Genomic DNA, 144,179 nt, shown 5'->3' on the forward strand with positions numbered 1-144,179 from the left:
GCAGTCCCCCCGCAACTGCCATGCTTTTGTGTAAACTCCTCCGAGACCTGAACAGCAGAACAGACCATGCAAAGGAGAAAAGGAAGCAGCGCTGTCAGAATCCTTTGTTACTGAAAGAAAAAACAGCTGTCTGTGAAGTCAGTTTTTAGAGCGGCACATACAAATAGCTTGTAAGAAGAGGAAAAAGAACTTTCTGATGCCAGGAGCCTAATATTTAATCTATTAAGGAAAATAGAAACTGAACATGATATTTCAGTCCATCTGGACTAGGTCTACCCATCTGCAAAGATTTAACTTTGAAGGATAGTTGAAAATCTCTCTTCTTAACTTGCATATTTCTTTTCTTTAACTGCCTCTTCTTTGGAAGTGGTGGCATCCAAGTGCAGCACCACTGTTCTAAGTATATGGCCTCTCTTTCTGGGGAAAAAAAAAAAAAAGAGAGACGCTCAGAGAAGATGAGCAAGTAGGCTGAGGCACTGACCGGCACGCCAATGCTTCGTGTCCCTCTCGGGCTGTTGGGCTTATGTAAGCGATCCTTAATTTTGTGGAGCCTGAGGTAGCTTAAGGAACTCGGGAGAGGTCGAGTACAGGGCTGGCAGTAGGTGTTTCAGATAATCTGTTGCAGTTTCTTATTTTTAACAATTTCTTGGTAAAAACGTACTTTGAAGGCAATTGTCTGTCCTTAGAGTGCGACGTAGCGGCTGTTGAGTAGAACAAGGCAGTAAGTCGCCCCGCGGGTTTCCTCCCCACGAGCAGGGGAAGCCCCGGGCCGCGGGATGACGCCCTCCCGTCCCCCACGGGTGAGGGTGTACGGGTGTACGCCCGCTGCAGCCCCCGCTGCCCCGTGGCCGGGGGAGGGGAAGGTGCCGGGGCTGGCACACCCGCACCCAGCCGCCGCGCACGCTACGCTGCCGAGCCCCACCGCTCCGGCATTTTCCAGCCTGGAGCCGCCCACCTGGGGAGGACAACCACAGGTTGCGTCGATCTCTAGGCGAAGCCTCGCCGGGACGGGCGGCGGCGGTAGCCGGGGCCGGGGCGGCGGCGGCGGCGGCGGCGGCGGCGGTAGTAGCCGGTGCGGCGGCGCCACCTAGCGGGGCTCAGCCCGCCCCGCAGGTGATGGGCCGCGGCACCCGGCCGGCGCTCCGGGCACCTCCGCCCCGCTGCTGAAACTGCGCGGACGGACGGCTTTAAACACCGCCGCCGGCCGTCGGCAACTTGCCGGAGCAAGCCGGGGCCCGCTTAGCGGAGGATAAACGCTGAGAAAGTAGGCCGGGCCTCTCGTGGCCAGGCCGTGGTGGGAGCGGGGGTCCCCGCTGCGAGAGAGCTGCCGGCACCGGGCTGCCAGCTCCGCCGCCGGGCAGGAGGAGCGCGGGCACCCTCCCTCTCTGCTAGGGAGGCTTCAGAGGAGCTGCAGGAACGGCTGAGCCCGAGCTGCTGCGCCCTGCCAAAAAGCAGGCACCTGCGGAGAGCTGTGCCTGGAACCACTGCCGCTACAGCTGGGTTTGAAGAAGCCCGCTCAAGTGACAATTCCTCCAACGTTGTATTCGGCTATTTCCTCGGCTCGACATTTATTTGGTTATTGATTTTATATCATTTCCTCATGGAAATGCAGGAAATTAGCTGAGCCGGAAAGGCCAGCATTTGCTTTGATTTGTCCTAGCTTTAGTTTTTCTTTAATGCAAAGTTCAGACATTTAATGTTTTTTATATGCGTGACACTTTCTGTTTTCCTTCTCCCGCCCTCCGGCAAAACTCCACGGTACGTCGTCTTTTTCATTTATTCCGTCCGCTAGCTTATAAATGCTTGGATCAAATACTATGCAATAGGGAAAGGAAAATTCTAGTGAAGTCTGTGATTTACCTATACAATGTACTGAACTAGGTAACATCCTACCATTAAACAAGATAATCTTCCAGAAGAACTACTGTGTAATTTAATTCTTACTCTCTTCATTTAAGACAGGTAATTCAGGTCATTGTACAGTAAAATATCAACTAAATCAATGAATAAAGCTTAAATGATACCTTAACATTTTTAGTTCTTCATTAAATCCATGCTTATGAAAAAAAATTGGCTGGAAACAGCAACACCCAGATGTGAATAGAATGAAAAATGTTGCTTGTACGCAATAACTAACCATTCCAGCAGTGAAAAGCCAGCACATTAGCTTCCCAGCTAACAGGGAAACCCAGGCAATGGGCAGAAAAGCATAGAGCATATTAATATTTCCCTTCAGAAACTGACAACAAGTTTAAAATAATTTGTCAATTTAATTCCAAGCCTATAAATTAGGAACCGTAAGTACTGGTAACCTCTTTATTTAGCATGCAGGCGAGAGAGTCCCAGCTTGGTTCAAATTTTCACAAATGTACGCAGATTTAAAATGCTGGAAAACATAAACACAACCATAGACTTCTACGCTTGCACAATGCTGCCTTCCTCAATATGAGAAATGCCATCACACACCGCTGTACTTTAACAGCTTCATTCCGCTTCCATTTATCGCCTCTGCATTTCCAGCCCCACTATTGCTGCCTGGCTCCTTGAACTAACGCTAGACTGCAGATTTCCAACCCAACCGTATCCTTGAGAGATACATCCAATTGCTATGTTCAGAGGAATGGTCTCCCACAGGATTTGTGATTCATCCCTGTCTACCTATATGATACCCCAGAAAACTAATCTCCAGAATGACAGCTCATTCAGCACTCTGGAAAATTTACCCACGCTGAGCTCCTCCTTAAAAAATGACCTGACATTTGTTCTGTAGAGGGAGACAAAGCCCAGACTGATGAAAACAGTTGGCAGCTGCTTTCATTTGTGCCATTCAGAAGCCAGATGATAATTTGTCCTCGGGGACCCATCACTTCTTGGCAGACGGACCTGTCCAGTGCACTTTGCTATTACTTTTGCTGTTACCTCCCACCCTTGGTGCATGCAGCACACTTACAGAGTCAATATTCAAGGCAGGCTAAACTAAAACTGACTGCCAAGAATCATAAAGGATTTAATGATAACTGAGAACTGGGAGATAAGATGACAGATGAATTTGGTGATGATAAATACAAAGCGGCGGATATTGGGGAAGACAAATTTGCTAGACCTACATAAAAGGTTAAATCAGCTATTGCTCAGAAAAGAGATTCCAGCATCTCTGAATACAGCTTAACAAAGACATTAGCTAAACAATAAGCAACGGTCAAAAAGGCAGAGTATTACGAATTACTAGGCAAGCAGACCAAACCAGAAAGCATCATTCCAGATGAATTGTGAGTTCACCTTTTGCTTACAGCATGCAGCTCTCATTCCTTAAAATTAGCTGGAGCGGAATTACAAAATGTACAGGCAAGGGTGACCAGGATAATCAGAGCATCTTCTACACAGGGAGAGAATAAATAAATGAGGACTTTCCAGCCTAGAAAAAGAGGTTACTAGAGGCTGATAGTAATGATGGTACATAAAATCATAAATGGGATCAAGGAGGAGAACAGATGCAATTATTCATTATTTCTCACAGTACAAAACTAGGAGACATAAAATGAAGTGTTCACATAGCAGGTTACATGAAATAATCACATAACAAACAAAGTATTCTTTCACACAGTCGGTAATTAAACTGTAGCATTCACTGCCAAAGGCTGTGTTAGAGGGTAACAATTTAGCATGGTTCAAAGCAATGTTTATCTTGGACAACAAAGTTACAAAATGCTTCCGAATACTTGGAAACAATACATAAACAGACGGGGCTGTCCACACCTTACCTGCAGAAGAGCAGTAGCAACAACAATGAAAGAGAGACAACTATATGCATTTGTTATCCATGCACATGATCCCACCACATCTTACATCCCTGTAGATGCAGAGCCTGTGCTCAGAGGTAGTCACCATGAGGGGATGAGATATATATGTTTTTCATACTATGCCTCTTATTCTATCTATTCTTGACAGTTTTTAGGGATCCCCCCAGACTGTTGCTAGTATGTTGGATGCTTTATGTTCTACATGGCAACAGAGGTAGTCATAACTGCACCTGAGAGACATGCACACAGAGAGGTGGGGGAAGAGAAGCTGAAGGAAGTTCCCCTCTTTAAGGATAAAAAAGCAAAAGCCCCTATGTGCTGCAAACATTCCAGCAATTATCTTCCAAGTGCATTATCTGCTCTTCCACCTAAGCTACAGTTGAACGTGTCCAATTATCATCGACATCAGCAAGGTCAGGCAGCAGTACAAGCAGCCGTGCTGCTGTCTCACCCCTTCTCCCTTTAAAACACCTGCTCTATTACACGATCTCTCCTGCTGTCTTGGGATCCTCCCCAGTCACTTTCAGTCCGGGTGGTTACTGAGGGAAAGGGAGCAGTGGCTCAGCCTCAGAAGTTACCATGCAATACAAATGCAAGGGGTGCCACCATCCAGATGTTGCAGGGGTACTGTACACGAAGCAGCGCCAAGTTCTCAAAGGCATCTTTCCCTGGCTATAGCATGGGGTGCAGAAATACAATGCTGGTTTATGGCTGAATCAAATCTCATTTTAGTCACGCTACTGTCACTGTCCTTTGAAGCTGTTTTAGTTCAGGATGCCTGCACAGACCTTCCTTCTTTCACATAAATATCCAGTGCTGAGTTTTGCTGAAGAAAATGCAGGAAAGATGAAATTTGCTCTTCAGCCTGGAGTCAGGAGTCCTTCCTTCACCACCTGCATCCACAAAGATGAAACCCCAGGGGCAGAAGACCACGAGATCAACGTAGAAGCTGCTGGGGTCTCCAGCTTCCTCCTCTACAGTGCTGTGGTGACCTGGGCAGGGCCATGGAGAAGCCACAGCAGCAGCAGCAAAGGGGCAGCTAGGGCTGTCCTGCGGCTCAGAGCTGCACCCAGCTGGCGCAAAGCCCTTTGGCCCGACCCCTGCAGCTCTCCCATTGTGGCGCAGGCAAGCGGGGATGCTGCTGTGAGGCCATAAATCTGGTTCCCACACATGAAGGTGAAGAAAGTGAGAAGCTTGGTCTTACTTTCTGCAATACCCATGGCCTGGTACAGAGCAGGAACCGGTGTGCAGCAAAGCCCAAGAGGCAGGGAGGGAGCAGAGCATGGACCAGAGCTGGTTCAGTTCCTGCTTTCCTCAGGAGGCTGTGCAAGCCTGGCCTGTGGCTCAGGCCACCTGGCTGTCTTGCTTTCTAGCTCCAGATGACTCCCTTCCCTTCCTGTCTATAGACTTCAAATGATTGCTAGCCACCATCGATCAGTAAGCAAGACCGTCTCCACATAAGGCACCCCACACATTGCTAAGACATCACAGAACACGAAGCAGCTCACCAAGAACATGTTAGTACAGAAATAACCAGGCCGATATGTATTTGCCTTTCCATTGTATTTAATATATTTATATTTCATGTGTTTATATTCACCCATCCCTTCTCATCTGATACGACGAAATATTTGCTCTGAATGTAGCCACCACCCCAGCTGAAAAGCAGAGAGATGTGATCGTGTTTGCCCATTTGGTTTGGCCCTCTCTGTTCCTCAGCAGTGTCACAGCTCAAAAGCTGGGACAGCTCATTCCCACGCAAGTGCTCCTTGTGCCAGGACATCACAGAACCCAGTTTGGGCACCTTCCCAGCCAGCTGCCTGTGTTCCCCACTCATATCCCGAAGACAACAGAACAAGAAAAGCCCATCCAAAATGGAGAAGAAGAGGGGATGTGCAGTATCTTTAGCTGGTCTTTTCACAAAAATGTCATTTCAGTTCACTTTTTCCAAATACAGAGCCCAGTGATTGGCGATAAGAAGATGGAACTGAAAATTAAAACTGTAAAATAGGATCAGTGCTGTGCTTTGGTAGTGTCCGATATTCACCCCAGCACAGCCAGAAAGGAAACAGTTTGAAACACCAGATGCTCTTTGCAACTGGTATTTTCAGCAGGGATTTCTCCCCTCCCCATGGAAACAGACACACATTCTCATTTAACAACTAATTGATTTATTTAACAATACAAATTTCTTTCTACTGCATGGTATAGCAGAGAGAACTTGAGAAACAAAATTAGCTTCTTTTCTTTCTTTAAAGTTTAAATGTTTACACAAAACCAACCTTTACTTCAGTAAATATAAAATTTACACACAAAAAACCTACATTAAAAAAGAACAGAATCATGACAAACCAACAAAAAAAAAAAAAAAAGGATGGGAATTCAGTGTAAAGGATCCAATTGCAAGGAAGGCAAGATGGGGCAACACTAACAAGGCATCCCACTTGTACACCTAGGTATCTGAAGTTGTAGGTACAATACAAAACCAAAATACATTAAAATTAGGATTAAAACCTGTATTTTTATACCATAATATTTTACGATATAAATATCTGTAAATTCTGTAGGCAACACAGTTAACGTGTGAAATACATAGTTTGCTCTTCACTGGAAAGTCACTGGAGTGGTGTACGAGCACCATGTTATCCACGAGTGCGCTAATGGTCAGCAGTGAGCAGACTTTAGATGTCCAGCCCGGATGTGATAGCCCCTTGTTTCTTTGCCAATCTGTGCTATTTCTCACACGTCCAATGACATAATGAGAAACTCTGGTCACCTTCAGCAGTGATTTCCAGCACTTCATCTCCTGGCATTAGTCTGTTACCTGACTTAGGCATATTCACCTGCCAGATCCTGTTTCTCATTCCCTTTTGCACTTTATAACCTGAACTCTAAAGCTATCTTGTAGCTACCAAGAGAGACTGGCTTCTAGGTTGAGATATTTGGGATACACGGTTCTTCAAGCCACCTTCAGGAATCTGTAGAAATATTTAAAGTAGGGTGGACAATTCATGGTCAAAGGTTACGTGATACAAAAAACAGGGACCTATATAGTGATGACTAACTTTAGATCTAAATCTTTAACATTTTTTCTATTGCTTCAATATTTAAACTTAACATTCAGTTTTCATATATTAAATGAGCAGAGCATCTTATTGATGGAAGTGCTACATTATCTCCAAAACCATCAGGTAGTAAGGGAGACTGTGAAGTTTAAAATTAAGTGTAATTTTAAAAATCATTTAAAGGGATCAAGTCTCTTTTTTTATAATCAATATTGTGACTGGCAACCTATAAAAGCTTAAATTATAAAACTATTAGTGACTCTACTTTTTAAACTGTATGTACTATAAAGCTGTATATCTTTGTTACTTACAGACGTTACAAAATTTCCAAGCCAGAAAGTGAAGGGGGAAAACATAGTGTAAAAGTTTTACAGATTTCATTTTCACTAACAAAGGTTCATTTCCCCCACAACTGTTTTTATGTCATAAAAATCTGATTAAATTTATTCTACTCCTCTCTTTTCTGGACAGATGATATAGTGTTCAATCATGCTTTGGAAGACCATTTTCAATGGATAACTGTAGTTCTCTAGATCAGCAAGTCCAACTTGCTTTGCTCAGAAACAAAAGCACCAGACTATCTCTAACTTTGCCCTTGTCCTGCAAAAAAAAAAAAAAATAATGTAGCAAGACTCGGGCAGTCTGTTATGAGAGCAGGACTGGCCCTGAAGCAACGAGCTACATTAACTTCTGGAGTAAGCATATGCAATGCTCTCATTCCAATTTGAGAAAGAGCTGAACAGTATTAAATTTAAGGAAATTGTAGAAATGACATTTGTTCTGTTAAAAACAAAACAGGGAAAACTTAAACAATCCACAGGTGTGCATTAAAAATTTAATAGCAAGCCTTTGCTTATGTATATTAATTTAAAGATTATCCACAGGGATCTGTGATACATTGGCCCTGCCTTGTTACTATAATTAAATTTATTCAAATATTAATTTAAAATAGGAAAACAAAGAAACTACTCCTTGGGGAACATGTTTATTGTGTTTGAGATGATACACTGGGTGCTCTCTGAGCTACAAAGGGAAAAAGGAAATCCTTTCATTACAAACTGACAAAGGTAAAAGTTAAAACAGTTTTCACAACAGCATGTACCACATATTGGAAATAGATCTGGGTTTAATACAAATGACATAATTCCTAGTAATCTACAGCTACCTTTAATAACTTCATACAGATAATGAATTAGGCTAAAATGCACTATAATATTTGGTTGACTTCAGGAACAGTATCCTTAGTACATCACAAAATACATTTTGATATCCCAAAGAAGCAAGACTTGCAAGTAGGCATTTTAAACATAACTAATCTACAGCTACAAATTTCTACTCTTGATAGCATTTACCTTTTTGGGGGGCAGTATCCCAGTCTTCAAAAGGATAAAAGCAGAGTAGAATCAGTATAACATATACACAGAAGTCCGTATTGTAAAGGCTATAAAGATTTGTTGCACACTGCAAAGTTGCCTTCTGCACCTTCACACTGCACAAGTAGTTTGTCATTTATGTTGCGTATCTCTTGGTCCACTGTCTGGCTATCCTGTCATGTTCTGCTCTGTTGGTCAGGTACTGAGTGGCTATGCTTCCAACCAGAGGGTCAGCTGTAAAAGGCAGGAGAAGATGCATTAGAAACCACTCCACAATAAAAAAAAAAACAACCAAACACACGATTTAAAAAAGAGAATCTATTCCAAAATACAGTCTTTGTTAGGTCAGAAAATGCTGTGAGATATAGTGGGACTCTTATCATACAAGACATTTCCAAGAGAAAGTATACAAGGCACAGTGAACAGAAAAAGAAAACTGAAATATCTGTTGTAGTTATCTGCGTATTAATGAATCTTGCCCCAGCCACGTGCCCTGCTTTCACCCCTTTGGAAGGGCCGCTGTGTGCAGGGGACACTCAGCGAGCACAGCCTGGCACGCTCCCGTTACAGTGCTGGACAAGACTAGTGTACGTTAGGGTGTCAGGACTGTAGGACACACACCGAGGGGATCCAGTTTTTCAAGAGTCATCAAACTTTCGTATCAAAGAGGCTACTCCATTTCTCCCTGATCAATACCAGTCTTCTGTAAATGAACTGTCATCTTAGCACTACTGCTCTGTTCTTGCCCTGACCGCAGGCAATTAGCATTCATTGCCTAATGACACTGGTCACACAGTTGTCGCTGAGAAACTGTATTGCTTCCAGTGGAGTTCCTCCCCTCCCAACAGGAACAAGGAACTCTCTCTGAAAAAGGGAAAAACCTCTCTGAACATAGGCCCCCCTCACATCTGCAAGATCAAACATTTCAATTGCTGTCTTAAGAGAAGGGACTTCCTGCAGCCCCTTCCGACCTGCAGGATTTATGAGTGCAACTCAAGAGAACTTTGTTGCTTTCCTGGATTGACCACTCACTTGCTGGAGCTCCTGCAATACGGACCTTCAACGACATCAGCTTATTTTCTCCACCATACCTTGGGGAAAAAAGAGCTTAAGGCTGTTTACTTTCTGTTGTGCCACAGGAGTGAAAAGCGCCTTTAAATGTGGGACTGCAACCAAGCAGGAGTGTTTCATCCTCAATCTTAAAAATATTATTTTTTATTTAATATGCATACAATCAAATACACAAATTACATTCCATGGCAACTAGAGTCAAAGGACTGAGAGTGGACACTCAGTAAACTATCAGCTCCTTACCTGGGTTGCAGTCTGTCAGAAGAGAACAAATAGACAGCAGAACCTTTGAAATAGTCAAAGCAGGGCTCCAGTTGTCTTTCAGGATATCCAGACAGATGACTCCCTGACTGTTGATGTTGCAGTGATAAATTCTGGTACGGAAAGTAACCTAGAATCACAGCATAAGAGACAGAAAAAGAGCCATTCAGTGTTGCCCAGGGATGCTGCCCCTTGTCTCTCAGCAGCAGCAGTGCCTGGGGCGCTCCCAGTTCTGCAGAGCTTCTGTGGAGGTAGCTCCTCTCTGCTCGTTTCCTAAAATGCAATTATTTAACAGAAAAGTGCATGTTTACTGTAGTCATGGCTGCCTTCAAGAAACCTACCATGGAGATCTTTGGTCCTTAAACTGCTTTCACACAGGCCCTCTGTCTGGTGCCCACAAAAATTAGGACCTACTTTGTAATACTGTATGCTATTTAATGAACATATTGCATGTCAAGAACAATCTAATCACAAATGTAACTTTATTGTGGTTTCCGAAGGTGAAGAAGTAGACAGAATTTGGCTGCATGTGCAGTATTAGTTGATCTTTTCCCTTCTTTCAAAAGCCTAAATACAGACCATGGAAATTAATATTTAAAATTGGAGTATTGTATTATTCTTGTTCAAATTAGCAATGAAATCTTTGCCTTACCCTTCATTAAGCAGGACATAATACACAGCAAAAACAACGCTATCACACTAACTAACACCATCCTTGTTTTTAAATTATTTCAGACTAATATCAGTAGAGCATGTAAGCATTATTCTGCACAAGTAAGTTAGAAATATTTCTAAGTGCTTTAATTACATAAAGCATATGAAGATGAGGAAAATTTTCTTTTTCATACTGATGCAGGAGGGGAAAATCCATGATGTTTTCTGAAACTACTGAAAATTCAAAAAATGATCATCCTCTAAAAAAAATCTACAAGATTTTCATGAGGAACTTGTCTAAAACTCTGCATCACTTCATTATAACAATCTTAACTCAGAGAGTATTAAATTTTGTGGGTTTCAGAGAAGTGTGAAATACATAGAAAGTATATTATTCTTTATGCTGTAATCCTTCTGGGAATGAAAAAAGGTATTTGATTTATAATAACAACATTATAGCCGCAACAGCCATTAAGTTGTAGAAACGTTGTGTGGTAGAATATATTTAGTCTTTTGAGAATGACAGCAGTGTCCTTTCTGGTGACTTCGTCAAGAGCTATAATTTGGCATTAAGGGAGGGGAGAAGGGAACAACCTTTAACTTCTTTGGTATCTGTTAGTAAATTATAATTTCTTAAGTGTCCATACTATTTCTGAGCAAGGAAATGAAATTTTATTTTAAGTTAAGATTAGTTTCATTTAATAAAAAGAGCTTTTGCTTAAAAATATTATCAAACAAGGTTGCTGATCTTGCCAGTAGTGAATAGACTAGACATTTTACAATAATGGAAATCATCACAGTAATTTACCCAATTTGAAGTCACAATATAACACTTTAGTTGTTTATCTTAACTTATTTTAGCTTTCTGTTATTTTGCTTAAAATTACATGAAAATATATAATATAGAATGTGGTTCATAGAAGAAAAAAGTTTATTATACATATATTTTAGTAGCTGGAATGAGAAGGAGGAAGCATAAGAAGGTCTTGTGCTGTCTCTTATTAAAATTAAAATGTCTTGAATCTTAACTCTTGATCAGAATCATCATCTCATTTATCACTTGGTAAAGCTTGGAAATCAGTATTGACTGTGGTAATCGGGAAATAGACACAGGATTTTTCTGAAACTGCAAGCCAAAATTTTGGACCTTGTAGTTTTCAAGAGACCATAAATAAATTTGATATTCAGAAAGCAATGAGCACTCACTCACTACAAGTTACATTCTTCTCACATGTGAAAAAATAATAAACACAATAAAAGCCTTACCCTTACCTTTGGTGGCTTGAATGGATAGTCAGATGAAAATGTGATATCCAGGAAAAAAACGCCTCCTTCGTATACAGAACCTGGAGGTCCAAGTATAGTAGATCTCCATTCATAAATGTTATCTCCTTTAGGACCAGCACTATGTAAAAAAAACAGGAGAGAGAAAAAGTCAGGTGTGCCTTTGAGAGAGGCATTTTATGGATTTCCTTCTACATTCACTTTGTTTTATACAAACCACTTGCCTATCTTTAACATCTGCCTAATTTCCACTGATTTCAGTGGGCTCAGTGTTTTAAACAGGCATGAAAGCTGGGCACTCCACTGTCCCTTTGGAGATACAGCAATGAAACAGATTGATCATGAACTACTGGACTGTCACTGTCTGAAACATATCCCCAGATCTGCTTTCTTGAGTATGTGGTTGCTCTGAGCTTCTACATCATGCCCTTCCAATGACATTATATCCATACACAAAAGGAGTTGTATATCTTGACCACATTCATCTTTTCCAGGCATTAAGCAGATCATACCTTCACAAAAAACGTGACTTACACCTATATTGATACACACTTATTGCCACTTGTTTCACAGGCTAGACTGAAATGTTACATCCTTGCACAGGAAAACTGGGGATGGGAGAGACAGAATCAAGTAACCTGGAATTGAGCTTCTTACAGCATTGTCAACCCAAATAAATGTTTTCTTCAGGATATATTTGTATTATGCCTCCAGGCAATCAGCATTGAGACTACTAGACAAAAATAGTTTACTTTAAGAAGTACAATACTGAACGCATTCCTCACTAGGGGAAGGATTACTGCATAATTAATTATTAAAGTAAAGCTTTGAAAGAAGGGATAATGAACAAGCATTTTCTTGACTTCTGAGCCATCACACTTAATGCTATTATCACACAGTAACCATCTAACCTCCTCACAAAAAAAAATCAAAGTACAATCTTTTTTCTGAGCAAGTCTCAGGGTAAAAACTAACATAACCTTCCGCAAAAGGTCCTGAATCTGAACCACTGAGATCCAAACTGACTGCTATGGAAAGCAACACCGCTGAGCTCACGCAGGCACGGTGGATTCATGACATCTATGCAGACAAGTCAATAATGTGGCACTGTAAAAGATCCTTTCAATTCTCGTGACCTCGGCAGCCTCCCAGGCACCACTTACATCTAGCAGACACATGGTGAAGCATCCCCATCCTTCTCCCTCTGTGGTCCTACGGAGCAGACACTGAGGACCATCATATGTGATTGCACATGAAGCAAGCGACAGGGCATGGCATCAAGCTGTAGCCTGGGAGTTTGTGGTTTCTGGCACTGCTCGACACTCAGAGGAGCCTCCCTACAAGCCACCCAAGTGTTAAGGCTCTTCCCATGTCATGTCACCTCATGTATTTGTCATACATATATCCGCAGTCTATAACATGGCATGTTGGACATTCATCCTTACTATGTAGCCAAACATGTGGAGACATCAGAGACAAGGAACATGAGCAGTCTGCACTATGCATCTGCAATTCCCGCACCAAAAATGTATCTATTTTTACGTTAAGATCATATTCGAGAAACAACCAAAAGCTGATTTTGATTATAAATTCCCTTTCAATTAATAATTTCCCAACATGTTTTTTATCTCGCGGATGTTTCACGTACCAAATGTTTAAACTGTTGCAGGCCTTTCATTAACAGGACAAAATAATCATGGATTTTGGCTGACATCCTATTTAATTAAAACCAAAAAATTATTTCATGGAGCTGTAGCTGTTTTCCTGTTGGCAAAATGAAAGTAGCTAACAATGGCATGCTGGCCTCCAGAGTACAGCTAAGAAAGAAAAACTAGAAGTGCTGTCAAAATAAAGTTTGGGTCTAAAATCACTGATCTTACCTTTCTATTTGCAATGCATGCACAAAAGTGGAAGAAAAACAGTAGATAAATTTTAGGGGAAAAAAAAAAAGGGGGGGGAAATCCAGAGGCAAGGGGGTCCATTTTCGATGACATAATGAACCGTTCATACCCTCAGTCACTCCAGAAGATAATTCCATTCATGCTCTCTAAAAAGCAATTAGTGTAAGAACTGAAAATATTGGGGCAATAATGACAATATTTAAAACCCACACAGGCCACTGAAATGTTTTAATTAATTCTTGACATTCATCAAGCTTACAGCTAATTAGTATTGTGCTTGGAAACCAAATTTCTATGGAGCAATTCAATTTCAGCATTAGAAGTCCTAATGACTGTTTTATAGTTTAATGCAGAGGTTAGTGCTCTTGCCTCATGTGTCAGGTACCTTTCTTTCATACACCTCTAACAACTGGATGCAATTCAATCAGATTAATGAAACAGCTGAATTAAATTAGTGACATATTTCAGCCCAATGAATCAGTCACAACTAAGTGTGGCACCAGTCCAGTGCCAAACTATCCGGTAATCACTCACCAAGTCAGAGCTAGGGCATCTATCAGCTAGTAGCCAGAAGCTAAGTGCAAGAACTCTCTGCCTATTACTATCCGCTATCCTCTTCTATGCTACTGCTAGCAATATATAAAAGGATAGGGCTATAAAGTGAGAAGGGGAATTCCCAACCTTGTAAGAGGAAGAAAACACTGTGTTCAAAACCCCTCCTACTGCTGAGAAAAGATTGCTGCAATGTCAAAAGTAACACAAATCTGTAACAATAACCACACTCAGATAAAGGAGAAAATCGTTAAATCGAACAATTTCATTACACCTGATTGAGTTTTGTGAAATTTCTGTTTAGCAGCTGAAGTGGTGTCTCACTTCCAGCGGTGTAAAAGACACCCCTGCTTCATTAGCAACCTGAAAATCCCCGCAATTACTACATTATTTGTGTGAGGAGACGTGAGATTAAAGAGCAGAGACAAGACATCACACTTGGCTTCTACTACCTGTATATTTCCACTGGGGATCATCTTCAGCCAGCCATAACCTACTTTGTCTTTTGTATACATACTGAGGTGATCTTTTTTGGAAGTAAACAACCCACGCTCTCTAAGGCTCAGCAAAACATACCAGACCTATTCACGGCAGTCTCAGCCTCTGCAATGATTTCCACAAGGACAGGACACCGTCATTACACCCACTTGGACGACTGCAGAGAAGCGCAGTCCTGCCTCAGGCAACACCTCAGTTGTGTACTGAGCTGCAAGTGAGTGCCAGAGCCCCACTGGAGTCACTGCTTTCGACCCTCTGTCACTGCAGAACATTGTCTCAGTGCTGCAGAAAGCCACAAGGAAGGAACCGCCACTCCCTGGTGCAAATCTAACTTCTCTGCTCCCACAGAGGACAGCCAAAAAACAGGGCTGAAAATTTGGAATAAGGAAGCTTTACTCTGTCTGCAATATTCTGTTTCATTGATACACCCAGAAGAAATACTCTCCTCCTTCTGTTGGGCACTAAAGAGGCTGGCATGGGGAGGTGCTTCTAGGGGCTGTACTTGAGCTCTTTATTCCCAGAAGTTCTCCTGCTATTCAAGAGACTCACTCTCCTATTGCAAGCATAGGCTTCAAGCATCTCACCTTAAACCTTGAGAGTTGTGGTGAGTGACAGCCTAGGAATCTTTCTCACTGTCTGCCACACTGGACAGAATAACCCAGGCAGAGCACTACAATGGGGAATTTCCACGGTTTTCTTCCCTTTCCTTTTTTCATCACTGAAAGACCCAGCTCCTTCTGACTTCCCCCATGGAATCCATATGGACACAAAATCCTTCTCTATTCTGTCCTTCAAAACACAAAATCTTGATGGAGCAATGGGGTCTGATGACAACTCCAGTGTTCTGGCTACACAGCATACTTGTGCAGTTCATTGCTACCAGCTTGCTGCCTTCCTAAATTAGCTTACAGAACATCACAAATTCAGTAAAGGCACCACCAGTATATTCTCAATAAAAGAACCACTTGATTAATTTTTTAAAATATGGGCCAAAATAATCTCAGACAAAATAACAAAGCAAATTAATTGAAATGACAAAATATTCATTGCAAAATTAAGGGGATTTTATTTCATACGTAAAAGCTGGATTGATTTTTTTAAAATAAATTAGGTAAATTGACAGAATAAAGTTAATTGGCTACATCTCTTCCTAAGTAAATATTCATTATGCCACTTCACTGAGGGATATATACCTGATCCAGATAAGACAAAGGATTTATAACCAGACTCTATCCAAGCTAGTCTGCTGAACAGATTTAATTTACAAGTGTGACTTCAGATGGTGAATTTGAGAAGACGTGAGGTTAAACTCTAGGGGCCCATGGGGTCATACCAGGTCCTTTAAACCTAACTATGCTGGCTCTCAGGTTTCACGAAGATGAAAAACAGCTTTTCCAGCACAGTGTTATGAGCATTCACACGGATGCAGCAGCATTCACACCAGCAAAAAGTCTGTTAGACTCCTGATGCAGTGGTTACAGGAATCAGAATTCAGCATTTGTTACAATTCACTAAATCAAAATGCATTAAAGCTGCCCATATCGAACTAGCTGCAGGATGAGAAACTGGGACAAGAAATTTCCAATGTACATGATGCTAGTAGCATGCTGCTTTCTGCACTTGCTAAATGTGCTTCTCCTGTCAACAGCACTCCTCTGAAACACGGGGCTCTAAATTCGGTGACAGAATGCAACTTCATAGTACTGAGACTGTCATAATTAAGAAAAAGGGTGAAGGAAAATGTAATTTAGCCAGATTTGATGTTAACTCCATGGTATGCTTTATTATGAGAAAAAAATTGCATCTGTAATAGGATACAACTGAGGGGGAAAAAAATAATCTGTTTTTTAGAAAGCTTCCCAAAAGTGAAGTCTGTCAGACTCTAAAACAGTCTTATGAGAAATGTCATTGGTACATAAAACTAAAGGTATTGGTCTATATCCCAGGATGCCCATCGGGGGTGACTACATAGCACAGATTTAAGTGGTGGAATATTTTCCTACACTCTCCTTTCAAAGGCCCCACCCCTAGGTCTGATACCCAGGCAGGCATCACAAAGGCAGCAGCTAACAAACCAAATGGGGTACCTGGAGTGAGAGTCAGGTAAGGAAAGAGCCCCCTCCATCCTCCCCAAACTTTTCTCTCAAGATGAGATTCAGCAAAAGTAAAACTCCCGAAGCTCTTCACAGACTGCTCAACCACAGCGACTGTCACAATGGTATAATTATATTTTTTACAGCAATGTAAATGAAGACAGTGCTTTAAGAAAGGAGTAAGAGATCTTTTTTGATTTTTCTTAATTCAACTGAAGGTACTAAAGAAAGGAAGAATAAATGCCCTTAAGTAAGTTCGACAACTCCATGCTTGAAAAATTCACTTCATAAAGCTACATAGTGAGTTTTGCAAAAAATCACAACACAGCTTCAGAAATTGAGTTTTACAAATCCTGCTGTAAGAAAGGCACTCAGCATGTTACCAGCACAAAAGGCTTTGTTTTGGACAGCAACATCTCAGCTAAAGCTGATTATGTTCTCGCTCACTAGTGTGCCACTAGGGGCTAATGGGGCTGTAAAAGATCCTAGCAGCATATACAATCCAGGCAAATACACAGATCCCATCTGTAGCGAGTCTGCCTGCCTCCGCATCTGAGCTTCTGAGCTTGATGAACTCATGTCCAGTGGAAGGAGAAAGCCCCAGGCTCAGGTAACTTCAAGTTATCACAGAGGTGGGGACTCACATCTACCATGTAGGGTATCTAGTGTGGATGCTGATGTTTGCACCTCAGACGTCCCAGACAATCAGGGTAGAGAGATCGGTGACTCTCTGAGGCACAAGGAGCACCTAAATACTCCCTAATACTAAGGTTCTCCATCTCCTTCTGGTGACACCTACTTTTTACTGACCACATGGGGAACTTGGCTCCTAACTCAAGCCTCTAAGCTCAGTACTTTAGAAATTCCTCCTCACCCTCCACGCAGTGAGAAAGGGTTGCCTAGCTCTGTATTCACATGCTACCTTGTAGCACCCTATTTTTTTATCTACATATAGATACACACTGCCATGCTGTTGGTAATTAAAAAAAAAAAAATTTTACAAGGAACCAAAGGATTTCTGTCTAGTGCAAGCTGTCTGAGAGTTAGTTCAATGTTACTGTGAAGCCTGGAGAGAGCACAAATCACTTACCAGTAGTTGTATTTTAATGTTAAACGTGGGAATGTAAAGATGCCTAGATTATTTTCCTGCTTTGATATTTTCAACATTTTGAAGAAAATTTATCCATTACCTTTTTTTCTTAATCCTCTTTTCCCAATTGTGGAGGTGCTCTTGTATTTTTGGTTACAGAGCACAAGAAAGGAAATGAATGTTAATTAGAAGACATATGTTTGTGCCTTTCAGTCTTGTGACATTTAAAAACTAAGAAGCATGGACAGCAATTTCCTTTTTCTTTATTTTTCAATGCCTTGTTTACAGGGCTGTCTAAAGTACTTACTCTCAGTGTTCGTACTAACAGCGCCAGTGCCTAAGCACCTCTACTTACAGAATCTGGGTAGTACCTCCTCTATACACAGAAAGCATACTGGTTTCACTTGCAAGAGCCTCAAGTATAGCCCTAATTTTTGGATTACAGCATTTTTCTAGGGTTGGACACATGTAGGTTGTCTACAGAAATATATCAAATCTGTGTTGAAAATGCTTTTTGATAAGATACTCACTATTATTAAGGTTTCCAGGTTATGTACAATTTCTTACAAAGAAAAAGTTTCAGTGTATTGTGTTCTTTATATATCTACAACTGTTACTATTTTACCAGCCACTGAACTATCTGCTACATCTGTTTGCTGAAAAAGGTTATTTACTGCTTCTAGCAGATCCACAGAGGGTCTATGTAACTGAGGAGTCTAGTTCACTGTACAAACCTTTGTTTCTGTCACTTCCTTAAAGTCTATCATGCCCTTAAGACTGAAATCTAGAAATTACTGCTGAAAAAAAGTGCCTATTTTTAACTCATGGATCCCCTTCTATTTCAGCTGGTTGTAAAGCAGTGCAGGACTTGCGCCTGAGGCCATGGTTCGATGCAACAGTAAATCCAACTTGAGAGCTCCTCCTACCAGATCAAAAGCAGTGCGGCTACTCAAAGCAAAGTGCTGATCCAACGTAAACTAACTTGGCCTAACCATATATGTTCCAAAACCGTCAATGGATTAGCTTTGTAACACCAGGCTTTATGCTTAATCAGGTATCATTTGTCCTCCTGCAGCCAGCATAAAGAGGGCATAAACTTTAGACTGCATGGTCCGGCTTAGAAATATAATCATGTAGCTGTATTTGGTTCATGTAAATTCTACCATTAGGGGAATCTAACCGAGTGCAGATCTGGTATTAATCACCCTAAAGAGAAAGATGCCAGATTGTAGTGTTTTAGACGATTAAAACCTCCAGCGCTAAACTTGCCATTAGTAGAAGAACATACATTGTTGTTACTAAAGGAAGCTGGGTAACAAATCATTTGATAATTCCATCAAAGCTGTAATATGTAGATAACCCAAGTAATGTATTTTGGAAAGCTGATAGCTTTTCCAATGCCAAAAGCCCCATTAAATTAGTTCATTGCTATAATAGCTCAACCTTACTTTCCTCTTTGTATTCTTGCTGGTTCCTAGGACCTTTCTTGCTGCTGTTAGAAGTCTGCTCAGGTTCTCTCCATCTTCCAGAACAAACGTAGCCAATTATGGAGGCAGAATTCTTACAATTTTTCTTTTGAAAGATAACTAACCCCAGAATGTAGTTCACTAAATTACAGCAGAAATACTGAATTTAAACCAGGTAAGAAAACATATCAGATTGTTTCTGCCTATGCTTTTGACAGAGAAGTTGTAAATATATACTACCAGGGCAATACATAAAAAGTTTACCAAACATGAGTTGTTTTTGAAAACAGAGAAATCACAGGACTCACAGGCATGAAGAAAGTTCATGCTGAAAATCTGATTTATTTTAAATATCTTGAAATATGCATATAAGTCCTTCTCACACACCTACACTAGAGAAATTACCCATATTCCCTATTAAAACACAGAGCAGGACAGTCCGTAAAGGGAAACATTTCCTGCTACTTTGCCATGTGTTCATAATAACAGAGCTATAATTTAGGATAAAATAAAAGACTAGCTCCCTGTCATCAGTGTTGAAATACTAGTAGTACTACTAGTGGCAAAATGCATGCTATTTTCTTGCTGTTGGTATAAAGCTCGATTTGTACTAAGGCCAAATCACTTTGTCGAAGAAATTTTTCTACCAGGTATACAGTTCACATTTTCCTTCCCCTCAAAATTACTGGTGAACCTGTATTTAGCAAACATGGCAAATTTTGCTCTTCTTCCACGAGAGAGGATCCTTCTAAACTCACTAACACAAGCAAAACTCATTTGGGATACATGCATATTTTATTCTTTAATATGTTATAGCCTCCATACTGATGCTAGCAATCCATACTGAAATAATCACATGGTATCTGAGAAATTGTGCAGCCTTAGTTTAAGGTGTCTACCCAAAAATACACAAAATGGAGGCACTTAGACACAGGATCATTTGCCTAATGTCATCCAGAAAACATGTGCTGTGGAGTATGACTGCAATGTAAATCTCCCAAATCCCAGGCCATCACCTTGCCCACTGGACTGAGATTACACTAGTAGTAGCTCATTCAATAGTTCTATGGCATCCACATGTTTTAGACATCAGTCACCTCCATCATTCACTGCAAAATCTTCATGTCAAAAAGCTAAGTGACACTGAGAAATCCAGTTTAGCACTTCCTACCAATATTTTCAATGACACTTTTAATTTCAACAATGAAAATCTATTATTCCCAACATCCTTTACACATACACTTCAAATGGAGGAAGAAAGAACAGGTAAAACAATTAATTTCACTAAAGGATCTAATCAATCCAAAAATACAACTAGCTTTAAAACTGTAGTAAACATATAAAGATTCACGCCTAGGAACAACAACTGGCCAATTTTCAACAGACTAAGCCTGCGAGTCAACTAGAGGGGTTCAAATGAAGTCCCCAGCTATCAATCCACCCCAAATACCTAAACATTAGGCAATTTCAAATACTGACTGATGTATTAAAAAAATCTTCCACTGCTCTGTGGATTATGTTTTGTTTTTTTAAGGAACATATCTTCAGGCAAAAATTGAAAGGAACTCCACCTATGAACAGTGCTTTTCAAGACAGTGAATTAGAGAATCACCAGTCTAATAATTCAGGCCTAAAGGCAGACTCCATGATGAAACTTGCAAATGGTGCTAATGTGGTGGAGAAACTTTTTTCTAATATTGTAGAAGGAGAAAGTACAATTTAGTGAACACAATTTATTCAGGGATTTCATGAAGGACCAAGAAAGAGAGAATTGCTGGGAAGTTACCTTCACTGAAATACGGCTGTATCCACCTGTCAAGAAGATGAACACCCAGCGTGCCTGGTGCTACCACAGCGGAACCTCCTCACCACAGTGGAACCTCCTCCTCTCCTCTGGGATGTCCAGGATTGGGCTGCTCCACCACTTCACAGCCATATAGCTAGAAGTTGCCTTTTTCCCTCCCTCTAAAAAAACAGCTTTCAACTTCAGAAACAAAGTTACAGCTTTCCCACATGGAGATGGAGAACAGACAAAACCAGTCAGTCAGATAGCCTGCCTCCATTAAAACACATTAACACTCTGAGTAAGAAGCACCTACTTAAGGATTTAATGATTGTTAATATATGGATATTAGCTTCATACTTTTGGTTGTTTCATGCTACCTGAAAGTTGCCCTGTAGCAAGCACTGAATATTTTCTCTCAAAAGAAGTCTGTGCTGTCATCATCTAAGTCAGTTCTCGGTGCAGTCTTCCTAATCTTCTAGCATAGGCTTTCTTCCAAATGTAATTCTATTATTACTTTTAAATACTTGCTCTCTCTTGCCTCCACCCATTTCTACATCACACTGTAGAGTCTAACAAAACAGAAAATGCTGTGCCACAGCTCCCTGTGTCGGATGCCTAACTGGAAGCCATAGAAGTCTAATGCAAATCTCTGTTACAAGTAAAAGGCTGTATTTCTCAAAAATAAAATTGACCCTTCCCAGTTCACACACAAAGACCTTCCCCACTGACAGCACAATAAGGATGACTTCTCAAGTCCAGCTCCTTTCCGAACATAGCTGGAGTCGCTACGTGGCTTTTGTCACTAGCTATTTCGTCTGAATTGAAAAAAGTTAGCTGTTTTGAAGGGGTGTGAATCTGGTTAGCCAAAAAGCAAGAACCCTGTTTAACACAACGGCCCAATGTTCCAAAGGCCTGTCTTTAGTCCTGTTCCCACACTAGTTAACAAAATTTCCTACACTGAGGATTGATTAAATAAGATTTTAACTTTTTTCACAAGATTCATGGTCTGAAACAGTCATCAGAACTCTGGCAAAATGATGACAAACTTCACATTCAGTGCAGGGCATGAGTTTATCATTGTTGACAATTTTTATGTATTTAGTCTATTATTTGATATTAGATTTTTTACCTTTGTACTTTTAACAAAAGAATTCTACAAATAAGCTTTTGCCAATCTGAATACACAAAGCAAACTCCTGGGGCATAACGCACTCCAGCAGACCTGAGTGCAAGGTGACCGGTGCTGTCCCACAACCAATTAACCCCAGCAAAACCAGCCCCGTGCCTCCTCTTACTCCTTCTCCTCCCCTGACACCTGTAGTGGTGCTTGTGAAATCACATAGTGAATTGCTCTGTGGTGCTGAGCAGGTTGAGAAGTAACCAAGGATTGCTGTCAGGCTGCCTGGGCTCCTGAAAGCAGGAGCTGACTGCAGACTGGCACAGACGCCAGCGTCAGCACAAGAACGGGAGTGTGAAGCTGCAGCAGGGAGCAGGGCAGAAGTGGGGGGCTGCAGCAGCTTGACCTGAATTGGCTTAAAACATGCTGGAATTATACTCTGCAAGTGCAATTCTGGATCTGCAGTGCCCTATTTATCAAAGTAGAGGCTCAGGATCCTCTCTCTGTCTCTTCACTGTTCCACTCTGTCCATTTAGTACATAAGCTGTAGAGCGACCCAATATTATGAGCAGTTACTGTCCTGTACCGAGCATAAGGCAGACTTGATTCAGGTGCTAAAACATTAGCCCAACAATGTACATTTCACTAGTTGAATATGAATATTTGGAGAGTTTCAAAACAAAAGCAGTTGAGGATAGGAATCTGTTTTGTATAATGCAGAATTGGAGACAGCTGAAGCAACACTTGGTACAGAGTAGGTATAAATGTAACTTGTGTATTAAAAGCATTAAAAAACCCTGTGAATGCCAGCTTTAGTTCCAAAAGCACAGCAATTCAAAGGAATGGAGAAAGCATCATGCATACAAATACACAGAAATCAATGTCTGATATGAGTTCATTATACTCCACAAAAGTGTACTATACTAAAGAAAAATGTGAAAATAATAATCATTCCAGGGGAAAAAAGTCAATAAACATCTAAGTGAAACAAGTCTCACTCAGTAAAATCTGCTTATTGAAAAGCCAGCTCCAGCCCAACTATTGCTCCCTCTAACAACATTAATTTAATGAGTAACTGTTCTGAAGGAACGTACTCTGTGGAGACAGCTGTAGCGTATGGAGCAGAAGCTGTTTGGGTTAGCCTTGGGAGGAGGGAATTGTACCCCTCCTCTAAGACAGCTGCCACTGCTCAGGAAGAGCTAAGAATTTGTGACCTGCACAGAGCTTTGCTCTAGAGCTTGGACCCCTGGTACTAGTGGACTAAGATATGCTGCAACTTCATTCCACCTTTTTACAGATCTGTCGGTGCAGAACTATGATTAAAAAGAAACGCAATTTTCCCCTACAGTCCAGATTCAAGGCAGCTGTTAGGAAAATGGCAGTTTACTGCCTGCAGTAGGATACAGCAACTCAGACCTCAGGCAAAGCAAAAGCACATGGACAGCACTGACCTCTTCCTGGGCGCTAAATCCTTTTTTCCAATAGATCAGGTTGCAGCAACAGTTGCACTGCATTCAGGAATTAGATACCGCTACAACATGGACACAGAATGGCTGTAATCTCAAGAAGAAAAGGCTCAGACTGTGTACAGGTTTTATTTGAGACTATAAGCATGCTTTATCAGTGGAAATAATATGCTTAATGACTACCATTGCAAAATTCATCAGGTTATATACCAATTCAGTATAATCCCTTCCAACATGTCCTAATATTATATATTCATACATAACTCTACTTCCTTCACATTCTCAGTCAGTTATAATTTAGTGAACGCCATTAACCACACATTTGCTTACATTTGCAATCTAGGAAAAATAATGTTCTTTCTGATAACTAATCTCAATAAAGCTCTTTCTTTGCTGCATATGCCTAATTTTAAAGTACAGCACTGCTAGAAAAATTAACTTAAGACAGGCTGCCTGCTCATTGTACTTAACAGATTCAGAGCTGAAAGGATAAACATTTTTACTAGTAGTTAGCCTGCTGGGATTGATCACTGATGTTTAGATGATTAAATATTTGTAACAAAAAACAAAGTAAAGAAGTAGTAAATATATCATTTTGATCTTAAACATTTTTACTGCAGCTAAGACAAGATCAACATTCTGTTTTACAGACAGAATAATAAATGTGACAGGGCAATGACTTGCTAAAAGTGACTGTATAGGTAAGGGACAGAATGGAGTACAGAAGCAAAGTCTCCCAAGTCTCTGACAAGTAACAAAACCACCAGTTCTCAGTGATTCCCATTCAATGCTTGAAGGTTCATCATACACCTGAACTTCAGAAACCGCACAAACACATCTTATCCTATAACCGGGGTGTGGATAGGTGCTCCCAAGAGACAACTTACAAAACAAATCCAAATGGAAAGTTTTCTTTCTTGTTTAAATCTTCCTTACTGGAATTTAAAAAATAGTGATGGAAAATAACAGTAGTAGTAGTAGCAGTAATAATAACAACAACAACAATAATGATGATGATAATAATGAAAAGATCAAACTCTGTGGCCTGGCTCTGGGTCCCTTGCACCGGAGCATGCTGCTATACCTCCCTGGAGAAGGTTACTCACCAGGTGCCCAGCTCTAACAGCAGTCCCAAGCATCACCACCCTTTTGGGCCAGGCAGAGGGAGGCAACTTCAGCCGGTCGCACTCCAGCAACTCCCAGCTGCCGTGCAGTCCGCAGGGGAGAACAGCAAGCTGGTGTGGGGTAGACTGGCAGATTGGCTCAGGCGGGGAAAGTCATAAACAGCTCTTTGATAGCTTGTTCCCCCTCCCCCACCGCACCAAGCAAATGCCAGCAGAGGAGACAACTCTGCAAAGGGAGAGATGCCGCGCATTTTCTTTGTAGGAGGTAGTTTTCCAAAGAGGTACCTGAAGACTCTTCAATAGCCCACTGATAATTTGTGAACACAAAGATCTAGCTTTTCAGGGTTACGCTTCATCTCCCTCCTGTTCCCCCTCCAGTGCAAGCAGCAGTGGCTTCCACAGGGCAGGACTCCATAGGAGTTGGAAGCTAATTACCAGATGTCTTGTAAATCTTTCCAGTCTGCACAACTTCATCCAGTTTGCAGTGTTTAACATCAGCTCTTTTGGAACCTTTTCATCCTTATTTTTGAGTAACAAATTTTCAACAAGCCAGGAGTTCTTTGTTCTCTCCTAATAAAACAACCTAAAATGTTAACAGTTCAGCATGAAACTAATGAACTAAATGCACTTTTCTGGAGATCTGAGCAGAAAGAAGTACAGGCATTTCCAGATTTATGTGAAAATTTATTAATTCTGGAAAAAGTGCTTTGGGCTGTTTCTTGAAAATAACTTTAGAACTACAAAAATGAATACAAACAACAGTTGTAAATTACTTATGTGTTTTGCCAAACGTGGCCACTCAAGTACTCTGGTTATTGAGGACAGCTTAAATGAAAATCTTAAAGGGAGCTGAAAAGAGAAGTGGACCAAGTCAGACGTTTGCTCGGATACAACTGTTCTGTCCACAAAATCTTACTCCGAATAACTGTTAGTGGCAATGCAGAGATATTCTGCAGAGCATTGAGCATTCAAGTCTACAATTTACATGAAGGGAAATGATTTTCAATTGCCTCCTCTTGGGGGACATAGTGAAAAAGATGAAGAGTGAAGGGTTAGTCAGTTGAGTATTTCTGCTCCTGCAGTCCTGCTGACACAGGAGACTGTCAGTTCTCCCTAACCTATTTCAGTGGGATCCATCCAAGTAACCGTATGGATTTAGTAAGAAGCAGGAATACAGACCCCCACTCACATGAATCCTCCAGCTGGCAGAATTGGGAAGGGTTTGAACCACCAGAGAAGAAGGCTGGTAACATCTCCATAGGTGCAGCTGATTGCAAAGCAAATGCCTGACCATGCTCTGACTGTGCTATAGAAAGAAAGATGACTCCGAACCCTAGGAAATGTGTCCTATGCCCAGGGCCAAGAGGAATGGGTGACATATAGCTTTTTGCTAGTTGTATAGCAGGAATGTTCTGTTTAACATCAAAGTTGCTTTATTTAAACTCCTTTGGCCAACAGAAACAAAGCAAGGACTTTCATCTCGGGCAAAACACCTAGGCTGCTGGATGCCACCTGCTCTGGAAAGACTCTATCATAACTAAAAATGGAAGCAGTACCTTTGCTTTTATTTTGTACAAATTCTACCCTGTGAATACTGTAGATTACGCGGTGTAAAAATAAATAACCTTTTTCAGCACTCAGTATTAAAAGTACTTAGATGCATGCATTTTGGATAATAAACCTAAAATACACTGTGCTTCTTGGTAGTTGAAGGCCATCTGCGACAAGTAGCACCTTTTTCCCCCTCCAAAATACTAACTTAAGTACCTAAAATATTGTTCTCAGTGGATTATTTTCACAAAAGCATTGAGGAAACATCAAGTTTATAGGAACTGCCACTATAGAAGGAGCAGCTATGCCCCAAACCAAGTGACACTTAAATCACAATCTTAATTTGAGCTGCTGTTGCAAGTAAACACTAGTATTAACTACAAAACCCCTGTTGCTAAAAAGAAAAGTGGCAAATGTAGAATTAGTGGCTGTGTTCACATGTGGATGACTATCCAGGAGAATTATGGTTACATGAAGCTCCCATTTTTGCAGGCACAGAATGACATGATCCCTCCACCACCGGTATGGCCACAGCTCCCAAGCAGCAAAACTCAGAGAGGACTTGACCTTTCTACCACATGTTACATCCCTCGTGCCTTTGGAAGAAAGGAAGCAAGAGGCCTCATTCGTTCAAAAGAATTCAGGACAACAGGGTAGAAGAGTTGCCCCCATTTACAGAAGTGCAACTGCAGTACCTGAAGGACAGTGCTGCTCCTGAACTACATGACCATGATGAACTTGAGGCCCACGTGGATATGCCATACAGGAGCCAAAAGTGTAATGCTAAGGCAGCAACAGTGTTTTTTTCCAATCAGACTAAAAGCAATGAACTGTTTGAAATATATTCTAGGAAGGGAAGTACTGCAAAATCTGGTACTATTCTGCTAAGAGTTGATGCTGAAGTGATGATGCCAGTAATTTCTATCTGACTTTTTCCATATGCTTTTCTTGCAGACAATAGGAACAGTCACTCTGGTCAGTTCTAAGGAGCCCACCCTAAGTTTTTGTGTATTAAAGATAAAAAAAAGATTAACACTGTTTTCCTCCAGGGCACTTGTCTCCCCATGCTATCCTGAATGCCTTAAACACTTATGAATGCTTCTTTTCTTTAAAAGTTAACAAATTTCAGTCATTATTACAGCAATTTTACAAGTGTGGCTTTGTGAAAAGATAAATCTTCTAACATGCTCTGAAACAGTCAATCTACAACACTTTCACGTGCCTCTCAAACACTTCAGAGCAGGCACCTCCCTTTAAAGATCTGCCCTGGAGAGACCTCCAGCACCTGGCACGACCTCATTAAACACTGACTCATCTGAGCCATGGAAGAAGCAGCAGTCCACCTTTAATACAAGGCACTAAACCACTGAAGGTATAAAGACAGTGATTAGCAATATGAAGTGGAGTATATCATGATGATACATTCTTGATGATGCTTCTTAGCTTTCTTCTTTCCATTTTTAAAGCTTTATATATACTCTGCAGATTAGCATGTCTGTGCTTCTCAGATCAACTAAGTGGCTATGCCAAGCCTTCCTACAAACAAGAATTACATTAGTCACTTAAACATCAACTGCCTACACAGTCATAAACTAATCCACCCAGCTCAATTATATTGCAGTTACAAATCCTGACCAGACCTACAGTCCAATGGGGGGAGAACTTTGTGGACCACAGAAAAGGGTGAACTCGCTGGGCTCTGGGGAGTGGGTGCCATTGGGACACACCTCGGAAACCCGAGCATCCTCCCCAGAAAGCAGGTATGGAGCAGAGGGAAGCCATCTCTCAAATACCTGGGCCTTGAAAATCTCCAATGCCCTGAAGGTCAAGCTCCACCTCGAATCCATCTAAAAGCCAGGCACTCCCAACAAAGTGCTGCCTAACAAACAAGCACAGGCTGGATTTTAGCTTCTGAATGGTCTCTAGCCACAGCTCCAAGCAGTGTATCATGGAGTCAAGGCACAAGGTGAAGCAGGTACGGATAAGGGCCGCGTTCAAAACAACATGGTACACTCAATATGCCAAGCACAAATAAACTAGACATAGCTGTCTATTTGGCATCACAAAGCATCCAACAAAAACTAAATCCTAACTTTCAAACACCAACTTCCCCCCACCTTCATCTACTTGCTGTTTGATTAATTTTGACAAGTTAGGTCCACAAAACTAATGTACTACTTCTGCAGACGGTATGTTTCCAGCCTCCTCATAGTTCAAATTTTCAAGCTCTTCTACACCTTCCCACTCCATTCACAGCCTTCTCAACCTCCCTTCAGAAATGCAAGGAAAGTATGTCTTCCACTAAAATCTCAGCCAGCAGAGACCGACCACAGTTCTCCCAGAATGTGCCTACATTTGCTCTACCTCTCTCCCTCCGTTTGGCTCAGCCGAACACCTCCCATCCAGTCTCAAAGTGATCTTCTTCCTCTTCCCTTGAATGGGCTGCAAAGGGAAGGTGATGGCCAGCAACAGCTTTCAGTCCTGGCATCTTCCATGTGGGAGAACTAGCTGGACGTTTTCAATTTTGGAAATAGGCTGTGCAGAGAATGAGAGTAACAAGATGTTTAGGTGGTTTAGTACTACTCCTTAGTACTCCTTCAAACTGTTACTCTTCTTACAATGAAGATAATGTTCATCTCCTGAAGACAAAATTCTTTTTCCTTGACAATCTAACAGACTCAAGGAAGAAATATTAGTTATAAATTACATAGTTATCTGCTTCATATCTACCAAAAATATTCATCAGATAGACAGCAATACCTAAGTATCTTTCCCCATCGCTGTTTCCAACACAGATTGAATTATTCACCTTAGATTCATATTCAAACATGGAGAAGTTTTGTTTGTAAAACTTTTCTTCTGAGCATGCCTGACATAACCACATAACAACAAGAAACTACTGAAGACTAGAGTATTTTTTCGTCCTGGATTTCTAGTCAAATGAATGCAATGATCCTCTTTGTGCATGGTAAAATACTTCTTAATTGGTTTATGCCTGTTGCATAATAATATAGAAATAATCTATCATGTTTTTACTATAAACTAAGTCTAAAGAGGATGATACACTGCCTCTAGCTGTTTGCATGTTAATTTCAAACAACTATATCCATGCAAATCTGCTGTAGTTACCTGAAATACTTTGATCTGTTAACAGTCTTATATTTCTACTGTCAACATTTATTTCTCCTTAAAAATCTTTCTTTTTAATCTAGAAATATTTCAATAGTGAAGAATAGAAATAGAAGAGCAAAATGATATGGAAATATTAGAGGAGACTGGTTAAATATTCATAAACTAGGAAATGCTAAATTTGAAGTTACACACGGCGATCTAAATTCTAAGCTCTCCTACAAGTTCCTGAAGTTCCCTTTAACTACCTGACTATACACTCTACCTTAAATAATTTTTCACAACTTCAGAGACACCACCTTTTAGTAAGACAAATATTTTGTGTCTGTAACCTATAAAGCAAATTGTCTATGCCCAGCTTCCTGCCAGTGAAAAATACCAAAATACCTAAGAACACCTATGGCTCGTATGCTGAGCCAAGTTCACCACTAACATATCCTCTGAAACAACTACGAGGAAGACAGTTCCACTGTTAAAGTGAATTACATGTTATATGATTATTAACCCTGACAGGAAAGGAAAAGTCTTGGAGAATAGTGGGTTTTTTCTAGAAAAAACATCAAACTAATGCCAGCGTTGTAACATGAAGATGATGTAAATATACAAAAAAGAAAATCTTACAGGATGTATTAAGTGTGTATGAAAACATAGGCAAAAATAGCACCATCAGTTTGAAAAACAAACAGTAATTTAAAGGGACTGTAGTGTATAGGACAGTTGTACGTTTTAGAGATACTGCAAGAAGTCTGCTTAACATAAAAAAATGCGTATGTATAAACATTCAGATTTGAAATTGTTTTACATTTGGGCATTTGTAAAGTTATCCAAGCAGCAGCAGCAGATGCATTCCTTCTGAGCTTAGCACTCGGAATCCTTGTATTTTGTAAGAAAGTCGAAAAATGGTAAGGCATAAAAAACCCTCTCACTTCTTCACAGTAAATTCTTAGTGAAACAGTCTAAGAGTTTGCTTGCTTGGTTGCTCTCAGTCCCCTGACCATTACATTTTATAAACTTGTCAAGTAAAAGACTTGTTTCCCTGCCTCCTGCTTTCTTTCAGCTACATGACACTGCTGTTACTTCCCTGCAACTTGTAGCTAAATCAGAGCTTGAGACAATACATGTCAATACTCAAATATCCGCAAAAAAGACATAGGATTGAATAATTTATTCTGCAGACCCCCAAGAGTGAGAATGACTTTCATCTGTAAAGAAATCATCTCATCTTCCCTCTATCTCAATAAATAAAACTGTCCTTTTTTTTTTTTTTTTTAATTTGGAACATGTAAACAACTGAAACATTTGCTTTCTTTGGATTTAGTTTTCTCAAACACTTTATTTTTACTTTAGCTGAAGAGCCAGATTCAAAATATATCTGTATTACTGAAGAAGACAAAAAATGATCCTAGCAGCAGCACGTCTAACCGTAAACCAGCTCTCCCTGACAGACAGAGAAAGTTCATCAGCCTGAGGCTGGATATCCCAGTCTTGCAGCACAGAAACACACACAGAAGACACATTGGCAAAAGCACCCCAAACCCACTTAAAACCTACAAAAACATTCTCAAGGATTTCTGCACAGCTACCGAATCATGACCGAATCCTTCAAGAATGATCAGGCTCCACCAGTAGAAACAAGCAACTAGTAAGAAGCAAGAGCAGCAGAAAAACTCTGCCATTGTGTGGTGCACATAAATAACATGGACAAATATTAAAGTTTCTTTTCCTGAAACTCACCTCTGTGCCACCAGGCTGCTCTGCTCTGGGAATATATGCCATGCCAAGAGGCTGAGGGAGGCACGAGCTGGCCTTGTCTGTGGTGACTCCATGAATGAAGTCTGTGTCGTGGCTTAACCCCAGCCAGCAACTAAACACCACGCAGCCGCTCACTCACTCCCCCCCACCCAGTGGGATGGGGGAGAAAATCGGGAAAAGAAGCAAAACCCGTGGGCTGAGATAAGAACGGTTTAATAGAACAGAAAAGAAGAAACTAATAATTATAATGATAACACTAATAAAATGACAACAGCAATAATGAAAGGATTGGAATGTACAAATGATGCGCAGTGCAATTGCTCACCACCTGCCGACCGACACCCAGCCAGTCCCCCGAGCGGCGAATCCCTGCCCCCCCCCTTCCCCGTTTCTGTACTGGATGGGACGTCCCATGGTATGGAATACCCCGTTGGCCAGTTTGGGTCAGCTGCCCTGGCTGTGTCCTGTGCCAACTTCTTGTGCCCCTCTAGCTTTCTCACTGGCTGGGCATGAGAAGCTGAAAAATCCTTGACATTAGTCTAAACACTACTGAGCAACAACTGAAAACATCAGTGTTATCAACATTCTTCGCTCTGAACTCAAAACATAGCACTGTACCAGCTACTAGGAAGACAGTTAACTCTATCCCAGCTGAAACCAGGACAGTCTGGAAACAAGCCAGCTCGCGTCTGAGTGCAGCATCAATCCATTTCCCCAACTGGCGTTAAGACAGGTAATGCTGAGGAGAAGTTAAAGCTATCTATATGGCATTTATTGATTCAGGGCTCTTACCAGCTGGACAGTGCCTTAGCTGTGCCCTACTCCGTAACTGAGAGTTTTCAAAGTCAAACACCACCTCCAGACTTCAATGGATCCCATGGGTGTTGTAACAACAAAAACCCACAACAACAAACCAGAAAGACCCAACCCCCAAAAACTAAACCCTCAAACTCCATGTGGTTGGTTTTTTTTAATCACATTTTCCTCAGAAACACCAAAAATAAACTCTTCCGAGGTAGGGAGTAATTTGCTTATTTGACGAAGTAAACCAGACAATGTCAGCAGACTCATGGCATCCCAAGGAATTGTAACCAAATGAGGGTGCTCGCATGGATTTTAAAGAAAGATAAATCTGGCTGGAAAGGGGTTAGTATTGTTCCCTCAGCCCTGGGGGCCTGCCCCCATATGTCCTGCACCAAAATGATGGACAAGGTGCCTTATACTAGACCTGTTACTGGTCTTAGATGGGAATACCTGTTGGAGGAGAGGTTACAGATGTCTTTGTCCTGGCAGAAGTACCACACACACAGCAACAAGCAATACCAAGTCTGAAATTTGACTCCAAGGCAACATTCAACTTCTTTTCTGCATGCTGATGCAACGTTAACTTTTGAAGCCTAATCATGATCATTGAAATTTCAATAAAGTCGCTCCACTGTTGAACAACAAACTGAAACATGTTATCAGGCAGGGATTTGTTCAGAGCAGCCAAGGATACACTTGGCACGTCCCACTCCTCTGTTCGTTTCAGTGGGGCTGTTCCAGAACAAACATACATTCAGAAAAATTTAAATAGTCTGGAGCAGCTGGATGCAATCTTGATTCTTACTTAGGAGAGCAGCGTTCAAAAGCCTGTCCAAAAATGAACCAAAAGCCACATGCTCAGGTCCAAACTCAGAGGAGGAATTCACATGACTGTGAATGAGGTGGGTGGGTCTGTGGGAACTGGTGGAGAGGAGCGGTGAGGAGAGGACCACTTTCCCAGTGGTTATGGAAAGTCAGACAGCAGCTCAGTTTTATTATCTGGGAAATGCTACAAATGTCAGCAGCAAGGGGTCAACTAAAAGGAGCCTTAAAATGATAAATGAGATCAGCGTAATACCCAGTATTACCTTCTGTTCCTAAAGAGATAAGAGTTTCTGTTGGCTGGAATAATTTTAGAAACACCCCATGCAGAACATATTACAGGAGGATATTCTATTCTCCCCTTTCCTGCAGATTTACCAGAGACTTTGACTAGCTCTCAGGGCACCGAGGGGATCTATTGGGAAGAGTTGGTTTCTCACAACTAGCCACTGCCTTTGTCAGTCTGATGAGCAGGTTTAGCTCTTGAGCTGTTAAGGGCTTTTAGTTGCAAATCCAAGAAATGTGCAACAGGGCAGCAGAGAGGGAGGCAATGAAGACCAATGAAGACCCAAAACTCAGGACATTTTTCTATTTAAATGCTTTCTGGATAGATGCTCCCCCCAAATTTAATGGAGGAGGTAGAAAAGACTTCAGCAAAGCTATTTTAATCTGTATCTTTTCATAGGATATAGGAAATATTTTGCTGGTATTGGCTACGTAGAGCATTATTAAAACGAACAAGTGTACTCAGTCCCTTTGAATACTGTTCTCAGTTAGTCTGGTCTGAGGCTTGACTAATGTCACTGAAGTTAATGGAGTTGCTTTATACCAACACAATATTATATTTTAGACACTAAGAAATGCTAGTAAGAATTAATTTACTTAATTCAAAATTCTTAGAAAGACAGCAACTTGTGCTTTTATCTATAAACGTATAGTAAAAGCATAAAGAATACTTTAATGTATTGCTAATGAATGAACATTAAGAATTAACATTTAACAATTAACAATAATTAGCAATTATATATAGCTAATGAATTAGTATAGCTAATGAATTAATAAGCAGTGTAAAAAGAGGCAATAAAACTGAAAATGAAACAGACCTCCAGTGCTTTAGATAAAAATTGATTTATAATTTCTTCTGATTTAATATTTGTTTTACAGAAAAATCTCTCAGAACCTCTACAATCTCTGAATAAAATACAAAATCTCTTGGAATAAGATACAATCTCTTAGCATAAGACACAAAATCTCTTCAGGTTAATTCACTGTTCTTTTGAGCAAAGACAAAAACTACAATCTTATTATTTGGGTTTCTTGGTAAACAGATTAGATCCACAGATGCAGCTACTGTGTTACATATGCATGTGACAACCGCTGGCATATTGCTCTAGCAGTGCTCAAGAACACATTTCTCTACCAGTTAAACAATCTTTCCCAAAATAAACACATCCTTTCTGTTATCACAAGCTATAAAGCAGTTCAAGAGCCCTGAAATGATCTTTTCATTAGTTTGAGATGCTTAAGCATCTCAGTACTGAAACGTCCCATATAAGCCTTATGAGACGGGAAGAGTATAAATCCTGCTCTCTCATTCCCTTAATGAGAATGCCTAATAAAAATGTAAACTAATCCTCTTGGCTGCCACTATCCTGTCTACTGAATGAAATCTTCCTTTTCTCCCTCATATATTTATATAACTTTAAAGCTACAGTATCAGTATGGCTGTTTGAGATTACTCATTCAATGCCACAAGCTGGCACTAGTTTCTTAACTTCCCTCTTTTTTTTTGTTTTGTTTTGGTTTTTTTTTTCCCTTGTCTGAGACCAGACAAGATCACCCCACCTGTTAGTAAATCCATCCTCTTCAAGTCAATACTGTAATAGCCTCACTGAAGTCCATCCTCCCTCAACAAAGCAATCACAAACTCCTTAGCTTGCAACATTTCCTTGTCCTCCTAATTCAAACAAATACAGACGGTGCTTCTCCTGCAATGTTTGTCACTATTATTAGCTAGGTGGACACTTCTGCCTCCTGTTCTGCTTACTCAGATGTCCTTGCTCAGCCCTTTTCCTGTATCCCCGGGGTCTCTCCAGGGAAGCAAGAGTTTCAGGCAGGCAACAACCTGACTGCCCAGCAACAAAAGGAAGAGAGTGGAGATTTCAGCTCATTTTCATGCCTGACCTGGAAGCCAGCCAAGAATGCCAGCAGTACCTCTGGACAATTTGAAAAGCTGCAAAAGAAAAAATAATCCCAAAGCCTCCAGCTAAAAGCCAGGGGTTATAAGAGAGATCCCAGAAACCCTGGGATGATGCAGAAAAGCAAGTTGTCTGGAGAATGGGTCAGGAAAGGAGTTGAAGCACAGGCTATTCTCGGACGCAGCCAGCAATCACAGCTAACCACAGAGGAGAGACATGCCGCCCGCGCCAGCCTGCTTTTACCACCGCCTGGCCAAAAGCAGGATCACAAGATGTGTTTCAAGGCAAAGAGGTACTATGGTGGAAGCTGGCAGAAAGAACACGTAGAAGATGAGACTGTTGGAGAGGTGGGCTGTCTTTCACCACACAAAGCTGGAAGCAAAAGCATGCTCATTTGGTCCTGATTGGCCGTTGAAATAGCTGTCAAGCCTACTGCTAAGGAAGCATTTCTCCAAGCTCACTCCTGAAAGCACACATCTTGCCAGGGACCAAACAGGGAGAAGGCTGCAAATCCGCTCTTCCCTTCTGCAGTAGACTGCTGCTCTTGTAGCATGGTTAGCAGGTGAAAAGAAGTGCTTGGGCCCCAGCTAGCCCAAGGTACTCCCAGGGGACACAGCTGGACAAAATGGTCTTTTAGGTGTGCTTCTCCACACTCTTGCTGGGTGCCCTCCCTCCTACTGCCCCATGTTTGCCAAATCACAGCTTTGGAATGGACTGGCAGGCACCCAAGCTTGTTCCTGGCTCTCCCAGGTAAACGCTTACTGCCAAGGAGATGTACTTTCCCTGGAAACAGCAATCCTCCCCCTCCTTGTCTCACATCCAACAGGGTGAGAGAGTGTCTCCCTGGCCAGAGAGCAGGCTGCCAGGCAGAGAAGGTGCTCAGAACTGGAGTACCCATGAACATCAAAAGAAAGCAGGAACTGAACACCACTACTCCTTTGTGAGTTTGTGCAACAGAAATTAGACCACTTAGGAGACAGCCTCCAGCTCATTTGTTTATTATGAGGTGCCTAATGCATAATTAGGCAGGGGGCCCTGCCCTTCAAAGTGCCTCTTTTTTCAGCCTGTGCTCTAACCTTTTGATGAAAAACAGAAGAAAGGAACCGAGTGTGTTTAGTACATGTAATATAAGCAGGTCTGGTGGCATGCTGATACTTCCCTGTCTCCAAGGAGAGGATAACAGCTGTCTTGCTGCTTCAACCTCCTGCTCCTGAGTTGATTCATGCAGTGTCTGAAAAAAATAAAGCTACGCCACAGTGCCTCCAAGCTGGGGGACAGGCAGAGGAGAGCATCTTGCACAAGCCTCATTACGCAGCCCTACACACAAAATGTCCCACACCAACCACGCTGTCCCTGCACAAATCATGACTCTTTCCTCCCAGCAAGACCCAGTCAAACGTTCTGTTTTTTTCTAACACTTTGTTTTTATGCAAAAAAACCCATTTTTCTTTTTACTTCAGTATTGCCATTTTCCTGGAGCACTAGAAGGTACGAAGCAAGGGAAGAGCTTCTCCTGAGAAACGCTCTGTCAGTCTTCCCACACCAGGCTGCTCCTGTTGCCTTCAAACAAGTGCAGGACATGGAGGTGGTCTCTCTCAGGGGCACCGGCCATCTTGCCTTAGTTATGTTGGTCTCTGGTGTATTCATACAGCTCCTTGCAGGATCCTGTGATGTTTTCGTACCGAGCAGGCAGCCTTCGAGATGAAGTCGGGCCAGCTGGTTTTCCCTTACAGTATTCATCCCTCTGTGAAGCTCTGCCTTCTGGCAGTCTCTGCAGCATGTATTGTCAGGCCTGGCAGCTCACCTGCACTTCACACTCCTTGCCACCCTCCCAGCAGCACGGGAAGGGGAGCTCGCCGCCACCGCTGCCTCAGCCCCACTCAGCGTTTCCTAATGCTGGCAGCCACACACCCCAGTTCCACACGGAGAGCAGCTCCCAGAGGAGACAGCAAATCAAGACAGACCCTCTGGCAGCTGCCCACTGCCTGCAAGCCTGGTGTGCACTTTCTAAATACGCACATGACTCCACGTAAGAGCTCGCTGACGCCACGGTGCCCCTCACCACAGTCCTCCCGCACAAGGGCTGAGGCCTTTCTGAGCTCCCAGCTTCCAGCACTTAACGCGACTTTGTTCCATGTTCAGAGAACAGACCCAACAAATGTCATTCAAGCTGTTTTGCTCTGAAACAACAGAAGTGGGATGAAATCACCTGCAATCTCACAAAGTTGTGTTTCAGGTGCTGAGGGCAAGCAGAAGGGGTGTTTTTTTATTACAACTGATTCAAAGCAAACAGAGAAATTCACATGCCTGGCACTGCAGTGAGACATCAGATCTACTTTAGATGATCTCCTGCAATGCTGACGTTACACTGGGAGCTCAGCTCTGCACAGAGGAAAACAACTTCTGCAGTGATGGCAGCGACTTGTAACACAGATCCTCAAACCTGCTTCTCACAACCACTAAAAACTACATTTGCTTCCATTTGGCATTTTTCCCACCCTCCTGGAAACGCCATGGTTAAACAGTTGGGGTTTTTTCCAAAAAGTTGTGACTTAAAATAAACACAAAGTTTCTTTTGAAGATGAGAACATAATCCCAATTTCAGTGATCATACACCTGCTAGAGGAATAGTGCTGCTCAGCACCCAGGCCCAGCGTCTCCGCCACGGACAGGCAGACAGACAGACACACACACAGAGCACTGGCAGCTGGGCAGCCACCTCCAGACACTGCCCATTTCTGCCTGGTGCCTGAAAGGGACCGATCTTCTGGAGTGAAGCACCCTGAGGCTCATCTCCTCCCATCACCATGGATATGCAGACATCTCCTATTCAAACAGGAGCTGCCAAAGAAGGGAGTGAATGAGGAGAATCTGCAGCAGCAGTTGCTAGGGGTTATAAGCTGCTCCTGCAACAGAAGAGGACAGCTCAGAAAGACATTCTGACTCCAGATCTGACTTTTTATCCCACCACTCACCCAGCTTACAGCCCAAAGCCTTTGCAGGATACTGCTCCCCCTTATTTGGGTCATTGCCCATCAATGTGCACGGCTAACAAATTCAACAGCTGCAAATCAGGCAGGGAAAAGGGGGTTTTGAGATCTATGACTGCTTCATCTGGCTTACACCTGCATTTCTGGCATATGTGCAAAGTGCATCCAGATCACACTTTCTTCACCATAGACAGGGACCACAGGAATTGCCTGCATCGTGTGGAAAATGTACTCAATTGACTTCTACCAAGGACCAAGATCCTCTGTAAGACACCCTGAAAGGGGTAAGTGCTACCTCCCTATGCGGGGTAACAGCCTGAGCTCTATTTCCTAATTATGTCTGACCTGGAGGTCATCAAGGCAAGCCATCCAGCTCTCTTTTTCAACCAAGCGGGAGAACCATTAGCTACAGCAGGTAAACTCCACAGAGCAAAAACTGTCCTTCTGAATGTGTTTGTGTTAGGATTAGCACAACAGGGTCCCCTGACAAGCACCCCAAGAAAAAAAACAAAGGACGTATTTGCAGTGTTGAGAAGGCCTGTACAAACAGACAGTGCAAATGAACAAGAGCCCATGTTACCTTTCAACCCTCTTCCTGGGTAGCACTAGGGGTTGCCAACCCTTCTCCCACATGTGAGCCCGGAGACACTCCTGCCCTGAGCATTATGCCCTTCAGCACTTACTGATGACAAAAGAAGGTGCAGTTTACACTTACTTTTACAGCTCCATTAAAAGGTGACCTGCAAATAAAAAAAAAAATCAAGCACATTTAGTATTATGTGCTGAATGCCCCCAAATAAACAGGATTAGAAGAGTATTCAGCCCTCATGTAAAAATTAGCCGAAAAAACTGGCACTGAATGTGTACTTTGATTTTACGGTCATGAAACAGAGTCCTTCCTAAGAGCAATGTAGTGAGCAGATCCTGACAACTATTGGCTTCACATTTCCACCTCTTGCTGCTTGCAGACAGTGAGCGTACTGGGATGGTGGTGCGGCAGAAATATTATTCCTTTGAATGGCATATTCCTGAAATGGCCACAAGAAATCTGGCAAAGGCGAGGGGACAGCAGGCAGGTCCCACTTCCCCTGCTTTCTCTCTCCTCACCCTGCTCAGGCACCAAAGGCTATGGTTTCCAAATGCACTGACCTGACACTAGGCTAAACCCCATGCAGAGCCACTGGTGGATCAGACATCTTTGAAGATGAGGCTTTGAGATCTGTTAAAAATATTAGCAGTGCATTGCGCAGCTATAGGTAGAGCATTCCCCCCGTAAAATAACTGAACACAATAGCTATTTCCAACTCGCAATCACCACTGCTTTCCCCTCTTCCTTCTGCGTTTGGCCCAACTTAACTGACTCCCTTCCCTTGGACCCAGCTCAGGAAAGCATTTCTGCATGTGCTTAAAACCCACTGACTTCAACAGGAGATAAGCACATGGTTCAGTACTTGACTGGGGTGTTTAAATGAATGTAGACCTCTCCCACCGTGCTCTTTTGTGCCAAATTTTGTACCTTTATTATCAATTACCCTGTATAAAGTGATGAAAAATTAGCCCATAAGTGATTTGATTACTTCATAGCTACTCCCATTCATTCTGACTTAAAAACATATGGATTAAGGGTTTTTCTGTCATGGTATTCTTATACCGCTCCCCCGGCACGCAAGAGGAGTCTCTTAAGCTTTGTGCCACAGTTCTCAAACAACCTTGCTCTCCCCCCAGTTCTTATTTGCCACTTCTCTAAAGTGAGGCTTCACAAAAAACTGCATTAACCTACAGAAATACACTGCAGTGGTGTTCAGAAAGTTGTTCAATTAAGTTCTAGCACCTAGTTTCAAATCTCTTAAGTAAACAGTAACTTTGGTGACCCTCTGTCATCAAAATACGTTCTGGTACATGCTTACTGTTTGTTGGTGTCTTTAATTTGGCTTTTTTATTTCTCATTCTTTTGCAAAATCTGATACTGCTTTATAGGTGTCCAAGCTGTTAATGTAAATCAGCAACATTTTCCTACAACTATCCAAAAACTCTACTATAAAAACTTTAAAAATATTCTTTTGTAAATACAAGTGTTAGAGCAACCAGAGGTGTGCACACTCACTACATCTAAATGTAGAATTTCAGGCAAATTGATTGACATTAACAAGAACCATTATTTAAACTACAAAAAGAAACAAGTGAGTTATACCAATTCCTGCCAACAACAATTCTTTAGTTTTTAGTAGACTGATAAAGACATCTGCAATGGGTTAAGAAAGAATTTAAAAATAACTATAATTTTAGGCAGGAGATCTTTTAAATTAAAAGTGCTGGTGAACCAAGAAAAGGGAGTAGGTTATGCCAAATTCGCACTGACATTTTAGAAGAGGCAGATGAAGGAGTTGAACTGAAAGCACTGAACAAAAGCTGCTTGGGTTCATCATTTCTTCTTACCATCCTCCCTGAATAAACCCACCTACCTGATGTCTTTCTGCTTTCAGCTAAACACGCTGCTGACACGAAAGGCAAGTTTTCTCTTGCCTTGCCTGGGAAAAAGCATGCCAGAGAACAGTGTGCAGGCATCGTCATGCCCCACGTGCAGGCACGGGGGGGTCATGCCAGTGCTGTAGCCAGGAGCATGACTGACTACTAACAAAACAGAGGAAACCAGCCAGAAAAAAAATGCACAGTGTCTAAAACACAAAATAAACACACAGAATAAAAACCCCAAACAACACTTCAGTTGATTTCACATTGCCTATAATAACAGTGGACATCATACTTCAGAAAAATATGCCATCCCAGGAGCTTTCCATAAAGTAATACTAGCACGCCTTTTTGTTGTTGTCTGATCTAGCATCCTCCAAGCAGTCCTTCTGCTAATATTTCAGCATACAATTAAAAGAGGTTAATTGTGTACAGAGAGAACCATGCATGAAACAGCAGCATGGGGTCTGGCTGAGCCTCAGTCCCTCAGCAAGTGACTTCAAGGAGTTTTCAAGCAAGCCAAGGAAGACAGCAGAACCACAGTAGAAACTACAGCAGGCTGCTTGCCTATGAGCTATACACGCAGAAGTAATACTTAAATGAGATACCCTCTCTTGAACAATTAGAAGCATGATTCAAAAGGAAAAAAAAACCCCTAAGACATACATACTGAAAGATTTAAATATTTTTTAATTACTCTATCGATTTATATTAATTTCAGCTATTTTCAGACACTCAACTGTTAGACTACTAAGCAACGCCATCTAGTGATGCTAGTTGAAAAAAATCCATGCTCCATCCTTTATTAAAAAGGTTCACTCTTGCAAAATTCTTGTTAGTGGAAGTACAGTTTCAGGAGGTGCAAAATTTTCAGTAGCTATGAGCATTTTCAAACCTACAGCATTAATACAGCAAAAAGGTCTAAACCATTTTATTTACCCTAACGTTATTCACAGAACTGACAACACAGACAGCGAGTTGGGTTAATCACATCAGAATTTAAACATGCATACCATGTAGTCTTGAAAGGATACAGGAATACAGCGCAAAGCCCAATAAATTACCTTCCAGTTTTGGGAATAGCTACAGATAGTATTTGTATGATAAAATAATTTACCTAATTTTTGAAGATTTCTGTTGGAGGTGTAAAATACCTGCTTGAAAAATGCTACCCCAGCCTTACAATCTCAAGGGAAAAGAAACTCTGTGCAGGTTCAAACTCTCTTGTTTAAGAGGTGGAACCACTCACTCAGTCATCTGCTGGCAGTAGCTGCTAGCTGTAATTAGCTTCTGGTGGAAATTGCCAGCAGACGCAACTAGAAGTTTAAATCAATTGGCTCTGCTTCCTCCTTACAAGAAAATTGGCGTTTCAGGGCTGCATTCCAGCGTGATGGATCTAAGAAACCAAAGCCAATTTGACAAGAAAGGGAAGTGTCCCTTTTCATGGCCTGCTTTAACCCTGAACATGCTGCATGTTCCTGGAGAGGATGTGTCATTTTTTCTTTTATTTTTAACTCCCAAATAAAGTAACTGCAAATATACAACAAATATTCCACCGAAAAAAGCCAGTGTTCAGCCCCAATCATTTTCACTTCACACCTATGAAGATGGGAGAGGGAGGGACAAGACGCAAAAAGTCAGAAACTGAGAATAAAGGCAGCACATGAAATGGGACTCACAAAAGGAAGCAGAGCCCAGTGCATGGAAAGCCGAGCAAAACTCTCAAAAACCAGTACTGCAGCTGGTTCACGCTCGCCCCAAAGACCACGGGCTCACGACAGTTCTGCATTTTGGCTGCACTATATTGCACCTTTCAAAAGTACCACAGTAACTGCAGCACAGGTAACCTGCTCTTACCCTGCTCTGCTGCACACCCTGCTTTCCCCCAGTTTTCTGCGTTTGATGACTATTTCATTACTTCAACATTCAGGGCTTCATCACCCTCTAGCAGCGTAGGGGCTGTGCATTCCTGTGAACTGTCCTGATCTTGTCCTCCTTCATATAAACTTTGTCAAGCAGATACTGAATGTTCAGCTGTGACGAGTAAGTGGCATCATTGCTTTGCCAGCACTGGGCTTTGTGTAAGTCTTGCTCGGATTTCACTTCCTTGTATCTAACTCCCAAGGTTACCTGGAGACCTCGAATGATAAAGAAACACTTGCCCAAGGCCACCATTATTTTGCAATGAAGATGTCTAACACTTAAGCAATCGTTTTCAACAAGATGGTATCTATAACTGGGTGTTGTAACTACTCTTTAGAAATAACAACTTCTTCACAAATCATGTAAACATCTACGTCGGGGGCTGCCTAAAGTCTCCAGGTCAATGGCACACATGCACACCTGCCTTATCAAACCTGGCGACACATACACAGTAAGGATTTCTGTCAGGCTTCCTTTCAGCACCCACCTTACCTGTATACTACAAAACTTAGTCAATGATGTCTTCAGGCTCACCAGAAAGTAACATGATTTGAGATATATAAGAAATTCACATGCAAAATATACTAAATACAGCACTTACATGAAAGCTTAACGGAACAGGGAAGAGTTTAGTCAAGCAGAAACTCAACCATAGCCTTTTTTTGACACTTGATAGACTGGTCACATTGTAAACTACTGGAATTATGTAGATCCTGCTACAACAAAGTGATGCTAGCGACTGTTTTGATGCTTTTCCTGAAAAGACACACAGTGACAGCACAGCAGAACTGCCACAACCACTCACGCTCAAGCTGCACCATATATGCACAACTCTTTCCTAAATATCTTTTAATACTCACTTTGTAACCCTACTTAAACACGTCAGTTTCTGAAAAAGGTGTGTGTAGGGGTTATTCACCAGAACTTTTCTAGCAGATTAACCAGAAAAAACACGCATGCACACGCTTGAGTATATTACTCACACACAGTATTACACTTTTCAGAAAGCAGGTTTAAGAGTACTCTAACAATTTTACTTCTTTTTAAAAAAGCCCATTTTAATATCAAACCTCTTCCAGTATGCTAGATGGCTTTAGCTAGATGGGATCTTTTCCCCTCCAATTAAGAAGAAAAAATTCTGTAGATCTAATCCTGCCTACAGGTTATCTTTTTCTTTCCTTTTTAAACAGTCAACATGTACTACTTAATTATAAATCTGGTGTTTCGCACAAAAAATGGGATCATTCTTAAGCTCTCTTTTGCTCTGTGTTCCTCTGTCCTAAAATTGAAAAGCTGTTTCCCAAGACTTTTATCATTTCTTTCCTGTTAAACAGTTACTCTTCTTATTAAACAAGCAATAGGACAAATCCTGATTTCTTCTTTAAGCAGTGGAAAAGCAAAGTTTCTGCCAAAAAAATCTACATAGCCAAGAATGGTAGCTAATGTACATTCATTGCTTTCAAGGCTGAAGCAGTTTGCACCAGATAGGAATCTCACCCAGTAGCTGAAACTCCCCAAGACATATGCTCTTCAGAGAGAGAGTGAGCAAGAGATTAATAGCTGTACAAATAGGAGCAGGGAAAACTGGATTCATACTTAGTCCAAGCATTCCCCACACACTTAAGCACTGTGGAGTGCTTAGCCCTCTAATACCCTGGTTTCACGCCGCGTGGCTCCATCCCCCAGGTGGTGCGGGGCTGTAGGGCACAAATCAGTAGTTCAGCTCTGCCATAAGTAACATGAGCCTTAAGTCCTTCCTGATGGAAAGCAGGCGGCTGCCAAACCGAACATGCTGCATACAGCGCCTGCATCATTCTCTGCCTCTCTAAGATACCATTCACTCAAAACTCAACGTGGTCTTCACCCGAAGTATCTGTTTGAGCAGAAATATGGCCCATAGGCTTTGCTACTCCCATTGGAGATCTCAGCTTGGTTTCTGTATGCTTGCTCTTTTCTAAAGGGCAGAACAAAGAGAATATTTGGCTTTAAAAATGCCTTGGAAACTACAGATGAAAAATTACATGAAAGTGTACAGCTTTAATTACATCTCCCAAGGGGAAGAGATAGCATTTTTGCATCCCATCTTGTCTTCTCTCTGCCCTGGAAATTCATGAGATGATCGGACGTACAAATGTTCGTATTTGTAGGGGAAAAAATGAAATGACCTACATTACATCCTCAGCAGATCATGTAAATAACAGGATGTAAAGTCTCACAGAATTAGTTTACATTTGAAACATTTTCAAAATATTGTTTTAGCTGGGTATAATAGACCACCATAAGATGTGACACACAGCAAACACAGGGCTGCAATTAAACAGCTGGCAAACAGCCAGGAAGAGATAAAGGCCCAGGCTGTCACTTGCTAGACAATATATATAGCTATTTTGGCAGCCAAAACCGAATGTGATAATTGAGCCATGACACATTAAAAAGGCACACAATTTCCAAGGAAAGAGCTCCTGAGCACTAAACAGGGAGCATCTATAGTGTGCTTACAGCGAACCAAGATTTAGGAGTAATAATGTGATCGGACTGATTACAATTCAGTGGTGCAAAGCCAACCTTGTTTAATGCACTGCACCACTGTAAGCAGTTATATACAACCAGATACAAAAATACATGTGTGAAGCTCACAAAGGCTGTCAGTACTAGAAACAATGGGAACCTGAGGAGTGTGTGGCACTGTCTTGAATTGTTTCTCTGCGTATTTTTTATATTAATAAGGATTTTATACAGTAGCATTCTTATCTACAGAAATTACAGTGCACTCGACTTGACTACCAACACCTGGAAAAGCCCCAATCTATATAATTTAGCTTTAAAATAAAAAAAATATAATAATACATGAAGAGTCAATAACTCTTCAGAATCACACTTTTGCTGTAAAGAAAAATGACTGTTTTGTTTAAGACATGAAGAACCTTAACACTGACAGCAATAGCTGTTTGGAAGACAAAGTCCAGCAGCTTTTCTAGTGTTTCAATGCATGTTTTGTTAAATAACCTAAGGACACAACAAACGAGCAAATGTACCAAATGAAGACATGGTTTTAAGTTAACACCCAACAGCTACATAAAGCCTCCTATAAATGCACTCCATCAAATTAACATGCTGACATCAATTGCATTTCCTTCTTGAGTAAATGACTTGAAAGCCCATATATATTGTCAGCCCCTAGTCCATTCATTCACTAACCTCCCAGAAAGTGTAGGTACTTCATGATCTAAAATTACGCTTTATATAAAAGAGAAGCTAAATTTAGGCTCTGTAATAGGAAAATCCCTATGAAGAGTTTACTTCCTAATCTTATTCTAAATTTAACCACATTAAAGATGTATTCAGATAAAGACGTGTACCTGCCCTAACCAAAAGTTGCAGTGTACCACGAGAGCTTGAAAAAATTGTAACAATCCGCTTTTAGGCCCACTAGCACCAGTGATATCAAGAAGACAGTTGCACAGCTTTTCATAATGTCAATACCAATGAACCAGAACAGAGTCCAGTGATACCAGCAAAACTTTTGGAAATGATCCCCTGCACTGAGCATCACAGGAAAAGGGGAAAATACAGAGACATTAAGAAGGGGTCCCTTCGATTTAACCCAATTTCTTAATTCAAATAAAAATAACAAGGTTCTCTAAAACATGCAGATTTCCCCAAAACAAACTCCTTACCCACCTCAAACTCGGACGCCCAACACACACTTCGTATCTAACAACCAGAGCAAACTGGCATTGCCATACCAGGTGAAAATGAAGAATCAGCATCAATACTTGACTTCGTACTAAAAACAGTACAAGAAACTGCAATAATTACATAATCTACTTTTACAAAATTATCTTTAATGGCTGTGATAGTAACTTCATTAAGTGTCAGTAAAGGAAATGAAAAAGCTTAAAGACGAGGTCAGAACATGCACTTTTGGCTGCTTCCTCAGGAGATGCATCAAATATGTTATTTCTGTCTGAGGAACAGCGGACTCCTGAGGATAGCTGTTATGCAGCCCCAAAAAGAAAAATGAAATCATGATATGAATTTTTCTGACCCCCAAATTAAAAGGACCATAAGGGCACAATTGCAAGAATAAATGAGTTGATCTTTATCTGAAAATGTCATACTATTGCATGTATAAATGGCTATTATAATAGTGAAATATATTAAAGAAGCGTAGTCTTTTTTTTTTTTGTCCCCAATACTGCAACAGACACGCAGGCATATTACTCCATAGGCTTTGCCAAGTGATGTTTAGTGGCAGCTGAAACAGGGCTAATTCACACTCCCTTCAGAAAAGTGTTTAAACACACACACACACACACACACACACACAAGTTTTCCTGAAAAAGGTGAGAAAGGTATGGTGTGCTTTTTCTGACTCAGGGCCACAAAGCAGAAAGGCAGTAATCAAAAAGGTAGAAACAAAACAGGAATGAACAGAAGTAAGTCCCAGTTAATTAAAATAGCTCAAACACATGCCCCTTGCTCAAATATCCTACGAAATCTCAGTAAAAAAAGAATTTTTTCATGGAATTTGTATTCCAGCCTGACTGTGAACAGCCAGTTATGAAAAGAGCTCTCATGGAATTAAATGTCATCGAAAAAGTAAATTTTCATACACATTAAGGGAAAGCATGATTGAAAACTGTTTTAGGACAAGAAACAAACAAACATAATTAGTTTTGCAGTATGAGAACATTCAAGGACTGTGAATAAAACTGTGCCAGGCAGAAAAGGAAAGTGAGTAACAGAGATGAAGAGGAAAACTACAAGTAGGTAGGTTATTTACACCTACCAGGGAATCAGGGAGTGTTTCCTGTTAAGACTATGTTAACTCCATTCAACCTTTGGCCACTAATAATCGGCTGTAATTGCAGAAGAAACTTTGTCTGAAAATACAAGGAATTACCGGTAAAAGTTTTCAATCTTCTGCTGCATAGAGTAGTAGCAGTAAAAAGGTGTGTCCCAGTATAATGCAGAGCACTAATCCTCCCCACAAAGTAGAATACCCTAGAGTAGATAATAACATTCTCCGCAAAGTAAATCCTCTCTTTATTTATACTCTGGCATGGTTTCCTGATATTTACATTTATTCAACAAGCCAAAAAATTACTCAGACTTATTTTTTCTTTATATTTCATGTTTAGAAGAACAGCAAAGCTCTGAGCACCTGGCCCATAATTAAATCTATAATTCATTCACCAGCATGAAGACTAATACACAAATAAATTAACTCCACCTGCCAAAAGAATTAATAATACTGGGAACAACTTATTGCAGATACCAAAAATGAGAACAAAAAGGGTTTATAGTAAAGCTTCTGTCTTTCAAACTTTACTTATGAAGATCTTTTTCCCCAAATTCCTATTCCACTGGCAATCCAGGCTCCAACATTAAAACTTTAGTGACTAGGAAAAAAATCAGAGAAACTGCTAACTGACAGGTTGAGAGGCACAACACCCATTAGCACAGTCATTTTGAGTCACGCTACAAGCAGTGCATGGCTACACTATTAGCATGCTGGGCCAACACTGCTCCTCACCGGGAGAAAGAGGTGCCCTTGGCTGGCGCTGCGCTGCTGGCTCTGGAGCAGAGCTGGGGCACCCAGAAACACGTTCGCTCCTAACGGAGGTTTCAGCCTCTTGGGACCACATGCAGCTGGTGCAGTTTCCAACAGCACCCAAGATACTGCAGTTTATACACCCACCCTAGGAAAGAAGAGCGCAAAGGTGTGCTTCTCTGTCCTGTTCTGCATATAGACCGGATAAAAGCCAGGGTCTGGCTTGCACCTAGCTTAGAGACTGTAGTTGTACACACCAGCAGTGCCAGGATGACTCATGGTGCTTTGCACTCTGCCAGCTGACTTCGTACCGAACAGAGATGTTGCATATGGAAAGCACAAGCAGTTGCAGCACAGCATCTCACAGATGCTGCTCGTCAAGCATTCACTGCTAATGACATCTACTGCAGAACTAACGAGAACTGACCCCTCAGTTTTGTGATCAGAGACCGACTTCAGAAAAAGATCAACAGAATTACTTTCAGAAATAATATTCAGTGCACTGCATGGACTGCTCACTGCACAACTCAGTGTTGCCTTTTTTTTTCCCTCGTGCTTCAAAAGTCAATGGCACTTTGAAAGTTAACAAACCTGGAACGCTTCTGGGCATAAATGGATTTGGACTAAGACCTGGGGCAATACGGTCTCGTGTAACTACCTGTTCTTCACACACTTTCAAGAAGCAGAAGAAAAAAAGATATTTCTATTGGGGCAGCAGTATTTTTCGAACAGCACTCTTGTCTTCCCACCTCCTGAAACTAGCTGCTATCACATTGGTGGGCGTGTGTCATCTTTACTGGGAAGTTGCCCAGCCTGGATGGAGGATTTTAGAGGGGAGGTATCCAGCATATCTCAGGTGTAGGAAGAGGTATGCTCACTGTCACTCCTGTCTCCTTACTCCCATGTTTAAAAACAAAAAGAGAGTGCAAGCACAACTAAGTCTGACAATCCAGATAAGACATTTTATTTACATTTACTCTTCAAAGGTCAGAATCTGAATACAGGAGTAAAGAAAAATTAAGCACATCAAATTTGCATTTGTCAGAAAACAGAAGAAAGAGTTCATAGAATCATAGAATGGTTTGGGCTGGAAGGGACCTTAAAGATCATCTAGTTCCAACCCCCCTGCCATGGGCAGGGACACCTTCCACTAGACCAGGTTACTCAAAGCCCCATCCAACCTGGCCTTGAACACTTCCAGGGATGGGGCATCCACAACCTCTCTGGGCAACCTGTTCCAGTGCCTCACCACCCTCACAGTGAAGAGCTTCTTCCTTACATCTGATCTAAATCTATCCTCTTTCAGTTTAAAGCCATTACCCCTTGTCCTATCACTACGTGCCCTTGGAAAAAGTCCCTCCCCAGCTTTCCTGTAGGCCCCCTTTAGGTACTGGAAGGCTGCTATAAGGTGTCCCCGGAACCTTCTCTTCTCCAGGCTGAACAACCCCAACTCTCTCAGCCTGTCTTCATAGGAGAGGTGCTCCAGACCACTGATCATCTTCACGGCCCTCCTCTGGACTCACTCCATGGACCATAATGTCCATGTCCCTATGTTGGGGGCCCCAGAGCTGAACACAGTACTCCAGGCCGGGTCTCACAAAAGCAGAGTAGAGGGGGAGAATCACCTCCCTCGACCTGCTGGTCACTCTTCTTTTGATGCAGCCCAGAATGCAACTGGCTTTCTGGGCTGCGAGTGCACATTGCTGGCTCATATTCAGTTTTTCATCCACTAATACCCCCAAGTCCTTCTTCCTCAGGGCTGCTCTCAGTCCACTCATTGTCCAGCCTGTATTTGTGCTTGGGATTGCCCCAACCCATGCGCAGGACCTTGTGCCTGACCTTGTTGAACTTCATGAGGTTTGCACAGGCCCACCTCTCAAGCCTGTCAAGGTCCCTCTGGATGGCATCCCCTATCTCCAGCGCGTTGACCGACACCACACAGCTTGGTGTCATTGGCAAACTTGCTGAGGGTGCATTTGATCCCACTGTCCATGTATTGACAAAGACGTTAAACAGCGCCGGTCCCAATACCAACCCCTGAGGAATGCCACTTGTCACTGTTACCAAAACCTCTCTTACAGTCCTGTCTAAGTGAAAAGTAGGCAGTAGCCATTTGCAGCACAAGTATCAAGCATGGCCTGCTCCTCAGCTAACAACACAGAGCAGCACACAGAGCAATTCAGAGGTGACGCAGCAGCCTAAATAGCATCCAGCAGGATGAGGATTCACATTCATTCACTGAATGACACAATCCTGTACTTAAGCAGCCTGCAGAAGGTACAGGTACCCGTTAGAAGAGAACGACCTGCCAGCACCCAGCCTTATCACCCCGATGGGACTCAGGCTATTTCAGTCAGCAGCGCTGTACCAGGGAGCTCAACAATGCGACGTGCCCACAGCCATGCAAACCGAGCAGCCAAGAAATCCAGAAAGCTGAGTCCCAAGTTCAAAGATTTAGTTTTCCAATGTTACACAGAGCCTAGCTATTTGCAAGGACAGATTAATTTTGGCTTATGATTTTTAGGCTAGCAAAGCTTTGTCTGCCTCAGACTACAGAACTCCCCCCTATGCTTAAACAGGATAAGGACCCAGGGAATTTGAAATTTTCTAATAAAAACTCAGTGTGAGAGTTAAAAAGCCAGCACATAACTGTTTCACTAGTGATCACCTAACAGAAGCAGCCAGCAAACACGTTCGATCCATTCCACAACCCCCCTGCCTAACTCAATCCTTCACGTGCTTCAACTTTTCGCATCAAGCGCCAACCCAGATATGAGCGTACGAGGTAAAAAATTAAGCTCGCTCCATGCAAAGCTGAAGGTGCCACCATGCAGATTTAACAAAAAGATTAAAATTTTGCCTCAGCTTCTCCAGCACTTGAATTAGGCTGGAGCGCAGTGACAGACCTGGCCACAGAGATGGTGACGCAGCTGGTGCAGGGCCTCTCCACACCCACCGCCTGAAACAAAGCACTGAGCCAGAAAACCTCCACAACCCAAACGAGATAGTTTGTTGTGACCACCAATGCCCCTTAGGAAAGGGATAGAAAGAAACTTTAAAGAGAAGCTGAAAAGACATGATAACTGTATTAACAAGCTAACAGTAATGTGATTTCTCACTGGTTGTGTCTAAAGGGATAGAAGGCTAAAGGTGAAGAAGGTTAGCTAAAGCAGAAGAAACCTTTTCCATCTCTCCAGCCAACAACTGCCTAATGGAAAGTGCCTAAAGTAGCAACCCTTTTAACTGTTAAAAAAGAAGAAAACAAACTTTAGGGGTTTTTTCCCCTCAACATTCTAATACCTTTTTAAAGAATCTACTACTGAAAACGGCCTTAAATACTTGGTAACTACAGCTTCAGTGCTATAAACTCATGGTTCCACAGAAAAAGCTCAAAACATCTCACAGGTGCTTCTATACCTTGGCATCAACTAGCAGAACCTCCTTTTCACCTCTATTATAACACTACAGAGAACAGTACGGATCACCATTGCACAGTGCCAGGCCAAATTAAGTTTATTAGCCCTTCATCAAATAATTATTTCTAGCTTTATTTAGACATGGTATGTAAAGCATAGAAAAATCACACAAAAGACAAGTGTAATTCACAGGAAGTAACAGTTCCCAGTTCTTTCTGCCCAGACCAGAATTATCAAAGTCTAACTGAAGACATGTTCTTACAGAGCTTGCTTTCTGTACAGAAAGAAAATAAAACTGATAACAAGACGCTTATCTTTTGGTAAGTGAGAGCTCACATCTCTCTCTGTTTCCTCCATCCCTGACCCCACCTTCACTAACTTCTAGTAAGGCACACTTGCCATTGTATGGGAACTTTGCCCAGAATGCCCTTTATATCTAGGAATACCACAGAGTGCTCAGCCTACAATAGTTGTTTTAGTACTGACAGCAACTATTGTCAGCTTGCCTTCTAACTGATAAGAAATTGTTTTGTTTCTTCTATTCCTAAGACAAAAAACCCAAGCAGGCTTAACAAAAAACAAACACTTAAAATAATGCTAGTCTGTGGTATTACCATGAAAAATAAATACCCAGCCAAAATACTTGTAAGAAAAATGCTTTCACCGTATTTGCTCTCAGAGAATCTAGAAAGTAATTGATTTCTCCAGGTATTGATCTATTTAAGGTTTGGTAATGTATATTATCAAACAAATCACTGTTCTCTTACTGCTCTCTTTTGCTAATGCCCCTTTTACTTTAGTAACTTGTTTCCTTTTTAAAAAACTAAGTTATGGTGTGTTTGCTCTGGTATAAGTAAGTACACCAGCTGTAATTCTGGCTTTCAGTTACTTAAAAAAAAAAAAAAAAAAGAGGCAAACCAAACTAAAAAAAATGAGGTAGCCAGGTTGCTATTGCAGTTCTTCACAGCACCCCAGCAATCCCAGCACTCTGTGGAGGAAAAGGAACGTGGAGCTAGGCACTACCTGGCTGTATAAAATTTGTATGGGTATCATACAGAATATCTACTCCAGACAAGCAAACACTTTTGCAACCATAGACTGCGCTTCAAATAGTTTATCATGTGCAGATATCCCTCTCAGATTTGATTACTGTTTAATCAAGCTTGTAGAATTTTAGGTTGTATAGTATTTCTACCTTTTGCATAAGAAGTTTGTTTAATCACTCAGACTATGCTTAATATGCAGTAGGATGTGCTGTGTAACTTAGATCACTTAAATTTGCTTCCATGGGAATATAGTGTTTGTTACAGCGTTCATTACAAGTTGATTTTAGTCTCTTAAGACCTCTCTTTGCTTTTGCTTTATAGGCTAGAAATTAAACCACATCTCATTTTTCTTCCCCAAGACGTTGAAGTCCAAAACTCTAAGCACAAAACTGGGCTTTGGCATAATGGGTTTGGTTCACTGGGCCCTTAAGGTGTTTGTAGAGGGAGGTGTCACTAAATCCGTAATGTCCCATTTACGGCTTCTGCCATCGATATTAATGAAGTAGATACAGATATGCCCTAGGTATCTATGAACAAGTTAGGACGAGCACCAATGTACAATGATAACACAGAGCTCAATGTCAACTAACCATCCCTGTACCTCTTCATTTGTCCCATGGATCCTCCAGCCTGGATGAGGTCTCTGATGTTGAGATACCAGGGGGAAGGACAAAAGCTAGTTAAAGTATGAGCGTACCCCAGGCAGTGACTGCACGGTAGACAAGTCCTTTGTTTGTTAGAAAAGGTGCCTGTGCGCAGGGAGGAATCTGGCTGTCCATTGTCTGCTACAATAGCTGCAGCTTCACAGCAAGAATCACCATAAGCTGAACATACCTCCTATTGCATAGCTACTAATCTATTATAAGGCTTTCCCGCCCCCCCTGAAACTCACTCTGCTCAAAGCGTTTACAGTCTAAATGCTTTACTTAAATTGCAAACAAAAATAGCTTTCTGCTGCTAACCTTCCCTTACAGAAAGGAAAACATCAATGGTTCTCTTTGCCATTTGTTTTCTATTTGTCCCACGGAATCTGACCTGCTGATGCTCTACTGATTTACTGTCTTCAATATTTTGGTGACTTCCATGTCTAGGCTTCAGAGTGAAGTGATAACCTGAGTTCAAACCTAAACCGCCTCACTGCAGCTTCAAGCTCAATGGACTGACCTGGCATGACCAAAACCCCCTGTCTTCTGCAGTACCCTGCACTGCTAATCCAGTCATGGAGTGGCTTGAGTGCTGGGCATAGCTACCTTTGCTCAAGCTGCGCTAATCAAGCATCCACAAGTCAGGCTGGCTTTGCACTGAATGCAAACCTTAATTTGCTTACTGATTTCCAGCCCTGCCACTGAAGCTACATGAAGGGTTTCTGGCAAGGGAGGAGCCCACCTCAAAGACAATCGCGTTGTGAATCCTTGAGGCTGGCCTTTAGCTTTGCCGTCTGCTCTTTGCCTTCGTTGGCTACCTTCCCAGCGCCTGCACCCTTCTGCCTGCCTCAGAGAGGAACTACTGAAGTTTATAGCAGCATTAACTCATCCGCTGGAAACCTGCCAGGCTGCTTACATTTTCACTACAATCTTCTGAGCCCTGACTCCAGAGGGTGCTTAGAGATAGGATCCATGGTCAGAAGCAGTATGCTATACAACTGTTTTCTGATGTGCTTAGATCCATTCGGGGTGTTGTGCACAGATGCATTAGGCCTTGCATATCTACTGCAAACTGCCTCTATGAAGCAGGGAAAAAGCATCCCTTGCTTTTGTTTATCTGTGTTACAGGTACTTATGTGCCTGTGGAACAAAAGCAGAGAATCCAAGTACTGAGCACATGGAGTATCAAAAAATCAAGATCTACTGCACAATCAGTGCTATTAGTTTCTCACAAAGGTGATATACCTCTGGAGAATCGATGACGTGTGCCTAGCTTATTTCTAGTTAGCAGAACGTGGCAACTTTGTGCAAGGAAAGTAGGATTGGACCCAAAATGAAAACAAAGCCAAAATGCGGGGGAAAAAAAAAAAAAAAATCAGCAGAAAAATCACTAGATATCTGCTTTTTTAAATTGACAACAGGACAAAACCTGTGCAGTTCCAGTGACTTTTTTAATAATTGCTGTTACTGTTGTTGCTTGAAATCATAGGACCTGTATATTTTCCAGGATGATTATACTACAAAACCCCGATTAAAATACAGTTTTTAAATGAAGGGAAAATCACTTCCTGATGAGCTTTCCTTTAACATTGTTATTTAAATCTTTTATCACAGATAGCTTGGTCAAACTGGTCCTCAAGAGGTCATTTAGTCCATTTCCTGCGTAAAGATAGAATCAACTGTATCTAACTGCTCCTGCCAGTCATTTGTCTACACTTTGTTCTTAAAAAACTCTGGTGATGCAGATCCACCACCTCCTTACACATACTGTCTTTATAGCTAGGTATTCCTCATGTCTAAATTAGGTCTTCGCCTAAATTAGGTCTTCGTTATGGCAATTTGAGTTGCTCTCCATAACCACCAGACAGGACCAGCAGCAATTGCCATATTTCCTTTGCAGCAACTTTCTTCTATAAGCAAAGATTATTCTTTCTTTCTTTCTTTCTTTCTCTCTTTCTTTCCTCTAATCCGTATTCTTTCCATCTAGCCCATATCACTTTGCAGTGTTGTGCTTAAAACTGGATAAGGTACTCCAGCTGGCCTTTACTAATGCTGAACCGAATGGGATGACTTTATATACCATGTCTCCAACACTTTTTTTTTTTCTTTTTTTAAATACATCCTCCTATTGTGACTGTTGTTCTATTTATTTCTCTTGCTGTGGCCTCATATTGTTGATTCCTGGAAAGCACATGATCCTCAGAGTGGCTACACCTTTTCTGAAGAACTGCTCCTCATCCAGTCTTTTTTTCACCATGGATTTGTGCAGCTGATTATGCCTACTGAAGTGCCGTGCCTTGCAGTTCTCATTGTTAAATTACATGCTATTTTTAAGGTCACTTCCTATATTTGCCCATGTCACTTTGCATTCTAGTCCTGTCCTCCAATGTGCCTACAACCCCTTCCTCCCCGCTGTTACCTGCAAATGCAGTATTTATATGCTCTAGTCCGGTATCTACATCAACAATGAAAACATCAATTACTTATGACTGCAGCATGGTCCTCTACAGACCCTCTCTACAAATTCTTCTCCCCTGAAAGTGACCCACTGGTAACTACAGGTCACCGTGGTGTTTCATCAAGGCAATCTCTCCCCTCATTTGTTTCCAGAAGTGATGCTTACAACAGTAGTTTCAACACTGTCAATTAAATCTGTATGAGTTCCTAAAAGATCTGGCCAGTCTGTTTTACAGTAAGTGCTATAAAATTAACAACTGCTTCAGCCACAGTTCTGAACTAGATAACAGTATAGTGCACTCTCTGCTCAGGGAAAATTAATCCAAATTAATGCAAGCAGGCTAGGACTCGTTTATCACTAGCAGTTACTGGCTCAAAGTAAGGCATCAATTTAAAGTTACAGCATAGTTCCTGGCTAGCTTAATTGTATGCATGCTCCTGTCCTAGATGGCAGCTGGATATTCTTGCTCCTGCCTACTTAGCCCTGAACTCAGAAAACATGCTCAAGGTATTTTTCATTATGTCTGTATTACCTGTTTCTAAATGTTCCACATCTATGCAAATCCTAGTAACATCAACTCCAGGAAATCTCCACACATCAGTTTTATATGAAGTAGTCAACTCATTTTAAATAAAGGGTTTAATGTAGTTCAGCTGATTCTCTTATATTTGCACTTTGTTAATTTTAATTAAAATTAGGTGTCCCAAGTCTATAAAAGTAAAGATCAAATCAAAGAGTAACTGATACACACAGACAAATCAGTCTGAGGGGGAAGCATTCAGTGTGCTAGGACCTTGCCATACATACTGTTTATCACAAACTAAATATGACAGGCTGGCAGTGGCAAGCAATGCACAGTTTGAGTGTAAAAAGAAATATAATATACACAGCATATTTTAATCAGTTTTATCACAGACCCTAAAAGGCCTTTGTACAGTTATACAAATGGATATTAGAAAAGCAGATTTGTCCTTAAGTCTAAGAAGGACACATTACTTTGCGGTTTTTACAAGTTTTTGCACAACAATGTTTAAAGAATTGTTTAAAAAACTGGTCCAGCTTGGGCTCTTCTATTGTTTCCAGATAAAACTGACATAATGAGGGTCAGTTTTCTAACACCAGTAGCTACAGTGAAAAGTGTTTTAACTATTTCTACAACTCTGGAGTAGATAGTCAGGCATGATTTTTTTTTTTTATTTATTTTACAGTAATGCTAATGAAAAACAGTGAAGGATCTATACGACCTTTTGACTAACACAAAGACATTTAAGAGCATGTACAACAGCACTGTGGACACTGCTTACACAAGTGCCTAACCTGCAAATCTGTAGGCATGAAAACTTACTCCCGTGAGTAGGTATGTTGATTTGTGTTGCATAACCCTGTCGTAATTATGCCACTGAGATTACTTGCATGAGAAATTCACTGTGTGGGGGTTGGTAAAAAACCTTGGTTTATAGCTTGCAAGAGGTCGATATTAGCACAGGGGAAGAAAAAAACTTGAGGCATTTTGAGTTAGTGGATCTGTCATCTGCTCTGAACTGAAAAGAAAGTAATTTAAATATTCTCACAATTCAAAACATTCAGGAGTTACACAATCTTCCACTGTTGCATTTTTTTAATAAAAGCATGTCAAATAACAGTGCACTCTAGCTCTACTTAACACTTAAATGTTTTACTGAAATGCCTTTCTAAATTTGTTTCATCCCTACTCCTTAAGCAGTTTCACTGACTACTGGCAAATAAGGTAAAAGCCATTCTGCACATATAAAGATGGCAGAACCAGGCTGTTACTACAAATGGACAGAAATACAAATATACCAGAATTCTGATTGCTGTGCTAAATTATACCGCTCCTTCCTACACTGACCTAGACTATACTCTTCTGGTAAGAAAGAGGGAGGGAAGAAAGAGAATGGAAGAAAATGCTTAGTAGAAATAATTTCAGATAAATCAAGGCTATCACTAGATAAACATATCTTTAAATCACTGTGAGACACTGATTTACGTTCAGCAGCTAACAATGAAGGAAACACTTTAGAAGGAACTGCAGGACTATGCTCAGAGCTGGACAATACTAAAAAGTAGTATTTCAATATTCACTCGAGAGCTACTTCAAACACGTTCTTACAGGAGTTGTGAACGCTCTTCATTGTATTTTTGTAACTGCAACTGCAAACTTCTGTATAGGGAAGGAAGTGTTAGAAATAATCGTGTGAGTTTGTGTTCTCAGAACCATTCTGCAAACTTCACCTTTCTTTTCTTGTAGCATGTATTTATTTCTCGGTGGTGAGAAAGTGCTGGGCAGGGAGAGACAATAAAAAGTATAATGTAACTATCAGAAGATACATTATCAAGTAGAGTTTGAGTGAAGTTTTTTAAACTTTGCTCATTCAGCTTCAGCACAGGCATTTTTGCACATACTCCGAACAAACTCTCTTACATACCTTAATCAACTTCTCCTTCTATAGGGATCTATTTAGTGTTCACAGTTGGGGTTTTCACTGCAGAGGTGAAAACAAGCAAAACTGACACCTTTTTTTTCTCAGTGAGACTCAATATTTAGCAATATGAAGATGTTTGCCCAATAAGAAATTAACAGAATAAACACAAAACTGGAGGACTGACATTGAACTGAAAAGCCAACAGCTTGACTGGAAAAAAAAAGTACACATGAAGACTTCGACACACATTTGTGCTACTGTATAGGGGCCTGGTATTTGACTGCATTCAGAATATTCTTCCTCCTACTGATTTCAAAAAAGCAACAGAACTAACGCCTGGCTTTGACAAAGGAGAGATGGAAACTTAATACATTGGAGAGACAAAGGAATGGATTGACTTATTCATATCCTGGTGTGTCTGACAAAATGCTTTGTGTGAACAATCCCTACTCTGAAGGGAGGGAGGAAAAATCCAGCCGAGTTAGTTTGAATCACCTATTTAAACCATTTAAGCAAACTTGGATGATTTTTTTTCTTCTCCTCCCTGGGGAGCACTATGGAGTAATCACATGAATCTGCTTCACTTACTGACTGGAGTAGTCACCTCCATGGCAGAACTGGAGCAAACCACAGCTGTGCAGTAACATCTTCAACAGGCACAACTGTTTGCAGAGTAAACATTTGCCTATAACCTTACTGTAGATAGAGTATGTTAACAAAAGGAAGGCTTCTACCAGCTTAGCTGCGGCACTTTCCTCGCTAACACAAGGCTGCGTTAGCTCAAATCCAGCACTACCTCTGCACGTGGAAGAGCCTGCACCACCAGCACAATTGTTCATTGCTCCTCATTGTTTCAGACAGCTCAATTGAAAGAGCTTAAATTGCTGGTCTGAAGGATACCTTCACAATATTGCTTTAAATACATACTGCAATGCTTCCCCACTGATGGGGTAATAACCACAGTGAGACAGTTACAAACATCTGGATTCATGGGTCCATAACTAAACCAGTAATAGCATTCATCTGCCAGGGTTTTGCAGGCATTTTTCTTTGTGTCAAACTCCAGACCATGGGGTTGGGTTGGCAACACTCTGCAGTGTAGAATTAGCCCAAGATGTGGCAGTAATGAAAGGGACAAATGCAGTCCTAAGGAAGCAGAAGAACCCTGTATTAAAACAAAACCCCTACATGTCTTGCTCCCATTGTGCTCAGTACACATACTTTGGAGTGTTATTTTAAAATAAGTAATTTTAAAATTAACTACTCATAAATTATCAACCTACTTGCAAGTCAAAGAGAGGCTACAAACAGCAAAATCATCAGCTGCTACCTTTTGTAGTATTGCTCAAGAAATCACATTAGTATATATTAGCATACAAGGCCTGAAAATAAATAGTAATCGAGATAGTAATCCCTATCAAGGAAAATCTTTTCAACAGACCTATCAGGTCAGGCACTCACTAGCTAGAGGATGAGACAGAGCAGGGAGCCTTTGGGATGATTCAAGCAGCTCTCCCTTGGTAAGAATTCCCACTTCCCAGCAGCTACGAAGGAGGAAAGTTGTCTCTCTGACCAGTGCTCTAAGGCACGTCCTTTGTCCAGCCCTTCTTCTTTTTTTTTTTAAGCACTTGCTTTCAGATGTCTGATATTTAATTTAACAAGGAGATTAAAGCCAACTGACAGAACAGGCTGTAAAATGCATGGGAAAGATGCACTATCTTAACTCACCTCTTTTTAAACCACATGAATTAAGCTCCGAGTGGTGTTTGCTTTCATTTCCCGGCATGGGTGTTACTAAATTTACTTAATACTGGGTTGAACTTCAAAAACTTTCCCATGAAGATGAACAATGATTAATTTGGGGATGGAAATGAGGAGGAGTGAGGGAAGAAGACAGGGAGTACACATTTTTGCTATTGTGGATCAGCAGGGCAGCCAGGAACATCTAACGGAAGCTGCCGTAAATCACGGTACCCCTGGGAACGGCCTCACTTGTGCCAACCCTAAAATCCAGGAAGTACAAGGAGCGTCAGAGCTGGCTGTGCCCTGCTCCACCTGAGCTGCAGCCTCCAAGTTGGGCAGGTCAGAACAGCAGCCGCAGATATAACCTTAACTACAGAGCAGTGACCTCTGATCTAAACAGTTTTATGCCATGAACTGAAAATAGTTATTCCAGGTATGTCAAACCTATTTAAGAGCATCTCTGCAGCCCAGATTTGCCACGCATTACGTGCAAGATCTTTGCAGCATTTTCATGAGAATGTATAACGGTGGGGTTTGGCACACTTCCATACCTTGAAGTATGTGTAAGTGCTTGGCCATGGTTTGAAATTGAGCTGCCTAGGAGCAACAGGGCCAAGACCTTTTTAGCTTTGCTTTATGCTATTAAAAGCACAAAAGAAATTAAATACAGCACACAGCACCAAGTAGCACAGCTCTGAGTTAAGCCAGCAAAAGCAAGAAAAAACAGGATCAGACACCTGTGTCCTCAGTTTACCTATCTGTCCTAGTGCTGTGCTGCGTGTTGGACAGTAACTGACTCATTTCAGGCTCTTCTGTTGGACAGGAGAAAACACGAGGAGAAAGGAGTGCTTAATTTCCTTCCAACATCTTTAGTGGCTTAAGACCATATCTAATTTTATTGGGTTTGATGTTCTATCTTTCTTGGAAATCACACCAAAATCACAGGAATTTAAAGTATTACTGTATGTTAAAGAGTAAAGCTATCAGTATAAAGATACTAAGTTTTATACTTGGTACCTCCAAGATGCAGTTCTTATTCGCTGCCCACAAACCTGACAACGTGATGCATGACAACACAATTTTTCTAACAGTTCATTGTCCAATTAAAAGAATCAGAAATCAATCCCTAATGTTGAGACAAGCAAGCAAAAAACTGCTATTTAGACATTTTTCCTGCGCCTGTCATTCTGCTATTCCAGTGCCTAAAATAGAAGTTAATGTGCAGCCCAGGCCTGCTCAGCACACCCAGGAACGGGGCTCTCTTGGGGCTCTGCATTTTTATAAAACAGATGTTATAGCAATAAATATGAGTGTGGGAAATTTAACTGCTGAGGAAACCTACACCTCTTTTGCATGAGAATCACAGTGCAACCAGTTGGTGTCATTTTAAAGTAGCTAAATCAGCCACAGATCACTCCGATGGAGTGACGCCACGTGCAGTTAAACTGGCAGGTGAGAAGTGGCAGCAGCCATCAGTGTTTAACACAGAGGAGTTCAACATACTTTTCAGTATTTGTACTGTACCCTATTAAAGTAACATTTAATGTTTTATATGTGATAATTCATATTTTTAAAATTGCTAATTTTTTATCACTTACGTAACTGAGTAACCAGAGTTGGAGTAACGTCCAAGAGCATCGGTTGTCAGTTGTATTCTTGTGAAGCCTGCAACATGTGGACTGCAAATGATAAGGGTGTGCTCTAGAACTGGTGGAGAAACAACTTTGCATGAAGAAATCTCTTTGGGAGAACTTATGACAAAGTTTTTTATTTTTAAAGCACATGTGAATACGTCCAAGTTGCACATGTGAATATGCTCAAGTTACACAAGCTTTTAAATGTTTGGGTTTTTTTTTACAAATTCTTTTTCTTTTACAAGAAATGTAATAAGTAGCGTTCTGCTGCTTGTTGCATGATGAGCAATGAAGAGGTGTCATATGCCTGCTGTGTCAGTCTGTTGCCTAATCTGTGCTACTACATCCTGTAAGAAAGCGTGTTACAAGCTTCAACTGCTCTGCACATAACACACAGCTGCATTTACCTCCTAATACCAGAAACACTCCTTCTAACAAGTCAATTCCATTGTAACGGTAAACCTTTGGGCACGGAAACTCTGTTCAAACTGTTCATCCTGAAAACCCAGAATTTCTGTTACAGAAGCCAATATCTCTTGTAAATATTTTTTATTTTGCAAAAGGTAAAAATGCACTCATCATACAGTTGCCATTGAGTAAAAGGGTTAAATTCCTCTTAAAAAATACTTATGGGAACAGAAGCACTCACTTCCTCACTGGCAAAAAAATAATCTTTTCCCCTACGCTCTGTAGGAGAGAAACTTGAATAATTTTAGACACATTGGGGGGTTTTCATCATTCTGAACAGCGTTCCTGGGCATCTGGTAGTACCAGCTCACAAGAAAAACTCTCAGCAACACTCTTGTGCTAATACGAGAGGAACATGTTTTCCCAAGGAACTAAATATCAGATGGTATTGGAGAGCGTGAGGGGGGAGGCTTCTCCTTCTAAAAGCCAAGCTGTAACTTGCTGTACCCGAAACTGCTACAATTATCTTTTTAGCAACTGTAACGCAAAGTGTTGGTGTTCTATTTCATTTAAATACTTGTCTCCTACCATGCCTGCTTTGAGGAGCCAAGTATAAAGTGCATGACCAACACAGAACTAGGTCCCAGCAATTTATTAAAAGTTATTTAAAACAGTTATTTAAAAACAAAACATCCCCCCCTTAAAAAAAAACAAAAAAACAAAAACCCAAAAAACTTCAAACCCAACAGACATTTGCTCTCTCGACAGAGCTTGCCTCTATCGAAGAGGGAGAGCCACTGACCCTGCATGCAAATACATCAGGCTGCCACAGGCAATCTACAGCACAGTCCTTAGGGTAAGACACCTTTACCACAAATTCAATAAAACACAGCTCTGGTTAGTCCCTGCTGTCACGGACTAGTCAGATAGGAGAACAACTCACATTTTACTAAATTTGCAAGACCTGCACCAAACCTTTCCAACTACTCAAAAAGCCAAACAATTCCAACATAAAATCAGAAAGCACTTCCAGCATTATTTTAAATATGTACAAGGCTCGCTGTTACACATCAGCTATTAATCTGAAGGTACCTTGCAGTCAGAAATCTTACTGAGATGCATCAAATAAAAGCAACATTATTCAAATGTAGCTTTACTGCAAATCTGAACACTGGATGCTTACAGCTAATGAGAATTTTTATGCATCCTTTAAACAAAAGTAAAACATGCAAAAGACTTAAAGAAATTAGCTAGCTATGCTACTATTAACTTTCCTACAGATCAAGTGCTCCAGTTGCCGTCACTTTATCAAAGACTAAATCACTCAATCTTCCAAGCTTACAATTTCATTTTCTAAAACCTTACAGAAGTGTCTCCCAAGTTGGGAACTTCCTTAAAAATATTCTATATCAAGAGTCTACAACTTTGACCAACGGACACATAAATTTAAAGGCAATACTTCATTTTATCTAACTGTTAAGCAACATACTAAGAGAAAGCATATAAAAATCACATATGGTTCTTTACTTCAGAATGAAGTGATAACCCTATAAACCTGGCACTCAAAAAGCCAGTTCAAACTACATGCAGACATTAAGTTGAAAGCTTCAGTGTATTCTGAAGTTCATATAATGAATGTTTCACGAAGGCAGTGACCAGCTACAAAAAACAAACCGAATACACTTTACTATGTACATCAATCACTAATGACTACGCCTCCAACATGCAGACAAAATAGCAAACTTCAATATCAAACGTTCCCTGTGCTTGTTCAATCTGCTGTACACAGTTTTTGTCTAACAGTCAGAGCCTGTAAACACTAAGTTTCCCATTTGTTAGCCTAAGCACATTAATCTCCTATCACCGTCCACAATTTAAGAAACCGTTACATACCTGCAGTTAGGAGGAGGATCAAGGGTTATTTCAGCTAGCTCCTTCTGGATTCTGTTGGTGAAATGAGAACAGACACAAAGCATTTGAGATAGTCTATAGAATAAATCAGGGAATTACACTGCCCTCTACCACCATGCAGTTAAATGCAAGATTGGCTTTGCCTTCAGTAATGCTAACATGGCTGCTTCCTCTTTGTTCTCAGAGGCATAACCCAAATCCCACAGCTGAGAAACTTTACAGCTTTTTTCCTGCTCCACACTGTACGTACACAGAACACTTACAACTGAGTTGGGTACAAATTTCCCACAAGTATTCAGAAAAGTAACTCTTTTTCACATCCAAGCACTTTTTACCAGAGAGATTTTCTTTTCAAGCTAATATGCAAATGAGGCAAGGGGAGGGGGGGCTGCACAGGCAGATTTGACAATGACTTTAAACCAGCACTACAGATCCGTGACTGAGGTTGAAGAAGTGAACCGTGCTGGCAGCAGACACACTCTTTTCACAATATTTTACCTATTACTTTGCAGTGTGTTTAAAAAGTGGATTTGCAGATCTGCCAGGCTGTTTTCTGTTACTGGAATAATCTCTCTGGATCAACTTTGCTTCTCTCCACACCTTCTGCTGTCTTTCCTCCCCCAACCTTATACAGTAGCTGTATTTACATGACAAAACGTGATATAATAACTTGAAATAATCTGTGCTTAGCTTTACTCTATTACAACCATTCCCAAGGTGTTAAGATCCAGAAGAGGAATACCGAAAACTTTTTGTCAATTTAATTGTTTATTCAGGTACGTAAGAGGTGTAATTTCAAAAGACACGTGGTAAATTCCTCTTAAAAATATCAAATAAGACTTCTCTTCAGAAGAGCACCCATACGAGCAAGACCGTGAATTTCACGTGAATAGCAAGTGTTAAAATATGCGCTAAGAGAAACTGCTCTGCACGCCCTTGCACTAGCACCAGTAAGTTGTGTCAGACAAATGAACTATTTGACATGTATGGAATTAGACTTGCAACAATTAAGTGAAATAAAGGCAAGAGGGGAAAACTCAGTCTCGAAAGCCTGCATCTCAGGCTTTTCAAAGAAGATAAGGAATAACAAATTACAAAGCCTACATAGTAGTTCCAGAACTTTTCTTTCATCAGCTAGTCCTATTTTAAAGGGTTTCTTTAACAAGCTCAAAAGTCATCAAAGCCACCCAGTCATACTCTGCAGCAATTTTAACACATTTCAAGTATAAGTAATTACTGAATTTAATACAATACAAAATTACTAAAGTGTTCCTAAAAGTTAGAACTACAGTATTCACGCTGAATAAGCAAAACTTGAAGCTACTACGGCTACTCTACAGCTTTTCTTGCTACAGGATATTTGCAAATGTTTATAAAGAAAAGCAGCTCCAGTGAAAGGACTGGAAAGCTACATCTCTGAAGACCACTGGAATCAAGGGATTTAGAGTTTGCTTATCTCACACAGCTGAACTTACAGAAGATTATCAGAGCGCATGTCTTGAGAGCTGGACTGCCAGTAACCTCACATGCAAATAAAAATGCAACAGATATAAATAAACAAGGTTTCTGAAGATTTTGATATTTAAAAGGTAGAGGCTACCTGTAGAACCCCATGGTTTGAATCTGCAGATCCTAAGGGAGAAAACTCGCCTAAATTTCTCCTGAAAGAACTGCAGAACGAATCCATTCCTTCAAGGTGTGCAAGGCTCTCCCATGCATTGACATGAAAAGCTAGTCATAAGGCCCACAGAAGCCACTGAGGTTTTGTGCCTTCTTTAATTAAAGAGCATTGCTTGTCATCAGTCTACAGACCATAATAAAACACACCAGGAGGACTCCACCCTATACCAATCAAGCATGGAAACCTAACTCTGAGAAAGATAGCCGAGGCTGACGCTCTCTCACGCCTTTCTGCAAATAGGAAAGGTATTTAGGTGCCCCCCCAGCCAGCCTGTAAGTTACCATGTTCTCAAACAACTCTTCAAAAGATGTATGACAAGTCTGTGTAATTATTACCCGAGTAAGATTTGGATTAATGAAGATACTGCCTGGCGGGCTCCTGTACTACAAAAGTTGGTACTTTCTGCTTTCCACCCAGCTTTACAAGAAGAACCCCCCCTGCCTTGAAAAGCGCAATGCAAACACCGTGACTCAAAATACTGTGCAAAAATACTACGGAATGTTTTACTGTCCGCTTTACCTTTTAGCACTAGTAGATAGCTTAGCAGTAGTTTTGCTGGATAGTTTGGTGTTCTTCTTCTGCTGGGTGGCAGAGGGTTTTCGTTCTTCTTGCTCTTCGGGTTCGGGTGCAGGTGGATCCCTCTGATCGGCATCTGAACTACCGCTGCTGGTACTCGGACTTTCATCGTCTGACCTCTGCCTATCACTGGACATCGTGGGGAGCTTTTTTGGGGAAGGAGAGGAAGTGAGGCAGAGTAAATACAACAGGCAGGACTCTCTCTTGCCATTCCCCAAGTTCCAGAGAACACTTGAATCGGTGACAACTCCGTTTCACTGAGAAATTAACCAAAATATACTTCTTTGTCTCGTCCCCAAGGGCTGCAGTTTGACAGCTACAAAGCAATATTTACACTTCTGAAAATACAGATATTTCCAATTTTTAAACCCACTCGCATTTTTTTCATACTTTAAACAATATGCCAATTGTCGACTTTGTTCTAAGGCATGAGACAGATTTAGCAGGGTACTTAGGCAATGAACATTAATAACTTATGACACATTGTAAATAACAGACCTCACTGAAAATGTTTTTTAAAAAGTCACTAATACCCTGTAAATATTTACACTGGAGCAGAGCATTTTATTGGGTCCAAACGCCAGATCCCCCCTCTCCCCCTCTCTCTGAGAAAATATATTGCCAATAACACTTGGGTTGATTACAGATGGAAACGTACACTTGCTCTGTGCATTTAAAGGGCTGGGTTGGGGGGGGACGACACGACACGACACGACACGAGGGTTTTTTTGTTGTTGTTGTTGTTGTTGTTGTTTTAAAAGGGAAAAGCCCCGAGATGCATTTAAAGCAACTCGGGCAGCAGCAGCCCCGGTTATTTACATGGCCAGCAGCGAGAACTGCATTTGGCCACCACAGAGCTGCCGGAGGGGGAAGAAGCATAATTCAAACTGCACCTTCTGCACAGCTCTCCCCGCCGCCGCTCCCCGCGCCGCTCCACCAGCCAGACCGACATTTTTCCGCCGATCGCGGGCGGGGGGGGAGGGGGGGGGAGGGGGCTGCCCCGGCGGCCGGGGGGGGCCGAGGAGGAGCGCGGCGGGGAGCTGCGGCAGGGCTGGAGGCGGCCGCCCGCCCGGCCGCGCTTTGTGGGGAGAGCCCGGCGCGGCGCGGCTCGGCTCGGCGCGGCTGGGCTCGGCGCGGCGCGGCGGGCGGCGGCGGCGGCGGCTCGGCCGGCCCCGCACCGCACCGTGCGTGTGCACCAAGTGAGGCGTGAACTCAGGCCGGCTCCGCGCCCCCGGCCGCCGCCAGGCAGCGAGCGCCGAAAACAAGAACAAAGCTCCTCTACCAGCCCCCCCGCCTCCTCCCCGCCTCCCCCCACCGCGCTCGCCCAGCCGCCGCGGCAGCCGCCTCGCCCGCCTCTCCCTTACCTTCGCCGGCGTCCTGTCCCGCTGCTGGGTCGGAGGGGCGGGATGGCGGGGGGCCGGGCCGGGCCCGCGGCGCCCGAGGAGGGGGACGGAGGCGGCCGGGGGGCTATACGGCGGCGGCGGCGGCTCTGTGGCCGGGCAGTGTGGAACATTGAGAGCCGGAGCAGGGGGGGACGGGGGGAGGCGCGGTGCGGCCCCGCGGCCGGCGGGTGGCGCTGGCGGGCCCCGCTCTGCGGCGCGGGCTCCCGCGGCGGGCCGGGGGGCCGGGGCGGGGGGGGGGGGGGGCGGCAGCGGCGGGGGCGCGCGCCGGCGGGGCGGGGGAGGGGGCGCCGGCCGCCCCCAGCCTCCCGCCTCCTCCGCCCGCCGCCGCGCCCGCGGCTGCCGCGGCGCCGCCGGCGGAGCTGCCGGCCAGCGAGGGGGGGGGGGAGGGGAGAGGGGGCGCTCGCTCCCGCCTGGCGGCCGCCGGAGCGCGCCCCCCTCCGGGCCGGGGTGCGCGCAGGCGCTCTCCCGCCGCGGCCGAGGGCGCGCGTGCTCCGGGCCGGGCAAGGACAAAGCGGCGGCGCGCGGCGGCGGGGGGCCCTCGACGGCCGCTCGGCTCGGCCCGGCCCGGCCCGGCCCGGCCCGCTCCGCTCCGCGGCCTCCCTCCGCCGCCAGCCGCCGGCTGAGTCCGCGTCCCGACGGGCTCCTGCCTCCAGCCCGCCGGGGCCTGCGGGGCACCGCCGCGGGCTTCGCCGGGCCGGTGCCGGCCGACGGCTGCACCCCGGAGGCGGCCGCGGGGCCTCCAGCACTCCCGGCCTCCTCGGCCGCCCCGGCCTCGCACCTCGCACCACCTCGCAGCCTCGTGCCTTGCGCCCGGCGCCAGCGCAGGGATGGACGTTGGCCGCCGACGCAGGAGTGGGACCGCTGGTGGTTTCTCAGCCCGCCGTTACCTCCCTCACCTGTTCCCCTCCGAAAAAGCTCCGCGCTTGGCGCGTCTTCACCCATGGGAACTGGAGACGCTCCGCTGTCCGGCGTAGTGTCTCTGCGGGAGCCCCAGCAGCGGAGTGGTGGCCCTGGCCGTCCCGCCGAGCAAGCCCTGCACGGGGCTGAGGAGACCCAGCGTGTCGGGAGAGCCTGCGCCATAAAACACGGTTCTGCACCCCCGCTGCAGCAGGAGTGCCACCCCGCAGCCTCGCCACTCCTAATAGGAGCATTCAGGATTAAAAACAGAATTAGGAGTTGTTCTGTGAGCAGCCAGCGTCCCAAATTCTGAATGTTTTAAAGAAGAGAGGGGATAATCATCGATAGCGGTTGTGGTAGGTGTCACAGGAAGATGGTATAGGATGGAGACTTAGTTTATTTTCTGGCCCGTCACGAATGTCCTCTTGTGTACTTGAACAGCTTTTCACAACGTGCACCTGGAGCGTGCTGTGTGGTAAAAGCAATCCACCAATTGAAATAACGTAAATATTCCAAGCTTGGAGCCTGATCATACTGGCAATAAAATCCACTTGTAAAAGAAGATTCATTCTCTCTGTGAAAAGTAGACGAGGCTGTGGATAACTGGCTTCAGCAGAGAAGGAATTAACAATTACTGTAAATGTTTGTGCAATTTACATGAAATCTCAGGCTAACGTTGCTGTCCAGCACAAGGGCTTTCGCCTCGATGGCTTTTACCTCAAGGGCTTTCATTATCAACAGCCTAATGACTTAAAAGTACTGTGTTTCCTTAGCTTGTGCAGATCCAGGGGTCAGAGAGTATATATTGTGCTCTAAAGGGAATGAACAATTGGTGTGTCAGGGAATATCCTTCTCTGGGTAGCTGAAGTTAGCTCAGTTGAAAAGTATGCTCAAGATTTGGCAAGAGAGTTGAGTGATGTGATGTGGAGGAATACTGGAGGTTTGTTTGTTAAAGTAGGCTATAGAGAATTCCCAGATCACCACTACAGGCAATTTGCCCCTGAGGTATGCTGTAGAAAATTCCTAGCATAAACAGTATCTGGCATGATGAGCAATCTGGGCATAATTAGTAAAAGGGAAGCACGGCAATATCAAAAATCTATCAGTCAGCACCGAGAGCCTTTTTTTTTCTTTTTTTTTCTTCTCCCCCCCCCCCCCATTCTGTTGATGATGCTCAGGATGAGGCTTGCTGGAGCTTTGAAAGTCAGGATTAAGTGTTTAAATTTCTAGTTTATTTCAGGTGAAAATTAACACAGGCCTCCAAAAAAAAAAAGTACTAGAAGAGCGTGCATCTACCGAATGGAAGTAAATTGGTCAAGGGTTGCATGCCACGTCAGCTACTACACATTGTGTGGCTTCTGTGGCTTTCAGGATACAAAGTGAAAATAAAGAAGGCCGATTTAGCAGAGACTAATTGAAAAGCTAGCCTAGATTTTATTTTTTCCCAGTCTTTTGTACCTTATTAAGACACGTTTACTACAGCAACGTGTGGGTATAACAGGTGTTTATTTGAATGAATATTCATTCATTTGACATCAGGTCTCAAAGGATGACACTCTCTTCTTATGAGGTTGTATTTTCCTTGGGTGTATTTGTTACGTTGTCAACCATAGGAAAAGTACTGCGCTGAGAGGTACAGTACAGTTTGTAGGAGAGGGAGAAATGCTGATTTTAATAGCCATTGTTACAAAGCTACATATCACGATCTCTCTGGCTTTTCATATCCCTTGTGGACATCAGTGTAATTTTAACTGATGTACCCATCGTGAATGCTTTTTCTCTGGCAGTTTATTGGGTACTTGAACTGTGAAAGTGCAGCTGGTATTGTGAAGTGCAGAGCCTTCCTAAGGACCATTCAGACTTGTCTGAACAGTCCTGGGCACTCTGGAGTGGCTGAGGCCTGCATTTTTTTCCCCAATCAGTTGCCTTTGTTTGTGTTTGTTTTGTTTTGTTTTGTTTATTCACAAGCCCTGCTCCCAAAGGTGGTTGATGTTTTTTCAGAAGCCCGATGTCTTTTTGGGTATGTCTCCATCCCTGTTCTGTCAGAGCACAGGTATGAAGTGACTGTCAGCATCCTGAGGTTTAACAGCTGCTTTGGGCTGCATAGACATCTGAAAATATTTTTATAGGTTTAGGAATTCACAGTTCAGTCTCCTCCATCTGATATGAAATTCTGTGATAGCAAACAACTCAATGCCTGGCACCAGAACTAGGGTGAAAGGCATTTTCCTCTTCTCACAAGAAAACTATGAGGATGGAAAAATCATTGCTCGATCTCCTTGCCCCTACCATTTTAAGGGTGTACAGATGGTAAAATAAGGCCAGCATACATTTTTCATGATTAAGAGCAGCTCAGTTGAAAATACTACTTAATGTTTACAGTCATACACTCCATCTTCTTTATCACAAAATCATTGTTTCCTGACAGTAAATATATCTCCAACTAGCAATGCATCTTTCTGTTCTATGTGTGGTCCCATACCAGGCTGTGTTGTTAAAGCACCTGTTGGAGCTCTACTACAACACCATAACTAGATGGGCACAAACTGCAGAACCAGGAAATGAACAAAATTTTTTTTTTACAACTAGATGGAGTAAAATTTAGATTGTGTTTTTATTAGTAATTAGTGTCATAGTAACAACTAGTGCTCCTTGCAAGGTAGATCCTGTACAAATACCCAGCATGTCTTTTCCCAAGATAATTAACAATTTTAACAAAGAAAGAGAGCTACGAAAGTAGTTTAGGCAAAAACCTTGAGCCAGGAAGAGATGTAGTGACTTACAGAAGCGAGTGCAGGAAGCCTGCTACAGAGTCAGTAATTGCAGCCCATCCTGTTGTGCCTTAAACTTAAAATCACTACCATAAATAGGATTATTTTTGCATTGTGATGCTATAGGTTCATTTGGGTTTATGAATGAAAAATAAGCCCCTAAAGAACAATGTTCCTACTATGTTTCAATTATTTTCTATCCTCAAGAATTTACAAGAAAAGCAGAGGTAATTTTTTTTGTCCTCGAACTGAGAAGTAAAGTAAGCGTGGCAGTGGGCAGGAACCAACCGTTAGGAAACCACCTCCAGGTCCCTTTGTCAGCTGGTGTTTAGCCCATCTGTTGGTTTTGTATTGCCACCTTACAAATCCTGGCACGGGAATATGGTGGAGGAAGGATGGGGAGGGGGGCAGGGGGAAGAGATGAAGGCAGGAGCCAGAACACTGCTGTGCTTCAGTTGTTCTTGTTTGAAGAATGACTTTTTGGAGGCTGTTGTAGCTCAGCAATAGTCCTGAGACTGCTCTAATGCAGACTGTCACGAGACCTGAAACTTGGGATGCTTAGAGGAGTTTTCAGGATATCTCTACTTTCTCTGGATCCTTATGTGCTTGAATAAAGCCAGGAGGAGAATTTTACCAACTGTATTTTAACACAGGAGTTAGCTAGTTAGCCAGGGTTCTTTATAGCATTGAACACTGCTGTATCTAAATCCATAGAAAAATACTTAACATATGTTAAAGCACTACAGATATTAATTAATCTTCAGCGTAATCCTATGAAATAGATAGTAAATTCTACTGTATGGTATATATTGGATTTGACAGGGGTTTTTTTACACACTAAAAGACTAAATGGTCCGTTGGGTACTAGTTTTTAATGGGCAGATTAGCGTTAAGCACTTAAAAAACATAACAGGTAAATCCATGTTTTTGAAGCACAAAGTCATGTGGAAATGTTTTTATTTCAGTGTTCCCATGGAGTCCTTGTATTCTATTGTGTAAATTCTTCCCTTATGTGTGGATTATTGATGCAAGAAAAAACCATAATGGCCCCTTTGGTGTTCCTGTAGTCATTCATGTGAATCCAGTGTCTGTGCATGTCAAATGAGTATCAGTGCTTTAAAAAAATCCATACTTTTTTTGTTGAAAGCAGTTTGTATTAGCCAGCTTTTAACCTTTGTAGTTTTCATTTTACTTGGAAAGCTGTAAGAAAAGGAGAAAAATTAAATAGAGAAAATTCAGGTGGGATTGGCTGTCTGCTGGACAATAGTAGTTTGTACTTCATAAGGGTATTTCCATCTATAAATAATCATTATTTCAGTAAGTATTCATCTGCAAGCAATGTCATGAAGAGAATTTTTTTTCCTTGAAATTTTAACTGAAAAAAATGTCCTTGATGTATATATATATATTGGTAGTTTCAGCTTGCTTTAACACAGACTTAATTTTTAGTACGGTATCATGAATATTTGAGTAGAGTAGAGTAAAATGCAAATACTGGCAGACTTTTACCTATAGCAAAGTGTGAGAACGGTAAGTCTATAAGCAGCTTCATAAACTCCATAAAACAATTTTGTGGTGTATATTCAACAGTATAGCGTGTAAATCATCAGTTAGGGAGATCTTGGCTCTACAGATACAACCTGGCAGACCAGCATTCTTGGAAAACTTTCAGTGTGAGAATCTGCCCCTTTTCTGCACACGGAGCGTAGTAAAATAATGCTGTCATTCTGGGTGTGTGATATTCTGCTATGAAAGTAGTAGCTGCTGTAGTGAATAATGTTGAAGGCATAGTAAACTTCTCATTTCCCTGTTACAAATAGAGATATTTCACCCCTAAAAGATCTCAGATTAAATTATCTGTAAGTATATACACAAGCATATATCTTAGTGCTATCTACAGACTGCTTATATTGGAAACCTTTGGCTCCATAAAACCTTTGGCTCCAAAAGACCAAAGTTTGAGTGAAAGCAGAAAGTTAATAGGCTTATAGTAACAGAGCCAATATCCTCATTCATGCCAGCCAGAGGGCGGCAAGGTAATTATAAAGTCAAACTCACTTGACCGAGTTGAGGTCAGAAAGAAATGTACACATGGGGCAGGTATTATTCATAAGCTGATGGATTTTTTTTTTTCAAAAAAAAAGAAATATATATTTACATGACTAAATAGGTCCATCCTAAGGGTGTTATTAAAAAAAAAAAGGGGGTCCTGGACAGCTCCTTACTGCTTCAGTCTGGCTAGCCTGTTTCTCTGGGGTTAGGTGGGTAAAAGATTTCCTTCATCACAATGGGCACAGAAGGGTTTGTCTGGCCTATCAGCAGTTTGACACATTGGGCCCCAACAGGCTCTTCAAATTCTGGTTTCTGACATCCCATTGAAGAGGAAGGAACTGATCAGCATTTAAAGAAAATCTTAGAAACCCCTGAGAGCAGTCACACCCTTTAGTGATTAGTCATGGTGCTTTACATTTGCCTGCCTGGAAAGCCTGTGACACTTCTGAATGCACCCTAATTATAGGGTAAGGCCCATACGTATTTTCCATTATCATGTCTGTTCTACAATAAAGAAGCAATACCTTTTTTTAGCATATAAAGATCAGGATTACCAAAGACTCCTGTGGACTATCTTTGTGGCATCTCGCTTTTTGACTAGGAACATTACTGTATGCATTTATCCACTCCCTTCCTGCTGTAGGAGCCCTAACCTCCCACAGAGGGACAGGAAAGACAGGTCAGGGCCTGATCACAATAAATCACTACTGCAAATAACTGGGCAGGGCTGATCTTCCACAGCCTGGACTCCTGAGCTTGCTGGGCAGTCTCTGCAATAGGAGTAGGTGCTGCAACTCCCAGCAGTCTCTCTTGTGCCCTGGTCAGTAGGATTCGGTCCCACAGCAGTTGCAGCAGGAGCAAATGTGTGTGAGGAATGGTTCTCTACAGTGGTGATGAGGGCTGAGATGGGAGGACAGCCCTGGCTGAAGAGCTTCCCCCTATTTGCTCTGTTCCCTCCCCGGCCGGAGCAGTCACATCCAAGCAGGGAGCTGGGGTGGTGCTGTCTTAAATAATTGTAGCTAAAGCCATCTGAGATGGAAAGTCAGGCCGTGGAGATATACACTGGAAAAACTCAAGGGCTGGAATGGATTGAATCCTGCAGGGTAGGTGGAGGGTTTATGTTTGTCATCGAGCACGTTGAAAGGTTTCTCTGAAGTATTTGAGTGGTGAAGTGGTGCAGACTTAGAAATGAGCTGCTTTTAGTGTTACAGTCATTTTTATCGCCCCCATCTGTGTGATGTCAAGATGTGACTATCTTCAAGTAGCTCTTTTAGTATCACCAGCCAGAAATCTTAGCACAGGAGAGAAGTTATGATTAGCAGGTGTGAGACCAGTCTGATTTTAGTCTTGTCCCATGGTTTCAGCAATAAACCCTTCTTTCAGCTTTCGATTCTTTTTATAATGAGCATTTCCATTTTACACGTTTGAGCAACATCCTCCTTCCAAGTGAGAACTGAACCAGGCTCCCTCTGGAGTCCCTCATTACTGCTAGGCTGGCTGGGTAGCAGCTGATGGATGAGTGTCCTTCCTGGCCAGCCACATGTGCTGTCTCTACTGCACTCCCAGCAGAGAACGAGAGATCAAGGATGTTCTCCGTGCCCCTGCAGAGCACAGCTGCACTGCCGAGTGCAGTTATTTCTCAAGTTGCTTTTGTCTTAAATACTCATTGTGTCGTTTCCCTACCTTTATTCACATGTATGTCAACAGACTGACTGTTGTGTATTTTCCAGTGCAGTAATCCCAGCTGCTACTGGAGCTCTCCTTCACAATGCAAGGTGGCACCGCAGTGTGTGCTTCTACTTACAATGTTTAATAAATATGTAAATTAACCTACTCTGTCTCTTCAGGTAGGAGGGTTGTATGACTGCGCTTGTATATCACTGAATATGCTATTCATGAGGAGGCACAGTGTGGAGGGGCAGGAGCTTGAAGTGAAGTTTGAAATATAATTAGCACAATGAAAGTGTGAGTTAAAGCCTAAGTTCAAAGTGTTTTAGTGTTTCTAACTGGTGTTAAGCTGAAGTGATGCTCCTGTGTTCTGCGCAACGTTGGTGAGGAAGACTAGGAAATGCAAGCTTAATTGAAGCCAGCTCTGCTTGGATCGGTCTAACTATAGCATTGCCTATTCATACTTGAATTTCCAGCAGTTATCTTTTACTACCGCTTTACTATGTTCTCACTAATATTTAATGTGAATATTAACATACTATGTTTTCAAGAGTGCTTTTTGGTTAAATAAAAATAGCGGAGACTGTACTAAGAACATGGTGCTAACTTCAAAACACCAGAAAAAATACGCCAATGAAGCTGCTTCCACTCATCTAACATCAAAAGATTACTTTACTTTGTACTGTATCCATGATCTTGAAAGCCATGAAAAAATCTCTCAGGGGTATTCTTACTCCTAAGTTACCTTACGTTGTTTTAATTAATTAGCTAAATGGAGATCATCATTCCTGAGGTCTGCTTATTTTTGTCCCTGTTTCAGCTATGTGTGAGAATGTTTTGGCCTTTGCTGTCAGGCTGATCATGATTTTAAATAGTAATGTTCTTGCTAGTAGACTGTATTAATCCTACCAATGGAAACTTTAAGATAGGGAATGTCTTGGTCGATGGAATCGAATTCATCTAATTTAGTGTTGAACTGGGACACAGGTATTTAAAGATAAGTGTTTAAATGCCAGCACATAAACAGGTGGCCAGATTGTTCAAAAAAAAGCTAGTAACTCCCATCAATTTTTTACATATGATATCTTCTAATATCCGGTATAGATATCTGACATATTGGTGTGGTACTTTCCTGTCTCAGCATCAAATCAAGGATAAAGGAGGTGTAGAACCAAAATGGTTCCGTTAGTCGTAATTGGTTAAAGCATATCCATTTAATAACGGACATTTTGCAATGTGCATTTTAAGTCTCCAGAGTGCATTTTAAGTCTCCAGAGTACATTTTTCCTATTTAATTATCTTTCTCAAACTTAACTTTGAAATAGTATGGTGCTAATATAATTCTGGCTGAAACACTTGTTTGATATCTCTTTCAATGAAGAAATACAGTGACATTAAGATTCATTTTTTCAAATTGATAGCTATTAAACTTTGGTGACATGGATAAGTGTCTCAGAATGTGTGAAATCCTGAAGCAAACAAAAATCTTCGTAATGATACATTATTTTTTGTTGGTTTCTTGCACCAAAGAAGCAGCGAAGTCCGTCTTTATGTTCGCAAATTTATCTTTCACAGAATCCTACCCATCAAGTAGATGTGTACATGAAAAAAGAGTTTTAAAAGTGCAAATAAACTTCTTTTCTTTGCATTGTTTCTTAGCATTTAATATGTTATCGATGGGGTCATTCTGAACTATCAAAAAACACAGTTCACACAAATAATGTCCAGCGGAATAGGAAGAGCTTTTGTGCTGAGGCTCAGGGCTAACATGTGATAACCTGTGGTTCTGCTCCCAGAAAAAAAAAGGAAAATGAGAAACGAGTGGGAGAAAGCACCTATCTATCACTCCACAGTATTCAGATATATAGATCTCCATTAGCATTGTCCTTTACTACACATTGATGCAAATAAAACCCCTACAGAGGTGAATAAATGCACCATTCTCTTGAATAATTATAGGTGAATTGATTATGTCTCTTTCTTTTTGTACTTTATTAAGAGAAAACTCATGCTGTTGACCGCAAGATCCAGAACCTGTTGAATTTCGACCTCAGAGCTGATCTGCAGCTTCACCCTGACCTTCATTAGCAAAACCAGATCGTATGGTGCCAGCTAGCCAAAGTCAGTCCACTGGGCTGTTCAAAACAGCAAGGAGAGAAGGTATGCTATACTATTCAGCCACAAATGCTAAAATGGTAGTAGTATCATTTGAATATATCAAGCCAGCTCTCAGATCTCCCCACAAGAGAGGGTTGCCAAGATTGGTGCTTGTAGGTTTCACATGCTGGTGAAGCTCATTTCCTAAGGCACTTTGATATTCACACAGACTGTACTCAGACATGCCCAAATCATCTATCCAATCAGTCACATGATTGTCATTCAGGTAACCACCTTAGCATACGTTGGTCACATCAGAAACTCAATTACAAACATAGGTGTAGCCTGAAAAACAAAGTTGCGCACCTACCCTGGTGTGTCTGCCCTCAAACTGAAAATCTTTCAGCTCAGGTACTTTAAAGCATCCAGTAAAGAAAAAATCATCCATTTTTTTCTGAGAATGTGGGGCCTCCTGCAGGTGAACATCACTTGTAAAAATATTTCACTTTTCTTCCAGTCTCTTCCGCCATTTTTTTACCAGTGTTGTCAGATATAACAAGAATAAAGCAAATCCAATTTGTGACATAGTTTACGGGTCATGTAATACTTGCAGCTAAACTTGCAGATAAACTCTGTTGCTGAGGTTTCCACAGTCTGAAATTCAGCTCTCTGTAGTATCTTGAGGCTGTAGATTAATTTCTCAGACTGGGCTGAATGCAGTGAACTGCAGAAGGACTGTACTGTAAGGAGACATGAACATACTTACCAGAACAGGTCAACCTTCTTTGGCAGGCAGTAATCATGCAGCAGGCACAGGACTTAATATCCTGCAAAGGCGTTGGTGAGTTTCTGGGAAAAGGCACTCCCTAGAAATGTACAATGGGCCTACTTGTGATTTTGGGTGATACCTGTCCACCTTCGCTGCAGTATGGTTCAGCACCTGGCAAAGATGCTGCAAGATTGTCAAGATCGTATCTAAAGAAGCAAACTTATATTTTGTTCAGCACTGTGCTCAAGTTAGACCACTTTTCCTGACATTTCCACATACAACAGAACTTCCAACTAACGAATAAATAGTCTTTTTCCGCCAAGCACTAGAAAGGGGAGACTTCTATTTATTCTGTCTTCAGGTGTACTTGTTCACTAATAGTTACCCTGCTGCCTGGAATCTCAGAGGTTTGCTTCCCTCTGTAGGCTGGCCCTCCACAGAATTTGGGTCAGTTTCAGAATATCATTATTAAATTTAAAAGCTTTGTTTTCCAAGTCACTACCTAGAGCAGTTACTTTTCAGACAATGATGTTCTCTCCTGCCATCTACTTTACTTTAGGAACAGCATTTCTCCTAACCTCAAGGGTAAGTCTCATGACAGTAGAAGACATAGAAGACTTTCAAACCCCTTGCTGAAACAGATAAGAATGGTCACAACTTTCACAGCCTTCAGGGTAAAGTATAACATGTTATTTTAGCCCTGCTATCCCCACCACGTACGCAGCTTAAAGCAGCAATGGAGAAAAAAGGAAAGCAGAAAAGGTCAGAATGGAGAGGGAGAAGAGGAAACAAGTTAGATAAACCCTGTCTGGGGAAAAGAAAGAGCGAGTTTAGACTTGTGGCCTGTTGTAATATTGTTATTAATTCGTGAGAGAAGATCATATACTGTGGGAAAGGGCAGCAGAGATTGACAGATGAGATAGAGAGCAGTGCTATACTCTGACCCCAGCAGTCACAGAACTGTTCTGTGAGTTTCCTCATCTGTAAAATGAGAATTGTTCTTTCTTACATTTCAGGGTCCTCAGAAGCATTAATCGGTGCTTATTGTTAAGGCTTGTTGAGACCATCAGTTGGAAATACAGAACAACCTGTGTCTTCTGGGCTGTCTTTTCCATCTCTATATATTCTTGCCAAATTCATTTAAAAACAGGTACTGTCAGTTCAGATGTTCTTGGAAAATAATCGACTTTAAAAATGTGAAGAAGGAAGGGTTGTTGTGAAACACATGCCTAATTTTAAAGCAGAGAAGCACTGCTAATGCGCTCTTCTGTCTGCTGTGGTGCTTGTTCCCCTCTCCCCATTCCTGTCAAGCACAGCCAAGCCTCAGAGACTGCTCGGGCTCCTTGTGGGACTGTTCTCTGGAAATAAAATTGACACTTTCTTTTGAAGGCAAGAGATAATTTCTTTACAAGAGCTGAAAATAAGATGCTAACCTTGCCTCTTCCCTCCATAGCATGTACTTACCACCAAAAAAGAGGACTGTTCAGCAGCTGCTATCATAGGGAAGGGCAAACTATGGCATTTCTTCTTCTGCAGAAGGTGCAATAGAGAAGTGGAGAGGTCTCACCTCTGCAGGGGTAGGTGATGCAAACAAAACTGCAGCCCTTGTGCTCCTCTCTTGATGTCTGCCTTTCCACAGTTATGCAGGATGTGATTTGCGCCAGTGTCGTGGTTCTGAAGAGCATGGTGGGCATGGGCAGTTATGGAGGGGATTGCCTTTTACATCATCTTCAGCACTACCCACCACGGTGCTCCTATTAGCAAGGAGAGTACCAGAGCTGATGAGACGGTCTGGTCCTCATTAAGCCAATGTCATGAAAGGATTAAAATCATCATTGCATTTCTAGGTTTTAAATTAACATTAAACCCACAACAAATTACTAAATAAAACCAAAGACCTTTTCATCCTCAGATCAGGTTAATTTTAATCTTTAAAATTATTCCTATTTTTATAACATTTCCAAACCAGTTATAGTGTCAGTGGCTACAAACAGTTGCTCATTATTAGTTACTCATTAGCTGTCACAGAGCTCTGTAACTTCTCTCACCATGACCTCTTTCCCAAGGCAATCCTGGAGCATGAGCCTTCTTTTACTGAAGTTTCTTTTCAAACATCATTCAAATATCTGTGCTGAACAGCTTCTCATTCTTGTAGTCACAGTATGCAACATCCTTCTTTTGCTTCCTCTGCTCTATCTTGGAGAGTATCAATGATATCCAGAGCCTCTGATCACTGCCATCTCTTATGCCACCTGAAATATATAGATTTTTTTCCTTTTGCAGGTTCCATTGCTTGCATCATTCCTCTGTGCTTCCACAACTGATATTCTCCACAGGAGAGTTCTTCAAACTGTTTGTTACAGCCCCGAACAAGCTTCCAGTGGATCACAGGAGCTGTGAATTTTTAGACTCTTGAAGGAGCAATGAACTACTTCGACTTCTTGGCAGTCTACATCTGCAGCTGTTACATAAAGCTAGTTTTCACTTCCTTGCCTTGGAAGCACTGAGCAGATGCTGTTTCCTCAGAGAAGTGGAAGGACTGAGTGGATAACATCTCCTCTGAGATGCCCTCCTCTTTTTCCCTGCATAATTTGCATGAAGATGAATGAATTTGTGCTTGCAAATAATTTGAGACAATGTCCTCCAGAGGGACTAGTTGTTAAGCCGTGTCAATCTTTTCTCCCCAACAAGCCAGTTTTTGCTCTCCATATTCTCATCCATTCTCCTGTTCTCCTCCATTTATTCCTCCTTCTCTTCTCTGATTTTCTCTCGCATCTTTCTCTCTCTTTGTGTTTGTCTGTTTTCATCCCCTTAAGTTCTCATTTGGCAGGTTTGCCACCCACCTCACTGCCTCACTTGACCTTTCATTCTAGATCAGCTCTCCCCTTTTGAATGCCTGCTTGTCCAGCCTTGTTGCCGCTCACCATAATGAAATAACTGCTCCTTGTTAGTGCTTCCTTCATCTAGTTTTAGGCCTGGTTTCTTGAGGAAACAAAATTTCTGTGATTATACTGTATGAATGCATATATTTACCCTTTACTGTGAATAAAGTATTAAGCCTTTGGCAAAACTTGCAAGAGGAGTAGAGGGATTTAAAGTGTCTTTAAGTTTTATCGAAGAAGATGGCCACACAGAAGAAAAGGAGTTTATTTCATGTTTTTCTGAAAAGAAAGAATGCAGCTTGAGCTCATTCTTACTAGACAGTAGAAAATCCACGCAGAGGACTGTGGGACTCTTGTTGTATTAGGTATTACATTATTAGAGATTATATTGTTAGAGCTTCAGTCTGTGTTTCTCTCCTCTGTGGACTCTCCATATGCAAACTGTGATTTTGGCTTTTCCCACAGTTGCAGCCTGCAAATTATTTCTCTCCTGTGTGTATTCTTTGCTGTCCAATAACAAGTGAACTCATGGTATATCATTAATATTATTCAGTAACAAAACCAATCAGTCACAATGTACAACTCCAATGGAAAGAAGACCTCATGGATTCTGATATTCACAGAACTTCTATTTTCTGACACTTGTTTCTTAATCTATTGTCTGTGTATTGTTTAGATAATAAATATTTGGGATAGCGATCATCTCTGGGTTTTTGAACACTATATTGTATTGGAATAGTAAGCAATGGTTATAGTTAGAAAAATGGTTCCCATAGTTTTAAAACATTTCTGTATGTTAAGTATGTTTTAGGAAGATTAAAGAAAACACATGCTTTCAGTTGCATTGCCTTTTGACAGTAGTAAGTTGAAGCTTCCTTAACACATGCTTGGAATGTTTCAGTCTTAACTTGGCACTATGGAATTCTTAATACAGGCGTTTCTCAGAAATACAGAACTTACAAGTGTGAAACATGTTGTAAGAAATAATGAGCAAAGATAAGTAATAGCATCCCAGTTGAAATCAAAGCAGAAAATAGCTAAATCATATGAAAAGAAATGAATTACAGTAAAGTAGCTGTGCAGTGTATAATGATGAGAAGTGACTGTGGTCTACAGTAGAATGGACTCATCTTGCAGTGAGCAAGCCCAGGTCCTACAAAAATGGCAGGGAATCACTCCTGGCCAGAAATATTGTCGTGGTTTAACCCCAGACAGCAACTAAGCACAACACAGCCGCTTGCTCGCTCCCCCATGGCAGGATAGGGGAGAGAACCAGAAGAGTAAAAGTGAGAAAACTCATGAGTTGAGATAAAGACAGTTTAATAAGTAAAGCAAAAGCTGCGCATGCAAGCAAAGCAAAATCAGGAATTCATTCACCACTTCCCATTGGCAGGCAGGTGTTCAGCCATCTCCAGGAAAGCAGGGCTCCATCATGTGTAACGGTTACTTGGGAAGACACACGCCATAACTCCGAACGTCCCCCCCTTCCTTCTTCTTCCCCCAGCTTTATATGCTGAGCATGACATCATATGGTCTGGAATATCCCTTTGGTCAGCTGGGGTCCACTGTCCCAGCTGGGTCATCTCCCAACTTCTTGTGCACCCCCAGCCTCCTCGCTGGTGGGGTGGGGTGAGAAGCAGAAAAGGCCTTGACCCTGTGTAAGCACTGCTCAGCGATAATGAAAACATCCCTGTATTGTCAATGCTGTTTTCAGCACAAATCCAAAGCATAGCCCCATACTAGCTACTATGAAGAAAATTAACTCTATCCCAGCCAAAACCAGCACGTTCTCCACCCCTTATTCCATACCATTTACGTCATGCTCAGGTCCCACACTATCCTATACAACCTCATTAACCACCACCCCCCTTCCCATCCTTTGATAGAAGACACAGATATCATTCCCTTAGTATATGGACCACCCCTATAAAATGTCTTTAAAATGTCCACAAATGACTACAAAATGTGCATTGAGTTCATTTAGTCCATGACTTTGGGCTCCATCTGTTATGGTGGTCACTCAGGACAGGAGAGGTCATGGGTTGCATGGAGTTACTGGACACCCAAGCCAGCTCAGGTCGGGTCACTGCTGCACTTGCACTGCTTCTTGTAAAGCTTGTCCTCCATTGGTTCAGGTGGTTTCTGCTATAGTAATTCCTATAACATGCAACTTAAATCCCAAGTTATGACAATTTAAAGGTTTATTTCCATTACAATCTCCACCCATTGTCCCTTTGGACCAGACCATTGGCTTTAATATCGCAGTGAACTCATCTCCTTGCCCCTGATCCAGCTTGGACTTATCCACAGACTGCAGTCCCTTAGGGGGGTACCTGCTCCAAGTGGAGCTTTATCTGTGAGCCGCAGTTTCTTCAGGGGTATACCTGCTGCGGCATAGACTTAGGCACAGCCACAGTCGCTTTGAGGTGCACCTGTTCCAGCATGGCCTTATCCATGGGCCACAATGCCTTCAGAGATGCACCTGCTCCAGTGTGGCCTTACCCACAGCCACAATCCCTTCAGAAGTAAATCTGCTCCTACACGGCCTTACCCATGGCTGCAGTCCTTCTAGGGGTGTACTTGCTCTGTCATGGGCTTATCCATGGCCGCACGGTTTGACGTGCTCCAGCGTGGCCTCATGCACAGCCACTGATGCTTTGGGGTGTACCTGCTGCAGCGTGGACTTATCCACAGTCACAGATGCTTCAAGGTGTACCTTCTCCAGCATGGACTTATCCTTGGGTCACAATCCCTTCAGAGGTATACCTGCTCCGGCACAGACATAACCATGGCCACAGACATTTTGAGCTGTACCTGCTCTCGCTTGGGCTTATCCACAGCCACAGACGCTTCAGGGTGTCCTGTTCCCATGTGGACTCATCCACAGGTCACAGTCCCTTTGACAGACAACATCAGAAAACATGTAAAAAAATCTGGGTTTTGTAAAGATAATTTTATGCAATTATTCCTGGAGGAATCTTGATGCACCTGTGTAACTCACCCTATTTTATCCTGAATTATGTAAGACTAATGAGTACAGAGAGATAGTTTCACACACAAACACACACACACACACACAGAAGAAACCAAAACAAAGGCTATGAAAAAAATTGGAAATTGTACTTAGGTAGATTTAGTGACAGTTAAAAATGAATCTGAGTAAAAATGGGAAAATTTTTGCATCCTGTGCAGTCTGCTGTACACTCTGTATCCTGTGTGTAATTAATCATTTACACCTGTGTGGAATGTCACAATTCTTATTTGGTAACATTTTGCACTGGGATAAGTAATACAGTAGCTGCAGGGGTTAGGTAAATAAATGGCTTTCCTTATTTACTTATTATCTTTTCCCTCACCTAGAATATGTTAAACATGTCTCAGAGCTGACTTGGTTTCAAGTATGAATAGGTTTACAATAGCAGCACCGTATATCTTACTTGAAGGTGTGAAGAAAAGGAAGTAACAAAAATGTTTTAACTCCAGTGCACTGTTTTCATGCTTTAGCATACTTACGTCCCCTAGGTGTCATATAGGTGATAAATGAGCACTTTTGACAGCAAACATACTCTATATAACCTTCTTCACAATAAGTGACCAGTTATGAAATTTAATTGCTAACTATTCTCTGACTTTGCAAAACTCCTTGAACACTATAGAATTTCATGGACAGGTTTGCAGGGAAAAAGGCCTGACTAGATCCCAAGAGGGGGAAAACAAATGTATTCTGATTCAGTGTTAACTAAGTTGTTACTAGAGATGTTTACAAATATAACCAGTTTGTTTATACACACCCACCACCTTGTCAGCCCCCACCTTCAGTCAATAGATTGCTTTTCCTTTGAGGATTCCTTTTCTATGGAAAGAGCTGTGTGAAATGTTCCATGTGGGAAATTAACCCACAGCATATTACTGTTTTATGGAGCTCCTGGTAGACTACAGTGAGAGCTGAATCCCTAGCACTTTTCATTTTAGCCAGGAAACAAAAGCAATGATGATGCTGTCACCAATTCAGCACCTCCATGAGCAGCACAGAAGAATTGTTAAGAATCCCAAAGTGGCTGTTACTACATGTCATCTTCCCATGCTGTTGATAGCACTTAGACCAACTGTTGTTATCGTGGGAAAAAATGAGAAGGCTCATTTGACACTGGTATAAAACCCAAAAGATTCAATTCAGACACAGTTTACACAGTTTAAATGGTTGATTTCCATGGAGCTGCAATTATACTGCAGCAGGTCTGGATCTGGATACAAGTTCCCTGCCAGGAGCTGTTGTATTGCTGAAGGTTGTCTGTGTTAGTGTGTGTCAGCTGTCCCTCCTTTGTCAGCTTTTGGTGTCACTAAATTGCTAAATTGCCAAATTGCCTCGATGCAGAAATATAGCTCTCTTTCTGGGATGTTCCATCTTCTTTATTTTTCTCAACTATATTCACAGTATTGTGTGCTGTTATCATCCCTCTGGACTGCTGAGACAGTGAATGAATTTAGACCTTCAACAACAGCAACTTCAATACCTTTATTAAAGATGAGATTGTGATCGCTACGTCCTACATTCATCCTACATTGATGTTTTTGATCACATCCTCTCTATCCCAGCCAAACCTACGTTACTCTTTTCTTTGAGGACTGATGTGCAGATTGAACTCACTGTTTCTAATGTAAAAACTTACTTTAATCTGAGACCCCTTCTGCCCCCTAAGCTTGAAATCTTTTCTGGTCCACAACTGAGCAGTGCTGGCCTGTATATTCCTTTCTACATTTCTTATCCATTGTTTGTCATGTTTAATCAGTATCCAAAGGTATAAAATACAGCAAGTAAGAGCTATACAAAAAGCATTTGACCAATTAAATGTAGTCATCTCTTCCTGCAGAAAAAAAGTCAGATGTTTTGATAAACTACTCACTTAGCAGGGAAGAAACATAATCTTTCAGCTGGTGTCTTTTCCATATGTATTTCTTCTCTGATTATGCCAGAAACAGCTGTGTTTAGGAACCTTTAACCTTAGGAAATGTAAAATCTCTAACTTACCTAAAATAGGAAATCATCATTTTCTGTCAACAAATGCTATGAAAGCAGTGCCATTCTAGGTGTGTTCTGTAGGAATCAAGGAACTTGTGCCATGTGAATTTTTCAAAGAGACGTTTGAAAATATTCTGGTCTTTAATGTCTATTTGTATGTAGCTGCTGCTTATAAGGGACTTTTTCTGTAGGCTGTTCAGCACATACGGATAAAAGTTTTTAAATGTGAAAATAAACACAGTTGTGATTTTTCCTTCAAGTTCTAATTTATATTATATGCAAACAGAAAACATTCCATGAATAAACCCTTCACGAGGTTGTGTATTTGTATTGTATTGTGTACAATATTGTATATTGTATCCTGTGTAAAACTGAAAAAAATGAGTAGTAGAAAATTAGATTTTATTAAAATTTGGACTTTATTTCCCCCAGGTGAATGTGTCTTTTTCAACTAAATGATCTCTAGTGAAAATATATACTGCCTGTCCTGTAAGAATAGCACACTGAGTAGTGGTGATGTAGCTTCACAAGTCACCACATCATCATTCACTTATCATCTCCTGCTGAACATAGTACTTTAACTTTAAGAGATAAATTCAACATAATTGCAGGAAGAGAGATTTATGTTAGACATCAGGAAAAACTTCATGGCCCTAAGTGTGGTACAACAGTAGGGCAGGTTGTCTTGTGAGATTGTGGAATCACTGAGGATTTCTGAGAATGTGTTAGAGGAGAATATCCATCAGAAGTAGCTTAGTTGTGTTCTGGAGTAGGGAGATACATTCCCGTGATTCCACTCATGATTGTCTCATCATGACCAGAACAGCATGATTCAGCATTGGCTCAAAAAATGAAAAAATTGAAGCATTTGCCTTCTGTGAGAAAATTTGATTTTTTCTCTTTTAACCAGAAATGAAAACATCAGCTGTCAGAATGTCCGATTTGTTTCACAGTCTTCAGGCAACACTTATAGAAAAGAAAAATAGTGGGCTTCCTAGAGTACTCCACCTTGCCCAGAGAGTCCTTTCATAGTTGGAGGAACAGAAGAAATCTCTGCAGAGGTCTAGCTTCCTGCACGAGCAGTCTAGGTCTTGAATGGCAGACAGCCAAAGCAGACCTGTTTCACCTGTTGGCCCTGCATATAGGTCTGCAGGTGAAACTGTTGTTACTTCTGAGAGGAAACAACCTGTTGAAGGGAAAATTTCCCAATGACAGGCTTATGGCCTTTCTTCTCATCTCTGCTGCATTTCTGCCAAAGAGTAAATCTGGTCCTATGTTAGCATAAGGTTTTGTACACACAAGTGGAGAAATTGTTTCCCAAAATAACCTTAACCTGTGCTTACATAGTGCTTTGTATTGCTGTGCATGCTGCTTGCTTTAATCGTTTAATGTGTGCACTACTTAATGTGTTAATCTCTCTGCTCAGGGCAGCATTACAGGTGTTGAGGATATAATAATTTTTAATTTACTGACTTAGTTTTTATAAACTTACAGTCTTACTCATCATATCGACATCTCTTCCTTTCATTTCCTTTTCATTGGATACTGCCTCATCTTCTGAACATACCTCTTAATGCAAGAAGTGTAATATTTATACGTGCTGATTTGTCAAGCGTGACATTTCCCCTCCAAAAATCTTTTCTAAAGTGTTTGCTATTAAGTTAACAACAGACTTGAAATATTTAAGCTGAACCAGTGAGCATTTTAAAGCATTTTCAAAAGCTTTAAAAGTTAGAAGCACCTGGGTAGAAAGGCTTAGAAAATGTCTTCTCAACCATAACTCTGGGGTTGCTATAGTGATGTTATAATAGTGCCTTATTAATAGAAAACTAGCTAAATGTGCCATAGAAAATCTGTGCAAATGTGTGCAATAATTTTTTAATGTCAGTGGTGGTAACAAGCTTAAGAATCTGAAGACACTAGCCCCTTTGTTTCGGGCTGCTTTAAGCCAGGATGGAGCTTCCTGGTTTTATCTAACTGTTTTGCTTTATCTGAGCAAAATGGTTATCTAAGTTTTGTAGGTAACAGAAAAGCTGGGGTCTGTCTTCAGTTCCTATTTACATGCACCAGCTACATACCCAGCTCTGTACGTCCTCTTCTGTGCACAATGTTCCCTAGTTTTGTTGCTTTAAATGGTACTTGGCTATGTCATCCCCCTGTTAGAATTTCAATTGCAAAATGATCTGTTACCTCTATGCCGTGTGCTCATTTTGTCGTCTTCTTTTGATTCTTATCCCTCCCAGTGATGTTAGTGACTATATAAACCCCTGGAATTGAATTGAACCAAACCATCGAACACAACAGTATTCTACTAACTTTGGCTGAAGGATCTGTTCAGGTGGGGTTTTTTCTGTAGCATTTCCTATTCCTGTTACTGAATTTAATAATGGATAACAACAGGTAAGATGGGCATGAGAAGTTAATACATTTTTCATGCTCTTCACAAACACCTTTTGAATGTCTACCATTGCTTTGAGGTCATGTCCTTTAGGAAGGAAAAAGGCCACTGTGACCAGAAAAACAGTTTGTCCTGAGCCCTTAGAAAGAGTTAACTCCATCATCCACAAGGCTTGATTCACAGGAGCTATTGCAATCTTGATTTTTGCTATTGTGGACATTATAATATAATAGTTTGTGAGCCAGGCTACTTTTTCAAGATTTTCATTACTTTCACTGTTTTATACTCAGTGTTTCACCTGTAAGAAAGTAAAGCAAACAAGGAAAAGTAGGAAAAAAAATGACAAGAACTGTTGATGTCATGACTCACTGATTTACTCAAATTTATAAAGCTCTTTGGTAAAGGGAAATACATTTTTCTCTTTCTGTACTGAAAACAGGCGGTCAGAATATAGTGTTGATGATAGGCTCATTCAGTCTACTTCTTACTAAAAAAGTTAACAAGTACTGAATAAGATAGATGTCTTTAATTTTGTCTCACAAGATTTTACACATTAACGAGAAGATATTTAAGTCTCTTCTGTAGAATAGGACACCTTTTCAGGAATGTCCTTCTGACTGATCAGACTTCTTAAATATTGCCATTCTTTTAATTTTACAGTAAAATCACTCCACCACTTTTCTCAAATGTTTTTGTTTAACAATTTGTCATTTAGCTTAATTTTTTTGCCCTTCTGGCCAGAACATTTTCACATGGTTTCTGAAGGTGATGATCACATGTTACAAAAAAAGCAGTGCTGGTATGTAGAATAGTTGTTTTCATTTTCATGGCTTTCAAGTTAAGATTCCAAATACATCATAGGTAATGATTAAGGGTGATGGATGATTAAGATCACTAAGGTGATGTATCTTTGTGACTGAGGACTGATAGGGGGAAGAAGGAAGAATTTCTGTCTGGCAAAAACTAAACTTCTTTTATGGTGATTTTTGACACTTACTCTTTAGATTTGCCTTAAAAGCTTTTTCCAAATTACACATTCCCAGATTATCCGTAAATTCTGGTTCAGATAAAGTTCTTTGTGCTCAGGGAATTGCTTTCATGTTTTCTTAGATCATTGTTCAATTGTTTTTTTGCAACCTCTTTCTCTAATCTCTGTAGTTTCTCTGTAGTAGGCTGACCTTTTTCATAAAAGATGCTGGTTATATCTTAATTTCTATGAAGTACATCATTTAGGCTATGGAGCTAAATCATTTTAGCTTGCAGGGAAGCTAATTTTCTGTTGATTTGCCTAAGTTTTTCAGAGTTGTATTCTGCTGCCTTGTGTATTTTCATTTTTTCGTGAAGCTTTTTTATTATGCTGTTTTCTCCGTGGAATTAAGTAATATTTCAGTTATTTTTTAATCCAAAGGCTACTCATTACATTCAATGCTACTTTTTCTTTCCTTTGGGGAAATTTTAATAATTTGACATTATTTCTGTGAAATTCTTAGGATTAGAGCTAAAAAACAGTCCTTAATTATTGACTTAATCAATGAACACTGTAGTGTATTCACTTTCACTTTTTTGTCCAGTCTTCATATTTACACAGTTTCTGAATATTTACTAAAATTTCACAAATTTCAGAAGATACAAGTATTCATCCAGACATACATATCAAAAGTGTATTTTTCTTTGTTATTTCATCTCTATTTTATTTGGACATTCTAAGGCATCCTTCAAGAATGGAAATTTTGGCTTGTGAGCTAAATGATCAATTACATGCTATGAATAGTCAATATGAGCGATTCGCAAACAATGCAGAAGATTGTGGCATGCTTACATAGAAGCAATTTGGTGTATGACTACAAATAAAGAAAATCCGTTCACAAATGATTCATGAACATTAAACTTACAGTAAATCTTATTTGCAACGTGTAATTTGACCTGATGTACATGAAATCAAATTTCAGTTGATGTTGCTTAGCCTTGTTGTCAGATTTAACATTCCAGCTTCCTGTAATGACAGCAAAATGGATTTTATTTTAGAGCTCAACCTTCATAAACTGTTTCCATTTTAACTGAATGACTGCTCTATCCAGCTGCATCCTACATGTTCTTCACTCACAGTATATATAACTCCTATCCTTTAATATCATTAAGTCGTTCACTGTTATTTCAGAATCCTCTGCATTTTCATTTCCAGTCATCACATGTCTATGTCCTCCAGCTGATGATATGCAAGGACCTAGTGCAGGCAAAACTGTGAGCTTGGACTGTGCCAAGGACAGCACGATAGTGTAAAGTCTGTGTAGGAGGGCCCCGTATCTGTTGGCTGCTGGTGTGACAACAGCAGTTGCTCTCCACTGCAGAACAAAAGTGTTCTGATGCCACGTGGCCACCTGGACCCACATAGATCACCTCAAGGGAGTGTAATGTTCTGCATCTTCTTCTCCCTCCCTATTAAATGTTGATTATGTGGACAGCCTGGGACAAGTAGGCTGTAAAGATATTTTTCCACCAACCTGTGGGACCTAAATTTGTGGTTGCATTTCCAGGCCAAATTTGCTAAGGAAAACTGAATCAGGTAGCTGGCCACTTTCAAAAGTCAGTTTTCAGCTGGTCTGCAGCTGTCTTTTTATGTAGCTTGGCCTGTGACTCTCTAAAAACACATTCAAGGATATTTCTGTAATTGGGAGACAAAACTGCAGGGAGCTATCTGGAAGGAAATGGAATTTTGTAATGGCCAATAAAACACTCTTATATGCTGTAAAATGACTGAATTTATTATACCACAAATTAATAAGAAATGATGTATTTATTAGAATTACTGTACTAATATGAATATTACTTTTTAGGTATCATAGAAGCTATTCTCTATCCTAGAAATTTTTTTGCATTAAAGAAAACCTACTGTCAACAGCAGTTTTGCATGGATAAACAAAATGCTTTTGAAAGCAAAAGTACTTGGCACCTAGAAAATTGCTTATTAGAACAATATTTCTTTGTGTAGGATAATGTTACCACCATGACTTGTATGCCAATAGTAGCATTTTCAGGACTTCTTTGCAATCAGGATTTACAAAAAGTGTTGGCAATGGCATTTCTGACTTCCAGTTCTTTAAACATTGACAAACACAGTCCTTGCCATTGTTTTGTGGTGCTTATATAACTGTGTACCCAGGCATGCTCTGTTTAACATGTATGTTGATCAAACACTATGTTCATTCCGTGTGGATGATTTTTTTTTTGAATGAAACAGGCAAACCTAGAAACTACATACCCTTTGAAGCAAATGCTTCTCACCTAAGGGAAAGAACATACTTGCTGCCTCTTACACTCACTTGTTCTGTGGGTGTTAGAAGGCAAAGAGGAGGGAAGAGCAGGTGAAAAATGGTGCCTTTTTAAAAATTTTAATTTAAACATTAATTAGCTTCAAAAATTAAGTGTTCCTCTGGCAATGGCTGCATAGGCTCTAAAGGGGCATGGTGTGGCAATGAGACATGAAAAGCTTTGAGTTTGTACTCCTTAACAGAAGAGCAAAAACATTTCAGTTAGCAGTCTCCTGCATCTGAAGGGAACTTGCTATTATGTACATATGCATACATACATGCCTAAAAAAAATAGCCATAGTGCATCATTACCTAGCAATAGAGCATAGAGAAAAAATGCAACCCTGATACACAATTATTATGCAGATGTTAAGTATTTGTTTGAAACCACTGCTTGTGTTCACCATGTCTCAGCATCAGTTAGCAACATCCATATCAAAATCTAGATGATGATGATAACAAGTTAAAAATAATCAATAGTCATTTATCATTTAATTTATTACTACTTTCTCAAATTCTAGAAGAGTGCTTGATATAATCAGCTGAAGATATATCAGGATAATTTAATACATTAATAGTTGGAGGCTCCAACTGAAGCTCAAATTTCTTTCTGGGCTTGATTATAGATCTGTAAAATATTTCTTTCCAGCTACATTAATTGGTAATTTGGCAGAAGAAATTACGGCAAATTAACCTCTAATAATCGTATTTTACTAAATGTGTTTGTATCTTCTCATCTGAGTATAGAAAGACAGAATACTTAAGTGCATCAACCCTAGTCCACAGAGGGTACTACAGAGACTGTGCCCTTGGACCGCTGTCTGGACCCCAGCCTTGGGACCAAATGCTGTGTCCCGTGGTGCTAGCTTGCTTACGCAACTTCTAAACTTCATCTAACTAGACTGTCCCTGCATCTAGCCTTACACTTAGTTGTTTGGCTTCTTCTGGACTCATCCCTACCCAGCTGGAAAAATTGGCTGGTGAGTCAAATGACGAGGTCACAAAATGAAACCCACTTTTAGGAGGCAGGCAGGCACTAGCTGCAAGCATCTTTTGGTCAGTAGATGGAGTTCGATAGGTCTGAGTTTGAGGCTAGGTCTGTGGATCCAAGCATTGGATTAAGTTCTGCTGGGCACTTATGTAGGAACACAGCTCTGACCGACTAACCTGAAGAAAACGGTTAGCAATTAAATAGTTAATTACCATTATCCGTGTGTGGTAGGTGACCAGAGCAACACTCAATTTGCTACGGGATTTGAATGGACTTTCAAAAAGAAGTTTAGGACTAGAGTTCTGAATTTAAGATGTGACAAACAAATACTATTTTTTCCTTTCCCTCCCTCCATCTTTTAACACACATATAAAACCCAAAGATCCCCCAAATGCTCTGGCAACAGGTGAAGGAAGACCTGGAGGCTAGGCTCCCTCCAATAGTTGGAAGTGATTAAGGAAGAAAAGATAACCTTCACCATTCCGTATCTGCCAGGTGGTTACTAGGTAAGTTGAAGTAGCAAAGTTGCAGCTTAATAGGTCACATTCTTCTTATTTTCATGTATTTACATGTCTGGGGCAATGCAGCAGGTGATAATCCAGACAAACAGTGTGAGGCAGGTGGAAGAACCAGATCACAGGTACACAGCAAATACTAGGCAATGCTATTCTTGGCAAGTTTTAAAAAAATAATAACCAATTTCTAACTAACATGAAAAAAATTTACAAGCATATAGCTATATATGAATGAGATATTTACACTGCACTGGGACATTACTGTCTACGTGTCAAAAGTCTGAAGTAAGAACTCAATTATTTTTATCTTGCCAGTTTATTATGTTTTAATTTTCCTACTCCCTGTATAATCTAAGTTAATTCAATGTGCAACACATAATTCATAACAGCTTTAAAGTATTTGCCTGTATCTCTTTTCATAATTGAATGTGGGCTTTTTCATCTGCAGCAAATTTACAGGTTTTTTTATTATGGGTTCTTACAGTATCACATAGCATATTATTTTCCCAGATCTGATGGTATTTACTCTGGAGTTTGGAGTATCTAAAGTGAGTTTAACATTTAGAGTAAACATGAATAGTTATGTGATGATGTGCAAACCTGAGAACAGCAGGGAAATACACTTCTTTGCAGCATACGACATATAACTACACAACAGACACTGGACTGACAAATCCAGATCTCCAGGCTGTCCTTCTAAGGGGTGTCATACTGAATTTGGGTGTACAAGTTTACTGGATGACAACATTTGCTAGGTCTTTAACATGTCAGATTTTGTTAATTGTCTTTAATATGTTCATTATTGGCGGTATTTTTTTTTCATTGAATTCTGCAAATTGTGTAGTGAACTGACTGGTGATTGCCAGTGCTTGATATGAACTTTTGTTGGTTAGTTTTGATGAGGCTCAAACTTCCTTGCACGATCATTTTCCCTGACTGAATAAGCATATTTCACAGAACAAACATTCTGGTGCAGATAGCATTACCCAAAAAAGTAAAACAAAAATAAAAACAATAACAACAACATCAAGATCTGATTTTTAAATCTAATTTTTTTTAGATTAAAAAAAAAACCAACATCTTGCTACCAGTATTTGGCAATATTTTCTGCCTTCTGAAATAGTATAATAGTACTGCTGGTAACACCATCCATCAGGCCCACAAACAGAACTAGTAAACATTAAAAATGTGAACGACTATTCCTGGAAAAATATTTGCACTATTTATATTTGGTCTAATAATGAAAACTTATGGCAGCAAAACCACTCCGATTCATATTGAAGCGATTCACACTGAAGAAATGTTTCTGTGAAAAAGATGAACAGAACAGCCGGAAAGAAATGTCTAACAGCTACAAAGACTGTAACAAAAGCAGACATTGTGGCAGCAGAAAACAAATTGCCAGCTATTGTAAATCCTATTATTTTCTCAATGTGCCTAAATAGCATACTACCAGGACTCCCGCTGACATTACTAGAATATTATTGTGAATGCATTTTCAAAATATTATAGAAGCCAATAGGGTCCACATAACTGTCTATAGAATATGCAATATAAGCTATCAAGCTCTCCCTCTCCTTTGGTGTCAAAAAGCATGTTTCTTACACAGAGTGAGCCTGATTTTTGGTAAGACTTCTGTTTTACCACAATAAAGATAAGTAAATGTGACTAGTGCATTTGCAGGTTTGGAAGATGTTTTTACCACCTGATTTCCATTTGAATCATGCAGTCTGCTACAGTCTTGACACGTTTCACTTTCGTCACAAGACTTTTCCCTGCACAAGGCATGTTGTCAGGAAATGCGACATGTCATGGCTGAACATCACATCCATCTCTTCATGCTCACCCTTGAACTGTTAGAGATGATTCCAGGACAGTTTTCTTGGATACAAAGCAGGTGACACTGAGTGCTACAATGATGCTGAGCAGTTATTCCAAAAGATCTGTACAAAAAAAGTGTTTTACCCAAATCTGTCCTATCTATCAAAATTCTTTCCTCCCTCCATGCTAAATTATTGATTTATACATAGCTTTCATAAGAAGCGAGAGGGCTTTTTAAAATACCATTTCTCTTTTCTTCTCTATAGTTACATTGGCAAAAGCTCAGTCATACTTCATAAGACAAACAGTTCATTTTGTTGGTGACACATTGGGGGAGATACATTCACACATGTGCATGCGTGCATGCACACACACACACATTCTACACATCTTTACTCTAGAAAACTAAGCTTGCATCATAATATTTGAAAAGTTCCTAAAAGTGATTTACAAGCTTTGATTATCAAAACACTTTGAAGATTTAGATTCTAAAGCAATCAGGAAAATAACAATTTTTGCAATAAAAGCTGAAGACTTAAGACACTGGCAAGTACACAGGAAGTACACAACACATTGGGTTCACCAATATGATTGTAAATTCAGGTCTTTCAGCTCGATTGTTTTTGCTGTTATATGACACTAGTTTAAATGTTATCATTCCCCATGGGAGTTTCACAGTGTATTAACAGACATGATTAAAAAACAGTGTGCTTCAGATGTGTAACTTTTAAAAAATAAAACCAACAAACTGCTCCTGAAGGTAAAATGTACATTATTTTTAATACTGATTATTCATACACTCTGATACCAGTTTCTTACATGATCCTAGAAGTTTAGATTTTCCAGCTTTTTAACTTAACCCTATAAATTCAATGGGAAAAGCAGCCTCTTAAAATCATAATTTGGAATAGCATGACAACTTGCTTGAGATATATGAATTTAAACTCAATGGCTTTAGTATTTCGGATTTCTCCATCGTTTCCAGTGTAGAAGCTTTGCTGTCATTGTCAAGCGATTTAAAGAAAGAAGTTTTCTGTAGTGGTGGCTGATTTTTATTTGGTCCATGTACATCAAGTCTTGCATTTTCAATTCTTGCTTTTCAATTTTAACATGAGTAATTTGTTTAAAATAAATTTTAAAGTCTTCCATGAGTGTTTGCTATAGGGAGCTGTATGAAAATACCATGTATATTAAGACTTTTGAATGTTGAGGATTGGCAGCTCTGATTTTTACCATGTATACACATAGTACAAATTTCCAGAATAGGCTCAATTTATAAATCTTTCATTATGATTGTCAAGCCCATTAAAAGCTTCTCACAGAAATGTACCTAAAATCTTTTATGTGAAACAATGTTTCCATATGGAATTCCATACAGAATTGTACGAAGATTTGAGGAAAAATCTTGCTGCTATTGTAGGTAGTTAAAGTTTTGGTAAAGTCTGTAATATCTTCAAGATCTTACTGTCTGTGTGTGCATCTGTGTCTATGTGTTTGTGTACTGAACACACGATTTTGCTACAGTGCTACTTTGCTTTGGTAAAATCTGATCTCCTGTTTATAATGAAAATTTCATAGAATACACGTTGCGAATATCTTGTGGGAGAGGTAAGTGGTACCCTCATGGTAAACTCAGCGCAAATTTCTCATTGTGTAGCTCAGATTTCTCAGCGTGCATATATAATTTGGAGCATTTAATACAGTCCCTACAGCACACCTGAGGGAAGTGCAAATATTCATATGAATAGCAGCATGCATGCAGTACCAACTTCACAATACACAGAGAACACATTTTCAATATGCGAAGTGTAATAGATTTTAACTTGCCTGATAAAAATTTCTTAGCCCATTCAAGAAAGAACACAAATTTAGTAGCATAAGTTTCATGTTGCATGCAAAATTAATTGCAAACCACACATGATTAAACTTTTACAGCAGATCTCGCACTTCTTTATGTTGCTGGAATGTTATGAGCCAGGTTATGTAAGTTCCACATCACATTACATGTTTTCACAAAATACGCATTATATTGTGCCTTAAAAGCTTTCATGCAGAAGGAGTGTTAAATCTCATAATGCAAACTTCAGGGGATCAGTATGAATTTCACTGAGCAAGACAAGCTGCATATTGTAATATAGATTGGACACTCTACAGCTGAGTGAAACCTTAAATCTCGGGATGGATTCAAAATAAATTACATGAAAGTATGTCATACTAGTATTTCTAAGAACATCAAACAAGTACCAGCAATTTTCTCATATACCAGCTGCAAAAGTTAATAGATTTTACATTCTTGCACATCCCGTACCTGTACGTGTACACACACGTCTGCCCACCTGCAATTATTTTTTTATTTAAAAAAAAAGCGCCCCAAAAATATCCCACAAATACAGACTCATTATTAGAAATGTAAACAGTTCAGATGACAGACAAGTAGTGTTTGGATTAGGGAGTGAAAAGCCACTATGGTACACTTAAATACAGCGGTTAGACAGCTAATGTATCAAGCAAAATCCAGCAGCTTGGAAATGCTGGTAAAAAACAATGCAAATTCAACAACGATCATGATGAATAATTCAAAGCATACCCTCAGTGCAAGCTTTCTCGCACAATTTTCCAGCTTGACACAAATTCAGATTTTATAGTGTTTGTACAACACAAGTTTCACAGCACAAAAAACTCATATTCAATAGATGAAAATTGTCTCACGTGGAGAATTTCCACGCAATGCAGCTGAATGTGCAAACTGTGTTTTGCAGGGCTTGCATGTGTAATAGCTCCAGCAGTGGGCTTTAAACTTTGATTTTATTTCTCTGTTGATATAATCTAGTAAATAGCATTGAGAAGTACCTGCTGGAGATGGATGTCACCTGTTCACTTCCAGTCATTTCACATGCATGCTGTGAACTTGTCTGCTCCTCCTGCAGCTTCTACAGTCTTGGTAGAAGACAGATTTTGAAGAGGACATCATGAAACATGTGTCGTACAACATATTTGCAATTTACATTGCACGAATTTCTTCATGACTTGATGCCAATTTGCCATCAAAACAGACACACTAAAAAAAGAATAGAAAAAAAAAAGAGAATTGCATGTATTTATTACTGGTATCTGCTTTAAGTTTGGAGGGACAAAGCTCTCTTATCAGTATATAATCTTGCCACCTGACTTGCTATCTGTGAGTTCTCTGAATCCTAATAATTCTGAGGGAGCAAGAGACATACTAGAGTGCATTTCCTCCTGTCAGCCAGCCAAAGGATTAGAGCTGGAGCTGCTATTCACTACCCAACCTTAGCATCAAAACAAGTATTTTTTTTTTTTTTTAAACTACAGTTTGAATTTGCTAATGACAAAGGGAACTCCCAGTGGGTGTGACAATCATGAGATAATCAGCTTTAGAGGATTAGAGGACCCCAGGGGTATGATTAGCTCAGGTTGGCCAAGCCCTCTGTCATGAATTAATTCAGAAATGAATATTTGCATTCCAACACTGCATCTTAGTGAAACCGATTTCCAGCCTAAGAAATTTTTTCCTCTTTTTTTCCTTCTTTTTCCTTTTTTTTCCTTTTTTTTTTCCTTTTTTTTCTTTGTTATGAAAAGCAACTCACATTGCACAAGACAATTGGCAGCTGTGGCTAATGAAATGAGAAATGATTAAGCAATAAGGATCTGAATTTTGTGCGATTTACTTCTGCCAATGATCTTTCAATGCAAAGAACATGTTCATTGTTATTTTTAGTCAGTCTTTTTCCTAGACTTTCGTTAAATGCTTGATGGAATATTTTCAATTCATTTGTTTCTGTGGTTGACAATCAGATAACTTTTCCTTCCATAATTAGCAATTATCAACTGTACAAAAATACTGAATGCTGTTGGGTTTGCATAATAAACAAAAAGCAGAAGTGATGGTAGCAAGTTTGCTGAACTGAAAATATATCTTTTGTGCACTTGACAGCTATCTGGGAATTTGAAATGGTGTCACATGCTTATGGATGCACTGGTGAAATGGCCTATATGTCTGACAGTTACATTAAATGCAAGCAGGCAAAATTGTCGCCTGACACAGATATAGCCAATGCATTTGATAAAATAGGCTACAGAAACATAATTTGACAATGCAGCAGTAACTTAAATCTGTTTTATCAAATAAAGGAAAATAATTACGTGCAAAAAGAGATGCAGATACAGATTTGTATGGCTAACTTTTTACTCTGAGGCTTCATTATATGTATGGAGGATAATAGCTGAATAACAACCACGTGGGCTGCTTAGTATGACTTACATGTGCAGTATCTCTCTTCTTTATATCCATTTGCCTGCTGGTTCCACAATCTGTTCTTCAGCGTTGGCAATTTCTTGGATACATTTTTTGTAATCTACTTGTTCTGATCATGTATCTCAATTTCCATGTCTATAAAATGAAGATGATAGTGATGAACTCTCTCTAAACAGTGCTTTGAAATTTAGTTACAAAAAGCATTAAATATCATCAGTAAATACAATTAATTTTGCTGTTTTCTTGCCTGAACTTACTTTTCTTTAAAAACATTTATTCTTTTCTTTGGGGAAAATTAAGAATAATTCCATTCCAGTACTGCCTGTGTTCCCATCAGAAATCGTTTTTTAACTGAACAAAGATATCCTATAGTTCTCACTTCTGACTTTCTGCTTTATCAGTCCATTCCTCTGTCATATCCACCAAATCTTATTTAATCTGTTTATAAAATGTTCCTCTTTGCTGAATGTTGTTAGATTTTTCTGTTACATTCTCTGGGAGAAACTGATGATTATTTTTTGGTTTAATTGTCTGCATTGTCTGCCTAAGTACTTCAAAGCACTCAGCAAAATCTGAACTTGTATTTCTTCACCAGTAGTAGCAATAGTCATAGTTGAAGCCCTGATGACAGAAAAGCAGTAAGATTGTGTAAAAGCCAATACTTAAGCCTCTTAGCCTGAGTATTAAATTGTCCTATGCTATGTGGACCTGGAGAAAGGAAAAGAATAGAGATTGGAGTTGATGGGCTTTCACAGGCTTTGTTGAATTGTAACACGTTAATCCAAAACCTGAAGGTTAGCTGCTACTTTGTTCTTAATATTTGCATCTGCCTTGTTTCCTTAGAGCCCTTCTGTACTTAATATCCTTTATTAACATTTTAAAAGGAAATTTTAAAGGAGTGTCTATGGTTCTGTATCCCTGTCGACATTCTCCTCCCTTAAATCCCTTTGCAACCTGTTTTTCTCTCTTCCCCTATTAAAATATTTCCTTGAGTACACTCCCAGCCACTGACAAATTTATCTATGGGTTGTATGGTTTGAGGACTGTGCCTTAAAAACTGAAAGTCTAAGTGGAGTGGTGCAAATCTTATCTAATTGTTATATACTGCCATAAAGCACTAAATATAAAATGAAGTAGACTTCTTGTGAGCACTGGAGTCATTAATAGCCTGACTGTGAAAAAATTTTAGACATAATTCCCATTTGATTTTAGTGGGTGCATAAGTGCCTCCATAATTCTGGCCCCCAAAGACAGCTGAAGAAACAGCTTTTAACTGCGAATGGTCTTATCTTATGCAATGGAAAGCAGTCAGCAGCGAAGGCAACTTCATTGATAACATTGCCGTTCATCCATATTCAATATAGCACACTGCCAACAAAATTGTATTCTGTATTCTGCCTAATAAATACTAATAAGCCCTCATCCATTGTATAGGGACAGTACCTTCCTAAGGTGCATGTTACCAGTCTCGTGGGAGAGAGCAAAGGAATAAATGGGCTCCTTCCAATATGACTCCAGCCAAAACAGTCACTCTTTGGGGTGATTTTTTTCCCCGTAGCCACAGTCAACAAAACCTGCAGAGCTGCTGGCTGTCAGAGGACAAGCTGCTGCTGTACACAACTGAGCAAATAATGCTGCCAAACCTAGAGTGCTTTGCACAGCTGGCCCTCTGCTCCTTCAGAGCAGCCCGTGGCTGAGCCTGCTTGGATCCAGGCGGACCACTGACTTCACAAAGAAAGGCTGCAGAAACTGCAGAATAAGAGGGTGTAAGAAGTTGCCCTGTTTTCTATGATGTTGGCTATTTCTATGTGGAGGTATTAAGTTAGAAACAAAGGAATAGGGGGACCAAAACTTGAAGATGCAGGCAGATGTGTCCAGCACAACATTCATACTGAGAGAAATGTGCATTGAATGCATGCGTGGGGACTTCTGAAATTCCACAAGGTGCCTTTCTGTATCTTCAGGCGCTGCTGTGTCTCAAAACCTTAACATTTCCATTTCAGGTGTTAAAGTACTTCACGGGTTCCATTATTTCACAATTCTAATTCTTAAGTACTGATTCCCTTCATATATAGTGAACAGATTTTTTTTTTTTTTGCAATTCAGCTCGAATGATTCATACCATACCATTTTGGGATGATAAACAACTGTGGTACAATATATCTTTCATGTTTTCCTTAAAAGGGGAAAGAAATCTTAAAAATGTTTTAAGATTTTTATCCAAATAAAAAAGCATTGGCTGCATCTAATCAAATAGCATGGATAATAGGTCACTGAACTGAATAGATTCTTCTCAGGCCCCTAATGCTATGACGAGCATGAATGTGAAATTTCTGCTGCACACATTACAGATAATGGATTTTCAGCAGTCACTCAGAGAAATATCCATTCACATCCTGTATTTTATTTACAACAACAAATAAGTTTTAATCTTTTGTTAGAATACAACTTATGGTGTGTTTTTATTAGATTTATTCTGTAAATGACTTCCTAAGCTTAACTGGAAGGGTAGGTAGGTGATAGTAATGCAACAATTATGATGGGGATGGATAACTGGGTTTTGTAGTGGTGTTTTAACCATACTGCTGTTTGACAGCAAGGACCACAGAAAGGGTCATATTCAGCACTCACTAAACATACAAGAAATCTGGCTTCTGTACTAAGTTAGGTTAAAAAAATATCTATTCTGGAATTTGCATATGGCACTCCAAGTTTCTATTACTGAGCAGCACTCCCTTTTTACAGTCACAGCCAGAGGAGTCCGCACCAGCTAGTTGCTTCAAGGCATTGGGTGCCGTAGTAATGGTAGGGACCAGCAGCTAAAAGGCTCTGAGTCCTTGAAGTCCTCAACCTGTGTTCACCCCATGAGTATGGTCCACACCTAGTTACTGTGGTCATCCATCATTTCTGCACCAGTTCTGTGCCCATCCTGATCCACATATTGGAAAAGAATTTACTCTTGTGATTTCATAGAGGAAGGGGGTACAGAGAAGGATTGAAAAAACAGGTACCCTGACCAATATTATAAAACATGAATTAAAGCTTCTGGTCCCCTGTAGTATGATCCAAGGTGCACAGTGTCTCAGGGGACATTTGCAGACAATCTGCAGCTAGCTCACAGGAGCTGGATCTTAACTCTTTATTACAGTTTCTGTATCCAGGACTGAAATTTTCTTTGATAAAGAGGGAGTTGACCAGATTTGCTTCCTGCAAAAGTAACTGTCAATGTGAAACCCCTTTGTAAAGCTGCAGTTCTCAACAAGGGGCGATAGAACCATAAAGAAAATGTCCTCACTTAGCAGTAATACAAAGGCATAACTAATCCACACATTGTTTTAGTTGTCTGTATTTTCCCTATAAAATTGGTAGGAAGGTCTTCCAAAGACTCCTTTTTAGCTATAAAAAGTTGCTAACTTTGGATTTTGTGCAATATTTTTGCACCGTTGTTCCATTCTTCCCTTACACAAAATAGCAATTGGGTAAGCACCATGGACACCTAACAGTCAGTCCAACATCTGACAGAACTCCTATGCAGATTAATTTGCACAAGTTTTGTTGCATTTCTGCCTCCTGGTAAAGGAGCAGCCAAAGTCAGTGTTTCACATTCCCAGAAGATTTTTCTTAACTAAACTTTAAGTACCAGGTAGCCTGCTATTCTGTATGTAAACACAAAGCTGTAATTAATACAAATAAATTTAAAACCGAGGATACAGGGTCAGTTTCCAGAAGGCGCCCAGAGTATATGCATTTATGTGTCAGGTTTGTAACATGAATGTTTCCACAACCCAGTCCTCTAGAGAAAAATGCATACTTGTTTTCACTCCTGTAAAATTTGAGCATGTCCAAACTGATGTTTAGCATGGAAACAACTCTGCAGTGTGCAGTGCTGCTGTGTAATTATGAAGCATTTTAGAAAGTAGTTGCAATAGCTATTTTCCAGATATAAGGATCCAGTCCCTCTCACAGCAGCAAAAGTAATTATCCTTCTGTTAAGTAATAAGTGCTTGCTAACCAATATTCCCTGCCTGTGCCCCCCCCCCCCCCCCCAAAAAAAGAAGTTTTGGTTTAAGAGCACAAAAAGACTGACTTTGCTTGGTATTCATTAAATAATTTGTTCTAGGAAAAGCTTTATAGCAGTTTTTTATATTTCTGAAAAGGACATTCAAATGTTTGCTTCAGTGACAAATCAAAACACCTTTCGTGAGAAGCACTTTGCTGGGCAAACACATGTCTTACAAAATCTTACAAATAAATGTAAATATATGCATGGTACAGTAATTTCAAAAAACCTCTTGTCCCTTCCTAATGTAAAGCTTCTTTTAAAAAATAGAAGTCTTTGGAGATGTATGACCTAAGATAAGATATTGCTATCAGCCAACACCCGCTTCAGAAAAACAGGCAGATTCACCACCTGACAGCAAGGTTAAAAATGAGACTTGATCAAAAATTTTCCCCAGAATTAAGTAACTGAAGGGTAAAAGCTTACTTTTTCAAGGCTAGACTTTCTCAGATTGTTATACATTTATTTTCTGTGGTTTTATTTTGTGATGACAGCTCTATGCCTGTCTGCTAGCAATGTCCAAATCCCTTTTGATTGCTTTTAGAAGGAGCAGGGTGGCTGCTTAGCTGCAGGGAAGGAGCGGAGGCACAGAACTTCCCACTCTCTGCATTGCCTTGCTTGGACAGGGAGATGGTCAACTGTGGATCTTATAGCTGCATTTTGGATCTTTCAGAGTGGCAACTTTCAAGAAATCTCCTCCCAGAAAAAAAACACGTGATTTCAGTTGTCTTCTTACTCAGCATTAAGTTTTCTCCCAGATCACACAGATTATTGATTATTTTCCTAATATCTGTAAAGAAAATGAAGGTACAGATGCAAACTTTGCAGCCTAGGCCTGTATCTATCTACTATGTGCCTATTGAAGGAAGAACCCTTTGCAAATGCATTGAATACTTGGGATTAAAAGTTTAAAGGTAAAAGTAAAACACAAAAGACTTATGCAATTCATAGAAATATATCTGAGAGGAAAGAAGAGGGGGATTTCTTGACAGAAAGCAAAAGGTGAGGTAAGATAAACGATGCTAAGATTCTGCATTATAATTAAAAGGTCTAATTACCATGTCTATATCCAGAGACATACTTTTAAGCAAAAGTGTTGTTTAAAGACAGGTGGTCATCTGGTTAGGGCTCAAAATAGAAACTTTTTTGTGAGTTTCTGATTTTGAAGTATGTCTCTACTAGTATTGGGTGATGTAATAAATTAATATAATAGCATCACAACTTAGTGATTATTATATTACTGATTTATATTGTTTCCTTGCAAATAACCAGTGCTCTAAAATCTCTGAATGAAATTCAAACTTATTAATATTAATGAATTTTACAAAAGGTAGTTGTATATCTTGCAGTTATTCATAAATCGAAGCAAGATATCTTCAGAACAAAATCTGTATCACTCTAAATCAGCAAACAAAATCCAGGGAACTGAATGAAATATCTGCCTTCCTATTGAGGGAGTCTAGGCACAACTTTGTGCATATCAGGTTTCTTTTGCATCAATTTATCAATCTTCCTAGTGACAGTCTTACTATTGGAATGAAACCTGACGTTAAATGGCTGAAGTTCATACTGGCCTTAATCTCACCAGTTAAAAGGAGCAACAATAGAAAAGACACTGCTTAAAACAAATAAACCAGCCAACAGAAAAAACCATATGAATTTGAATGTCACTGAGTGATTTTAGATAACCCTGGCATCTCAATTTAACCACCATTTTTTAATTTTATTGCACATACAGCTTTGATTTTAAATGGTAAACTGCACTTGCTTTTCTTTTCCCCTTTGTTCATAAAAAATTTGGACTTAAAGCTTCTATTTCTAAAGGAAACGAGGACTGTGCTAGCACAAAAGTCTGGCAAGAGACCATGGGTAATATTGTGCATGGTGTGATGTAATCAGAAGTTAGCTGCCAGGGCTAGCTGTAGGTGTTCTAGTAAACTGGACCAAGTGGAGCCCATAACGTGCTCAGCAATATTACATCGATATTCTTGTTTGCTGGAGAGAGGGAAGTTAAAGTATGACATTGATTTCTGACTCCTGAGATGGTGGGCCAGGAGCTTCCTGGGAAAGGCCAAATAAGACACTGATGTTGCAAGTCTGGAGGGCTTTACCACTGCCATCGCCAGAGAAAGGTTGTAATGTTCAGTACCATACCACCATCTAGACATCTTCACCAGCTATCCAGTTTGCCTAGTGTTAGTATTTGTTCTGAAATACGAGATCACCATGGAAACTAGTTAGTGTGTATAGTATAGAGGTAACACGCAGTTATTACAGCTTTATAGTCCATGCTGTTACGTGTGAACACGCTTCTGGTTCTGTGGAATACTTCCGTTTCTTGCATTTAGCACAGTTATGTTTGATCAGCAAAGAATGTTAGTTATTGAAGATGTCTTTTCATGTGATACAGTGGTGTTTAGTAAAGAGTGAGATGTGTTAGGTTAGATCTCAGATAAGAAGGTGAGGTATTAATCAAACTTGGAGCATCTCCAATTAGGTCCTGATCCTAACATGCTGAAGCAGGACAAAAGGTACAAACATGAATGAGTGTAGAACAGAAATAAGGGGAAAATGTTCCTAACTCTCATAGTAGTGAGATTCTGGAAGAGCTTTCCACTAATAAAAGGACTGTTTCAAACACAGAACTCTTTCTGGAGGGCATTTATTTACAGTAGTGTTTCAGTGTTGGAAGACTGGCCTTGATTAACCAAGAGTTTCCTTCCCGTGTTTCTAAGGCTGCCAACATGCAGGTGTATGTGTAATTTCACTCATCTGAACTGCAGCAATAAATCAGTGGGAATATTCACGGTACTGTTGTTAATGTGTTTAAAGGCTGGGAGGATCAGGGCTTTGATGTTTCATAATTTAGCAAAAGGATCTTATGAGTCCGAACCGGTAAGTATTAGAAAAAATACAAACACTTTGAAAAGTCAGCTGTGATACATACAGAGAAGTCTGTGGTCCCACAACATAAATCAGAAATCTTGAGGAATGCCCTTAGACTCTTTTGGACTTATCTTATTTGCTTCATCCCCCAAAAGAATGAGGGAACTTGTGATCTACAAAGTTGGGTGACCTTTGGTTTTTCTTGAATACTGCATTTCACTTGCACACGTTCCATGTGACTACTCATATCAAGGAACAGAGTGCATACTTAGTAAGCGTCTTCAGTCAAACTCAGATTTCGCAAAGATGATTTAAAAGTACATCTCCAACTATAATCACACATTACTTCATATTAATACAGGTTTTAAGTCTGAGTAGATTTTATAGTATAAAAAAGCACCTTCTTTATCTCTATATGAGTCAAGTGAATAATTCACCATGAATAATTTATAAGATGAATTGAGGTTCCTCTTTCATGTACCACCTACGTGAAATAATTTCATTTATTTTACTTCTTTCTTTTTTTTTTTTTTTTTTAAATTCTGAGGTAATATGCACATCTGAAAGCACCTATTGGTGCCTGGTCAAGTAAGATCCATGTTTCTGTATCTTGAATGGATGAGCAGAATATAAATATGTTGTGGAAGCAAACGTTGTAATTACAGATTTTAAATCTGCTTTTGACAAACACTGCTTAATATGAAACATGCTCTCTGAAGTTATTACCAGGAGTAATGTGAATAGGATAAGATGATTACATAAATCAAATACAACAGGGTAATCAGAATCATCTCTTAATTCATGTGCAGGTATTTTTATGGTGAATCCTCTTTTGGAATAGATATACAGGAGGTACGTTGTCTATCTCAAAGGACCCAAAGTACCCCTGAGGAACAGAGCAGTAAGCGCAGGCAGAGAGCATGCTTTCTGGCTCTGTGGTGCCTTTTAGGAAGGTCTCCAGAGGGAGGAGCATTGTAGGACAGAGACAGCACAGCTGAGGCAATCACATTATTCCCTTGGTACACCAAAGACTGTCTCCGGTATACAGGTTAGGGCAGTCTCGGTCTCTTTTTAATATATGCCAACAGCTAGACCAATTCCAAGCTGTCCAAAAGTGAGGAAGTAGGAGCTGCCTCCCTCCTATGTCTGTGCTAAGCTCTGCACCATCTCAGGATGAATCAGGCCTATGATACCGACTTTATAGAGAATTTCAGACTCTTAATCCTATTTAAATTTTAATGTGAAGGCTTGTTATAGTTTCTATAATTTGAGGCATTAAAAGCAGATGAAGCATCTTTAATCATAAAAGCTCCATTGCTCGAATTTACGATACCTGCATTTTAAGCCCTACCATAAAGTGGATTGTGTTTGGGGGATGATAGTTCACAGTAAGGAAATGTGATCCATCAGGAAACCTGTTTACATTAAAACATTTTGACAGCGGCAGTAATTAAACCTGTTTCCCAGGTGCAGAGCAGTATTTTAAATGCCCCTCTGGCTACAATACCATTCAGGTTTGTCTGTCTTTCTCCCTTATCATCTACTGCAAAAACAAGATAATGAGAGGAAGGCAAAATATAAGGAAAGCTGGACTAGCAATTAATAATCTAAGTATATAATCAGAACATTAAAATCTCATTTTCACTGATTTGTGTATTAGTTTGTATGACACTGAAAAATTATTTTGTGCATTTCCATGTGCCTCAGAAACAGTAAATGGGAAACCACGGCATCCATGCTTGCTGCTATGACAAGTTATAGCCTAACACGATCATTTCTGACTTTGAAATGTGAATTGGCTTTAGAGCACTGCTACGCAAACCTTTTTATGCAGACAGCATGTGATTTTTTTCTGTGAACTTTTCTTTGAGTAACAGTGCATGAACACTGGCAAATCCTAAAAACCTGATGAACTCATGAAAGCATAATTTGGACAAGTACATGCTTGTGCCATGAAGCCAAGGGTAAGATCTATTTGACTTACTTACACACAGCATAGATCAAATGCTGCTCCCTGTCAGACTGCTAAAATTCTTTTAGCAGAACCCCACGCCCAGGCTAACTTGCTTCCTATCAGCCTCCTCCTTAAAAGCCCCAAACTGACAGGTGAACGGGTCCTTAGCCATCCACTTACTGGTATCTTTTGGGAGTAACCAGTCAGTCCCGCTCTCATCTTCATCCACCAGAACAGCTGGCCACAGTGCTGCATTTCTGAAACATGCATCTGAAATCTTTGGAGGAGATCTTCAGAAGCAGGGTCTCAGGCATGGGTCTGCTCTTGGGACTATAGCCAACATATAATTTTCTTCTCCCGAAGTCATGGCCCTGGCTCACCTAGCTGTTTAACTCTTTCCTGGGTTTGACCGCATTGCCAAGGTCATTATATCAAAAGTGGATAGCTCAGCCTGGGAAATTTGATTATGTTGGAGGGATGTGGTGACTCCTGGCAGCGGGCCGAAGGCAGGAATAGCAATCCACCCATGAGAAGTTTTGAGAGCGAGCAGGACAGTCACAGGAGGTCTGAAAAAGAAAGGTTTTAATGCCACCCTTTTTCACAGCCAAGTGTGTCTGCCCACCCTTTCCAATGCAGTATTTTCTACAGCAGATGAATGGAGAATTATCACCATTTGTAAATGCCTAAGAGCATATATATCATGTGCTTAACTGAAGTATTTATCCTTTAAGGACACCTTTAAAAATATCAGAAAGCCATAATTATCAAAATACTAAATGTCATTGTTATTGTTCCTACACAGCTTATATGCAAATACCTGCTGCTCCCTGGAGCTTGAATTCACAGGAAATGAAATGGAACAGCTTTTTTCCTCTTTCATGTATTCTTTTTCCCATATTGTGAAATAAAGCATTGCACAAAACTGGCATGTTACTTGTACAATCTATAGTCATTACAATAAAATCACCATCACTGAATCAGAAACTCTGGGAACACCTTCATATTCAGTGCTAATTCCAATCATTTCTATGGCTGATCACCAGCTCTGCACTGTGGTCAGGAAGCTATGTTGAAATGTTAGTAGCATGGGTCTGTGCCTGTTGTAAATGAGACCCACTTCAGAATAAAAGGGATTTTTAAGTGTTTATTACTTTCTGTAAATATACAAATATATAGAAATATTTGTTAGAAGCAAAAGCCACTGTTCACCATCCATTTTATTGATAATGGAAGTGATCTCATTTAGCACAGCTATAGCGATGACATTTTTATACGTATGGTCCAGAAGCTATTTGTTTAAAAACCATAGCAAACCAGATCACCTGAGACATTGCTCATAAAACAGAAAATATGATCATTATTCATATAGTTATTGTCAGAGGGCATACGTGGGCATAGCAAGTAAACTGTTAATACTCCATGTGTCCTAATGCTTCTGCATGCTGCTCAGCTGAAGCACAGCACGCTCATTTCTATCTGGGTTTCTAGGGTAAGAGGCTGCCTGGATCACCGGAGGACTGGCAAGGACTGGCAAGGACTGTCTCTTAAGAAGCGTAAGAAATATCTGTTAGGAGTTGTTGTAAAAACCTGTACTACGGGAAAGATCATAGTTTGCAACAATGACTTGTGTTAGTCTTACAAAACCGCAGCTTGGTGCTGTGCTGTGTGCTGGTGCTGTATCTGTTTAGTGTTTATATACCAACAGTCAAAGTACTTCTGTAACCACAGGACTGGATGATGTCCTGTCTTGTTCATTGGAGAATTAATTGTACTTGTTTTAGAGTTAGCTGTTAAGGAGATTAGGAAGGTGAAGCATAGCAGGCTAGCTGTGGTTGCATGGCAACTGGAAAGAACAGTAACATCTGGTATTCTTAATTTTTTTAGAACCTATAGATCTTTGTGCCATCGTGAGAGTACTATTGTTTCTACCACCATGCCTTATTTTTCCTATTTGTTAGCCAATAGGTAATATCCTTGATGTTACCAGTTAACCCAAGGGCACAATTAGATATAACATTGCATGCTGTGATTAATGTTAAAGTCAGCTTCCTAATTCCCAGGCACAGCTAGCCCTAGAGGATACTCTCAAGAAGCAGCATAGAGGAAAAGGTCTATCCTCATATGAAAGACCAGCTTTGAGGTTAGTCAGCCAGTGCTGTTAGCTACTTGAGTGTACGGTGTCTCTCCTGTCTGCTGAAACAATAGATCTATTTGAAATTTTGTTTACTTTCCTCCCACAGGGCCATTTCTTTCCTGTTAGGAGGGCAGCAAGACCAGGCCATCTGTCACAAGGATGGCATCTATAAGAAAAACTGCATTAACTGCACTTTAACTCATCATCCTTGATAATTTCCCCACTTGTGGCTCCAACTGCTTCATGTTTTATTTCTGACAAACAAGAGAGCTGTATTAAAGCAATTGTTTGCTTCATTCATTTTTGAAGTAAAAGCTCAGTAAGTGATGGGGTGTCAAGTGTAGACCAGACTAGTTTTGTTCAGCTGCCTCTAAGCATTTGACATCACTCACCCACCCCATGGTTTTCTTCAGTGGTTACTTTAAAATAAACGAAAAGGAACAACAGAGGGGTTTCCACAGAGCTTCCCACTGGGGAGCAGCAGACATCAGGCAGGCTCAGCAAGCACCACAGCACGGGGCTAGTGCAGGGCCTTGGAAAGCCTCCCCAGCCTTGCCACCCCAGAGACAAGCTCTATTTTAAGCTCTTCTTGCCTCTGTGTAGGAACCCGAACCAGCTCATTTCTAGGGCAAAGCTGTTGACTTCATCAAGCCTGAATGGCAGTGGGGCTTTGGCAAGCAGGAGCTGCGAAGGAGGGTAGGCTTGCTCCCCGCACCGCTCAGCACCCCGCTCCTCTGGACCCACTGATCTGCCCAGTGCCGGACAGGAAATAAATGTAAAGGAATCCCCTATGCCAAAGCCCATTTTTCAACCTGAACACTTTGCTGGGAAGATCAAGCAGGGACCTGGAGTTTATGAATATTGTCGAGGAACCATTTTCCTCAGTCGATGAACTTCAGCAAATCCTGGGTGTGCATTTGCTTGGCCGCTACAATTCTCATTGTCTCCCAAGAAGGTGATGAGAGCATTTTGAAATAGCTAACAATTGTATAAACATGGAAAATTAATTTCTTATATTTTAAAATATTTACTAGACTAGCAGATTGTATAACTGATGCATAAAAATTTTCTTTTGCACGTTCTGCCTTGAAGACTTCGTTTTATAAAATCACCTTTATGAATCCTCTTTTGCTACTTCCTATTCATCCTTTTATTCAGATCTTTTTGAGAGTTAGCCCAGATTAGAATTCATCATCTCCAAAAAAATGAGATGCTAAAGGTATTCTTTCTTCAGTGTGTATCTCCAGCCTTTCTTGACAGGCTGTCAAGAAATATGTCTCTAAAAAGCCAGGTTAGATCCTCAGAGACAACCAGTGATGCAGTTCTTAGTAATGTGCTAAAACCCAGTCAGAGTGCACCTTATTGTTGCTGTGTGCAGTGATGTGACATCTGAGTTATTTGTTTGCTCTGCCATAAGATAGCATTAGTGGATATAATGTGAACAGATCACTCATTTGTGGAAATATTTATGGTGCTGCTTTCGAGGGATCATTCAGTTCGAAAGCAGATGGCAAAGCATGGATATTCATGGACTACTTTAAAAGCTATCTTAGGTAAAATGTTTTCATACAGAGCAGCTAAAGCATGTAACAATCTGATATTTTACAACACTTATTACTTAATGTTTACATATATTTACAATAAATCTTCATAAATGCTACTCAGGCAAGAATTTGCTAGTTCCAGTTTTTATTATAGTATATCCCATGAATTCTTTAGCGCTCAGGCCCCTGATCCTGCAAATACCTATGCATGAGCTAAACAACACTCAGCTGATGGGGCCTACTGCATTCAGCGAGACTGAGTGTTTGTAGCATGGCAAACTCCAGGAACATGTGGTGTGTATTGAGATTTTCAATTGTTTGGGGATGTGGGACCCCCAGCTTATGACAGCTAAAAGAAGTCTGGCTTTAGAAGCGATAAGCTTGTCTGCTCAGAACTGCAGGATGCTTCTACGGTGTTACGTTGGGCATCCAGAAAACAAATCTTTTTTAAAGATGATGTCTAAAGGCTTTAATATTCTGCAAATATGAATTCAGCTAAATGTGAGGTAGCTCTTTAGATCACTTCATGGCCTTCTTCCCTAATTGCCCGAAGCCCAGCTTTCCATAGTTCAATGTTTAGAAAAGATGGTGAGTGAAAATCTGTTAATAGTGTTGAGTTGGAGGACTGGCCTTTTTCATGGAATAGGTGATTTAACATGTATTCAGATGGCACAAATTTCTCAGCTTCCCGACTGTGTTTGGTATCCCTTACCCAGCACTCCTTGGGCTGCCTCTTACTCACTGCCTTCTGTCCTTCAGGGAACATCCACATGCCCCTTTCACATGATGGCCTTTAAGACCTGTATACGTTCCAACAGCAATATCCCACATGTCCTGTTATCCGAACCCACACACTTAAGTTTGATACAAAAGGAAAAAAAATTATGAAAATGGGTTTTTAAATATTCCCTTAGTAAAACTTATGACACAGGGGTTTGGCCTGCCTAATTTAGCTAGTCCTCCCTTGCAGTTCTCTTGTTCTCAGTTGCCCGATAGTTGAGATAGGTCTCCACTACACTGATGTACTTCGGATGTGGGCTACGTGTCTGCCTTTGGTGGGGCTTGGCCCTGGGTTCACAGCTGGAGCTGTTTGGGTTGCTGCTGCCTCTCAGCTGTTTGCAATGAGTGCTGTGCTGGAGGCTGCTCGACTTGGGAGGGGGTGGCCACGGGAGGGCTTTTCCTTGTGCCTGGGGCTGGGGGCTTGGCTGCAGTGCAGGAGCTGGCAGTGGGAGCGTGTGGGCTCTTGTCAGCTTTGTGTAGGCCTGTTTCTGCAGGACCGGGAGGTAAGTTATTGAGGTTTTATTTCGCTGAGGCTGCCAGGCTCTGGATGATGAGTAACTTTGAGAGAGGAGGTGGGGACTGAAGTGCATTAACATACCACAACTGTTTCCTAAGCAAATATATTTTGAAGTGCTTGGTTTTAAATTTGCTGGTTTGATTTCTTATAGCTGTATGAATATGGAAGTATTGAGCTGGCTGTGGGTCAAGGTTTTTGGTTGTGGTCTGTTAGACTACTGGTACTGGGGACTGACTAATTTGAAGTTTGCTGAGTTAAATGCACTGGTCCCTGCTCTGCTGGCATATCTTCAGATGTCAGGGAGAGGGGTTTTTTCCTTTTTTACTGTTTGTGTGTGGTCTAGTCTTTTTACTAGTTCTCACGGTAATAAAAATTATTATTAAGTATCCTGCTGCTTCTCTCTACCTATCCACCCCATCCGGAGTGTAGTTATTTCATGTTAAAATTGAAACAAACCCTGTGACTGAATGTGACCTCCACACGTGCTGTGGGCTGTGCTCCTTCTCTGGCAGTGCCCTTGGGAAGGGGCTATCCTGCAGACCTCTATCTAACTCGCTGTTTTATTTTCCAACTCTGTTTCCCTACAGCCTTGCAATGCTGTTCTCTTTACTCTTTCTAGTCCTACAAATTACGCTGTCTCTCAGCTAACAGTAAATGCACTTGGTGGCATAGCAGGAACAGTAAATGCTCTGGGAAACATCCTACTATGAGCTGAAGGCCGATGCAAGAGCATGTACTTATATGCATATGTATGTAGTGTTTATTAAAATGTACTTGAATAAGTATTAATAAAGGATACAGTGCTAATGTTTGCTATGGGGTTTCAAGCCACTAGGGAAAGGGGAGTGTGAACTGCAACTTGAAATAGTTCCCCGTTGAGAAATAGGTAGATTACAAGTACTGTAGTGCGCTCACTTTCCAGGAAAGCAATTAGCTAAATCTGATTAATGGCATAAACTGTCTGAAGGAGATAATACACATCTGAAAAATGCTTTTTGATAGGTAAACAATTGTGTTGAACCATATTAACAGCATAGCAAAGACCGAAGCTGTTCTTTCTGACTTAAATACAATAGCTCTGTTATCTCTGCTTGTAGCTGAAGATCTGGGTAGAACAGACCTGGGATTTTCTGTCTCTATTCACTTTGACTTAAAGTGCTACTGATTTTTGTAGAAAACAAGTTGGAAGCTTAGATTCAGATTTTCTTTGGTTGAAGCCTGGTGCCAGTGGTTAAGATGGTGTGCAGAGTTTGTGTGTGGTGTTTGGGTTAAATCACTTAAGCCTGGTTTTCACCAGGTTAGTGTGAAAGCCTGTGAAGTATTGCAGCAGGATTCTTTCAAATTTTTCATCTTGCTTGGGAAAAGGAATATTAAGGGGTAAAAAGAAAACAAACAAATGAGACTCGGCAAAACTTACTGACTCTGCACAATGTTCAGACATGCAGTCTGTGGTTGACTTTAAATGAAACAAGAACACAGGGGACTATATTTAATTTAAACACCACTCATCCTAAAATAACTGAACCTGCAGAATGATTGCTGTGCAAACACTGTAATAATATAGCAGAGCTGTCACTTCAGTCAGTATTTAATGGTCTCTGGCCGATTTCATTATTAACACTTAAAGCACTTCATGAAAAGTGATGAAAATACAGATGCATAACCCTTACTGAACTCTCCGAGATTCCACAAAATGTGCTTGTAGCTACTGCCTGCCACTTCTCAAGGGGGATAGCAAATGGTTGTGAACTGGGCTGTTAGCAGATTCTTGAACTCTTCTTGTTTCAAGATTGCCAACAAAGTAGATGAAATGGGCTCCTCGCAGCTTTTGCTTACACGTGGTCTGTGTGGAAGCCTGGTAAGTGAGGTGTAACGTTTCCTCCTCCAATCCCAAATGGTTGGGAATTATTTTTTCCTTTTTTTTCTGTACTTAAATTTATATGAAGGCCAGGCTGCTATATTGCACTGGCTGAAAGATATATCAAAGGAAAAGCCCAAGAGTGAATAACAAAAAAGACTGTAGTTGCAGAAAAAGTATCTGTAGTCATGCTGTTAAACTTTTGTTTTTTACTACCCTGTATTCCAAAAGTTCCTTACCCTAACACAGGTCCTGATGATTTTGGAAAGAACCAGACTAGCCTAAGTTTTTATATTTGTGTGTGTGTGTATATAGACACTACCATTACATGCGTATATGAGAGAGTACCACTAAATTCATCTGAGTTCCTCTGTCTTCTTTAAGGCTCTACAAATCCACTTGCCTAATACTGGGAGAGAGTGTTTGGGCTTCTGCTTCTGTTACCATTGGGTTTTGGTTGAGATGGTTCATGTGGCTGTGGCTGGGTTGATGGTTATGGCTAAGCCCCATGCCAGCTGCTACTAAGGGCTTGATCACTTGCCTGAAGGAGCTAAAATGGACTCTCTAGAGAGCCTCGATGTTTTCTTGGTTCCTGGCATAAACTCAAGCAGCAAGTCTCAACCTTTCCATGTTGAATTACAGCAGCTGGGAGGTTTGCATGCCTGCTGTGTATTTCCATTAGTGACAGATTAAGTAACCTTAATTTGAACTTGGAAGCCTAACTTTAGGTGCACCTGTGGTGGCATCTGGCATGGAATAAGTATGAGCATGGAGCTCCTGGCCTCAGAGGCAAGGGCAGTAGGTGGGAGAGATGAGGCCAATGATGTGGGGGTCTCCATAGTTAACCATACAGAAAACCCCTTGGAAAAAGCATTCCTCTCTCTGCCTCCTTCAACTTTTGTAAGTATCTGGGAATGCCTTAAGGCATTTGACTGGCATTGAGTGGTCACTTGAGTTACTTCATTCTGATCTGAAGCTTATGTCTTGAAATGGAGAAAACCTTGACTGAAAGGACAGAGAATTACTCATAACTGAATTTTAATTCTGAATTCCCAGCTGAGGTATCTCCACTGGGAGCATCGGTTGCTCTTTCTTGAGAAGTGTGTTTCAGATGACAAAAAAAGCTGACAAGAGGGAGGCTAGATCCTTTTTTTCCTTAAAAAGAAAATTTGTAACGTGTCCCCACTGTGCTCCTCTTTCATGTTGTTTGAATATGACACAAACTGTGGAATTTATGAAGTGCTGAATCTGTATAATGCATTGATGCTGAATTTCTGTGGTCTAGAGGTTGGCTTGGGGGGGGTTTCAGCTGATGCTCTGGGAGCACTTGGGCATAAGCTCTGCTTGATTTAAAAAAAAATTAATGCTTAGAACTTTCAGGCTTCATGTGATATTGTTTTGGATGTAAAAAAATTCCAAATGAGCTTGAAGCTTAGATTAAAATAGATAATACTTCCTAAAGTTGCCCATACCTCCAGAATGTGGACAGACAGACAATCATAAAATAGTTTAGCTTGGAAGAGACCTTTAAATGTCATCTAGTCCAACCCCCTGCAATGAGCAGGGACACCTTCAACTAGACCAGGTTTCTCAGAGCCCCGTCCAGCCTGAGCTTGGATGTTTCCACGGATGGGGCATCCACAACCTCTCTGGGCAACCTGTTCCAGTGCCTCACCACCTGCATTGTAAAAAAAACCTTCTTCCTTATATCTAGTCTAAATTACCTTTTTTTAGTTTAAAACCATTACCCCTTGTCCTGTCACAACAGGGCCTTGTAAAAACTTGTCCCCATCTTTTTTAAAAGGCCCCTTTAGGTAGTGGAAGACTGCAATAAGGCCTCCCTGGAGCCTTTTCTTCTCCAGGCTGAACAACTGCAACCCTCTCAGCCTGTCTTCATAGGAGAGGTGCTCCATCCCTCTGATCATTTTTGTGGCCTCCTCTGGACCTGCTTTAACAGGTCCATGTCTTTTCTGTACTGAGGACTCCAGAGCTGAAGGCAGTACTCCAAGTGAGGTGTCACAAGAGCGGAGTGGAGGGGAAGAACCACCTTCCTTGACCTGCTGGTTATGTGTCTTTTGATGCAGCCCAGGATATGGTTGGCTTTCTGGGCTGTGAGAGCACATTGCTGGCTCATGTCCAGCTTTTCATCCACCAGTACCCCCAGGTCCTTCTCCGCAGGGCTGCTCTTAATCCCTTCAACGTCCCAGCCTGTATTGATACTGGGGGTTGGCCTGACCCATGCGCAGGACCTTGCACTTGGCCTTGTTGAACCTCAAGAAGTTCACATGGGCCCACTTCTTGAGCTTGTCCATGTCCCTCTGAATGGCATCCTGTCCCTCAGGTGTGTCAGCTGCACCACCCAGCTTGGTGTTGTCTGCAAACTTGTTGCGAGTGCACTCAATTCCACTGTCCTTGTCATTGATGAAGATATTAAACAGTACTGGTCCCAATATGGACCCCTGAGGGACATCACTTGTCTCTGATCTCCATCTGGACATTGAGAAGAACTAGTTAACTCCATGACAGACCGAGCTAACCTGGTCTTAAAATTCCCCCCATGCAACAGAACCTGGAGCAGGATGTGCAGCCCTGTGTTATGGGGACAGATTGGACAAACTCGGTGCCGTTTCCATATGCTTTCCAACGCCTCCACATGCCCTGCCTCTGTCCTGATGTACTTGTACTGCCTGGTTGGCTGTGTGCACCTGCTATCGCTTATTTCTTGATCTTTCTTCTCTGTATGTGTGTGTATACCCTCTGGATGTACTGTAGGAGTTAGTATGCTACAGCCTTGCAAGTTGGGACAGTGCTTAGATTCTGGAATTCTTTATTTATTCTTTATTTATTTATTCTTTATTCTGGAATTGAGGAACAAGGGATTTATTTAGTAAAGAGGGTTATCTTTGGAAGACCAACCATGTAAATTTGTTGCCTATTCATAGAAGCAGTTGGACAGTGAGAGCCCAGCTTTTTCGATGCCTGCTTACACACTTCTCTGTTCTCCTGTGGTTCTGGGCTGTCTGGCTTGTGTCATAAATTAAAGTTTGTGCAGGGCTGCTCGCACTAATAAAGGGTTATGGGATAGGCCTGCTAGTGCACTAACAAAGGCACATGCAGCCCGTCTCTTGTGGCTGATGCTGGCTAAATTGGAAGGGAACTCGTGGTGCTCAAAAGCAGAGGAGGCAGGCTGGGCGCTGCCTGTAGTGGGAAGGCAGGTGAGGGGTCTGGCTGAGGACCTGAGATGCGGTGCAGGAGGAGGCTGATGCCTGCTCTGGCTTGTGCTGGGGATGAGGCTGGCCGTGGGGGAGAGGGCAACGGGAGGCCACTTCTTAATCTCATGCAGCTCTTAGGGATGCATCAACTAAACTGGGCTTGTTTGTTTAGTAAACTATTAAAGAAGTTGTCTCCAGGGTATTTATTTCAGGCAGTTCTAGTGAAGTAATCCCTTAATTCCTCAGAGTAAATGCTGATGAGGATTTACTGCAGGCTCGGTGGTGTGGAGGTCGCTGCGCAAGTGCTTACAGAGTGTATTTGGGAGCAGTGTGGCTGCTGTGCCCGGGGGCTGGGTGGTGGGAGCTGCAGGGGGTCTCCCTGGCTGACCCACAGCAGGGCTGTCCTCCGCATGGGCGTTGGTGACGGCGGGTGGGTGCCATGCTTGGGAATGCTTGTGTTTCCGAGCCTGGAGGAAGGGCCTGGTTCTGCTTCAACTTTGGCTGAATCTACTGCTCCAAGTGTTCTGCTGCTTCTTCCTCTTGTGCTACTCTGCCTTTTCCCCCTTTCCTTGAATATTCCTTTTTCTGGGTCTTCCCAAACAATGAGAGAAGCCCCAGCCCCAGCTGCAACTGTGCCCTGTTGCATATACTTGAACTTCAGTGCTGTTTCCTGTGTGCATCATCTTGCCCACAAAAACATAATGAGTTTTCACAGTTTGGACTAAACGATTTCATCACTCTCTACAAAGAGCGTTCTACTACTTTGGAGGCCAGGGGATGGCTTGTGCTCTTCCACTTGTTCAAAATGGATGTACAGGGCTTCAAGTAGCTAGGTTTACGAGTTAGGAATTACTTATCCTCGTTTTGGTACTGTGGGAGCAAGTTAAAAGAAACCCAAGAGGGGTCCCAGCCCATGGTGGGCAAAGGGACTAGGACTTCAGTGTTTTGTTCAAACTCCCCAAGGGAGCTGGTTTCCTGGGGACACCAGGGCAGAGGTTTTTAGGCTGCACGACAGTGAAACTCTGTGCGAGTAAATTGTATGCCAATATCTCAGACGGTAAGGTGAATGGTTACAGAATGGCATATGGTATGGAGAATGATGACCTGTGTTATGAAAAGGAAATGGTAGCATGCAGCAGCAGAAAATGTAGGTGGAGTAAGCAGCTTATTTTCTCTGGAAACTCCTTTGCTCAGGGAAAATTTCTTAGTGGCCAGAGCATGGCTGTGGTCTGAGCAGGTACTCCTGCTCTCTGCCTGGCATCACGCTGTTCTCTGACTCTCTTCTGCAAGATGTCCCTGCTAATGGTTGCGACATCACTTTGCAAAAATCTGATATTAAAAGTTTGTTCTTGAATAATAATAATCAAATAAAAACCTGAAAGTGTTGGAAGAGCAGAGTCATATAGGAACCCAAGACTTGTAGCAACTTCTCTGCTGCAGAGGGAAAATTATGAACTACTGTGACCAATTCCAGGTTATTAAATAAAAATTTAAAGTATCATTTTCTAATAAACTGGATCTTTTCTGCTTCTTCCACTTTTCAGGATCTTGACTCAGACCTGGAGCTCATTAGCATGGGTAACTTGTTATATTAGAAGTTCCAGCATCTTGTTATGTTTTCTTTCCATATTCAAACAAAAAATTGTACTAGAACGTTTCCTGAAATTAAGTATTTTAGAAGCTATTTGAAACTTCAAATTGACTAATAGACCACTGTAATTTTAAAATGTACAGTGCTTTATATATTGCTGTTATATATAGGTTTTGCATTATTTCTGGTTAGGTACTGAGTAATTGTAGTCCCTGACAGGCCCCATAGTCAAAAGGGGCTGTTTTAATTTAATACTGGAAGCTCAAAGGTATTGAAAGCAGCTGCTCTTCTGTTTAGAAATAAAGTTTAATACTTTGATCTGGAAAATAACGATGTGTCTCATTACAGGGGAAAAAGGAAATATTTTGATCTAGAAAATAAGGTAAGAATTTTCAAGGAGTACTGAGTAGCAGCAGCCACCTCTAAAGCTTTTAAAAATAGAATATTTCAGGTGTGCCTTAATCTGACATGTCATTATGATTATAAAGCTTGTGACATGACTTGGTACAATGATGTGTTGTATTAAATGTTATCACTGACCTATGTCATAAAATAACATATGAATAATAAATGTAAGATCAGGTTTTATTTTCAAGTATTTTTCAACATGAAATAGAACCTAAAAATATCATCCTGCTTCTGGAAATTGTTCTGAAAGAACAGTGCAAATTCATGCAGTTTGAGTGACACAAGACACTGAATATGTGCATGTTCCTGCAGCCTGCAAATATCAATGTGGCGTTGGAAGTAAGTCATGGCTGTTTACACTTCATAACCTCAGCAAAGGGTGAAACTTAGCCTCGTGGGGGTCGATGGCACGTTTCCCATTGACTCCAGTATGGCCAGGATTTTGGCTGTAGCTCCAAGAGTGGCTTTGTGTGAGCAGCCCCGTTGCCCTTGTGGAAGTGGGGACACAGGACTCCTTGTTCTGGAGGGGACTGTGGGTTGTGCTGTGGGCTGTCACAGGACAAGCCTGGAGGCTGCTGGGGGGTGGGGAAGGAACATGCTGCAGAGCGAGCGAACCATGGTGTGACTTCCCTCTCTTCTTGCAGCAGCTAATAAACAGTCTTCATATGTAATGTTGATAGGCATGGGAACTTCAACTTGGTATGTCTAAAACTGCAATACTTGATTATGTTTCGTAACAGAAATACATCATCGTTATGAGTATTTGAGGCCTAAACGCAGACCTTTGAAAGGGAGAACAAGTTAATGTTCAGGCCAGCATGTAGCAGCCTCCTTTTCCGTTTACCCTATTCAGATCAAAGCGTTGGGTTACTAGACCCTAATCAAGGCTTGATTATTGGGAAGTCTTTATTTGAGCTCTGCAAGGCATTAAACTACTGTCTGTTAAATTGATTTTCCTTTTCCTGGTGGTAAAACACTAGCAGATTATCCTTATATCTTGGTGGGGAAAGAAGGGAAAACACCAAGGGCAGTGAAATTACAGCTTAAATTATTATAGAATGGTTTAGGTTGGAAGGGACCTTTAAAGGCCATCTAGTCCAGCCCCCCTGCCATGAGCAGGGACATCTTCACGAGATCAGGTTTCTCAGAGCTCCGTCCAGCCTGAGCTTGGATGTTTCCAGGGATTGGGCATCTACCACCTCTTCAGGCAACCTGTTCCAGTGTTTTACCACCTGCCCTGTAAAAAAATTTCTTCCTTATCTAGTCTAAATCTACCGTCTTTTAGTTTAAAACCATTACCCCTTGTCCTACCGCAACAGGTCCTGCTATATGTAAGTTAGCATGACAGCCGCCTTTGTCTTACGTACTTGTTGATGGTTCAGTTTAGTATTTGAGAGTCTTCAAGAGTTAGTGGATTCTACAATGCTCCTGTGTAGTTACCTCCATTTCTGCAGAGGAGAAACTGCAAGTCAGACAAATTAAGTGACGTGCCCAAGGTGACACAAGGAAAAAATAGGGAAAAGCAAGCATACTTGCATCCTCCTCCGGTGCCTTTGCCTACTGTGCACTCTGCCTTGTTTTAGGGAAAAAACACAGCTCATCTTTTCTCTATTTATTGCTGTGAGACATGTTTTTCAACGCATCTCATGGGAGCTAACTGGATGGCGAGCTAGAGAACATCACTACATGCAGAGTTTTTTTGCTGATGGTCTTAACTGGTGGCATTTATCACAAGGCTTTTGTAAGGTTTGTTGTCATGACTTTTCCTCCACTGCTGCTAGTTGTTTGCCTAACAAGCAGGAAGAAATGAATGCAATTATCACTTAAGTAGAGAAACACTGCTTCAGGTGAGAAGTTATGATAGTTGCAGACTTTATAACCCTTAGGATATTTATCATTTAAGGTGGATAATATTAGCAGTGTCAGTAAGTGGTGCTACAGCTGCTATTTATTGTCACTAGTTTTGTGTGATGTACACATCTTGGCTTTGGTCTGTGTTTACCTTGCTAGCCTCTGCTCTATGCTTATGCCCAAATCAGTCCTGCTGAGAAATCAAAACAGCTGTAGTGTTAATATTGGTTATTTTCTCCAGGGTCTCTATCTCCCTCTGGATTAAGTATTTGCAGGGCCAGTGGCGCTTAGAAATACAATTCTGGGAGGAGATGCTTGCCTATGGCCACAGCTGCTGCTCCAGAGTCTTTCCACACCGCCTTTCCCAGGGCTCAGCCTTGCCCCACTATGCAGGTCTACTTGTTTATTCAGGACAGGATAAAGGTCAGGTATAATAATCTATTTTGATGAACAAATAGTTCAAGCATGCAGTGGCATCTGAGTGTTCAGCAGCCTTGACTTGTTGCATCTCCCATGCTTACAAGTTTACTAATTTCCATCATATATGATGATCTATATAACCAAGTAAGGCTTGTATGATAAGAACATTATTTTTTCTGCTGATTTGTTTATCCACACTCTAAGTGGACAAATTAGTATACCAGGAGTTTATGGTGTATTTTTTAAATGCCATATTTGGGCCTTTTTATATTTTCCTCTATAAAATGCTACAGGCGTCTTGGATACCTTCATTAGCCATTTAATAGACTACAAGCATTTTACTCATTAGTCTGTTATCTGGCTGCTTATCAGACTTGCTCTCAAGTTCTGAACATGTTGCCCTGTTATAGTAATTGGGCTTTGTTCTTATCAGGTTTGTGTAGCATTGTTAGAGTAGTTATTCTTCTGAGCAAAAATAACAGAGGAGAATGAATAACACTTTCCCATGTTACAGAGGAATTGAGGATTACTGTGCATAAAATGCATTCGTACTTTTAACTGACAAAGCTATAACAGTGCACCACATTGACAAACTTGATGGGTTAGACCTGCTGAAATAGTAGGGAAAAACATAGGCCCTCTGTAGAGATAAAAGAGGCTTAAAATGGGAAGGTGTTCAGTGTGGATCCCCCTGCCTTTATGTCAAACTATAGAATTTCCTGCCTCGCTGGGGAGATGTGTGGACAATCTGCTACTGTCCAACTATCGGGAGAAAAAGGGAATAGTAGATCAATTTGTGAGCCTGTGGTGAAGAGTGACACAGTCAAGTGCAAGGTAAAAGTAGCTATTGAAATAGGTCAGTGCTGTCAGAATTTGTCTGAGGACTCAGGGGTGGAAAAGTCAGGCCAAATAAAAAGTGAAAGCCCTGTACTGGTTCTTCCATATCTTAAATGCCTTTAAGTCTGAATCGGATTTTCAGTTTCAGTCCCCGCAGCAGTTCCTGGTGCTGTGTGGCAGAATGACAAATCTGTAGCCTGGCTGCCTGGTACACGGTATTGCAGAAAGGTCAGTGCAGAGGGAAGGAGGAGGGACAGTTGAGCATCTGCGTTATTCACAAGGTTGCCTACTGGTGGAAGCGGGGAAAAGCCAGGGAAACAAAGCGGGATGTGGAAAGATGGAAGCTGAGAAAGGAAACCACAAAAAATTGCAGTAGAAAGGCTGTTTCTTACCTCTGTCTAGAAATATCATTACTAGTGTTTAACTGCATGCCACTGTGAGTAGGATATCACCTTAAAGAAGCAGTGTAAAATTATTGTAGGTGTTCTTGCTAACCAAATATGACACAAAGAACAATTAAAAAAAACCCAGACTGGTATAGGCCCCAAGGTTGCATGCAAGGTCCCAGGCAACTTGTTTATCTCACTGGATGTTATCTTGCTGGATGTTCTGCTTGTGGGGAGAAATAAGAGCTTCCCACTGGAAGCTGAAAAGGTGGTCATGGGGAGCTGCCATCCCAAAATCTGATACACCAGGAAATTACTTACCCTGCTGCTTAAAAATGCAGTCAAAAGCAATTGCATGCGACAATATAAATACTCCAAAGCTTTTGTGTAGCTTCAATGGTTTCAGTAATTAGTCTGTATTCATTTAGACACGTGAGATGTGGTAAATCCACAATAAATGCCCAATCAACTGTATTGAAGATCTCACTTCTTATAGTGTGGTTGAATAAACAGAATGGTGTTAACACAGAATATCTGCAAATAACTGTGCTAAACTCTGGCTGGCATATGGGCTTAGGCACAATGACCCTCCATGCTGATGCTTATGGGTACAGCAACAAAAGCATTAATGTACATCTGTAGTCTGGCTGAGAGTGAGAATTAATCTGGTCAGAGCCAAGAGCTGTGCAGAGACCTTTGTATCCTCTGCATGTGCATGAAAACATGTGTGATCTGACTCTGACTCTAGGCTGTGTCCTTTCTGCAGCTTCCGGTTTGTACACTTTTTTCCTTTTGGGGGGAAAAAGTATATTGATCAGTGTTGCTCTGAGACTAACAGTGCATGACACTTGATATGCAGAAAGGAAGGTAGTCAAGTCCTAAGTTCCATTTAGATGGAATAAACGCAATTTAGCACTCAGCTGACTGAAATACAGTTGACAATAAAACTGATTCAGCATTATCTGAAGCAAGAATTAGCCATACTTATTTAAGGAGTTTTATCTCATTCAAGAAGGGGCTTGGCTAAGCCAAAACTGAAGCGTTTTCCCCCTTTAAATACTGGTTTTAATTCAGTATTTATTCAGATTTAATATTTTTCTTTAATTTTTATTCTTGAAAGGCTAATCAATTGTAACCCTCCATTGAAAGGGTTACTTTGTGCTAGTGCTCTGTATGACTGTTTCTCTTTTACAAAAACTGGCTTGTTTTCCTCTGAATATTATATGAACTTTCTGTCTATATAATAGATTTAAATCTTATCCTTTCTGGCAGAAAAATTTACTTGTGAAAATGTTGAGATAAGACCTTACAAACACTACTTACTGCAAAGTTTTGAAATGGCTGTACTAAGTGTGTTTAATTTTTGGCAGCTGAACTAACTTTCAAGTTCAAATGTTCCGGAAAAACTAAAAAACCAGAAAATCTAATATTACCTTATTCTGAAGCTGGATGTTTTGAAAAGTTACTAGATAAAACAATTAGCTGCAGGAACAGAAAATAAAGGCACTGTTTGTTTACTCACAGTTTGGAGGGCTTCCTTTATATAAAATTAAACTGAAAATCTTCACAAAATGTCTTAAGAAAATGCTTCAAGAAATATTTAAAAGTAATGCAGAGAATTTCTCCTTTCTATATGCTTTGCAAAGATATTGCTACCACCTTCTGAATTACAATACGAAACATTCTTGTTCTGTCTCCACATCTTTGAGTGGAGATGTATTAAAGCTCTTGCTCTGAGGCAGGCACTCCAGGTCCTCAATCTGGCTTTATGTTGGATCCCTGTAGCAGCTGGCAGGAGGCTTTCAGTGCATTCTGCAATACACGTGTGAACTGAATTGTACATAATTCATGGAGTGCATTATTCTCCACCTATTTTAAGTAAAAATCTAAGTACTCTTTGGTGTGGGTTGAATTCAGTTCTCCAATACTTTTTTTGTAGGTTTTACAGATGACTCTTTAGTTTCTGGTCGCTAGTGTCATATTTGTGGACCATAAAAGGCTTTTCAACTCTTATAACTATGTATTTACCAAATGAGGTAGAAATTCAGAGCTCTCCTTTGAAAAGGTAATATAAAATGTTGCTTTCAGTCTTGCAGTACATAGGTATTGTTTCTGCACTATTCAATCTAAAAACGTGGATTTTTTGGAGACCAAACCACTACTTTGATCACTATGTTCAGTGCAAGACTGACCATTTCCAAATAGGACTGGGAGTTGTTAAGCAGCTCTGGGGACAAAAAGGAAACTATGGGGTGGACCTCTTGAGCACAAAGCTCAGTCTGAAATTACTTGAAAATAAGCAAGCTGTACCATCTACTTCTGCGAAGCTTTTGGGGTTATGCCTCATCGGCTATGTGTGCAAAACATGACAGCTTTATTTCCCTCTTTCCTTCTCCCTTTTTAAAGCAATACTCTGTGATATTATAGGTGTTTGCACATTATACTTACCAAAACTGTCATAATGCTAATTGGTTTCAAATTGTGCTCATTCACTATAGTACGTGTTATTGCTGTTAGATTATTCTCTGAGGCTGTGTTTATCTCTGCACAAGCTTCACCAAGTAGCTGTTTTATGGATTCAGATTACATGACTATGGGATCAACTCTGTCCCTTAGGCTGCCTTATACGTTTTTGCTAAATGTTATGGGTTACTTGAATCTCCCAGGCAAGAAAACCCTTTGCATGGACAAGAGAGCCATTAGAAGCAGCAAAGTGTGTAAAGTTAGTTATTAAATATGCAGTCTTGATAATTTGGCTACTGTTTTGTATTACATTTCCTTGTAATCTGCAGAGTTCCTTGGACAAGCACTTAGCCATGTCGAATTGTTACTAACTGGAAGCTTGAAGTGTGAAGTAAGAAATGGGGCACAGTATTTATGCTTTGCTTTCTAAGTATGTATTTCCACACCTGGTTTTCACAACTCCAGATTGAGGGGGTTTTAACTACAGTTTAAAAGCATCTCTCTTCTAAAAAAACACTAAAGCTCATGCTGAAGAGGTTCTTGGAAATCCTGTCAAGACTGAAGAATTGAGGTCTGAATGGAGAAGAACATAGATTAAACCCAGTATGTGCTAAATCTCCTCAGTTGGCATCATGGCAGCTATTCTCTGGCCAGAGTCTGCCCAGTACTACTTGGGAACAAAAAAGAAAGTCTCAACATCAGCAAAAATTATCAAATGACACTTATCCTAAAACTGTAATAGGCTATTTGTAACACTTGCGTTTACTTCCATTTTCACTGGAAATGGAATATTGCCATTTCTGTGGAACTCATGTAAGGTGCAGTTCAATTCGTGCATGCTGGCTTTGCGTTCGACAGGTACAGACCATTGTGTATGTGACTACTCATCCTATAGAGGACCTTTAATGCCCTTATGAGATCATGTCTTTCTCATTCAGGAAATACAGGAATAGAGCCAGTTCTGACCTGGGCTATACCCCCATCTGAAACCAATGGGACAGTTTGGTTTTAAATGAGGACAGAATTTGGCCTGAGTTCTGTGTGCTTTGGAGCAGAGGAAACCAAGTGATCTCATCAGATATAAAACCTGTAAAATACACTTACAGAGTTCATGAATGCTACCTTTGAAAAAAGTATTTACCTTAATCTTAGGACTTTATAGACAGAGTCTGAGTAAATTAATTAGCGGGCCTTTGTAGGGACCATTACTTAATGTTTATTTTCAGGTGCACCCTGAAAGAACTCTTGGACGCTGAGGCCTGTTTTATGATTGATTAGTAGATTGGCCCAAAAAACTCTAAGAGTGCAGATCAGAAATAATTTTATTTGGTCTCTTCCCAGAGAGAGACCAGCCCAAGTGTGGAAAAGTGGAAAGTCTGAGTGGTAAAATCACAACTATGCCAACTAGCTCTTGCTGCCACCCTCTCTTCCTCTTAACTACTATAAATCATCACTTTCCCTACTCCTACACTATCCCAGGATATTGTCATGCAAAACTATTTCTCTAGAGCAAGAGAGCTTTTTACCTTGAGCAAGCTAGGAATCATCCACCCTTATCCACCTGCTCAAACGTTATTTTTCCCCACAAAATCCGTATTTTTTCCAGAAAGACTTTTCCACTCGGGAAATTGTTAAAAAAAAAAAAATCCCAAAAGTTCTTCAGCTGCTTTCTTGTAATGAGCATTAGTCTTCCCCCCCCCCCCCCCCCCTTCTACATAGATAAATGGGAAATCCTAGGATCCTCTAGGTCAAGCTGTTTCCATCCTGGGGCAGCAAGAAAAGCTGAATTCTGAGGTGATAGAGCTATACACTTCTTTGTTGTGGTTTGCTTATCAGACTCTTAACAAATTAAAATTCCTCTGGGTTTAGATGTTTTGGTTTGGGGTTTTTCCCTTTCTGAATAACTTTGGGTTTTTTTAAAAGCGTGCTGGCTTTGGCTGGTTTAAGTGATGGGCTCATGGAAGCAATATAGCACTGATAACAAAATGAAGTGTCTAAATGAATCTCTGTCAACTACAGCTATTACAGAGTTGGGATAAGCCAGCAAGTAAAGCTGTTTCAGCGCAGCTCTCAGCTGGAGCTGATGGCTGTGAAGAAGATGGAAAGCCATGCCCCCTTCATATCTTGGACCAGCTAAAGAGCCCTGGCAGCATGCCAGTCCCCATTCCCCCTGCTTTTGCCTGCCAGAGACAGGAGAGCAACAGTAAAAGCTGCCAGATGTGGAGACAACCTGCTGTGTGGCTGTGTCCAGGACTGGTGATCAGGCAGCCTCTCTGGACCCTTCTCAAACCAACTGCACAGAAACTTGCCAAGCCATGACAGGCATGGTTTAAATAGTCCCATAGCCTTAACCTTAGGTTTCTTGGCTGCTGGGTGGAAGGTGGTTTCACATGGTAGTTTTAGCACACTTGTTTGGTTGGGTTTTTGGTTTGGGTGTTTTTTGTTTGTTTCTTTTGGTTTTTTTGTTTTTAAAAAAGCTGTCTATACCCCACACCTGAAGATTGAAGCAGTCTGTAGCTCAGGTTAGGAAAAGCATCACAAATGATAGCTGTCCTGAGTAAAGAAACAATTAGGCTTGATTATTTCCACTGTTGCTTTTTCCAACATCTGGAAGCTGCCACTACACCCAAAACTGTAGGAGCAAGTTGGAGAAATCTAAGCGTCTTCCTAAGATGCCATGCCTCTCACTTTCCAGCTTGTTCCTTGACTGCTGGGCAGCACAAGAAAAGGAAAAATACCTAATGGGATTGCCTGTGCCCTGGAGAAGCAAAGTATATGAGGTGAGCACCCTGAGCACTCTTCTGGCTGTTCCAAGTTTGAGGTTTCTCCTCCAGAAAGTGTTTTGTCTTCCAGTCATTATATAATTCAGTCCAGGACGCTAATCCTGGCTTCAGTGATAAGTGATATATCTTGCCTGGAGCACTCAAATTCCTAAGTTGCTGATGTATTTCTCATGCTGCAGGCTACCTTCCAGACCTTGAGGTATATGACAGTTTTACCATTGACTTGTAGAGGAATGGGAATTTTCACTTTCTTGATATCTGCACTGCTGTCTTAAAAACAAAGCTGTGCCCGTGAAGTGAAGATTAGGTGTGATTTTTGTTGCCTGGCATTTTATGACCTCAGTGGTAACAAGAAATACTTGCTGATATAATAATAATGGCAATAAGCTTTAAAGCATCATAAAAGTATAAAAGATGCAGCACCTGGCAAGACCTGCCTAGCTTTAGCATGTCCAGGATATGAAGATGAAGACAGAGCCATTACTTCTGTGAAGGTAGAGTGTTCCTGGGAAGCCCAGTTATCTCCAGGTGTAAAAGCCTCCTTTCTCTCACTTTTTTCCTGCAAGGCTGGCATTGTTTCCTTGAGTGCATTATGTCTCTGCCTCTGTTTGCCTGTGCTCTGTGTGAGTGCTCATTTGAATGATGCATTGCATGTACCCAGTTTGGAGAATATTGTTGCTCATTATTACAGTAGAGTTCCTTTCCACAGTTTTGTAAGTGCACTTCAGTAATTGCTGCTTCATATCTTGGGTCAAAGTGTTCTCCTAGTCAAAGGAGTGGGTATTAAATTACATTCCCTACTTAGCTTTCCAAAGTTTCTGCTTCTGGCAAGCAGCTGGTCTATGCAGCCACTCTGGAGTTGCAGCCTTCAGCCTCCCAGAAAATAGCATTGAGTGTAATCTCAGTGTGAGTCTGCACAAGGCAGAGTAATCCCAGTGCCAAGCAGTATTGATATGATTATCAAAAAGAGCAAGGAAACATGCCCAGCAGCCAAGCAACCTAGCTTAAAGATGGGCAGTGGTTTCTCAAAACTTCCCCAGAAGTGCTCTGTAACTGAATGGAGTGTTGCAAAATACAGGAGCACAGCTGAAGGTCATTGCCTGTTTTTTATAAGCAAGCAAGGTGACAATACTGTCACAATCATCCTGTGTTATGCCTGGGTCTTCAGGCCTGCCAGCAGCCTGCGAGAGAGCAGTTCTGCATGCCAGCCCGGGGCAGTTTCCATTGCATGCGGTGCTTAATTTTTCTGATACTGAAATGCATCCGCTAAGAAGTGGAGTGGGACAGCTGGCCCACTGGCTGCAGAAGGCCAAGGAGGATCACTGCTGATGGGACATGAGTTAGCTGGCAGCCTGCTGATGAAAAGCTGCTTTTCCATTGCCAATCTGTATTTCATTACCAATCCTCTGTATAGTCCAGTCCCTGAGATGGAAACTAATGCTTGAGCAATAAAAAGAAAGGGGGGGGGGGGGAAATCTCATTTTATGACATGTTATAGCTCTTATGTCATAATAATTCAGGATAGACATTTTTTCTTATGGTTGTTATTTTTATATTGATTATAATCTCATTTTTACCAATTTAACAAGCTCAATGGCTGAAGCTGTAAGAGCAAATAAACCTGCCTATAAAACACCAGATTGGTCTTTGTGATGCATACATCCCAGCTCTGCATAGACAGGCAATAGGCTTAGATATCAGCAAATCTGTTTTAATGTAAATTGTTTGATAATTTGTATTTATATTTCTAGAAGCAAGAATAATGTCCACTAGTATTACCCTTGATTTGAACACTTAACAGTTAGGGCCCTGTCTCTGCCTCTTGCTCCCCATTTTAGGTCAGGTATTTCAGCTTTTGTAGTATAAGCAAGAGGTCTACATCATGCAAAAATCTACTTGCCTGACAGTGTTTTCTGTCTTGAGCTCTCTTCTAAGCAATTGGAGAGTGATGCCACTAACATGAGCTTATTTATAGGTTGCTCAAAGGAACAAGGTATGCTTACCCTGTTCTAAAAACCCTTTTAAAATTTCAGGCACTTCATACTTCCCCTCGCTCTTTGCACAACCCTTTGCCCTTGTCTTTGCTACCTATTAATTGATGTGCCATTGAAGTTGATACCGTTTTTTTTTTTTTCCTGTCTCCACTGAGTTAACCCCAAGGCCAGTTTTTTTTTCCTTCCGAGAAAGAGAAGGGCCTTGTTGTATGAAATGCCAAGAATATACTTTCTATGCATTAGTTAGAGAAATCCATATGATGAAAACCACTTAAAGTCAACTTTTTATTGGTTAGCTTTGTTTTAGATGCTCATTCTGTTTCACTAAATATGGAGGGCTCATACCAGAGATCTGTATGAGGTCAAATTAATTGTATGGCTAACTTGCTGTTAGTCTCCCCCCTGCCCCCCAAAGCCCCTAAATCCTGCAACTCAGCAGCAGTGTAGTTTATATGCGTGTGAATGGTTAACTGCAGAATCCCCTCTTCCCCCAGTGGTGCACTATGGCAAATCTGCTCCTGCCCTGCCATGTCTATCCCCTTTCTGCCCTCCTAGTGTTTATAGATTCTTGAGTACACTGTAGTGGTAGTTTAGCTCCTTTGCAGAGAGGATATTAATTTGGTTTTGAGTATGTAGCTCTGACCCATCAGTTGGCACCTGGCACTGATCTTTCAATCTTGGTTGGATGGCACCTTCTGAATCCTACAACTGCTTCCATTTAAGCTAGTGGGGCAGCTCCTATTAGCTATGCAAAGGCCATACTTTGGAAGAGGATATTACATGATTTAACTTATTGGTGGGCAAAAGAAACCTGTTTAGAGAGAAGTGGGCAATAAAGAGAAATGCTAATTTTTAGTGGGGTTTTTTAGTTTAATTTCAGAACTCTTTGGACTTTACCTATGGCATTGTTCCTAGAAATGATCATAAAACTTAGCAGCTCACTGAAACCCAGTTTTCTTATATTCAGACAAAGTAGTTTCTCCTCAGGTTTTACACACTGAGGCATGTTCACGAGGCATACTGGACATGTGCAAAGCATTTGACACTGTCCTACGTGAGATCCTTGTCTCTAAATTGGAGACATGTGGATTTGATGGATGGATCACTTGGTGGATAAGGAATTGGCTGGACGGTGGCACTCAGTTGCAGCTGACAGCTTGATGTCTGAGTGGAGAGCAGTGATGAGTGGCATTCCTCAGGGGTTGGTATTGGGACCGGCGCTGTTTAATGTCTTTTTTGGCAACATGGACAGTGGGATTGAGTGCACCCTCAGCAAGTTTGCCAATGACACCAAGCTCTGGTGCTGGTCAACATGCTGGTGGGAAGGGATGCCATCCAGAGGGACCTTGACAGGCTTGAGAGGTGGGCCTGTGCAAACTTCATGAAGTTCAACAAAGCCAAGTGCAAGGTCCTGCGCATGGGTTGGGGCAATTCCAAGCACAAATACAGGCTGGGCCATGAGTGGATTGAGAGCAGCCCTGAGGAGAAGGACTTGGGGGTGTTGGTTGACGAGAAGCTCAGCATGACCTGCCAATGTGCACTTGCAGCCAAGAAAGCCAACTGTATCCTGGGCTGCATCAAAAGAAGCATGACCAGCAGGTCGAGGGAGGTGATTCTCCCCCTCTGCTCTTGTGAGACCCCACCTGCAGTATTGTATTTAGGTCTGGGGCCCCCAACATAAGGACGTGGACATTATGGTCCATGGAGTGAGTCCAGAGGAGGGCCATGAACATGGTCAGAGGGCTGGAGCACCTCTCCTATGAAGACAGGCTGAGAGAGTTGGGGTTGTTCAGCCTGGAGAAGAGAAGGTTCTGGGGACACCTTATAGCAGCCTTCCAGTACCTAAAGGGGGCCTACAGGAAAGCTGGGGAGGGACTTTTTCCAAGGGCATGTAGTGATAGGACAAGGGGTAATGGCTTTAAACTGAAAGAGGATAGATTTAGATCAGATGTAAGGAAGAAGCTCTTCACTGTGAGGGTGGTGAGGCACTGGAACAGGTTGCCCAGAGAGGTTGTGGATGCCCCATCCCTGGAAGTGTTCAAGGCCAGGTTGGATGGGGCTTTGAGTAACCTGGTCTAGTGGAAGGTGTCCCTGCCCATGGCATTGGGGTTGGAACTAGATGATCTTTAAGGTCCCTGCCAACCCAAACCATTCTATGTATGTGAAATTTGCAGCCTTTGATTTTACTTGCCTTCCTATCAGGCCTATCAAAGGAGTCTTTTTGTGTTAATTTCTATGGCTTTCTGCCCTGGGACTGTATTAATACTACACTGATTTACTGGAGCAAAATTTCTGGGACAAACTCTCTGTGCTGCTGCAACCCATCTTTTCAGGTGGCGAACAGTCATGCAGCTTTGATTAAATACAACTAATTTCATGTTTACCTCTGAATGCACATGGGAGGAAAGTTTTGCTCAGATACTTAGCAGTGGAGAGAAACGCTAGCTTAGTTAAAGCAATGGTATTTTTCAACAACGTACTCAAAGAAATGAGAATAGATGGTAATACAGTACAAACTTGTCTCTTCCCATGATCTGTGTGGCACTGATACTTATTGCTATGTATATCTTTTCTATGGGGATTCATAGACAAGAATGTATCTAAATATGAATGGGCAACATAACTCATGTACAGGTACTTAAGTTTCCAAAAATGTTCAAACCTTGCCTAAATTTTGTGTGTAGATGCATCTCCTTCATGTTCTCAGCAGATTAAATGTGAAAGTGTATAGAGGAAGTGTATATTGTTCTCACTATGTTATCATTTTTAGCCCCATAAGTGCAGATGCTTTTTGGTATGATGAAAAAGTTAGGTACATCTAAGATGATTAAAGAGATTATTTTTGCTTCTTTGTCCTATCTTAATTTTCTACTTAAACAGCTGACAAGGGTGTTCTTAGCTAAAGCTTGCTTTTTTTTTTTCTCTTCCTTTCAGACTAATGAAAAGCACTTTTTGCCCTTTGAGCCAAGAGCTTCTTTCTTAGTCTATTTTCTTGTACAAACATTGTTTCCCTCCAAGGCCCCCGGCAGTCACTCAGCCTCTGTGTTACAATTCTTTCTGTAGTGTAAAGTGAGGATAATAGCATCACTAATCGCACCTTCACAGCAGTGTGGTAAGAATTAGCTAGTTACAGTTTGCGAGCTGCTTTTATGATAGCATGCATTATTGGTTCTAGCCTTATTCTTGTTGAGGTCAATGGCCAAAATTATGTAAACAGTATAGTATTCTTCAGCATTGCCCCCCCGTCCCCAGCCCTGCCAAGGAAAAAATGAAATCTGTGAAGGCATGAAACTACCAAGGAAACAGAATGCAAAAAGAAAAATAGGAGAATTCCCTAAATTGTCATCAGGACTGTATGAATTCTGGCTAATACCATGTTGCGTCTATGAAATTTGCTACTTTATTTCTATTAGAGCTTAATGAAAAGGTGGCTTGCTTGTCTTCTGAGCTATATAGTTTTTCTGGGCAATCTAAGAGACTCTAGAAAACAATGAAGAGTGTGAAGTTAAGTCAAATAATCCATAAGGAACTCTTCCATGCAGCTTTCTGTAATGGTATAATTATTTGAAATATTTCCCCTGCCAAATAGAGGATACTAAGAATTAGCCTTGTGGCAAACCGAACAGCCATTGTATATATTCTGGTGATGTTTTTGATAATAACTGATCTGTAGTTCTTCAGCAGTAGCCTTTATATCATCTGCAAATAATTGAGCTAGACCGTTGCTCACAAAGCTGAAGACAGCAAAAAGAGGAAAGGCTGTATCTTTCATTGTCTTGAATCCCATTTCAGTTGTCTACAAAAAATAAAAATGACCCTCCTGTAGTCTCATATTATGCTTTTGTATACGTTGCCTTGCAAAGATAAGGTTAGGTGTGCGGTGGTGTTACATCTGAGCTAAAAGCAACTGCGTTGTTGTTGGAGCTGCAGTTAGGACTGCTGGGAGCGGCAGCAGGGGTGCTGCTGGGCACAGTACTGCACCCGGCCTCCATCCTCAATTAGAGAGAGGAATTTGAGAGTTGGGAGCTTGGCTCGCACAGTCAGTTCATGCACAGGACTGTGTGCACAGAAGCCTGCAACAGGCTTTTTATGAGTAGGACACATGCCTCTTAATTTGTTCTGTTTCTTGTTAAGTCACGAGACTGCTGGAACACAGCTAGCAGAGAAAACACTTGGTAATATTGTGCCTTTTCCCACCAGCACAGAAAATGCGTGTTCTCAGTCATTACTTACTGAGCAAGTAAGTAAACTTTATCCTAACCTCTGGTGAAGGATGGTATTGAAGGACTCTGCAATGCCAAGGAAAGTTTCCCACACAGCCTAAAATAAAAATCAAGTGTGTTAGTTACGGAAAGAGGCACCAACTCATTAACAGAAGTGCCTTAACCTGTTATGTGATCCAGCACATGCATAAGATCATCTTGAATATTTGCAGCAGCTTTATCTGCCAAGACTTTACCTTGTAGTATAACAAAAGCTTCAGTCAGTTTTCAGGAGTATTTCACTTTATGAACAGATGCCACAGGATTATGATGTCTAGTCTGACAGGTTCTTTTTTTTTTTTTCTTAAATAAAATGACTGCTCAGAGCTGTGTTCACTTTTGCATCAAATACCCTGTATGCTTCAGAGTAAGAGCATATAATTACCGATCCTTGATACCTTTGCAAAACAGGACTGTATCTATTGGACTATTCTATGTGCAATTTTTTCAAGCAAGTTAGTCAAGTGCTTACTATCCTTGAAAAAAGAAAGCTCTTTAAAGTGTAGTGGGTGGCTTCAATCTGAATTTAACTTTGGGGGAAACGTAAGCAGTCAGTCTTTAAAATCTCTTTGGTACTGGCCCATGCCCCAGAGTTCAGCACTGCTTTTATCTACTTTAGAGACAATCCAGTTGGGACTGGATCCTGGCTGTTGTTAACTAACACAGCTTTATCAAAGGAAGTATGCTGACATACACTTGCAGAGGCACTAACCCTCAATATTTTTAGGTCTTAAAGAAGCCTATTTGCAGAGGTCTTAATGCATTGATAATAAAAGAAATACTTTTTAAAAAAAGTTTAAACAGGAACATCAACATTTTGGAACTGCCAGATGAAATTTTAGGTCCTTCAAATATTGACATGTGCAAATGAGGTGTATTTGGAGAGTGAAACAAAGGGAAACCATATATATATATATATATATATGAGTGGGGAGAAAAAATGCATGATCTTGGAAATTAAGATATTTCTCTGGCTGGTGGCGGAAGGGGAAGGAAGTACCATTGACATGTTAGTAAACTGAATACTATTAGGGGTACAAACCTTATGCAGAGCTGAGATAAGAAACAATTTATTAGAATATTATTGCAGGGCAAACTGAACTGTTGTGAAGCATTCAACCTTTCTAATGCTGTAAGAACAGATTAATTTTCTCAATTAAAATGCCTCACTAGTGTTTAATATGCTCTAAAATACTCTGGGAGTATAGGTCAAAAATAGGGAATATGATGGCTGAACTGCTGAAACCTTTGCAATCAGTCTAGTCTCATCCAGTGTTTTCTCACTATGAATATATTCAGTGTGCATTACTGCTTCAAGTTAATTCAGACTACATTTCAGTAAGTAGACTGAACATTACCTGATCAATGTTGGATATAATATAAGAGGAAGCTCAAAGTTGCAGCTGTTCTGATTTGTCTCTGGTACACCAACCTATTTTTAGTCTACTGACTTCAGCCAGAGTTCCTAAACTTCATTTGGGCATGAAAAGAAAGGAAAGGCACCAAGCTAATTCTTGTTAATAATGTGACAGAAAACACCAGCATTGTCTAATGGTTTTCCAACCTGGTTAATATATTTAAATCCTGTGAATCAGTGGGTTTTTCTCAGGTGCCAACCTGAGGCATAGTGACCATCTCGCTTCCTCCAGACAGTGAAGTCAAGTGCAGTGGGACTGATTTATAGTATGTTAATCTGAGATATCAAAGTGGATGATCTTGTGTTGTTTTAAGTGGAAGGCAGACTTTGTTGTGAGCAGCCCTCTTCAGTAGGAAGAGCTTGATGTTTCTTCCTGGAGATGTGCTCTAACGATTCTTTCAACACCTCTGTGGGGATGAGGTGATTTCAGATTGGGTCACAACTTGCAGAAGATGGTCAGCTCTTTTTTGCATCTTTCTGAGCGTATTTTTAGAAAGGATCAGGTGAAATAATAGATGAAAAGCAGCTAGCTAATGCTGGGTGAAGAAAGACTAAGGTGATTCTGATGCAGTAAAGAAAAATTTTGGAGGTCTTTGGTTGCTGACATGCCACCAGTGTTGGTCTACTTGCTCTGCACACTCGGAATGCTCCTTGATCCCTGGTTTACAGCCTTGCATAAAACAAGGTGGTTTTTTGTCAATTGGCTAGAACAATTACAATAGTCTCTGCTTTACACAAATATAGCTGGACAAGCAAATTATGAGATTGTTTAATAAGAATTTGCTGGTAAGCGAAAACTGTTGCTGTGTTTTATAGAAGCAAAATGTGGTTCTGGTGAAGGCTGGAGAAGATCCAGGGGTGCTCTCATAGCCTGGCCTCTTGTCTCTAGGTGTTTCTGGAGTCCCTTGGTGCTTGGTGGCCATTTCAGGCTTGGGAGCTCCAAAACTCTTCTTCTGATGAAGAGCCCAAGAGGCTCACTCTTCATGAATGTGGTTCTTGACATTTAAATACTGTTTTTAATCTGAGAGGTGGACTATTATAGAGTGCTCGGTGTTCAAGTATACTTGAATTGTGCTCAGACTGGAGCTAGCACAGAAAACAGCAGTTTACTTAAACACCTTCTGAGCAAGCACAATAGCACCTAAAATCCCCAGGCTGCACTGGTAGCTTAGTGCCTACAAGATGATACTTACTGTGCTACTTCTGCCTTCTGCAAGTCCGAAATGAAATCCTCAGTACATGCTGTGTGTTTTTGTGTTTTGCTCTGCTTTGCCCGTTCCCTAGTAAGAAGCTCATGAGATGTGTGAGAGCTGGTGAGTGCTACTGTTATTGTCCTGGGCTCTTCCTCTTCTGTAGCCCTTCCATCCGACTTGGAGATAGGCTGGTGAATAGGGGAAGCTTCAAATCCAGTTGTGTGGATTATGCCTTTATGGAGTTCTAATAGGATTTCTTGTAGCTGAAATATGATAGCAAAACCCTCCTCTTTCAAAAAGAACTTGTTGCTGATTTTGTTCATGGCACTGTATGTAGAGCTTAAGAAGGACAATCTTTTCATTTTTAAAAACCTGTGTTAGCACGTTACCCTCTGTATTGATCATATTGTAAGGGTGGGAAGGGAAGATCCTATTGTAATTTTACAGGTCTGGAGCTGGAAAAATTACACCTCGGTCACTTGTTCCATGATTTTTAATTTTTTTTCTAAATTGAGAAAAAGAAAGATGGAGATACAATAAAGAATGAACTTGGTGATACACCATTTCTCTGGGTCTGCTTTTCCAAGCAGAACTGCATTTTGCACTTCTATGTATGAGGCTATAAAGGCTGGTAAACATTTTTGCTAATTTTGACATACAGTAAATATGGTTGCACACTCCCCAGGCCAGAAATAATATATTTTGCTCCTTAATCACTGTTTTTCTTTCTAGGGAGTAATGTTATTTAAATAAGTGGCACTTGAAAGCTGTATGTGAGACAGTCTGTGGTCCATGAGGCAATTTCTGTATCGCTAACAAATATAGGTCTTTTAACTTAATATACACCCTGTATTTGAGGAAGCAATGCAATGAGAAAAGGCCTTTTGATTTTTCTGACATGCAGAACAAATCTCTTATGGAAAAAACCCTAGCTCAAAGTAGTGCTGTTTTGGTGAGCAGCATATATTGTTTGCTGCTGCTTTTTGCTCTGGACCTGGTGTTGTATCAGTATGTTTAACAGAGCCCTCCTGCTGCTGTTATAATGCTTACTGCAAGCAATGTTGCATTCTGTTTGTTTTTAAAGTTAATTCACAACAGTGTCTGTGTGTGTGTCTCAGCAGGGGAAGCCTAGTGCTTGCAGATGGGCAGGACCTGATAAAGCAGTAAGAGGCAAGGAGGGGTCCTTGAGGCAGGGCCCCCTGCTCCTGCGCCTGCCCCTGCACCCCGTTAAGCCCAGGGGTGTCCTGGCTACCCACCGGCATGGTGGAGTGGTTCTTGCCAGTCCCTGTGCTCGCTGAGCTGGGACTGAGGTAAGAAATAAAACAGGAATTGATGCCAAGCCCCCAAAACAAGAGTGGGTGTGCCATGCATGTGACAGTCTTTAACTTTTTCATGTTGCTCTGGGCCATGCAAATGTTGATAATAAATGTAAAAAAAAAAAAAAAGCGTTGATTATTTCTCACTAAAACTTCTTATTTTTGTTTCTCATCCTTTCAGCATAATTCTTAGTGAAATAGCTTTGTATAGGATATTCTTGCCTCTGTTCCAAGGAAATACTGGCAGATTGTTCTAGTCTGAAAATATGTAAGCTATGCTGAATGAAAAATTATACACTTCAAATACCAGGGCTGCTGTGAGCTCATCGTTTCCAGATCCCCATTGCAGGAGATGTAGGGAAAGAACAGATGAACCAGATTAATGTCACTGGTTTTCCATAACACCTAGGGATTTGCTTGGCAGTTTTTCTTTCCAGTGAGTTCCCTGTCCCTTTTCTCTTCTTTCTTAACTCCTAGCTCCAATTTCCCAAGAAAGAAAAGCCCCCTTCTAGCTTCCCACACTCCTTTCTGGAACCCACCCCTTATCCTGGCACTGCAAAAATGCTGCACCATGCCTTATTTCAGAGCTTGATCAGGCTTATGCTAGGTAGGGGCTCAACAGTTAAGGGCTGGTCCATTTGGCTGTAGGGAGAAGGGACCTCAGCTGAATTCCACGTTTCAAACCAAGAGAAATTTACCCTATGTTCAGCTGTAATTATTGTGTGTGTGTGTATATATATATTTTTATATATATAAAAAAAAGGTAGTCTAAACTGTGATTATTCCGTTGCTGCAAGTGCATAAGTATTCTAGGTGTAGCTTGTCCTTGAAATTGTCCCTGTGGGTGTAGTTGTGACAGCTTATTTCCATTTGATCACTTTGTTGTTTGGGGAAAAAACAATGATGATTATATCTGCAGATATGAACAATTAATCACTTTCTGTTGGCATTAAATTTTCACTGATACCACAATCTGAATTTGAAAACTTCTCCCTCAGCCTTTGGCTGTTCTACCACAACTACTATTTACTGAAGCTACTCTATGCCAAAGGGCCTTGTGTCTGCGCTTCCATGTGCCGTTGCTTCCACTAAGTCACACGTACCACTTCGCTATGAGGAGGCACCACATGTATCTTCTCTATGTCTCATCTGTGCACCTTAATATTACTCAAGTATTAGGAATTTTTTTATTTTACCATAGTGTACTTGGAGCTGCTTTGCTTTCCGAAATGGTGGCTGGTTCCAGACATGCGGACAGAAACAAAATGCTTTTCTCACTTCAATAATATGTTTTGTGACCTTGCATGAATCCACCAAACAGAGAAAACCTGCTTCCCTTAGCTCATCCCACCTGATGTATTTTGAATATATTGCCAAGTGATAAATAAAAATAATTGATGAAACCCTGTTCAGTGATAGTAAAGAGATTTTTTTTTTTTTATCTGCTACCCAGTGCATTCTGCAAACAGAAGCTCTTCCTTCTTATGTTATTAAGGTCCCTAAGCTCCATCCATCTCTATTTGGCCAACTAGTTAAGTGGTCAAAACAGAGATTTGTAAGTCTGGCTTTCCTGCTTTTTGATAAGACGTGTATGATCAAATTGCAGGTGCATAGATATGAAAAGGAGGAACAAGTCAAAGTACATGCCCACATAGTCTTAACTCTGGGTCCTGGCACTGCCTCAGTACACCTGCAATATGTAGATTTCTCACTTGATTTTTAACTCTGCTGCACAGAACTTACCTTCCCTTTCATCAAGTCTTATCCCACCACAAGAAGGAACACCATGTCTGCTTAATTCTGCAATCCTTGTTGTCCTTTGCATCTCCAGCTCTCTCATGTTCCATGCCACAAAATGTGAGGCTTTGCTACCTGTCATTAATCCTAGACATCATGTCCATCTGCCACCTGACTGCTGACAGTCCCTCTGGCAAAAACCGTCCTCAGCTGTGACAGATGTAGTCTATGTAACACAGTACTGAAGTAAGCTGTTTATCTTCTGAAAATAGCTTTTAAAAATTTTTTGCTTTTAATCATAGATAGAGGATCTCTCCTTCTCCATCTCCACCCCATGGATTGCTGTTCCTCTGGTGTTTCTTCACAGCATCAGGAAGCTTCTTAATGTAATCACCCGGCTGGTCTACACTTATGTCCCTCCTGATAAATACAGCTGGCCTGTTCGCAGATAATTACTTTTGGCTATTACCAGCTTCAGGGTTGGCTGTAAGAGGGCTGTACTGGGCTGCGGTGTGTATCTTTGCCCTGTGTCGTCACACTTTCGGTCTGAGTTCCTCTGCATGTGTGTCTGCTCCAAGGCAGAAGGTACAGTTTCCTAATGGTGGTCATTTTTCTCCTTCTTTGAAGCAACAACATTAAGTAGAGCGGTTTTATATAGTTTGGCAAATCGTTCCTAGTCCGTTGCTTTATTAGCTGAATTGGATGGGGTAGCAGATGAAAATAACACTTTGAAGTCATCGGGGAGGAAGATTTCATGAATGAGACTTAAGAGCCAGCCTTGCTCAATGAGGGACTTGTTCATCACCTGCAAGAGATGTAGAAAGCTTCTAGTTTGGCTCTACATGCTAGAGAAATTAGCCTAAGATGGAATGCTGCAGTGAAGGTAAGATGCAGAGTCAACCTGGCAGCTATGCGTAGCAGCTCCTGGAATATGGCTGATGGGCTGCAATAATAAGGTATAGTATTGCAGATATAATGTATCCATAGCAATCTTGGTAACCTGTGCCTTTGGAAAGCCTTTCCAAAGGGGAGTGAGGGGGACAAGAATCCTACTGAAAGAATATAAGCAGAAGAACCTGGCCTGACTGCAAGAAATTTTCCATTACTGTCGATTAACCCATTGTCCTGGTTTCAGCTGGGATAGAGTTAACTGTCTTCCTAGTAGCTGGTACAGTGCTATGTTTTGAGTTCAGAGCGAAGAATGTTGATAACACTGATGTTTTCAGTTGTTGCTCAGTAGTGTTTAGACTAATGTCAAGGATTTTTCAGCTTCTCATGCCCAGCCAGTGAGAAAGCTGGAGGGGCACAAGAAGTTGGCACAGGACACAGCCAGGGCACCTGACCCAAACTGGCCAACGGGGTATTCCATACCATGGGACGTCCCATCTAGTATAGGGACGGGGAAGGGGGGGGGCAGGGATTCGCCGCTCAGGGGACTGGCTGGGTGTCGGTCGGCAGGTGGTGAGCAATTGCACTGCGCATCATTTGTACATTCCAATCCTTTCATTATTGCTGTTGTCATTTTATTAGTGTTATCATTATAATTATTAGTTTCTTCTTTTCTGTTCTATTAAACCGTTCTTATCTCAGCCCACGGGTTTTGCTTCTTTTCCCGATTTTCTCCCCCATCCCACTGGGTGGGGGGGAGTGAGTGAGCGGCTGCGTGGTGTTTAGTTGCTGGCTGGGGTTAAACCACAACACCCATTAATAAATTTGTCAATAAATACATCTGCACTATACAGAACAAAAAACATCAGTCTTCCACAATGTTTTTAATCAAAATAGATGCTGTGCAAAAGATACTTAAAATGGGAGATTAACCTTTATTGCCTTCTTAGAAAAAGTTATTGTAAACATTCAGTCATAAAAATTGTAAATAGTAGATTCCCCTAGTCCTGCACTCTCCTTGAGCTGTCTGGTTGTCTCTCTAAAAAAAGTTATACAATTATTTTTGAGTATCCTGTTCCCTCATACATCCCTAGTTACGCTTCCTGGAGCAAAAAATGTTTTCTGTCTCACATTTGTTACCTTATAATGTTTGATATGATATTTTGTTTGCTTTGTTTCTCAAAATACAAGTTTGATAGCATGTGCTCAATAGTAAAAATCATCAGCCAGGGACACCTGGGTAAACAGAATTCAAGAAAGGGCTTCTTGGTGCGTAAGTCACTGACTCAAATTTTCAGACTACTTTCTTCCTTTGCCAGGAGTTGGGAGTGGAGGAGACCCAAGAGATACCTGAAGTACTGTGGGTGATTCTTATTTTTGCTTCTGTTTTCAGACAGCTAATATTTGTTCATTTCCTAAACTGGTGCTTTTCTCACCTTGGACTGAATCCAAATTATTTCTTTCTTTAAAAAGTAAGCCTATCAAACAGCCTGACTCAGACAATGGAACATTAAGCCACCCCCCAACTTTGAATTTTTTTATTGCATAGGTTTAACACTGTCACACTGCTTACAATAAAACATTCAAAACCCTAAAATTTAAACTAAAAAAGTCTTTATCAAAAGTAGAGCATGAACTAAATAACAGAAGTCCTAGAACCAGAAACAGAACGATGTAGATTCTATATCACATGAAGCAAAAAACCCAGAGTTAAATTGGGCATGCAAAATGGCATAAGGACAGTAACCAATTCTACCTAAAGTAGCATGGTTCAGTGCAGGAGTGTTGCTGTGCTATGGGGGTATGTGCACATGAATTAAGAAGATGCCTGTCCCAAAGTGTGTTGCTCCTATAAACACTAACTGTTCAGAGTGATGGATTGGATTAAAACATGTGAAGGTAATGCTACATGAAGCGCTGTAGTGCCACTGAAACAGTAGATCAAGGAGCAAAACTTCTCAGCTGTTCTGGGCAGCTCTAATTCCCTATAGGAAGGAAGCGTATAGCTCTCTGGAGCAAACATCTCCAGGTGTCCCTCTTGTGATTTGCTGTAGGTGACAGGATCCTGCAGGACACTGTGCTGTAACTTGCTGGGCACTGCTGTCATCTGCAGGCAGTGCTGGCTCAGACAGAGCAAGCATGCAGCTTGTCCAAGTTGTGACAGGGTGTTGTAGCCTTGACAGCGAGTGGGGCTGGATGGTGTAAAAAGATCTGTGCGGTCTTTCTCAGAAACTGAAGGTTTCCCTTTGCAGTTAATGCAAGGCATGCAAGTAGATAAACGCATGCGAAGGAGGGCTTTATCAGCCCTCACGCAGTTGAACAGGGAGACTGAAATACCCTTAAAATCCCAGAACGTGATGGAATAATGGTTAATATTTCAGAAATGTATGTCATACTAGTTCATACAAACTCAGACACTGTGTAATCATCATATGCGATAGAGGAAGCTGGGGCTTTGTATTGGCTTTGTGTGGCAAGGTTTTGGTAGTGGGGGGGGTTACAGGGGTGGCTTCTGTAAGAAGCTGCTGGAAGCTTCCCCTGTGTTCGAGAAAAGCCCATACCAGCCGGCTCTAAGACGGACACGCCACCGGCCAAGGCCGAGCCAATCAGCGATAGTGGTAACGCCTCTGTGATAACATTTTTAAGAAGGAAAAAAAAGTTGGGACAGACATAAACGGCAGCCAGAGAGAGGAGTGAGAACATGTAAGAGAAACAACCCTGCGGACACCAAGGTCAGTGAAGAAGGAGGGGGAGGAGATGCTCCAGGCGCCAGAGCAGAGATTCCCCTGCAGCCTGTGGGGAAGACCATGGTGAGGCAGGCTGTCCCCCTGCAGTCCATGGAGGTCCACGGTGGAGCAGATATCCACCTGCAGCCCGTGGAGGACCCCACGCCGGAGCAGGTGGGTTCCCGAAGGAAGCTGTGACCCTGTGGGAACCCCGCGCTGGAGCAGGCTCCTGGCAGGACCTGCGGATCTGTGGAGAGAGGAGCCCACGGAGCAGGTTTTCTGGCAGGACTTGTGACCCCGTGGGGGACCCACGCTGGAGCAGTCTGTGCCTGAAGGA

The 144,179-nt window shown here is 41.1% G+C and overlaps 1 protein-coding gene and 1 long non-coding RNA gene across 4 annotated transcripts; one reads left to right on the plus strand and one right to left on the minus strand.

Moving 5' to 3' along the window:
- Nucleotides 1-7,834: 7,834 nt before the first annotated feature.
- UBE2E3 (ubiquitin conjugating enzyme E2 E3) lies at nucleotides 7,835-67,367 on the minus strand. 3 transcript variants are annotated; one of them, XM_052792623.1, is made up of 6 exons: nucleotides 67,122-67,367; nucleotides 65,701-65,903; nucleotides 63,483-63,533; nucleotides 11,497-11,629; nucleotides 9,553-9,700; nucleotides 7,835-8,472 (listed from the first exon to the last, which is right to left on the minus strand). In XM_052792623.1, exons 2-6 carry the CDS (start codon nucleotides 65,892-65,894, stop codon nucleotides 8,375-8,377), a joined length of 624 nt encoding a protein of 207 aa, XP_052648583.1. In that variant the 5' UTR covers nucleotides 65,895-65,903; nucleotides 67,122-67,367; the 3' UTR covers nucleotides 7,835-8,374. The 3 variants fall into 3 exon arrangements, with proteins under 3 accessions (XP_052648583.1, XP_052648585.1, XP_052648586.1); XM_052792625.1 differs by lacking the exon at nucleotides 67,122-67,367 and adding an exon at nucleotides 66,651-66,693; XM_052792626.1 differs by lacking the exons at nucleotides 63,483-63,533; nucleotides 65,701-65,903; nucleotides 67,122-67,367 and adding an exon at nucleotides 28,517-28,682.
- A 515-nt stretch (nucleotides 67,368-67,882) lies between these two features.
- LOC128144324 (uncharacterized) lies at nucleotides 67,883-78,549 on the plus strand. Its single transcript, XR_008236048.1, has 4 exons — nucleotides 67,883-68,413; nucleotides 76,550-76,708; nucleotides 77,974-78,088; nucleotides 78,431-78,549. It is a non-coding gene; the product is annotated as an uncharacterized LOC128144324 (long non-coding RNA).
- The last annotated feature ends 65,630 nt before the right edge of the window (nucleotides 78,550-144,179 follow it).

This window comes from Harpia harpyja, chromosome 7, assembly GCF_026419915.1.
Source record: "Harpia harpyja isolate bHarHar1 chromosome 7, bHarHar1 primary haplotype, whole genome shotgun sequence".
Taxonomy (NCBI): Eukaryota; Metazoa; Chordata; class Aves; order Accipitriformes; family Accipitridae; genus Harpia; species Harpia harpyja.

Excerpts from the sequence above, each read along its gene's own strand:
- UBE2E3 (XM_052792623.1), bottom strand. The coding sequence starts at position 65,894 with ATGTCCAGTGATAGGCAGAGGTCAGACGATGAAAGTCCGAGTACCAGC. Across the intron at positions 11,630-63,482 it reads GATCCTCCTCCTAACTGCAG|TGCTGGTCCTAAAGGAGATA; the intron begins GTATGTAACGGT and ends TTTTTTACATAG. Across the intron at positions 9,701-11,496 it reads ATCCATTCAAGCCACCAAAG|GTTACTTTCCGTACCAGAAT; the intron begins GTAAGGGTAAGG and ends CTGTGATTCTAG.